Source organism: Microchirus variegatus, assembly GCF_963457635.1.
Source record: "Microchirus variegatus genome assembly, chromosome: 2".
NCBI classification, from domain to species: Eukaryota; Metazoa; Chordata; class Actinopteri; order Pleuronectiformes; family Soleidae; genus Microchirus; species Microchirus variegatus.
In genome coordinates this window covers 9,109,753-9,246,854 of record NC_139803.1, presented here as the reverse complement: position 1 = coordinate 9,246,854, position 137,102 = coordinate 9,109,753, and the positions used below count along the sequence as shown (strand labels likewise).

General features: G+C 40.2%; 7 protein-coding genes across 7 annotated transcripts in view; 4 read left to right on the top strand and 3 right to left on the bottom strand.

Annotated features, from left to right (window-relative positions):
- The window catches only part of ubl3a (ubiquitin-like 3a), a 24,387-nt gene extending 14,303 nt beyond the window's left edge, over positions 1-10,084 (bottom strand). Inside the window, exon 1 of the mRNA XM_083910693.1 lies at positions 9,421-10,084. Within this exon, the coding sequence (XP_083766819.1) occupies positions 9,421-9,447 (27 nt within the window). The 5' untranslated portion in view covers positions 9,448-10,084. The remainder of the gene's footprint in view (positions 1-9,420) is intronic.
- Positions 10,085-21,617: 11,533 nt separating this feature from the next.
- Positions 21,618-23,045, bottom strand: hmgb1a (high mobility group box 1a; the record flags this gene model as incomplete). The annotated part of the gene is made up of 4 exons (XM_083903430.1): positions 21,618-22,200; positions 22,320-22,494; positions 22,603-22,751; positions 22,899-23,045. The coding sequence occupies 4 exons, from the start codon at positions 23,043-23,045 to the stop codon at positions 22,054-22,056; spliced, it is 618 nt and encodes a 205-aa protein (XP_083759556.1). The 3' UTR covers positions 21,618-22,053.
- A 7,147-nt stretch (positions 23,046-30,192) lies between these two features.
- Positions 30,193-39,319, top strand: uspl1 (ubiquitin specific peptidase like 1). The gene is made up of 7 exons (XM_083904381.1): positions 30,193-30,912; positions 31,000-31,882; positions 32,885-32,995; positions 34,663-34,792; positions 35,133-35,258; positions 35,555-35,715; positions 37,092-39,319. Exons 1-7 carry the CDS (start codon positions 30,760-30,762, stop codon positions 38,879-38,881), a joined length of 3,354 nt encoding a protein of 1,117 aa, XP_083760507.1. The 5' UTR covers positions 30,193-30,759; the 3' UTR covers positions 38,882-39,319.
- Positions 39,320-40,568: 1,249 nt separating this feature from the next.
- On the top strand, positions 40,569-43,235 carry alox5ap (arachidonate 5-lipoxygenase-activating protein; the record flags this gene model as incomplete). The annotated part of the gene is made up of 5 exons (XM_083905003.1): positions 40,569-40,653; positions 40,736-40,808; positions 41,905-41,975; positions 42,894-42,975; positions 43,073-43,235. Exons 1-5 carry the CDS (start codon positions 40,581-40,583, stop codon positions 43,233-43,235), a joined length of 462 nt encoding a protein of 153 aa, XP_083761129.1. The 5' UTR covers positions 40,569-40,580.
- Positions 43,236-43,981: 746 nt separating this feature from the next.
- Positions 43,982-46,738, bottom strand: medag (mesenteric estrogen dependent adipogenesis). The gene is made up of 5 exons (XM_083909984.1): positions 46,503-46,738; positions 45,557-45,669; positions 45,205-45,320; positions 44,188-44,361; positions 43,982-44,071 (listed from the first exon to the last, which is right to left on the bottom strand). The coding sequence occupies exons 1-5, from the start codon at positions 46,709-46,711 to the stop codon at positions 44,057-44,059; spliced, it is 627 nt and encodes a 208-aa protein (XP_083766110.1). The 5' UTR covers positions 46,712-46,738; the 3' UTR covers positions 43,982-44,056.
- Positions 46,739-48,595: 1,857 nt separating this feature from the next.
- Positions 48,596-63,724, top strand: b3glctb (beta 3-glucosyltransferase b). The gene is made up of 14 exons (XM_083910258.1): positions 48,596-48,733; positions 49,521-49,565; positions 49,653-49,762; positions 54,033-54,109; positions 54,268-54,379; positions 54,811-54,947; positions 55,220-55,283; positions 56,288-56,404; positions 57,281-57,350; positions 58,114-58,227; positions 60,079-60,178; positions 60,989-61,108; positions 61,466-61,610; positions 62,662-63,724. The coding sequence occupies exons 1-14, from the start codon at positions 48,673-48,675 to the stop codon at positions 62,794-62,796; spliced, it is 1,407 nt and encodes a 468-aa protein (XP_083766384.1). The 5' UTR covers positions 48,596-48,672; the 3' UTR covers positions 62,797-63,724.
- Positions 63,725-84,656: 20,932 nt separating this feature from the next.
- Positions 84,657-120,362, top strand: rxfp2a (relaxin family peptide receptor 2a; the record flags this gene model as incomplete). Its single annotated transcript, XM_083910233.1, has 20 exons — positions 84,657-84,741; positions 91,634-91,780; positions 96,810-96,893; positions 97,353-97,458; positions 99,838-99,909; positions 100,662-100,733; positions 101,175-101,246; positions 101,734-101,805; positions 102,815-102,889; positions 103,263-103,334; positions 104,857-104,928; positions 105,776-105,850; positions 108,681-108,752; positions 108,870-108,941; positions 109,021-109,250; positions 110,593-110,738; positions 113,235-113,330; positions 114,590-114,758; positions 119,773-119,991; positions 120,097-120,362. The coding sequence occupies 20 exons, from the start codon at positions 84,657-84,659 to the stop codon at positions 120,360-120,362; spliced, it is 2,274 nt and encodes a 757-aa protein (XP_083766359.1).
- Positions 120,363-137,102: the final 16,740 nt, after the last annotated feature.

The following is a 137,102-nucleotide window of genomic DNA, read 5'->3' as shown; positions in this document are numbered from 1 at the left end:
AAACTGCAATTAAGATCAGCTGATGGAGCGCAGTCGGTTAAACTTGTGCCGTTCCTCACTGACCCACAAACACCTGAAGCCCACTGGCTTATATTGCTGATGGGGACACTGATATAGTCACTGGGTTGCTGCCGTTTTGGTTTCCAACCACATGAAACCACTTCACATTCATAAGTCAAAGTCTAAATGCCCTCTGCATAAGTCAAGGTTCTGCCGGCTGCCTTAAGATAAACCGATGCTCAGTACAAGGAGCTGATAGTAAAGAAAGCAGTCAGAAAGACCTCAATTATTCCAGTCCATGGTCCAATTATTTATTACTGCTTATTCATTCAGATAGGAACACACATGCACACATCTCTGACATCATTAGTGATATGTACAAATTTTGCCAAATACACACTTCCATTCCTTTTTGACAGCCTAAATACATCTCTAACTAGTTAATGCTTAACCCTAACCTAAACACAACTTCAATCTTAGCTCCAAACTAAACCAGTTCCTCAGAAATTAGGTTCATGCCTCATTAGGACCAGGTTTCGGTCCTGACAAAGTCAGTGTTTATGCCAGAAGAGGTAACAAATACAAGCACATACCTCATCTTGGACATCTTTTTCTCTCGAGTGACCTTAACCTCATCATATATCTCCTGTGTATCTGTGCATATCTAAAATAATAAATAACATATCTGAGAAGCTGCAAATAAGGCTGTCTGCTGTCTTAACCATCCATTTCCTTATTGTCCTTTCCAAGAATATCACAACAACCTTTCTGCGAAAAGCAGGAACCACTTCCAATTTCGTACAAGATCATCATTACAGCTTATAAATCCAATCCCTGTCATCATTCAATATTACTTTGCGGTGCTTCGGCAAAGAATCAGGATCGACTATCGAGTACAGATACACATACAGGAGTCTGTTTTTGTGAGGGTTCAAAGGTTAATGAGGAAAAATTAGGATTACTGCTCTCCGTACTGTTCAAATCACTCAAAGCCTCCGCCGTGACGCTGACCTTTGGGTTACCAGCGAAGGATTAAGTCTGAGGTTGGTCGAGAGATGGTTCTTTTTCGATACGACACACGCACACAAGTTTCTGAGGTGTTGCCTAGCAACCGTTGCTTTTGCTACAAGCTGATTGATTGTGTTGCTAAGGAGCCGCCGTCTTTCCAATTCACTGTTTGGGATTCTTTCTCAGTCCTGAGGCTGCCACACAGTTTGTGTCGTCCGTGCACCTCTACCTACAGCACCGTGTTTCACCGCAGTAATAAGCCGTTTAGGTCTTCACCTAGTGTTTTTGTGACAATTTTAGATGATAATCCTTCATTTAGAAAAATAAAAATAGCCTTCTCTGCAGTGCGTGATTATTCCCTTCATGATTTACAGTGCTGTGTTTTGACAGTTTTATGATGGCTACTTTTGAAAAAAAACTAAAGAGAGTTGACAAGTTACTTGTGAGCAAGGTGGATTTTAATTTACATTTTATGCATAAAGCATAAAAAGAAGTAATTCTGTCATTTACAGCTACAGCAGTTAAAGTCTGCATCAAAGGCCCGACAGGGGCAACTGGAGAGCAGATGATCTCGGAATATCCAGTTGTCCAGACTTGACCTTTGGAGGAACGCTCTGTGGCTCATGTTTGCGCTGTATGAGACCCGGAGAATCTAGACACTGACAGTCATATCTGTCTGACTGTCTGTCTGTCTGTCTGTCTGCTCTGGGACCGGACATGCAAATATCAGGACGGATTTAAAAATGGCAGCACGTCTCACAGCGTATCAGGGCGAGGGACAGTTGCCTCTTGTTAACTGGCCGCTGTGACGCACTGACACACACACACAGTCTATGTTGGCGAGGCACACTTTTAATATAAATGTCCCCTCAGCTGGAAATTGTTTCCAGCGCAGCTGAAAGACTCCCTTTTATTGAGCCAGTCAAACACCCACTGCTCTCCTACACACACACACTCTCTTTCTTCTCAACATTTAGACGAACATAAAAATACAATGTTCTTTTCAGCCGAGTGTTTTTGTTTAGCATAAACGTAAAGGGCGAGCGCGGCAGAAATTGTGAAAACCTTATGCAAAGTTCCCCCCCGTCATGTGACATTGTGAATGCCAAGTACGTAAAGATATTACATCGAAATAAGAGCCAGTTAGTGCAGTTAATGTCCGACGAGACCAAAAAATATGACACTGTATATCTGGGCAGAAGTACAGTACGGTTAATTTATAACTGAAATGAGTACACAAGCTACTGCATTCATGATTTATGTCACTATTTAAACAAACATGAAAAGGTTATTCACTGTTTCCTGCTTGAAAACAAGCTTTTCCTTTTATTATCTACATGCTACTCTTTCACATCTCAAGTTTCTCTTCCTCATTTCTGTTTTCATGATGTGGAGATGATTAAATTCAACAATTATATACAGACCTGGTGAACTACCACCAGATTTATATATTTATATATATATATATATATATATATAGACGTGACACTGGCTGGTCACAAGGGACCAAATGTCACCGTGCACAGCGTCGACGCACACCACTGAAACAATGGCCTTTACATGCAGCTCGGTTTGTGCTGGTATCTGAGGCAAACGTGTACTGAGTGGGTGTTAATCCACTGGCTAAGCCAACAGCAAACACGTCACTCCTGAGCAGGAAGAACAGGTTGTTCTTGAACTGGTTTCTATCTATGTAAATCCACGCGCGCATAAATACGCAACACAAAAGCACGTCGCTCAAAAAAGAGCTCTGCGAGCGTACAGAGGCTCGCTGGGATTACTCACACACTCACACCTACTCATTCATGTCAAGTCATGCTCCGACTCTGTAACACTTGGCACAAAAGCTGAAGAGCGCTCTCCGTTTACTTCTGTCCCGAGGTGTTCGGTGTCCGACACGTGCAGGAGAGACGCGGCTATTGTGGAAAAACGACGTCAGGGTAATAAACTACTTATACAGCACAAAAACCGATGCCAGATCACATTCAAGAGAGAGACGAGGACCGGAGGCAGTGGTTTAGGCTTGAAATTTCCCCTTGAACCGGGACCATGGGAGTCCCCAAAACACACATTCCTCCGCCTGAGTAAAGCCATACCTGCCAACAATGAGTGCTGAAAACAGGGGGATTTCCAGCAGAATAAGGCCTCATCCCAACATGCATGCACATGTGCACACATACATAACTTTCTGGTCACACTTTATGTATATATATACTTTATATATGTTAATAAGCACCTAGTAAATGGTGAATATGTGCTCCCAAATCTAAAGTGTAAACAACTTTTATTTAATTTTAGGAATCCTCTGGATTACTCTCAGAGCTGTTTTGTCTTCTCACTGTTCACTGATCAGAAATACAAACTTAAAAAAAACTGGAAAAGATTAGAAGATTCAAATTGGGTGGTTTCCTTTTGTGCAGCGCACCTGCATGTGAGCAACAAACCAAGATTACATGAGTTGTTTGGCGGATTAAATATCAAGACAAATAGGAATTATAGGCAATAGATTACATGTTCTGCTTGCTGTGCATCAGGACATAATATGCCAGATTATTTTTGTTTCCTGCAGCTGCAGCAGTGCCACATACTCTGCACCCACACATTTCCTTTGGTTCAAGGTGTTGGCGCATGCACAACAAAATTTAAATGACACCCATTATACTTTTACGACTCTCATAGAAATATAAAGGGTTTATTTTAAAGCTATAACTTCGGGGAAAAGGGGAAAGCAGCAGTGTAGACGGCAATATATATATACGACCAAATCTGTGCTTACCCACGCGCGACAGCGGAGAGCGCGTGGCAAACAAACAGTTACGCAAGTGATCGATGGATCAGTGGCTCTGAGTGGTGGGGTGTAGACGTGCATCAATACAATTGAATTGCTGCCCAAACACAAACACACGCGTGCACGGACAAAGGCAAAACTTGTCAATACAACGTGCAAACGTGCAACTTCCACAGCTCGATATTTGAGGTGTTTTCCACTCATACAATGATAATAAAACACAGAGTGGACATTTTCCACGTCTGTGTCCAGTAACACAACTGGTTGGGATGACACTATCTGTGTTTTCGACTGGACGTTGAGTCGCCCACAGCCAACGACTGAAGAAGATTATGACCTGGATGACTGAGTACCTTCATCGACTATATCTTCGCTCCGAGGCGTACATGTGACAACGTCAGAGCCGATTCGTCAACTCGTTGCACCCAGGCAGGACGATGATGTAATCTCGATCAGTGACTCACACTTTCAACACATGACGTCTGTAACATGGCGTGTTTTCATCCAAACGGCACCGTTGGGATCCAATTGTGTGTGCGCTCTCTCTCTCTGAACGTGTCAATCAACACGGGGTTGGCAGCTCCGGCCTGAGGCTGAAGGGCAACCTCTCCATGTCCCCCGCGACTCAGTGTCACACACGCTGAGGTAAGCTCAGAGCAGTTTTCAGCAGCGAGGATCCCCCCCCCCACCACCACCACCCATTGTTCCTTCATCTGGGAGCCACACACAGCTGACCTCCGACCCCTAACCTCTGACTCCTTTGTGAGCGTCTTTGTGGTCAGTGTGTGTCAGTGCTCCCAAAAGGAGACTCCCAACAATGCGGGAATGAACTATAAAGTGCTTTTAAAGCATCGGAATTAAGAAGTAGCAACAACACTGAGCTGGTGTTTAGTGGCATCATGACACATGTGAGCTAATCTCCAGTATCACAACAAATATCTTCAGATTGTTGGACAAAACGAGACCTTTTTGAGAAAACAACATTGATTTAATTTGTATTTTAGTCAAAACTCACTGTCATTGATTAATGGAATTGAAATACTCCACTGTATTTATTGTAACACACTCTTTATGTTTTTATTTTATGCACTTCCTGGTAATAACGAGTGATTTCTCAGATTACGGATTGTGCGGGTGCTGCTGTCTAAATGACTGATGATCGTATAACTGAGATGTTGTTGATAAAGTCATTCTTTGGTCCTTTATCAAACTACTCAAATAAACACATTTTCCATGAGACAAATTTGAGATTCCAACCTGGTCATAATTACAGATGAAGCGTTTTTCACCTGCCGCTTTAATATGCTCTACTTAACATCCTGGTCTGGCTGAGTCAGGCCTGTGATTGCCACCTCCACTGCAAATTAACACACACTCACCACAGCACAAATGATGGGGTGTGTGAACACCACCCACTGAAAGTGTAGAGGTGGGAGCACAGTGTTTGATTCTTCGTGGCATGTCAGGATCCAGTGTGTGCGTGTGTGTGTGTGTGTGTGTGCCTGGAGACTGCGACTGAAAACGCCCGACCACGCATGATCGTACTGCTTTCTGGTAAAAGGTGAGGTGTTACCACTGATGTATAGAAACTGGTCTATTAAGAGCAGTGCTCTTAATAGCAGTAGTAGTAGTTCTGCCAACTGCAGCCATATTTGCTGCATGAGGTGCAGCTGCTGTGTCTGTACAAACAAAAAGACAAGAAACACAACAACAGTGACTGATCGAACTGAGAGCAGCAGCAGCACAGAGGCAAAGTTTGCTGCTGGTAACACAAACAGAGAAGTTCTCAAACACAAGGCTCCTTTGGCAACTTCAGCTCAGTCTGCTGCAGCAGTCGATCCTGTCTCTGACTAAAACCAGACCACGAGAGAGCATTTTTCTTATTTATAGATTTGAATTTGTGTAATTGGTGTAGCGGTTAGCACTACGAGGTTTCGCGATCCGGTCGGAACAAGGGCCTTTCATGCACGAAGTGTGCATGTTCTCACCGTGTACGTGTGTGATGCAGATTTTGGGGATTAGGCAAATTGCACACTGTAAAATGACCGTAGGTGAGAGTGGATGGTTGTTTCTTTGGCTGGTGACCTGTCCAGGGTGAACCCGGTCTTTCTTCTATGTCAGCTGGGATTGGCACCAGTGCCGCCACCACCTCACAACCCCCTATGGTGAGGGATCCAATTGCTAGGCTCAGGTCTGAATGCACCCAAACTGCTCAGCTCCACACAAACACACACACACACAAAAAAACATTCATCCGTACAATCAGACTCATTAAAGCCAGGTTGAACTTAGCACTGTCCACTTGTGATTGGATGCCTCCAGATCTAAAAGGGGTCTGTCCCTCTTCAGCTCAGACAAACCAAGCTACGGTTGTTTTATTCGCTTTCCTCTCCTCCTCTGTCATCTGTTCATTGTTACAAACACACACACACAAATACCTGCACTGCACCTTGACCTAGTCCCACCACACACACACACACAGGCATGCAGTCTTTGGATCCTAGCATTTCTCTGTTGCCAAGGAGACCGTTTTGACCCTGTCAGCACTTCTGAGATCAGCCTAGGGCGATGTAATTTGCCCCCTCTCCCCTCCCCTCCCCATCCTTCTCTCTGTCGTAGAGAAAAAAAAAAGCCCATCCTCCATTCTCAAGGGGCCATGACTATTCCACCTCCTTTTCTTTCTCTCAGATTCATTCAGCCACAATGTTTGGCACCAGCAATCTCCTCTCCTCCTACTCCAACTCCCTCTCTATACAGCCTTTCTATGTGTGTGACTCTTTCCACGGAATGACAGAGGACAGGGACAAGTGGGTGGGGTGAGGGAGTGAAATCATCTGCTGCTGATTTCACCCACACAGGTCGAGTTAAACGCTGATAGCTGATATTTCCATAGGGAGCACAATACTTAGTTTGACGTATAGACAGAGTTAGGAAGGTGAATGCGATGAAGATGAACTCTCCGGCTGAAACGTCTTACTTATGTGCAAAGTTTGACCTTTAATGTTTTCCACTACTAGCATGGAGCTGAGACCCAGAAGGAATAAAGTAAAACCCATTTTAAAAAAAAGGCGATTTGCAGTTGGCAGCTGAGAAAGTATTGTTACTTTATCGCGGAAGAAATGAACTTCCTGCACCGACACTGACATAAAATGATGCGATAATAATGGGATGCTTCCCCTGCAGGGAGATGCTCAGAGCACAGATCAGGCCGAGCTATAAAGCAGCTGGCACGGATTCAGCGTGTTGCTTAAAGGAAATTCAGCAGGGTTAGCTGGAGGCGTGAACCGAACTTCGATGATCTTATACAGCTTTTAAAGGTTTGTGTGGGGGAACAATTAAAGTAAACGTCTCACTTCCTCTTATTTTGTTAATAGCACAAATGGTCTGATTTCTCTTTTTGAATAACAGACCCAATTAAGAGACGAAATGACAGAATAACACAAACAGCGGTAATTAACTGTCAAACCCACACAATGGTCAGTCTGCAGTGTTGCGGAACCTTAACCACATATTTTTTGCCTCTTGCTCTGCGACATTAATTAAAATCTCCTGATTCATTTCAAGAGACGCTCAAGTTAAAACTTCCGTCCATCCATTATCGACACCTTTTGTCAAAACCTTGAACATTTCTATTCAAATATCAAATTCCCATGATCCCATGCCGTTTCCCTGACATCATCAAACTGCCTTTTGTTATTGTTTTGATTGACAGACCTCAGCGGTTCATATGAAATCCTTACATGTGTACACAGATGATGTCATGTTCTCTCGCGGTCGGTCATGACAGATGATATAATGATGAGGTTCATCTTATGATTATGTCTCTAATCCGTGGAATTTCCTTACGGCGTGCTATATATAGATGTTTAAGCTCTGACTGGGCCATAAATACCAAAACCCAAGCATCACATGGATTATCCTAATATACCTGGAGGTATTCTTTGAGAGACTACACACACACACACACACACAAGGAGCAAATATGGCATAAAACTGACAGAGATTAAATATTATTAAGTCCAAGGCGGAGTACACCCAACTCAACATTCTATATATTATTAAAGGTCATTTCAGGATCATGTCTTGCACGAGTTGACGGGTAAAAATTAACCGACGGCGACTGCAGAGCAAAGGTCACTGTTCGGCCTTCTTTGAAACGCACCACTTGCTATGACATAATGGAGTGGTAGCAGCAAAAGCAATTAGCAGTCAGTGCACACTCAAAGAGGCACCTAGCCTTCACATAAAACTTCAGCTTCCTGCAGGCCCCGACGGCTTTCTGTGATGAAGAAGGTTTCCGCCAAAAAGTCTAACTTGGGGGTAAGTGTGAGAGAAATGGCAGCTTTACATGCATTATCTTAAACGTTTCTCCAAGTAAAAGGCTTTACTAGACGACCATAACGTGCCTCACTGACATAAACAAGGACCTGATGAAGACTGTGATGGATTATGTACATGTCATTTACAGTGTGAGCTCATGTACAGTTTCATAATAATGGGAGTTCATCGGGAGGTAAACAACACATAACAATCACATAAAATGAACTTTATGGCCATAAATTGATCTTACAGTGTCAGAAAATAGTGTTATTCTGGGCCTTAATCCACCCTGTGCACAAAAATACCTAATAGGAAACAATTTTTTTTTAAGTTTTACGCTAAAAGGGAGGTGGGAAATAAAATAATAGGTGCAATGGAATCAATCCCGCTTTTATATTTTACTTCCCTGGAAGAGAGACGGGTAACAAGAGGGACATGTGTGTGGAATTATAAGGAAACTTACTGCATGAAGCAAACAGGAAACAAAAATGAAATGTTACCACGTATCAGCAGGAACCAGAACTCTTCTGTTATCAAATTGCACCTTCCCATCTATCATTCTTCTGTGGCCACATTAGATGTGTCACCACATAGTTTATCAAGTTGAACTCCTAATATTTGCTCGCTAAACAGAGAAACATACATTTTCTTTTGCAGAATCGCAGGATTAGTAACATCCAATGGCGAAACTGCAGATCCCTGTTTGTTGATGTTCTTTTTTTCCATTTGTAAACATTAACTTCCTTCTAAAAATGTTCCCTTTTGGTTGGATTGTTCAGTTTACTGTAGAAACATGGTGGCATAACATGGCAGCCTCCATAAAGCAAGGGCCCTTGCATTATGTGCATATAATAGGCTTAGTCATAGGCTACAAACAAGAAATACGTGTTATTATAAAGCGTTTATACACGTATACAAACTTCCTTATGGGAAGAATATTCAATTCCTCCCAATAAACACTCCCTGTGAGGACACACCAGACCTGTCATGGAAAAGTGCCACTCCTGTTTTTCTGCAGGTGGAGGTGGCAATGATTTGTCAATGATGTATGTATTGTTCTGTAATCACTGTAAATGTTTTATTAATATAATGTTATGTGTTGTGTTAGGACCTTAATGTCATTAATCAAGTATAATTACAATAACTGTGGAGAGGTGAAATAACTAGAAGTAGGAACCGTGTGGAGGAAGAAGCTGTTCCGGGATGTTTATATTTATTATTCTTCATTATTCGGCCAAACCTCTGTGGATATAAATATAAATGGGTGTTAAATCGTGTTTGGAGTGATGGTAAAGACTTCTCACCATGTCCGCTGGAGTGCTGCCCGTCATCGCGAAGGTTTACCCGGTCCACGGAGGGATTTGACCGCACACATACACCACACACAGGGGGGAAAAGGACACGGATATTCCCTCTTTACCTCCTCTCCTTCACACCAGTTATCACAACGGCGATGTTGTTGTTGTTAAAAGAGGAAGAAAAACCAAAAATATCCGTGGTGTCCACAGTCAACACAGAGGTAGCGCTGATTGTTCTTCTTCCTTTCTATTGCACAATCATGTCGCTCGTGTTTTCCGTCAAAATTCACATTAATGTGGAGGCACAACGCTGTCAAATAAGCTGCAGACCCGGGGGCCTTTTTCCCCGACACACCGACAATATCTCGCTTCAGAAAAAGGTGCCTACGCCATGCGAAAAAACCCGACACTGCTGCTGCCACATCCGGACACGGATCCTTTTTCTCTCTCGGTAAAGAAAAAGAAAAAAAACACACACAAGAACAAAAAAATGTAAATGTATCCCGAGGTTTTTACGGTTAAAGTCCTCCAAATGAGCGGAAAACACGTCCAGAGGTTGCGGGAGAAAAGCGTCGCACGGTGTCGGTGCTTCTCGTGGAAAAGGGGGACTTTAAAGTGAGTGTTGTGACGGCTTCACACTGCGCTGCTGCCGCTGCTGCTGCTGCTCCGGTACGAGCCGTTCAGCTGTCAGCCTGCTCACGCTAAAGCTGCTAACTCCACCGACGGAAGCCACAACGCACATCCGGTTACGTTTTCCAAAATAAAAGCACTTTCAGTCTGCATTCATTAATATGGTTCAGTGTGTGACATTTAGCACCGTTTATTGGCAGATATATGAATATACTGGGCCACAAGTACATTGTATAAATGAACAATAATATTTCATAGCCTTTTAGAAGTTTACGATGCCTTTCGCTAAATGGCCATTTAGGCAAGTGCTTTGTTCTACAGAGGCAGCCATTGGAGCTGCAACTAACAATTATTTACATAATCAATTAATCAATTAATCGTCCATAAAATATCAGAAATATCACGTTAAAAAATGTTGATCAGTTACAGTTAATCTTGTTTTAATCATTAAAAAAAATTTAAAACCGATTAATCGATGATAAAAAATAGTTGATGATTAATTTAGTCATTGATTAAAGGCGCCATATGTAGGAATGTGGCCAAAAACAGTTACAACACTCAAATTCAAAATACCGAGGTCTTTTAGGTTTCATTTTCTCCGCCATTGTAGCTCAGATATGGCAACCCGTGGTTGCTCGGTAGCTGAGACTCTCCTTACTGCAATGATTGGTAGATGGCGGTAGGTGGCGCCACATGCCAAAACATGATTTGCGATCTGCAAAATATTTTTTTAATGCGAATAGTTTGGCTGTACTGTTGTTGTTGGTGAATATTATTCATGAGTCTCCGTGACATATTAGGAGGATTTTTTTTCAATTTATTACATAATGCACCTTTAATAATGTAATTCTAAAACTAAGCAAAAAATAAAAACTAGCAAATCTGTTCTTAAAACTAACTAACTGACGTAAATCAAGTCAGAAGTAGGCTCGTTTTTTCCCCACAGTCTTCCATTAAGCATTTCGTCTCCCCCCCTGGTGACTATTCATCAATATATTATCACTCCCACGTCGGCCTCACCCCAACAAACCGGAAGCCGTCTTCTAATCACCAATGCAAAAACAAATCAAGTTGATGGAGGAAGAGACAGAGAAGCATGTGAGAGTGGAGACAGTTGTTGTGAGAGTGTTAACATCCTGTCTGGAATGGTGGTGGAAGGCCATTCCTGATTTCCTGACAGGCTGCGAGATGGAGGGGCGGGTGGGGGGGGGGGGGGGGTTAGGTGTGAGCTGAAGAGCCCTTCATTTGTTCCACTTTGTTCCACTCTACTTCTTACACACACTTGACCTTTAACGATGCATGTAATTCTTAATAGGGGAAGTTTGTGTATAAACAGCATAACTCAAAATGTGCACTTAGTATATTGTCAGGCTAATATGGGAATAACTGGTTCCATTGTAAGCTTTGCTTTTATCCTAAAGTGGAAGGGACATGACAGTTTTATAATAATAACACTATGTTGTTGCGGGATTATTTATAGCATACGTATGTCATATAATATCTTAACCTTGAATGTGTATGTTGTGTTGAGATGTGTATGAGCAGCAGGTCTCTCCTCTCTCTGGTGGGCTGAGTGAAATCCTTTTTTTGTTGCATCAGGAGTGGCTCTTTCCTCTCCCGGATTAACGACCTAATCTCCCCCCACTATAAAGGGAAAGTCGGACACAGAGCGAGGGATAGAGAGAGAGGGGTGTGACTGTGATTTCTTCATTGTGTTTTTTAAAAAATCAAGGTCAGTCACTCAATCATTTACAGCTTGTGAACCAAGTAGGGCAGAAACCACCGATTCATCTCCTGATTATTTTCTAATGCGGCGATAATTGCTTAATATATAAAATAATCAAACAAAGGTTCAGTTTAGTTGTCAAAATTGACATCATAAAACCAAAAGAGCCACTGACTGGACACACACGTCAGCATCCTTTCTGCTCTGTGTAACATGAGCCACCAGGTCACCTGAGGAGAGGCCCTTATCACCTCGCTGTTAGCTTTGTGATCAAACACAAGCATCATGTTTTTGTGTGTAAAGACATTGCAACTCTGTAAATTCCCCAAAGACTCTCTGTTCTACTGTGGTTCTCACTCAGATCAGACCACACACGGAAATATAACACAAACAGATCATGAAAATTAAATGTGATTAACATCTTTATTCTTCTTCCTCTTCTGCGCTCAACGATCAGGATTAGAGTTTAACTGGTGCTGCATCCACTTACACAGGAGGAGGAGGATAAATTGTGGTCTATTTCTGTTTCCCATTATCACAACAAAAACAGCGTCGAAGGGGCGACTGTGCACAGCACACTTGATGATTATGACGCCCCGGCACAGCAGCGCCCGAGCATCCCACTGCTCCCCCACCGTCTCCTCACAGATTATTAACATGCACACTTTGTCTTCAGCTATTCTGAGATCCAGACTCATCACACTGCACAGGCTAATGCACAAAGGGTGATTTACGCAGGCCCAGACTCATTTTGGGCTCTCCCACAGGAGGTGTGACGGAGTACTCACCAGCCACATTATTAGGCACACAGGGCACTTTAAAGGAAAGTGGCACGAGTAGCATACGCTGTGGTCGTCTGCAGCCCATCTGCTAAAGGGGTTTATTGCTGTGCGTTCAGAGATGCTCTTATGCATGCAGGGCCTGACCTCTGACCTCAGCGATGCATTTTCTATCAGGAAACTGTTCCTCACTGATTTTCTCTTATTCTGAACATTCTCTGTAATCCTGAAAAGAGTCATACGTTAAATTCCCAGTAGATCTCTCTTCTTTTTTGGCTCATTTTAACCATTAAATGAGCCAGGAAAATGTCATGTGAGTAAGTGCTTTTGCCCATTTTTCCAGAATGACTTTCAATATCTGGCATTTACTGCATGTTAAAGTAGTGTATTAACCATTTTGAAAGAAAAAAAACACCAGATTATGGATTATATATCACTATGGTGATACTATATATATACTACTAACTCTCTCCTCTCTGGCAGACTTCCTGCAACAGCGTGAGCGAAATTACCGTAATAACCACAAGTTGATTTTCACGTGCAACTCCAAAAACCGTCGTAATTTTTCCGATAGCACAAATCGTCGGGTAATTACGCTACAGAGCTAATGGCCTTTCTTCCTCATTCTGTTGCTCAATTTGTATGTCAAAGGTCGTCTTGACCTTGTTGTCTTTGTCTCGATTTATGCGTGATGACAAAAACAACTCTCCAAACACAATCTCACCGTCATCTTTTGTCTGTGATCAGTGCCATGACGATGTCAACGCAGCACATGGACATTTTTGAAACATCTTGTTCATCGTATTTCTGATCTGATCTGCAGGACATTAAAGAATGTAACCAGTCCGACCCGTTTCGCTTGAACTTTGCCTCAGTGAATAAACGTCAACCGTCATGACCAGCGTTCTTTTCCTGTGACTGACACCTCCAGCGTAATGTGACCACAAATACCTGGCTTTATTTTCCAGGATCAGGCTCCATCTCACTGGCAATAGTCTTAAACCCTGGGGTTGGATTTGACTTACCCAGAGACGGCCCTAAGCCTGAGCTTATCCACATCAAACTGTTGTTGGGGGGGTCAGGAGGAGGTGGGCGTGCCTCTAATCTTCCCACCTGTCGAATCGTCTCTGCGGTAAATATACACATGGATTTGCCTGTTGTCAGAGGCTAAATCTGAACTTCTCTGATATCACGGTGACTACATTTTGAGCCCAAACGTGCACTCGTCATCTTTGTTTGTGTGAGGGGAAAAAAAACACTTTGTCATCGACTCACGTTCTCGCCATCTGTCGGGGAGTAAAGCACGCACTATGTACGCTTGTGTTTTGTTGTTTACATTTTCTCCTGCCGTGGGAGCGTAGATTCAGATCTGCTCTGTTTACCTGTGAGTGGGAGGTTGTTTTTTAACAGTCGTGTGCCCGTCCTTGTTTGCATGAGTGCAATATGTTCCAGAGTAAGATGCACTGTACATCATATTCCCTGTTCAGCCTGTTCCACTGACGAGAATGAACACAAACGTTGTCACTGGACAAAAATGATAAAGAATACATGAATTTTTTGGTAGGATGAGTAAGAGTTGAGCATGTAAGGCTGGTTATTCTCTCTGTCGCTACCTCATCTCCCTCTTGTCCTTTCTCTCCCCCTTTTCTGTCCCACATTTTTCCTTTCACCACAACCAGCCTAGGCAGATGGCTGCACATAGTGCTTGCTCATTGTGTGAATTGTTGGGTTTCTCTGCTATACAAACACCCGAAACACAACATTAACATGTTGGTTTTAGATTACTTACTTTACAGAGCATTCATTGAAATACTTGGAAATTTAATTAATTAAATGTGCAGGATTCAGATTATTGGAGTATATAGAAGACTATATAGATGAATTAAGGTCCACTATGGTTCCTTGCCCCCACTATGTTACAAAAAAAAGTATACACTACCATTCAAAAGTTTGGGGTCACTTAGAAATGTCCTTATTTTTGAAGGAAAATCACTTGTTTTTCAAACTATATATCTTGTGCAATGATGTTAGCACAGCTGAAAACAGTTTTGCTGGTTCTTTTATGCAAGCAAAATTATTATTTTGAATAAAAATCCAAAAGATTATATTCAGTTTGCTACTCTTTTGAGGAATAAAAGTGTGACTTTAATGGAAAACTTGTAGAGGTGACCCCCAACTTTTGAATGGTTGCATATTAGAATATACAAGAAAAACACAAATAAAGTGAAAGGAACATCGTTTTACTGATAATCCATTCTCTCCTCTTTCCACACTTCTTCTTCTTTACCCGTCCAGCTACTCCACAGTGTGAGACTGACGATGAAAGTGGTGCTGCTGGATTTTTTTGGTCCTCTTAAACATGTGGTTTTTGTTCCGGTCATGCAGTGCGTGGACTGTGTCCAGACACACGTCGAGCTAAATTAAAGCAAACCACACTTGCTGACACCAAAAAACAAATAGAGGAGCATGGAGAAGTCTCTCCGTGCTGAAGTTTCAGAGCTTGTGTCGTATAAACAAATATAAATATAGATCTGTCAGGATTTTGACGTGTGATCAGCGGATGCCATTGTTTCGCTGTCTCGCCGCCTTCTTGTTTCTCGTCTTTCATGTCTGAGTACAACCCGTACCAGTCCAGTTTCTCTGGAAACAAGATTCACATTCTCACATCATCATCAAAGTGTTTGTTGTTAGACGAGTCACTGCAGTATGTGTTTATTTTAGCAGACTCTCATAAATCGATGGCCCCGATGTAGAACGAGGACACAGATTCATTAATGGAATGGTTGAATCATGTGATTACTGTGTGTTAATCTATGAAGTCAACATCATTACTGTGCTGTGCACCCACGCTAAGGACACACAGGTGATAACATTTCATTGTCAGCCTTTTACATGATAGTAAATCTAATTATTTTAAGGTTGTAAATTGATTTTTGTTCATCGATATCTGTTTGCATTCAGACATTCTTTAATCTGAGACAAGGAAATGATAATTTACAAGGATCATTTATGTTTGAAGGTATCAAAGTGAGAACAAAACAGACATGCATGTGTCAGTTTTGGGGTAAAGTTATAGAACAACATCCGCGATGAAATGAAAACTTTTTTGGAGTTCAAAAAAAGTTAATAATTACATCTTACAATGCAAATTTAAAGTCTAGTGCTATATTTGTAAGTGCATATCTGATTTTCTTTGTTTTTCCCAATAAGCCACATGCTAATTTTTCAGTAATTGGCATAATTGTGTTGAGTTTTTAAAAGAATCTAAGCTAAAAATCTAAAAATATATATTCATATTAATTCATTCATATTTTCCTATTCTGTTGTATGCTACATTGGAGATTCGACATGTAAATAATATCTTTTTGCAGCTATTTCTTCTCGTATCACAAGGAACTAATCCTTGGGATTTGTGATCCCTCTTAAGTCCAAATTTAATTAAGTCAACAAACAAAAAAAAACAAGCCCTAAATCACTCACACACTTTGAGGCCATCGCTGCCTCTAATCAGGGTTGTGTGTGAGTGCGTTGGAACACAAACAGACACATCCTCTCTTGATTCGCAGCCAGTGGATTTCAGCTGATGGAAACCACAGCAGGAAGTGAGGCGCCAACAGCAGGAACAAACTCAGCCACACCCAGCAACTTAGTCTTATTCCAGCAGAATTAATACAAACCTGTTAGAAAGAAATCCACTTGTTTAACTCTATTTTAATGCTCCTGTTATTGGAGATAGGTTTAAACTGACACGAGGTGTTCACAGCACAATATCAGGCTGTTTTGCGGGGGTTTTTCAAGCCTGGATGAGGAATAAATGCTGCTTCTACTACTAAAAAGAAGAGAAAAACAGTCTAATTTTGTGATTTCTGCACAATTATTGCGACTTTAAATCACAACTTTGACCCAACTAACACATAAGAAGAAATTAAAGCCTTAATATGTGACCGACAAACACGCACACTCCCAGGATGTCCATATAAGGAGTTGTGTATTATTCCCACTGCAATTTACCGTGGGTGCACCTGCGGCACGTGCACTAAGGGTTATTATAGTGAATGAAAACTAATGAAATAGCAAAAACTAAAAGTGAAAACATTAATTTTGGTAACTGAAATCAAAATGAAAAACTGAAACTGAATTGTGTCTTTATAAAACTAGCTAAAAATTAATAGAAAATGTGCTTAGTTGTGTGTATTTACTTTTTTGAAAGGTTGTATTTGAGACACAATACTTATTATCACCTTTTTGCCTCTTGTAAACCTTGCAAATACTCCAGATTACAAAAAAACTAATGCAAATCCAAAACAATTATGACCTTTAACCTGGGGAAAAAGAAGCAACAGCAGCCTCATTTCATCATAAGCACCATAAAACGTAACAAATATTTTAATATGCAGTACGGGGGAAAATACTAGAGAGAAGTGTGAGACAGAAGTGAAAATAGTCTGTGTGTCAGTCTCTTTACTCCTGCAGATTATAATCTGTTCATTGTCAGCGCAGCTCCACTTTGTTCCCTTCTCTTTTTATTAGTGCCAACAGTCGTTGTTGACCAATCGGCCACGCTCTGATTGCACAATACAAAACCCAAACAACAACAGCAGCCGCAGCAGCAGCACAATGCTCGGCCCCTAAAGTCTCAGAGCAGACTTCAATTCAACGACTCTGTGTACGATGTGCACACAGATGAGGTTATGTGAGGAAACAGCCACAGTCAGCGTCTCCTCACTGTGTTTTTCACTGCATAATCACAGCTATTTTCTGCCATAATAACTACCTGACATATGTTATATATATATAAATATACTGCTGATAAATAACCCTGACTCAGCCGATACTGTTCTACCTGCCTCGTCACCATGGGAGAGAGACGGAATGGAAAGAGGAAACGCTAATGAGAGGAAGGTGGAGAAGGAATCAGGGCTGACTCAGGTACTCGGAGGGACGACACTCCCTGTGGCTTTTGCTCCAAAAACACAGCTGTGCATTCAGACGGTGGCGGAGGGAGCACTGCTGTGACTGTGCACTGTGCAGTGTGTGTGTGTGTGTGTGTGTGTGTGTGTGTGTGTGTGTGTGTGTGTGTGTGTGTGTGTGTGTGTGTGTGTGTGTGTGTGTGTGTGTGTGTGTGTGTGTGTGTGTGTGTGTTTATGAACAGAAGGGTGTGTGTGTGCCACTCATTTCTAACTGTGACTGTTGCACAAGAGAACAAGGGTTGAGACACAATCACAGGAATAGACATGTGACGACGTGACGACGTCAGGTGCAGGTCCAGGCAGATCCCATAATAACAATCATAGTTCCAGACATTTATGTGGTATGTGTCACAGTGACTCTGTGTTTTCATTTTATTCTTTTATTTGCATTCAAGGTGCAATAATCTGATTTGATGGCTTGTGGATGAGGATTTTCTCACGATATGATCATGATATGAAGTGTCGTAACTGCTTTTGAATAAGAATTAGGTAAACGAAGTAAATGAGTGGCTTACCTTACAGTAACTAAATCAAACATTTTAAATCAATTAAGAAATATTTTTGTCCAAATATTAGGCGTTACAGAGAAGGTGAATCTTTTTTTCCTTTACCTTTACCTCCTCAAAGGGACATAATAATATAATTAAATCATACATAATGTAAGTAAGATAAATAATATATAATATGATAGATTTATTCAGGTCATGATGAGAAAACTATCCATAAACACAGTCCAAAAAAAGGACATCAGACTCCTGCGAACACTGCAAGTTTGTGCAGCTTTTCTTTACATTTGCCTCATTGATTTTGTGTTATCGATCGAGTTCTTAATGAATGTTGTGCTGTTGACCTTCTACTTCTTCTGTGTGTGTGTGTGTGTGTGTGCACTTTTTCTCTATTACCAGGACAATAAAGTGCATCTGTCAATATCAATATGGTACAGTACTGTCAGTCAAAGTCTCAGGGCAACACACGTCGGTCAAATTCTCATAACTCGGGTAAGGTTTGAGAGAGAGAGAGAGAGAGAGAGAGAGAGAGAGAGAGCGAGTCAGGGTCATGTGAGGTCACACTTTTACTCTTTCGGAGAAAAACATGCTTTTGCATACGTTTCCTCTATTTTACAGATTATATAGTGAGTAAATCATTGTTTAAGCCAGCATTTTCCAGTCCTGGTCCTCTGGGACCGACTGCCCCTGCAAAAATAAATGGACTATGTACATGGACACAAACTGTCCTGTCCTTTTATAAAATCAAACCCAAGGTAACTCTTGAGGTGTTGCCTATAGGTCACTCACAGAGGTGTTCACAATGAACACTGGATAACTCTGTCTTATACAATAGCGCTATCTAGTGGTAGAAGCGGTTCCTCACAGGCTGCAGGCTTCTGTGACATGACAATTCATCAATTCACCACCTCATTCAGAGAAACTCACATTGTTTTTTTTCTACAAAATAATTTTAATAATAATTATTATATATGAAATTTTATGTTGTGTTGAGGTTTTTTGTTTTGTTGTTTTGTTGTTGTTTGTTCAAAGCAAGACAAAATGTGGACCATGATGCTCTGAACCTATAGGAACCACCTGACTCCACGTGATTGGTGGAAATGTGGGCAGGTACTGAAGAGAAGCATCTGATTGGTTAACACATATATATATACGTGTGTGTGAGTGTGTGTATATGTATATATAAAAAAGTACAAGTACACAAAACTACAGTAACGCAAGTAACACCTCTGCACTTCACTGACCACATAAGCAAATTAAGCAAGCAGGTGCTTGGGGGCCCCCTCATCACCAGGGCTGAAGGCTGAGGCCCTGTAAGGTTAAAAAAAACACTGAGTGACACTGGTTTGGTGTAAAAAATAACTATAATTAATGCAAATTATAGTAGTTTGTATCGATAAAAGTCAAACACCAGCTACTCTGATGATGATGGAAGGGCCACAAACTTGATTAGTATGGGGTTGTGATTTGATTCTCATGCAGATTTCTCAATGTACAAAATGCATTTTTGAAAGATCTTCAAAGAACTCTTTTTTTGTCAGTTTAAAATAACTGTTTTGATTCCATGCTGTTCCCCAGAGAGTGATCTCTACATTAAAGTGAATTTCCCTTGAAGACAACTAATGACAACAATAAGTTTTAAGTGTATAAATGTTAACACCTGTCATGAATCATTTCTAAATTGCATTTTCCAACACGTTAGACGATGTTCTAGCTACTACAAGACTTGTATAGTGAAGTACAGTACTTAAAAAAAAAACAACACTTAAGTTAAAGTAAAATTACACATTTTGAATAATGACTTTAAAAAGCGCAAAGTACACAATAAAACCTGCTCAATTACAGCCACCAGAGTAAAAAAGAAATCTTATTTCTTGGACATTTTATTACCATAATGACACTAAATATGATTCAGGTTCAGCCCTGATGTATGACAACATGAAATTGTAGTGCAACATGCACATGTTTTCATGTAAATAGAGTAACTAAAACTGCTTTCCTTGCGTATGTTTGTCACTATTGTTACTATTACTGGGAGGTTTAGCATTTTGAGTCAAAAAGTTGTTATATTTAATAAGCTTGTGAATTAAATTTGACTTATTTTTCTGCTTTCAGCAACACTTTGCTGTCAGGTTTTCGTACAGCAGCTGTGGTGCAGTTGCAGGAGTTTGGCCGCTAGGTGTCAGTCAGAGGCCGCCTAATTGAAAGTGCTTGCGTGTACAGTAGACAGACACCAGGTGGCTGGGATTAACAGTGGCGCTGTGTAGCTAAAGCTGCTACATTGTATCTAGCGCACTGTTCCTGGGTCTGTTCAGGCCCACACAGACTCTGGATCAACAGCTGAGTGCAGACAAGAGTCTCTGCAACTGTTGGAGTACAGTTTACCCCCACACACACACACACACACACTCAGCAGTGAGGAGCAACTGCACAGAGCTGTTGGCCTTCACACTGGATACGTGTGTGTATGTGTGTGTAAGCATTCACCATTTTCACAGTCTGCTGTAAGTGTTAGGAGACTCCAGCCCAAAGCATGTACGGGGGTGAAAACCAGAAGTGTGACAGCTGTGAGGTGACAAACTGTGTGTAGACTGAATGTTGTTTGCCTAAGGTCAATAATCCACGCAGCTTTTTCTGTTTTCAGGAACAATAGACACAACACGGCCATGCTCTCCAGCCAAGGTTGACTGTTTTTTCCTTTGTAACATTGAAACAGCAGCATAGTCACAGTGTGTGTGTGTGTGAGGAATGATGGCAGGAAATCCTTGTAATTTACACCACAGATCTGAGACATGCCTGTGCTGATCCTGCTCTTTTATGTGTGTGTATATGCTCAGGCCCAGAGATGGAAACCACTGATAGAATAACCTCCGTCCTCATGATTTACCATCACCAGCCATTTTCCTATGTCACGTATGTCTTATATAAGTCCCCCCCCCCCCCCCCATTTAGAAATATTCTTTCTTTTTTAAAACCATACCCCGAACGGGACCTAGAGAGCACACGATGAGAGACGAGGCAGCTGCATCTAAATAAAACAGGAAAGAGTCAGTGATGCATGTTGGCTGACAACAGCACGGCAACTTTCAGGGGTTGATGCGCCATGGCCGGCAGCTCTGGTTTGCATACAAACACACACACATACGCAGAGAGAGAGTAGAATTAGAAACATGGGAACACGTCAACAGTTGTGGTGCTGATGAGTCATACTTCATAGAGCAGCTTATCAAGGGCAGCCTGGATTGTTTGATGCTGCCCTGCTCTATTTTTTTTAATATTATGTTATGTCACTGGATTGACAGCAATCCAGGTTAAAAGTATACATTTCTCTATTGAAATTGGATCATCCCATCCTCTAATACGCCTCTAAGTCAGTTCATATTCAGGTTTATAGTCAGTTATGGTTATTTAGTCTGGGTCATTTCACACAGTTTAACATCGTGTGCAAAAATACAAACGTTCTACACAAACACGACACACCGAAATTAAAAAAAAAATGTTTATTGACATCAGAAGCAATTTAAATTTCAACAATAAACAAGGCGCTTTCTTTTTATTTTGCCATTACAGTGGTACATAAAGATCAGTAAAACAATAGTGATACGCCAACCTTGATCAAAAAAAAAAAACGAGAATAAAAGAAAGGGCAAAAACACTCAGCTCTAAATCATATATATATTTTTTTTTTATGTGCTGTGCACCTCTAGCTAGGGTAAATACTGTAAGCCTACCCCTTTACACTGTACCAGGCAGGATAGTGGTCTAGGAACTATCACTGGGAAAATAAGACTGGCAGAAAGATACAGACACGATACTTGTGTAGTGTTAACTATACAAAAAGGAGAAAAAAAAACTGTACAGCATAAAAACAACTGATATACACAGCCTTTTTTGTCGTTTTTTTTTTTTAAACCCCTTGGATACTAATGTATTATCTTTTAGTAAGTGAAGTGTTTACAAGGGGGTTAAATGCTTTATAAACAAGAAAATGACCACTATACATATAGAGTATGTCACTCTTAACCTTTTTAGTCATCATCGTCATCATCGTCTTCCTCCTCCTCGTCCTCTTCCTCCTCATCGTCGTCATCGTCGTCAACCTTCTCGGCCTTGGCAGGTGCTTTCGCTGGTGCTGCACCGCCGGTTTTGCCCTTGGCGCGATACGCCGCGACCTCCTGCAACAAAAAAGGAACATTATATTTGACTGATGTTCAGACGAAACCCAGACAGTTGAAATAAATGTTTTTTAAATTCCGTCTTGGTTTTCTTCAGCATATTTGCCGTCTCTCTTTACCTTCTCGTACTTCTCCTTCAGTTTAGAAGCCTTCTTCTCAAAGGGCTGCTTGTCCTCCGCAGCGGTGCTGTTCCACATCTCGCCAAGCCTCTTGGCGATATCACCAATGGTCAGACCTGGGGTCTCGCCTTTCACCTTGGGGCGAAATTCTGCGCAAAAGATGAAGAAGGCAGATCTGGAAAGACAAAACAATATGTTTTATTAAAAAATAATGTTATTTTCTGCAATAAAAGTCACTACAGCGGGCATTAACACTGTCCAAGTGTTGCCTCGCAGATCTTACGGGGGTCTCTTGGGGGCATTGGGGTCCTTGAACTTCTTCTTCCTCTTGCCTCCCTGGGCTGGGGCGTAGTTCATCATCTCCCTCTCATAGCGCACCTTATCCTGTCGGGCTAGGTCCTCAAACTTGCCCTTCTCCTTGGGTGTCATCGTCTGAAAACAAGAAAAGTAGCTCATAAATGATACTGTCTGTGAGCAGAAGAGTTCATTTTTCCCCTGGTGCTGTGATCGAGAAATAATCCAGCATCCTGAGTCTAATTTCTGAAATTAAAAGTCATTAAAAATCTATAATTTGCTTACCTTCCATCGCTCAGAACACTTCTTGGAGAACTCGGCAAAGTTGACTGAGGCCTCGGGGTGCTTCTTCTTGTGCTCCTCCCGACAGGTTTGGACAAAATAAGCGTAGGAGGACATCTTCCCCCTCGGCTTATTTGGATCTTTCCCCATCTTTACAGCAGTATCTATATATAAGAAAAAGAAAAATGTGAAAAATGTCATAAAAATTTTATTTATTATGTCTAACCAATAATTAATTAATTAAAAAATATGAAGATGCTGTATGTTGTTAATTACCCAGTCCCATTAAACACATAATGGGGCTTGCTTTATGTCTCTTGACCACTAGTATGTAAGTGACCCGCCCTCATTTGCTGTCAAACTGCACTAAAAAGGTAGGAGGACCCGTTAGAATAAACCAGACCACGAAAACAAGGCGGATGATTAAAATCCCTTTTTATTTATAGGGACAGTTAACACAACGGCCTTCACATAAAACCCAGTGGTCCGTGGTTCGGGCTCTCGTTATGTTGTCATTGCTGTGGATTGAAGACAGAGACGCACAAAAGTTGTTTTAAAGTTCAGATCCATAACCTGAACAATAGTCGTGAGTGTGACTCTCACCAGTGGACTTGACTTTTAGGTAAAAAAAAAATCATAAAAAAAATAATTTAATTTATAAATATCTCTTAAAACCTTATTTGTAACAAGTGCAGGGCTTCAGGAACACCTTTTTTCATCCGTGTCAAGGTTTTCAACTTTTACCAAAAAAAGACACAAAATCCATAAAGATGTATTTATTGGAAATAAAAGCCTTCAACGTGCGATTAAAACACTCCTCTCATGTCTGTCCTTTGTTCTGGAAATAACTCAACGCGCTGAGAAAATGTCTTTTTTTAAATCAAAATAAAACTGCTAAATTTCCGTGCACATTCGCCTGTTAAATGCTACTGTAACTCCCGAGTCAATCTGCGTCGGCTGGAGAAGTAATGGCGCACATAGGCGCTCGTTGAGGAAAAGGAGGTCAACAACGACGGCAATATTTCTTCTTCCATTTTGTGAGAATGCCTTCCTCATGAAAGAAAGTCCCCCTCAAATGTCTCCTCCCTTCCCCCAGTTCGCTTTGCAGCACGACAAATATGTCCGGAGAGCCAGCGATCTTGACAAAATATTTCCCCGATTGATTCCCATTGCACTCGCCGCCTTGTATAGTAATACATTGGGTCTGTGCTGTGTCTATGAGCGGTGCTGAGCTGCCTTGGTTTCTATGAGCTCCTAATGGCCGCTCGTCTTCATCCACTAACATGGAGAATATGGCTCCTTCTCTTTGTGTCAGCGCACAGCCATTGCACTGCGTGCAGTAGAGGGCAGAGCGACCGCGGGGACCACTCCACTTCGGAGGCCGATTAAAACGCCTTCCCGGCGGCGGAAAAATCCCGCAATGGGCTCGTTGGAAAGACGGAAGATTGAATTTTATTTTACCGTCGTTATATGCCACAGTTGCCGGTGTGCTCGGCCAGAAAAGCCGGTTGGAAAAAGTTGAAGTGAACTGCGCCTCTCTGTCATTCGCCTCGCTGCCTTGTTTCCTATGCGAATACAGTCAGCCATTACAGTAAAAGCGCAGCTCGTCAGGTGAATTTTTTCACCGTCTTGCGGGACAAAGTGTGGCGAACAAACACACGGCTGCGTGGGTCCCGTTGTGTTCTCTCTTTTTCTCGTGTTTCCGTGTATTTTCGGTCACGGTTGTTAGATTAAAATAAGCACCACTCATAGCCACAGTCTTCACATGACAAGCAGCTTCGCAATGCACTGCAATGCCACTGGCTGTGGTCTAGCTAACGGTGAGTCTACTACCATTGTCGCTGAGCGTGTGCCGTTTGTGTCCGTTACATATTTCTGGACTTTTTTTACAAGATAACCGCCGTGTGACGCGACTCCATTTTGCGAAAACAACAACGACAGCATTAATCAAAATTATTCGTATTGGACGGAATCGACGCTTTTCGTCGAATTTGCTCAAGGTTAATATTCGTTTGTTCGTTTTTTTTCGCCCTCGTATCAAGCGTCGGCTCCACTCCACTCCGCCGAGGCTGACGTTATCAACACAGAGCCGGCGATTTCTACACATTTCGCTTTTTCTTTTTTCTTTTTTACCGTTTTAAACACAATTCTCCGAGGAAAAAAAATCTCTCAAGTGGAAAAATGTTCCACAAATAAACACACGGAACAAGCGAGAAGAGTCATTCTGAATGTTATAGCCGTTGTAAAAATGTACGGACTTAAAGTGTTGGTGTATTTTGGTACTTACCGAATGGACTACAGCTGGACTCAATGCTCTGCAATGGCTGTGTATGAGGGAACACAGGCGATACGCAGTGTCTTCAGTCTTCAGCTCGCTAACATTACTCTCGGCGGGGCTCGCACGCCATTGGCCAGCGCCCGGTCTGGCGCCTCGCTGATTGGCCGGAGACTTTCCATTGTCCCAATACAGAACGCGCTCTGATTGGCTGTCTTTTGTGAAACGTCACCCAAGTTTTGCGAGGCGCGTGGATACAAAAACATTGGAGTAGCAGCGTGCTGGTGCTGATGCTACTGCTGGTGCTGCTCGTAGTGTAGTGTAGTGTAGCGTTTGCCATAGTATTGAATTCACTACGTTGAGCACAGTGTACAGTAGGCGAGTTAAGTGAATGAGACGACGCCGGGGCAGCTGTGCAGCAGAGTCCGGCGGGTGTTGTGCGACTCGTTGTGCCCCTCTTCACCCACCACATCCTCCCCTGCTGGCCCTGCAGCTTATTTGCAAATTATAAAGCGTGAAAATGCAAAATGACAACATTGCGTGTGGACGTGTGCAGGACACGAGGAGTCCACACCACACTGTCTGTTTGTTACATTTTAAAGGTTTTTTACTGTCAATTAGAAATGCTAAACTATAAGAATACATATACAGACTACTGTGATTTCATCTTTAATTGTGTTTTCACACATTGTGGTAAAAAATATCATTTACGCTATAATAGTGTGTTTTTTCTTCTTTCATTCTTTTGGACAAGTGTGCATATCAGTCAGTAACTCTCCCATGTTGTTATTGTAAACTAATTTAATATAAAGTGTGGATATACTGTACTGTATGCATATAATCTACTAGTTTACCTCACCACCTGCTTCCTGCACAACCCTTGTTCCGTATTTCCTTGTTGTTTAACTAATTGTTCAGTTTCACCATAAGAATTCAACTCATGTTCTTCACCTTGACGACTGTGATTTAATCTTTAATTGTGTTTTCTCGTCATTATTGTGAAAATAAACATCACTTAGGCTATAATAGTGTGTTTTTACGTCTTTCTTTTGGACATGTGTGCATGTCAGTCAGTCTTGGTGCTATAGTGTCGCTTTCCCATTATAATTTATTGTAAACTAATTGAAAATTGTACTGTATGCACATAACCTACTATTTGACCTCACTACCACTCTTGTTGCTTATTTCCTTATTTTTTAACGAATTGTTCCTATCTTTTTCCTTATTTTGTAATTACATCTGAGTCATTAAAACTGATTCTGGATAAGAACATGCATGCCCAATTAAAATTGTGATCAAAGTAATCAATATGCATGATTATATTTGTTTATAGTCAACTTTTTGCTGGTCCCATAGACAGATAAATAGATCTGCTTTTAAATAGAAGTACTTTTTCAGGATTAAGACCTGGTTTTAGGGTTAGAATGGAGTTTAGGTTTAGGATTATGCACTTCATTGTTATGGTTAAGGTTAGGATAAAGGGCTAGAGTGTCCTCACTAAGACATAAAAACAAGTTTGCATGCATGTGCGTGTGTGATGTTCCAGATGAATAAATTAGCAATTACCCATACTAATATCCCTCTTCTAATAATAATAATAATATCATACAGATTATATCTCAAATCTTATCACAGCAGGTTTTTGTAGTTCTTTTTGTTCACTGTAGTCCTGATTGTCTGAAATCACATTTCATACAGTCAAATAATTTAGCTCAATGGCTTTACCACGAGCTGTCAAGAGGTCAAATGATTGTGTTTGTTGGTCTGATCAAATTCTGTGCACATGTTTGGATTTCTAGGACACCTAAATTGAGTTTAATGACCCTGTGACCTTGGTGTTGCACCATCATTAGGTAAAGATAAAAGAAAATTAAGTGTTAATTTCATAAACTGTATCTCTATGAAATCTCCTGACTAGTAACTGATACACACATTGCATTGCATGAGATATTCCCCCCTACTCATTATTATTATTATCACCAAAATTCTTATTATGCATTATTAGGGAGACATTTTGTATGTTCCTTTTTAGAATCACTTAACTACGAGTTAACATTCAGACATTTTTGACATCTTGTGACCTCAGCTCTAGCGCCACCATTAGGCAAAACAAAAAAAGATATGAAAAGAGGGCAAATTGGAATTCTATATGCGTAGATCAGCTTACTAAATTTCAAGACCATGATTTCTGGCTGTGAAGGGGGCATTTCTCAAGATGAGTCACCCTGTTTGCTCACAGTGGAAGTAATGCAATTATCTGACATTAAAGGCCTGTCTTGCCTTGACCATTTAAGTGCAGTGGTAGTGACTGGGGTGCTAAAATGAAGCCAAATGTCCATGTTCATTACGATTTGCATCAAAGAGGATCATATAATCATGCGTGCTTCTGTGGTTATCATTTCTAAATATATCCAGTCAGGCAATTAGTGTATAATACATCTGCCCCTGCTTATCAGCTCATAAAGAAACAAAGAGCAATGGCTGGCACGGACATTATTTTTTAAAATTAAGAATGGGATGGGTGAACTGATTCCACATGCCAATCACAACCCAGACTCAGGCCACATGTCTGCCTGTGCTGCTGCTGCTGCTGCTTGTCTGTGTCTCATTTTGCACCAGGAGATGCCACAGCAGAAAGCCATAGTCTGCTTATGAGGCTCGCAGGCGGTCGGTTTATGCATCCTAATGAGCCCCCCCAACCCCCTGCATGGGGAAAAATATGCAAATTCATTCTGTCATCAGGAGGAAAAATAGAGGACAGGAGAACAGCAGATACAGGAGGGGCTTTAAGGAGGAGGGAGGGGGACACATGCAAGAGGAGGGGAGGAGGTAACGTGTGTGTGCATGTGTCGGAGTGGGGGACATATGTAACACCCCCCCCCCCCCCCCCCCCAAAAAAGGAAAACAGCTCCACCCCCAAAATTAAATTTAGGCTGATCAGATCAAATTTAGATAAATTACTTCAAATGCTCATCTACATGAAGGTAAATATACTAGTAAAAAAACTGAATAGTTCATTATTTGATACAAACTTAGAATTGCATTAAGAATGTGAGTGTTTTATATTAATTTCGGGCTCGATACTATTCACTAACATATTAATGATAATGATAATAATAATAATAATGTTTTAACGACCGATTGGGGCTGAGCGGAACCTTTGCCCGACGAGATGAGGGAAGACAAAGCCCGAAGAACATCCGGCGGCAATCGGAAGTCGAACGTTTCTCACACGAACTGTGGAGTTGTTGCACATGGGCCCGCTTCGCCGCCAGATACTAGCAAACATTAGCGGCTGTGTTTATGGATTTCACCAGCTGGGACCGTAATCGCACTTTTAATGTAACTTTGGTGTCGGTAAGTATCATATTTATCCATCAAATGCGGAAGAACCAGTCGACAGCCGCTCAAATTAGCGCCAGGTTTTTAGCACATGCTTCCCGCTGTTTGCCGGGATTGGTTGTATTGAATGTGGGCTTTGTTAACGATTCAAATTAATTCAAAGTAAACAACTAAAGGGTTGGGCAAATAAGTGTGTCGTATTATGTGTTTTATATAATAGCTTGTTTTCTATACTATGGCAATAATGGGAGCTTCTTCCCTTGCTATAATAATTCAACACTTTTCAAAACAGTTGTTATCGTTTTATCGCAGTGCATATTAGATAACTTAAATTCTATGTTTTTTGTCCTGAGTAAACCCAATTATGTGTGGTTTTCAATGCACAGAAACATGAGTAATGACATTGAACCCCACGTTAAGTTGTTTTAACGACTGCAGGACCCTCATCTTGGGCTTCAACTGACTCAGCATCATGTGACTTGGACCCCTCAGTAAATCAATCACCTGCCAAGTATGAAGCCAGTCAAACTAATGGTCTGACAGTTGTATGATAACAGACGGAGAGGTGTTCCTTGTGACAACACATTTACACCAAAAACCTATGCTTTGATATAATTTTAATGAGCTGGGACCACATGGCTGGAGTAATGGCTCGCACTTATGCCTGACTGCAGAAAGACCTGGGACGGCCCAGTCCGACTGAGTGCTTTTCTCTCTGGAGTTTGCATGTTCTCCTTGTGTATGTATGAGTCTTCTCCAGGTACTCCAGATTCCGCCCACAGATGAGGTTTATTGGACTCTCTTTATAAACCATAAGTGTGAATGAGAGTAATCAGTTGTTCATCTCTGCGCTGGATTGGCGACCTTTCCAGGGTTTACCCTGCCTTTCACCCTTTGTCAGCTGGGATTGGCTGCAGCGGCCCCCGTGACTCTCATGAGGAGAATGAAGTGGTGAACTGATGAGCTGCTAAACTGAATACCGGAGGAAAGGCAAAATTAAGCAGTGTGTGCAGTCTTCCTTTGACTTTGAAGCCTATCCAGAGACCTGGCAGACAGACAGACAGATGTTCCTGGAATTCACAGACTTCTTAGTTTTTTATTTTTTGCAACTTATTTTTAAATTACTGATCTGATATTGTGGATTTGTATCATTTGGCAAGTTTTCAAGTTGTTTATTCAGTTCTCCATTCAGGAAGAGGAGGCTAAATAACATCATGTTATGATAGTCATTACTGCTGAAACAACCTCTTTGAAACGGTTCAAACTAAAAGATTTAGCACTTTTGTTATCACAGCGTGTTCACTACCTGACACATTAATTTAATTTTCCCAAATAATGTAGATGTAATATTGCCATAGAGGTTGTAGCTCAAAGATTTGCACCATTTCCACTATTATAATCACATATATTAAGAGGGAGTTAACATTGTCTAAACTAAAGTACCTCATGTGTTGTATTTTGTCCTCAGCTCCTTCAGAAGTGCACCACTTTGCAGTGACATGGTAATATTTTTTGAATGGCACCTGACAGCCGTGGACCAGAAGAGCATCGGTGGTTTGCCAATGACTGGTGAAGACACAGATTTGGGGGCTTTGCCCTCACCACTGGTGGGGTATTTGGGAAAAGTCAGTAGAGCTCTTGCTTTCCTCGCACTGTTGTCACTTGCGCAAAGCTGAATTACATTTGAGTAAAATACTGTGACTGGACAGTACCAATCCAAACCAGAAAAAAACAAATGGAAATCTTTAGTAAAAGGCGAAAGTTTTCTTTAGGGCTGAAAAGTGTTTATTTAAAAGAAAAGTGTCTTTGTTGCTTTCTTTTGATTTTGTTAATTTTATACACATTTGATATTTGAAAAACTGCCAATTGAAATCTGAGGCAACAGAAAAACACACAAAAAAACAATCAACTAAACAAAATCTTGCTAATATGCCAATTAATGTTTTGAATTTGATTATTATTGGAAGAACAAAATGATGAAAGTTGCTGATGGTGGCTGAGAGATGAAAGAAGCAGCAGACAGTTCGAGTTGTTTGGAAATTGGTTTGTATAATATTTTAATATCGTTAAGACTTGATTTATGGACAACATACGGCATTTGAGAACATCATCATTTTGAGGTTTGGAAAAAAATTATAAACATTTTATGGTCCATAAAACTAATTGATCTATTGTAAAAAAATGTATTTGCACATTAATGAATTATGAAAGAAATGCTAGTTTGTTTGTAGAGGTTAGACTTGACTAATGTTGTGTTTTTTTCCACTATTTTTAAAGGTTCAGGAAAGAGCTGCTTCACTCGAGAATTGTCCCTGGTGCACTTCAAAGGGCTTAACATATCCTCTGCGCTCTTACCACATCACCCTCCAGGAATCGGTCACTCTGTGCACAAACCCTCAGGTAAGAACCAGCACGACCACCAAATCTTTATTTCTTCTTTTGTGCTTGCCGCTGTGCTAATCTTCATGTTTCCATTTTTCCACACAGTGCCTTTTCCCTCTGGTAAGCCGCTCATTGGAGGATGTTTTGGCTAGCTTGGATCCTGTGGTGCCCACAGTTGGGAGCAAAAGAAAGAATCCTCTGCCACTGGAAGAGTTGATTAACTGCTCACCCAAATGTCTGCGATCGTGTGATGAACTTGACAGTTTGGGGACACAAAGTGCTGCTGGAAACACTGTCACTAATGGTGAAAGTGTGGCACCTGAGGCAGAAGATGGTGGTGTTTATGATTCTCAGGCGGTGGAGACAACAGGCGGGGAGGCATTACAAGATGAGGACATGCAGGAGAAGGAAACGGGTGAAGCTGCACGTGCAGAAGGTATTACTCCTTCTCTGTGCTCAGCCTCAACTGGACACCAGCAGCACTCATCGGCAGCTTTGTTGACTGCTGATGGGGATCGCTGTGCTGCTCTCGGTATGATGGACACAGAGGATGACTCCAGGCAGCTGAAGATTCATCCGGAGTTACTGAAAGGACAGTACGCCTTCACAGATGACCACTCATATTCTACTGCAAGGAATAGTCCATCACCTCAGCTCACTGAGCAGACGGCAAGGACAGAAGAGAGATCACAGACGGCCGACATCACCGCATGTAACGGCCTAGCAGGCATTAAGTCAGAGACTGGGGATATTTCTCATGCCCCCAATATGCTCCCAGAGGAGCTTGTGCCTGTTCCAGATCATCTTTTCTGGTGGAACAAGGACAACCTTTGTTGGCTGGATTCACTGCTTGTTGCTTTCGTAAACTGTAAGAGCTTGAGAAAGGCTAAACCTAAAGAGAAGCCTCAGCGATCGTCTGTGTGGCAGCTGATGGACGTTTATGAGGATGTCTGGGCTGCTATTCATGACCATCAGCAAACTGGTAAAGGTAAGTTAAACATGAGCTACAGCTTACATGTGAATGTTTTTTTCTTATCTACAACTACTTTTGGTCAAAATCTGTGCTTATTCTATTTTATGTGGAAAAATATTTGTGTGTAAAAAAAAAAAAAAAAAGATTTGTTACACCAGATTTATTTAAGACATGCTTGATCATTACATACACTCTTGCAAATTAAACTTATTGACATAATAATAATAATACATTTTATTTGTAATGCACTTTATATTTAAAAGAAAACCTCAAAGTGCTGCAAGAACAATTAAGGAGTTAGCAAGAGTAGAACAGAAACGGTTGTAAAATAAGAAACAATTACAGATTAAAGGATTTTTTAAAATGGTAGGTTTTCTACCGTCTGTGGGGCCCTAATGTTTGGCGATGTATCTAAGACTAATTACACATTATTTCAGTGATGCAAAATCGTTTATTTGGCTCTGCACGAGGATGAGGCAGATGGAAGCTTCAGAGGGAGAGACAATTTATAGACCAGTCGGTCATATTTGCTGCCCGGTAATGGTGAATGAATTGTGTGTCGGTCTTGCCTTCCACGCACTGTCCTGTTGGATCTCTGTGCCACACTTCATCCAGCGTCGACACGCACAGAGTCCAGGCCTCTCAATACGGCGATTACTGTATGTGCAAATCCAATTAGACAAACAACCCTCTTACAATGTCTAACCCCTTGAACCACTCACTAACTGGGCAGGTGACAGTACCTACCTACATAAGTGGTACTTTGCCAGTCTGCCTTTGCAATTACATGTTTTTTCTGACTGTTTATGGTCAAGTATGGGAGTAATGAAGCTCACAAAAGCTGCGCTGAATTACAAATTGATTGTGATTTATAAAGGGAAACTGGCTTTATGAAGCACTTTCTGTATTTCATACATTTGCCAACTTTTCAGGTGTAACTAACTGGTGGAAGAATCATCATAACATACTCATGTGATGTTGTTGTCAATAAAGTATAAATTATTTCTTTCTGTGTAGACGGCGTGATGTGGGTGCCAAACCGTGTGCTGCAAAAAGCCCGCGAGGACCTACAGAGTCTGAGGATTTCCGTCTTCAAACAACTGCAGCCCAAGCTTCACTGCAAACTGGGTAAGCTGAAGTCAAGACTGTCGGCACATATTTGTGTTTTTCATTCACTTGTCTCTGCTCATCAGACATGTTTCTGATCTGTTTCCACTGGCGTGACACGTTGTAGTCATTCAGGATTTTCAATATGGATACACTTTCAGAATAGTGGCAGCCAAAAACTGTTACGACCGAAGTACTGGCACCAGGAGTTGATTTCTTGGCTTAGCAAATGGATTTCTAAATATTTTATAATTAAACCCTGAATGGATATTTGTCACACAAGATTTTTTTGTTTCAAGATGCTGTGTGTTTTTATGATTTGAGTGAGAAAAGCAAGAGATCAAATGTAATTTATTGAAGTTGTTTGAGAGGCCACTTCATTGTCCACTTTAGTTTCATGTGGAATGTGAAGTAACCATGATTTTTTTTCCACATGTGCTAGTTCTCTTTAATTAGAATACAACACACTGTCAAATGGATACACTGAAATCAGACATTGGCTCATTAACATTCACTTTTTTTGAAGTCAAATGTAATATGTAATCTTTCAATAATAGGACACAGGCAAAGAAATAATGTAAATAAGTGAATAAATATCAGGGGTGCGTCCTTGTGCAACACAAGAATTAATGTGCCAGGGCAAATATCGATATCTTAATTAACAAATTAAGGCGCTCTAAAGTAAACAGTTCTTGCCGGTTTCACTCGCCAGGCGTTGTCACATGATGTCTCCTTGCGGCGGCGTGACTCAAATGAATGAGGGAAACTTGGGTGGAAGTTACCTGGCCCAAGAAGAGGGAGTTTACAGTGGAATAATGGCAAAGAAAGAGATGCCATATCCACGTTCAATACATAGACAATGTCCACTTTCTTCTCCATGTTGTGAGTGAATAAATAAATAGATAAATCCTGCACTTTTACGTTTTACCTTATTGGCATCGTGGACCATGTATGCATAGTGTGTCATATCGTGAAGTACCCTGTGATTCCCACCCCTGATAAATATAAATATATTTCTCTGCACTGTATCTCTGTAGTCACCGGCTCTAAGGAAACCAGTGTGAGATAAGCAACAACTGTGCCAGGCTCCCGTGAGTAAGGGAGAGATGTCTGAGCGAATGCTTTTCAAACTCGGCTACACAAAGCTCTTCTGGCCCCTCAAGCCTTCCGTTTGTGAATATTAGATTCCATATACCCTAATGCCTCTTTCTATGCAGAATAAGAAACAAAGTCAACAAAGGATTATGAGTCAGTCTTGTTTTGGCAAGTTGCCTCTGAGAAATGCAATCAGAAAACTGTTCAGATCTTGAACAACTTGGTCCTTTAATTACATTTTTACCTTTTTTTGGGCATCTGACTAAGTTGTGCTCACAAAAAAGAGAGCTCATCTTGAAATTTCAAAGCAGCTCACGAGATAATACCGGGAAGTGACAGGTCTACGCATGCAAGCCTCGCTCTGCTTGAGCCAAAGCTTTACGTTGAATGAACGTGAAAGAAGTTTCTGCCGTGTCTTTGCACGCTAATAATACAAAGGGATCGCAACGGGTCGAGGAATACTTATTAAATAAAGCCAGAGAGCGTGCTTTTTAATGTCAGGTATTCATAACACTGATCTGGAAGTGGAACGTGTTATCTACAGCTATCTGTGATTGTTATGTTTCTAACTGGGACATGTTTGTGCTTCTCAGGCCAGAAGGAGACTCCAGTGTTTGCCATGCCGCTACTGCTCAATATGGACTCGTGGGCAGAGCCTCTCTTCCAGTCGACCTTTCAGTGGGACTTCAAGTGCAGCGAATGCAGAGCTGCTACAAATGAGAGGTGGGTGATTTAAGTCTTTTATAATAAAATATTATTATTTGCAGAAATTAATATTTTTTTACAATCTACACCTTTTAGTCTAGAAGTTAATGATGAGATTAAAAGTACAGAGAAAGTAATGGTAGTTAAAGTGGGAAGAGATTATTTTTATTTTTATTTCTTTGCACCTTTGGCTCATTCATTCTTGTTAAAAATGTTACATTTGTGTGGAATAGGGACAAAAATGACTCTTCATTCTTTCATTCTAAGCCAAACTCAAAATATTATGATTCAAGCATTGTGAAGATGAAATTAATTGCAAATTCCAGAGCACCTAAATGAGGTTCACGTATTTTTCCAGGTTTGTGAAAACTCTTCCCACCTTCACAAACATCGTCCCCGATTGGACTCCGCTCCACGCAGTTCATCTGGCCCCGTGCAACGTGTGCTGCAGGAAGAAGCAGAAGAGGACGATGATGCTGGAGAGGTTAGTCAAGTCTTCTTAGCTCTAAAATGTTTAAATATGAAGCAGTTTTTCACTGGACTTAGTGCTCTTTTTCACTTCAAATATCACCAATATAAGGGATGCCTACACATTAGTACTCAGCTGTGTGCTTAGGAGATTACAGTTGTTTTTTGAAGCACAACATTTACATGTTATTGGTTTTAAAGGTGTTCGTTTATCATTTTTAAATTGCGTGTCGAAAAATTTAAGGTAAAACACACTATATACTGTATCGTGTCCTTTTTTAACCAGACTTTTTGCTTTGTGTCTCCGTTAAGTGTTCCTCCAGTGTTCATGCTGCACTTTGTCGAGGGCCTTCCAGACAATAACGTCGGACTCTACACCTTTGACTTCAAAGGGAAACGCTACTCCATCACCACTGTCATACAGTACAACCTTAGACTCAAGCACTTTGTCACATGGATTCATCATTCTGACGGTAGGTGTTTAGACATATAGTAGTAATATTTTGATGGTGTCTTATGATAATGATCCTATCTTGTGTTACATCTATAACACAGCAAATACAATTGTAAATACAATTCCAGTCGCAATACATGTCCCAGTAAGATTGATTGACAGTCACCGATTGTGAAGAGGCTCAGAGACGCTGCGTCCGTAGACCTGCAGACGCCTCCACGCAGCATCACACACCCAGATTAGGCAGATTATGACAATTAAGTCAAATTATGACAACTCTAGCCACTTCAGCCAAAGTCACAGACGTCTAATGATTACAAAAGAAAAACCCAGATGTGGTCGATGTAGCTGTGGGAGACGAGAAGAATGAAAATTCTTTATTAGTAACTCGATCAAACTCCTGTTATTTGTTGTGTATTCTTTCCTGAGTAAATGTAAACTCTTCCTGATGTAAAACAATCATATTGTTTGCTTTACATGGTGTTATTTTTGGCTGTTGCTTTAACACAGTGTACCTGTGCAGGTATCAGAGTTCCTCCTCCTTAATTACTGCATTCACTCGCTGCTCCGGTGTTGCTTTCAGTCAGCGGCTCCGCCTCTTTCGTGCTTGGATTAGAATACACTGAGGCTGCTGTTAACCCGAGGCTGCTGTGAACCTGCTCTGTGACACAAGTTATTCAGGGCATTTAGTGAGGCCACAGAACTGAAAGCTCTTCCAACATGTTTAACTTGTGACACAGTACGTTCCTCTAGTTTGTATACGAGAGCAGAGTACTGAAGACAAGTGTCAGGCAGTTTTTTATCTTTTATTTGCTTCCCCTTGAACCTTCATTTGTGAAGTCACAAAGATATGGGTATATGTTTCCCAACAGCACATTCTGCTGGACAACTCATGTAATGTTGATTGTTACAAGGCTCCTGCACTGTTGATGCTTGTTTCACTGATATTTATACAAAACATTCTTCATTTAATCCACACTATAACAGTTTGATTTATGTATTTTCTTTCTTTCATATTTGGTTTCTGTTGTTTTGTAGTAAGTCATCCCACTGAAGAAAATTAATTTAATTTAATTATCAAAAAAGCCATTATTATTATTATGGGGGTAAATATGTATAGTAAACTGTGTTGTTGTTGTTGTTTAATGTGGCAATTTCTTATGTTTTCAAATGTCTTGTTTAATCCAGAAAACAAAGATTATTTACTTTTATAGAAGAAACCAGACAAATATTCACATTTAAGACACTTCAGACAATCAGAGGCTTGTTTTTAATTTTAAGAACTCAGTCTGATTAGTCAGTCTGAACTACACTTAGTTAGCATTGATTTTACATCAGTATAAACAAACATGCTGCTTTCTGTTAACCATGTTCCTTTCCCTTTTCCCCCCTCAGGGTCATGGCTGGAATATGACGATTTGAAACATCCAGAATGCAAAAGGCATCAGAAACTCTCGGTTCCTGCCCAAGAGATGCACATTGTTTACTGGGAAATGTCGGAGGACATAGAGTCTCGCGTCTGCTCTCCCTCCACCACCTTCTCAGACTCTCCCCCATCCAACGATGTGACAAACTCCACTTTATTGCTCACGGACAAACGCGTAGCAGCAGACCAAACGTTGGCATGCTCTCCGGATCAGTCTTTTGCCCTGTCGCACAACGACTCTGACATTACCCGCGCGCTCTCTCTTTCCGAAGACGGCGTCAACACCTTGGACGCCACCTTCCCAGCCGACGTGTCCATCGGCTCCTCGACTCTGCTCGACACCTTCGAGGGCCTCAGCCACAACGACATCATCACGCTCACGCTGGTGGAGTTGAAATCAGACTCGGCAACGACGCCTGTCGACGACAAAGAACACACTCGAGGTCCCAGAACGTGTGAGATGCTTGGCACGACACCAGATAGCTCCTCCGCTGTCGCAGGCAGTGAAACTCGTCACAGCCCTGATTCTGATCCAGTCTTATCTGACGATGGCTCAATCAGTGATCCAACATTTGAGCCTTGTGCCAAGCGGGGCAGGGGTAGGGGTAGAGGTCGGGGTAGAGGTAGAGGAAGAGGAAATGGCCGAGGCAAAGCTGTTGGTCAAAGAAAGGATAACAAGGCGCTCTCATCTAAAGCAGCGTCACATATTTCACCGCCAGTGTCGTCTGTGCCCGCAGAAATAACTGATAAGAAACTCTCAGGTACTGCTGCTCCGGTGAACACTCCACCTGTCGAAAGCTCACTCCAAATGCCCTCCGTGTTGGTTTCGACTGATCAGAAATCATCACCAACTGCACCTCAGAATGCCCACGTGTCTTTCACGCTGGCCAAACTACTGCCGAACCACGTTCCGAGGCCTGCGACAACACCCAATCCCACACGCACGCCCGCGTCGGTCGCAAAAGTAAAGCCCGCTCCGACCGTTCACTCTACCCCCAAGCCTGTGTGGACACAGCCGATTCCTGAAGTACCGAAACCACAGCTGAGGACCGAGCAGAGGGACGGTCTCCCACTCAAAGCTGCAGAAATGTACGGCGCGTTCGGTGCCAGGACCTCACACTTGCCTAGTCCACTCCAGTCGCCCGTTGCCCTTTCCTGTGTCAAATCAACGCCGATTCAACCCGTAACCCTTCGCAACCAAAAATCATTAACAAACGCGGCATTATTCACTACGCCGAAAGCAAACGGGCACCCGGAGATCTCGTCCTTCAAGAAACACTCGTCAAAGATTCCCCCAGGTCTCAGTGAAACCGAAGTCCTCAGGTACAAGCTGTTAAAGAAACTGAAAGCGAAGAAGAAGAAGCTCGCCAAGCTCAATGGAATGTTGGGTCAACAGGGGGCAGCGAGCCCCTGGCCCGACAGCACTGACCTGAGCTCTCCACACACCGTTACCTCCAGCACCTACGACGGTTCCACCTGCGACAGCATCTTATCGGATCTGCTCTCGCCGGCGACCACGGCGAGCAACCGGTCACCAGACAGCACCGACTACATGGAAATGCTCGTCAAAGGACAAGACGGAGTCAACCAATTTGACTGTGGGGTCAGCGGCGTTGCCGGCGGCGCGTTACAAACAGACACTTGTACGAATGGAAACGGCACTGAGAACTTTATGGATGAGTTTCTGATGGAGGCGATGGCTCACAGGCCCACGGAGATGGAGAGTGAAGCTCTGAGTGCACTTGAACTTTTCATTTAACAGAAACGAAATAATAATGTTTCTCTTGTCTTTAGGATGGGTTCTTTATAGCTGGTTCCATTTTGGATCCATTACATTTTGGGATCAGGATACAGGTTTTGTTAAAATGACGATGTTTTTTGTGTGAAGCAAAGGCAAATCATTTCATATCTTGTGAATGATCAGCTCGTGGTAAAAACAGTTGTGTATAAGTTGTGTCTTGACTTCAATAATGAGAGCACAACCTCAGTAAGTTCTTTATACTAATTAAAAAGATTTGGAACAAATTCAATTCATGTGAAATGCTACTAAACCTAAACCCTTGTTATGCACTGTCATGTCAGGTAGCGTTGAATGGAATAGGGAGGATTATTTATTGAGTTAAACATGTTCAGGGTGTGTTTGTAAAACAAATGTTTAAATGTGTTCTGGACGTTTGTGTTTGTGCATCTGATTGTATGAAGGCATCATGTGTTTATAGCCAGAGCTGTTTGTTTGCTCTGTTTAAATATATTTTGATAAAGTACTTGATGGTTTGTCGTCTTTTTTTTATAATTATTATTATTTTTATTCATGTCATTTAATAAATGCTCTTATTTACACAGTGAGAATTATTGTGACCGAATTCAGCATAAAGAAATCGGGATTTCACTTAAAAAATGTTATGTATTTGAATAACTGTGCACATTACGGTCGACTTATCATATCCACAAAATGTTCACAATTAAGTCCCGATTGTAAATTAAACCGGAGGCTCACCACGGACATCGTTACGCGATTTTATGTTCTGTGACAGCGTAAGTAACAAAAGAGTAGTTCCCATACCGGGAGTCGAACCCGGGCCGCCTGGGTGAAAACCAGGAATCCTAACCGCTAGACCATATGGGAGCCGATGCACCGTCAGTAGGCCCTGGCGTCTATAAATCGTCGAGAAAGCAGTATAAAATCATAATTTTTATTAATTAGCCGCAGAATGATACTGGGTTAGCTATACACGGAAGTCATATTATTCGTAATTCGTGTTAGACATAAACGTTGTCTTACTTTTATTGTGGTAGGTCATCTGTGCAAAAGTGATTATTTTTATTTTGAAAGGCTACAATACCGGAAGTAGTAGAAAAACCGAGAGCGACGTAGTGCCAATTAATGTTTCTCTAACTTTAAATTAACTTTTCGTATTTTATTTTAGCACCTGGCTGACCAGGGCACAAGGTATGTATATGTTTTATTTGGTATTATATGTGTTTTGAGTTGTTTTTAATCTCAGTTAGTAGTTTGTAGAGTTTTCATGTTATGCTAGTAGCATCACTTCACAATTACTTAATTAGCATCATGTGTGTGAGTTATTTGCACAGTTAACTCCTTCACAAAGTGATTGTAGTTGCTTAATATGCACAATTAATCAATAAACTGTTTTGTTATGCACATTTTATTGCTATATTCCTATATTAAGGTGTTGTTATTGTTTTTTTGTTTTTTTTAAACATTTTGCACATTTGCATCAGCTGCTCTGTTCACATTTGTGTTAATTAAGTGTGTGTCTGATGTAGTGAGTCTGACACAGACCGAGGGATAGTAGGATGGTCATGCCTGAGCACAATTTACATAAAGGGGAAACCACAAACACAAAGAGTGTATGTAATGAGGGATGGAGACATGATAGTGTTCTCCACCCTTCGCAGTAAATCCACATTCATGCTCTGTGAAGCAGCTGCTGATCATGGACTCCAACACAGTGGTGGAAAACATCTACCTGCTGGTCATCGTCACCCTCATTAGCGTCCTCCAGAATGGTGAGTCAAGGGAAAGATGCAATTAAAGCGTAGAAGTGATGGATATGTTTATGTCTCTCTAATTTCATGTGTCTGTTTGAAGCATTCTTTGCACAGAAGGTAGAGAGAGAATGCCAGACTCAAACACCTTGCTCTGAACGAGTGTCTTGTGCCAAGTAAGTGCCCTTTATTTAATTCTTCGTGTTTTTAATCTAACCAGAAGATACGGTATGTTTTGTTTGTATTTCCAAACATAAACGTTCCATTTTCATTTTATATTACCATAAATATTACTGTCAGGGGGAGAGAAAGGCACTCCTCATTTGCCTGCCTGATACAGAGCTCATTTGAATGGTTGCTGGACTAAAACCAACAGCCATGATTCTTCCAGGTTCTCAGTTAGAGGTCATTGTCATTATTTATAGGACCTGTCAAAGACATACAGTCAGACAGCTACTCTTTCAAACTGGGCTTACAAAGATCAGTTTCCTGCTAAAATATAATTTTAATTTATTGATCCACTGATATGCAGAGAATTAATTCACCTTTGTATGTGATTGGGTATAAAGTTCACATGCTCATCGATAATATAGTCAACAAATTCAGCATTGATAAATAAATAAATAAATACATAATCTGGAAATTGAGAAATCAAAATGTTTGCAACAGCGAAGATGTCGCTTGAGGAACAACGTTAGCACTTCCTGTTTTTAAAAGGAAATCATTTGAGCCACATCCCGTCCTGTAGGTGATTTTAAGATTTCGAAAACACCTAAATCTTAATCCGGTTCTCATTATTGTCTCAGTAAATCTTACATAACACACACTAACACATATGTTAACTTACATATTGTACATTTGAGAAGCTGGACCAGGTGGAAAAAGTTGTTCATCATCAAAATAACCGCACACATGATTTTATTTGACTCTTTTTAATTAGATTTCCACACCACAGTCCCATTTTTTTTTTTTCACTCTTATTTAACTCCATTTCTCAAACTGCCCCTTCGAGTGGAGTCAAATATGCTGTAAAACCCAGAACCTTTCAATAAACACTAGACTTTAGCTTTATTACAATATAATTGGATAATGAGGACCTACAATTACCACTAGTAAAGAACCAAAATTTCAATAAACAGATGTTTAAAAACACAAAGGTCACAGGGGTCTGGTTTCTGTCGTAGCTGTGTGTCATGGCTCATAATCTCATTACAGGTGACTTTTCTGAAATGCATTATTATTTACTGATCTTATTATTTGTGTTTCTTTTAGTCGTAACTGCATGGACGCATACCCGACTTTCCTGGCAGTGATGTGGTGTGCTGGTCTTTGTCTCAGTCAAGGTAATCATTAAGCAGACACACACACACACACACACACACACACACACACACACACACACACACACACCACAGTCAGTGAGCTAGGACTATAGTCACGTAGACCAGAGTGTATTCTTAACCATATTCCTTCACTTCACATTTGTCACATTTGCACAGACTGGAACGTGACACCATGACATGGACATTATTTCTGTGACTTATGAGCCCGTCTCACAGTTTCCTTCCCAGCGTGTAATGACGGCGTTTAGTGTTAAGTGTAAGTTTATGTAAGGAGCTGTTTGCAGGCGCCCAAACCATTTCTTCACGGACCTCCCTCTGTGCAAAACGGTAATTGCCGAAACAGGAAAGGGAGCCTTTCTCAAACTGTAACTGCTGCAGGTCCCAGATGGCAGAGGAACCACAAACCAGAGTGTATTGATGTAGAGGGTTCTGTGTATTTGAAGTCTTTACTTTCACTCATCTTTGACAGGTTTATTCAGTAGTTATTTTTAATTTTGGGTTCTCATTTTCTTGCAAGAGTTGTCACCTTAACTACAGAAACTTCTCACATGTTTCATTTTATTTAAAAGGTTCTATTCTCCGTTTTACACTATCATGTGAAACCAGTGCTTTTACTACACTCACGTGAACATAAGAGATTTTTATACTTAATTATGACTTTAAAAAGTATATATTTTCTGCAATGATGGTGTGAAATTATGTTAACCACGCTGTGAGCCTTTAAATAAAAGATCTAGTGACATCTAACTGTGAAAGTGAAGACTGCAACAAAGGCATGAGGTAACTACGGTGGCCTTCATGTACCAGAAAGGACGTCAATACTCTTTTACAACTCTTTGTGTGTCAGATTTAAACGGTTCTAGATCTTTATTTGTTTATTTAAAATGATTATACACACATTTCACCGTCTGTTTTTAGCTCCTGCTGCCTTTTCTGGGATCATCTACCTTCTCGTGAGGCAGAAGTACTTTGTCGGATACTTGGGACAAAAATCTCAAAGGTGATATGTGTGTGTGTGTGTGTGTGTGTGTTATCGTCTGATTCATAACAAAGAGGCTTGACGTCATATTAACATTTGTGTTTTTTTTTTCCTGCAGCACTCCAGGCTACCTTTTCGGAAAGCGCATCATCTTCTTCCTCTTCATGATGTGCATCGTGGGGATCTTCAACCACCTGCTGCTGCGTTTCTATGGCGGCGACTACAAAGAATACGTACAGACCATCACCGGCGCCGCATCTACTCTTCTCCTCATCCCATAGTTGAGTGTGCACATCTGCAGCCACGTCTATCCTGTCACTCACGATGCATTTAAACAGTCTTGTTATGTTTTATTTTGTAAGAACGTAGAAAACTCTTTATCAACACAGGATTACAGAGTTGACCCTTTCACAACCTTTAATACAATAAAACAGTTGCAAATCATGATTTAAAAGTGTGTTTACTGATATGCATATATGTTTGAATAAAAATCAGTAAAGGTGTAAAATCATCAGAGGTGGAAAGAGTACTCAAGTACAAGTTACTTAACAAGATTCCCTTTTTGTGTCATGCAAAAGTACACACACAAGGCAAACCTTTACCAATGAAAGTGCTGACAAATTAAAATATGTAAACACATATTGTATCAGTCAAAATGGGGTCAAAGGTCACAAACGCTTTAACTTTCTCACTCACTCAGGGACCTTAATTAACACCAATTCACCTGACTGCCAAAGTTTTCATTGTGTGAATTTAATTTATTTTAATTAAGATGTGATTTAAAACATAGCAGCAAGAACAGTACTTCCAAAAAAAACATACTAAAAGTAAAATAACAAATTATAAAAAGTACAAGTACACAAGAAAACCTACTTCCACCTCCATAAAATCCACCTTCTTGTCACCATGAGTCACTGTCAGTCGTTTCCATCCACTGAGCACAGGAACATGTTTGGACCAGTCCAGCATCTTCTCCAGAAGATGGTTGGTCCTTCACCGACGTTTCATGTTGGTATCAAAACCATTTGTCTCTCCAACCATCAGGAAACTCACTTCTCCACTTTTTCTCCTCCAGGAAGCAGATCCAGACGGCTGTTTTTCCTCACGTCAGTCTCAGCTTTGATGAGAATACATTAACACAGAGAGGACGGTTTATTAGACAAAACTAAACTAAACTATTAATTACTAACTTACATGTTGTAAGACGGGAACATGTTATGGGTTACGCGTTACCTTAAAGGTTCTCTTGCTGAAGCCGAACCAGTGTGGGAAATCAAAGAGAGCATCAGAGTCGTATTTGAGGGTGAAGGAGGCGTCTCTCCACACCGGTTCATCTTTAATTACATCGTCCGTGTTGATGTGGATGTTTTTTGCTGCCCAGTTCTCCACAGCTTCAGTCAGATCAATCTGACGTGAGTAAAAAAGTTTTTTTATCATCATAACCTGAAGCAAATATCAAGTACTGAACACAAGATGTCACGGAGAGAGTTGGAAAAAACACCTCTACACTGTAAAAAAAAAGAAAAAGTTGAGAAAACTCAAAATTTCAAGGCAACTTACTGCAATCAATGTTTGAGTTTACAGCCAAACATGAGATCTTGAGTTTTCTCAAGTTCCATAAACTAATATTATGTTTTAGACAAACTTGTAAGTTATTGTTGTGCCAACCCAAAATTCCAAATGTTATTTTTTTAATAAATTTTTTACATTATCTGAACAAGAATCGTTAGCCAAAATGTTTGAAACAACTCTAACTTACAAGTTTGTCTAACAAAATAATATTAGTTGATGGAACTTTAAAAAAAAAAACTCTTAAAACATCTTTTGTTGGGCTGTAAACTCAAAAGTAAGTTGCCTTGAAATTTTGAGTTTTCTAATTTTTTTCTTTTTACAGTGTACATCGTCTCCAATTTTGGACATTGAGCCTCAACTCAAACAAATGCTACTCTAAATATGTGTTGTACTGTTAAAATTTCAAATTTAACACGCAAAATCTGATGTTTTAAATAAAACTTTATGTTTTTCTTCATTTGAAACTGTTAACACATGCAGTTAGTTGTAAATAACTGCCAGACATTGAAAGTTATTCTGAAAAAAAGACACATTTTCTGGGCCTTTTATGGTTAAAATAAGCAAAAAAAAAAAGTCCTGATGGATATTTTGAGTCTTCGGTGTTAACAGGTTAAGTTAAATACAGGCCTGCTGCTTTTTACCCACAGCTCTGATAGATCAGAAAAACCCCGCGCTTACATCCACCCTGTAGCTTTCCCCGGCTACAGACGAGATGGTCCAGTCCAGGCCTCGCTCCATCTGCCACTTGATCAGAGGATTGCTGCCGTCAATGGCCACCACATACTGCTTCAGCACTGACAACGTGAAGGGGAAAAAAGGGGGGCAGAGGAATAAATGCTGTCATGTGGAGTGGAACACAGTCAGTGCTGCTTTTTCTGTTCCTCTGCCCCACCCAACACAAATGTCCCCTCTGTCTGTCTGTCTGGCAGCAAGTATGAGTCGCCCCGTGCTCGCCAGCTGTTAACGATTTATAAAAGCATTTATGAAACGCTGAGTGGTGCCTTCAAAGACACACTGATAAAACAGTCACCTGTGAAGTCATCGGTCGACTTTTTGCAGGCTGACGTCAACACGTAGATTCTCTTGGACAACAGGCTCCTCCTCATGCTGGTGTACTCCCACAGGTTCTGCATCTTTACTCTCCTGTTTCCACACAGAGAACAAATAAGGAATGTGTTTCATGTGAGTTTTACCTGTGTTTATACACTCCACTTTATTAGGTACACCTGCTCGACTATACGCCTTTGTGAGTGAGTTACTGAGGAGGAAACGTGACGTATGTTATTTTGAATATGGCGTGGTTATTGGAGCCAGATGGGCTGATGTGGAAAAGAGACAACGTGTCTTGTGGTCAGAGGAAAAATATCTGGCTCAAAGATCATAGAAAAGCAAATAAACATGAACTAGATCTTCAGCTTCTTATTCTTCTGCAGTAACTGCTTTTATTTTCTTAACTTTAATCTAGGGCTGCAAACCCATTGATTATTTTCCATGATCGTTTAATTTGTCGATTGTTTTCTTGATTAATCCAGTAATCATCTACATTTCCTCTAACTTGTCTTTGTTACTTGTTCCTACCAAACAAAATCAGAAGAAGAAGAAGTATTTGCTGTATATAGAGCTTTTATTTTCCATTCACATGCTGCAACATGGGGGTTAAGTGTCTTTGCTCAAGGACACATATGATAGTAGCAGGGCCAGGAATTTAACCCACAACCTTCTTGTTTATATCAGAAAATTACTTTTAAAGGTACTTTTACTTAAGTAATATTATATATAAAAGTGACTTCAACTTCTACCAAAGTCATTTTCTAGTAACATACTTTTTTTTTACTAAAGTATCACCTTTTAGGTACTTTATACAAGACCGATTATGATTATCAGGCACATAAAGTATAAAAGATGGAATATAATTAAGGAAATAAAGTAAAAATAACACACACACACACACACACACACACACATATAATACATACCGTCCCACTGACTTGTGGAACACAACGTTCCCTCTGCAGGACTGACAGTCATCGATGAGCACCAGGTTCCTCTCCGGGTCACAGTGGACTCGATAACCGGCTCCACTGAGCGGCTCCACGGAGAAACCAGGCGGAGGCTTGGTCAAAAACTGCTCCAGCTCCGTCACCTCCATCCTCCTCCTGCTGTGCGAAACTGTGTCTGGAGTCATGTTGTTGTTGTTGTTAATGTTGTTGTTGTTGTTTCCTCTGCAGTCGCAGCCTGTGAATGAAAAGCAGACGACAGCGCGAGGCTTTAATAAACCTCCATCCAACCAACCAACTGTCAAGTTTGCGACAGACGGCAGTTTGAGACACTTCCGGTCTCTTGTTTCCAAAATAAAACAACGACACAAGACACACAGAAATAGAATTACTCAAACTTTATGTAAAAGAAATACATATTTCCTTTTCTTTTTCTTTGTATTTTTTGCAATTTCTTACTATACTTTTTTAACCTGGCTTGTTCATTCACTTTATTCATTATTTTCCTTCCTTATTTCCTAGGATTTTCTTAGTAATAACCTCGGATGTTTCCTCATTTGCAAACTGTCGAGCCAGCATTTCCTCTTTTGTACGTTTAATTTTATCTGGATAAAATAACACGAAATGGAAAACAAATTACAAGAAATGTAATCAAGTGGGCTATACATTTATTTTCCTTATTTGATCTTGCATGAAGTCAAATCTCTTCATTTTCTTAGACTAAACACTGGTTCTGCTTTTATTTTGAAGGCAAAGTTGTTTACTTCTTGTTGTATTTCACATGAAATACTACTCCAAAGACTTTTTTTACTACACTGGTCAATGACTTCTCTCTTCTATAACTTCTGTAAGAAAACAGTTAATTATTGTACAAAAGTGGATTCAAAGGCATTGTAAAGCACTTGGTCAGACAGCCTGAGTGTCTGAAGTATGACCGCCTTCATAGGAAACCACTTGAAGGCAGCATTTGGCCTTGTGCTCGGAAAGAACACACTGTTTACCAGAGAGGGAAAATCACAGTCCTGTTAGTGGACTATGAGTCACCTGAGAGGCTCCGGCATGAATGTGCTGCATGTTTTCATCGTCTTATCACGTTTCAGGGCTTTTGTTCAAACTCAGTGTTTGCTCACACCTTCTTTTACTGCACAGACAGATGCATAAATCACACACAAACCTTTAGCTTACTTTAGCTGTTTACTCTCAACTGTGCATTGTGCATTTCCTGGATATTGGGGAGGTTTTTTTCTGTGTTTAACATTATTTGCACACAAAAACATGGACACACACACACACATAGCCGTGGTTTTTCTCAGCAGAAGCGTCTGCTCTGTTCCATTTCTGTGGCCTGCAGAAAGTAAAGACACTCCATGCTCAGCCTCTGTGGTCAGAGGACGGTTGACTCACTGGTGCCGAATGTTTCCACCAGTCTGCACATGCACGGCCTACACCAGCCTCTTTATTGCATCCATGTTTCCCTCACATGAAACTAGCACAAGCCTAAAAAAAGAATACTACCTACTGAGTCTACTTTGAAAGGCCTTAATTAGTGAGCATTGGCTCGTTTGTTTTGTGAGATTTCCTGCAGGATTTCTGCTGTAAGAGTGTAAAATCAGCTCTGTCAAACACTTAGCCCACTTTAATTTATAGCACAATAATAATTTTCTTTCTGTGCAAATTATATCCCTTATATTTACATTTTTATTGTAATATTATTAGTATTATTATATCATCAGAAAGAACGTTGCTGAAAAAAAGGAACTTTTACTCTGTGTACATTTTAAACAAGCTATTTTTTAATTTTATTTTTTAACTTTAACTAGATAACATTTTTAGACAAGTACTTTTACCTGTACTTAAATAAAAAGTTATCAAAATAGTGGTACTTTTACTTAAGTAGAACATTTCATCAGTACTCTTTCCACCTCTGGTTATGGACAAATGTAACTGCAACAGTGAATTGCTGTTTACGTACGCCAGCGCAGTAAACTAATGTCCACCAGAGGTCGCTGCAGCTCCAAAGTAACAGTCGCTCAAAGTGCAGCACTCTCTCTCTCACTCTTCCACTACAGAAATGTAGCTGTACATCTTTCTCCCGGTCGTCATGAAAAAACGGTAATTTTTACAGAAAAAAACATCAGATACGGGAGTCATGTCACACCGTGACGTGGTTAACGGATGCAAACTTGTCACCGTGCTCCTTCTTTGGCTCGGTAAGTGTAATAAGAGCCTGGCACCACCGCAGCTACACCGTAAGCTAACGAACCGGCTAGCACCAGGCAGACAGGTTCAAACTGGAAATGGCTTCAATTTCGCCTTCAAAATAAAAAAATATTGTCAATAGAAGAAAATACAACATCAGACAATATAATGAATAATTATATTGTCATAACATAAATTCTTATTTAAAGCGACAGTTTGGTATAAACACTGGGTTTTTCCAGGACTAAGTTTTAGCTAAGTTCGAAAACCAACGTTTCCAATCCTTTCCGTAGGATTTTACTTCATTAAAATGTAAATTAATATTTTCCCAAAACACGCAAAAAATTACATAAGTAGTCACATACAGTGGTGTGCACACATAATTGGAAGGTCAGGGACGGGAATTAAAAGGGCACCATACCACTAATATTTTATTAACCACATTCTCACATACCTGTGTTTACCTACACAGAGACATCCTTTACAGCACAGCATCACTTTTAGTTGGGAAATATGGAAATTCATGTTTTGGCACCCATAGGAAATTATTTTGCAAGGGCATCTTATACAGTAGAGCACTGCATCAACTTTCTCCACTGCAAAGGCCTTTAGAAAACAATTTCAATTTATATTTAGCTTTAACACAATAGGGTACTTTAGTTTGCATCTTGTGACTCAAGAGGGCACTGTTTCTGCCCCCTCCTGTGCACGCCACTGGTCAGATATTATAGCTTATATATAATATAGTTGTTTGAAGATATTGTAATAATGCTATTATGCCATTATCTCTGTCTCAAGGTTCCTCTGCTGAGGATGGACACACAGTGGCACACCCAGATTTAAGTACAACAAATAACACTATTTTTTATTTTAAATTGATGTGTGTGAATGTCTCTTTGCATCGCCCTGTCTCATTGCTCTTTTTCTCAGGCTTGGAGGAGGTGGTGTTTGTCATCCAGAGTCAGGGAAACTCCTACCACGCCCGTCGAGCCGTTGAGAGGAAGGAGGAGATTTTACAGCAGGCGATTGAACTTGAACAGGTAACGCCTGTGCTGCCAGTAACAACACAATTATGTCGGCGGTGTCTTTTGTGTTCACCGTGCGAAATAAAGGTCTCACATTATATTTGCAGAACACTCTCGTTTAGAATTCACAAAAACCTACTGGATAGAAGACATAGAAGACAATGGTGTTGTGCGATGATGACAGCTGTGATTTGCCGTGTGAATTACCTCTGTCTTTGTTGCTCTCGCAGGTTTTTTGTTGGTTTTAATGAAGGCCGATGCTGTAAACAACACATGTTGCGCCTTCGCAGTCGAACAAACCTGCGTGACATAATGATTTGTTTTGCGACTGAAGCGACACGAATGTGATTGAATTTGACACTTCTACGATTGGTTGGTTTTGACGCCGTGTGTTGTTTGTGGTGCCGGTGGCTGCAGTCCGAGGTGTTTGCACACCAATTTCTTACTAAGAGACGAGAAAGAAGAGGCAGTTTTGTGAGCGAGTCAACGGTTAAGAAAAATAATAATATGGCTGTCCATCAACAATCCCCTGTGTGATTCATGGCCTGTTTGGGGCGTAGCAGCTGTGAACAGCAATTAATATGCCATCATTAAACTCAATACTCAGGGGTGAAGCATATGAAAACAAAATAAAACAAAGATGAAGTACATGCATTACTGGAAGAGGCAGTTTGGCTTGACATGCACTTGGTTTTGTGCATTAATTGTTAATGCAGTGTATGCTAAGCTTCGTCTTATTCAGAACTAATAAGGCACAATCAAAAACTCTGATAATCCATTTAATCTCAGCAAGAGAGCAGTTCCTTTGTACCAGATTAAGCTATTATCTAATTTATTTCCATCTTCAGACGCCGGGAATACACACAAACACACACGTACAGGTTTGTGCAGCTATTCGTCTGAGGATTTTTATTTTTCAAGTTATAAATACATGTATCCTGAGTTATAAAAACATCTACAAAGTGTCAAGTTAATGCTAAATCGATTCAATTAATGTCAAGACTGATTTTTCTTTTCACTTCCCGATAGCAAGCATGGAAATCTGTGCAGGTTTTCAGATTAATGCAGAGTTTATGGCATTCTTTAATGGCCCTAAACTGAACACACTATTTCTGTCAAAGTTTTGGTTGAAACAGGAAGTGAATCATTTGATTTGACCACGATTACCCGCTCTTTTCTGTAGCTGTAGATCAGACCACACACCTGCACAATTTCCAGGATGTTTCCTTCAGAACTGCTTCAGCTCAGACATCTTTTGATGTGAAAGGTTCTCCCACTCACAGACTCAACAAAAGAGTGAAAATACATTCTCTCGGGCCTCTTGTCAAAAACTCAGCCCCCAAAATACTGGAAGTCTTTGTCTGTGGATTTTAGCTACACCTTCTCTGCCTTGTCTCATGATGTAAGAGCATGGGCAATAAAAGACAAGATAAAAGATAAAGAAAACTTTATTCATTGATGAATAAACCCTGGTCTTAAGGTAGTCTCTATCGGATTTTCCTTGATCTTTAGGGTCACTGTGCACCCAATGTTAACACAAATTATGAAACTAATTTATATTTCATATAACATTGTAAGTTTTGACTAGTTTTAACTACTTTTAGTAGTTACATACATAAAAAAATCAGCTCACCTGTGTGCATGTAATAACAGCTCCTCCATTTGTGTGTGTTTGTGGTGACCTGCTCTGACGTGTAGAGTGTGAGCACTTTTCTCCTGATTTGGATGTTGATGACATCAATAGAGATCTTGATTGTAGAAAGCTGCTTTGTACCGGGGAAGGTTGTGCGTCATGTGTTTTGTGAAGTCGTGCAGAAAATCCAGGTTTATTTTCCAGAAATCTTGTTGGTGTTTTCATCCATAGAGCAAATTTGGTCCTTGAATTTGAGGGAATTGGGACAGGGAAGTCCTTTAAATAGTCCAGTGATATTCAGGAGGGGACGAGTGGGTGCAAGTTCAGCTATACTCATACCTTTACTTCTCTGTCAGGTTGCTATTTCTAACAGGAAACTGTTTATGGCACTTTATAATTCACTGAATCCCCAGCAATTTTAGCTCATAGAACTTAATTTAATTTAAGTTAATTGACCGTTGTCATCATCAATGACTTCTGTTGTGTTATTTTGTGACTTCTGTGTTTAACATCCTATTTAGAATTCGCTTAAGTAACACAAAACCTACTAATTGAAGCAGCAGTTTAGCATGTTTTTCCTGGCTGCTTTTTCCGACAGGAAACATACAAGTGAAACTACTCCTTTAACATTTGAGTCACAAGGCTCTTTGTTTATATTGTTTTATTCCGAGACGTCAGCACATGCGGTGCATCTATTCAGCCTCATCATCCAAAGTCATTACAAAGCCATCTCACTGACGTAGACAGCTCTTTTCATGATAAAACCCCCTCCTTTTACATCATCTGTCTCTGAAACTGTGAAGGACAACTTAAGGGATAAAAAAAAGTCAACTAGAATGTGTTTTTAAACAGAAAATGCCCTGTGAGTAAGTTAAAATAGTGTATTAACAATTTAAAATGAAGCAAAACACTGTAGTTGTACATAAACCCCAGATTATATGTGTTAAATTTGAAATTTCAAAAGTACAAAACATATTTTTGTCTGCCGTAATAATCACACTTTGATGTGTAACTTCTCAGCTTTCAGAAACCGTTGGAATTTTTCCCGTTTGCACAAACCGTTGCTTAATTAGGATAATGCATATGTGTCATCTGCAATCAATCCGCCACTAAAAGCTGAGAGTTAAGGCCATTTCATTAAAAAAGCAACATTTTGACTTGATTCAATATACTGTTGGCTGTGCCATTGTAGCATCATCACTGCTGAAAAAAATAGGGGAAACACTGGAAACGACACAAAAGTCTGACGACTAATGGCAGTTGGCAGGCAGATCAGAGAGATTAAATGCAAAATGCCAAAGCCTGAAGCCAGGTAAAAAGAAATAAAATGAAAAAGCTGCTAAAAAGGGAAACAAAGGTTTAACGCCAGCAGGCTGCAGGTGAAAGAAATGAGGTGAAACTTATTCGGTAATCAGAAAGACGTCAATAAAGGCAATGAAACCAAAAGACAAGAAAACATACATCATGACGAATGCATCATTTACCATAACAGACATATCTCTGCATCTCTGCAATTACCTGTTTTATTGACATAATGCTCCTGTTTCATACGCCTCCGTTGTGCTGCTGCCGCTGTGCTGTAATAACTTAGAGGAAAGCCTTTTGGGGAATCATTGGTGCCAGAAGAAAACTGTGAAGCTCACAGGGCAGGAAGAATAAAACTTTCATTTGATTCCTATTTTGCACTCCTTAATCCTTACAACTGTGCTTATATCAGGTCTATAAATAGCAGCACGGCATAGATTTATAAGTTGCTCTGCATGAGTCACCGGTGAGGTGGAAAAAGCCTTTAATAAATGTGTATAAAACAAACTATATACACACAACGGGGCGTACACATACATGTTATTACTCAACATCAAGGTCTCGCCACCCACCGCCGTATTATTCAGCTTTATTCAGTCGATCTCCTGTCAGTGTCGGTGCTGCAGCTGTTGTTTACATCAAGCGTTTCCATATGAGAATCAACACCTTTTTTTTTGCTTCATTTACTACTTTTAACATCACTTGTAGTTTACCTGAAAATTAAGATTATTGATGAATGAAAAAAGAGATTTTCCGAACTTTAGAGGAGTATTTTAACATTGTTTGAGTGGTACTTTTCACTTGAGCAAAGAATTTTAGAATTAGTGTTTTTAATCAAGGAAATGCTTGCTCTTGCACATGGCCCTCTAGTGGTTAAAATTAGTGCTTTTACCCAAATGAGCTTTTTCTTCTGATCATCTTGAGTTGGAGTAAAGTAAGATCTTCTTATAAATTAAGTTAAATTAAACCAGTTTCATACTGTCGATTTTAAAGATTTTGTTTATAGACTTAAAGTTTTCGGCTTCATTGATTCAGGTAAATTGTGGGTTTTTTCTTTTTCTTTCTTTATTCTACCACGCCTCACACACACACACACACACAGACACACACACACACACACACACACACACACACACACACACACACACACACACACACACACACACACACACACACACACACACACACACACACACACACACACAGTCTTGCATGAACACACAAAGTGCAGTCTCTATTCACTGCTTCATGAGACATTTGCTGTGCTTTTGTTTTCCTCCTTGTGTTTGCAGCATGTTCATAATTCCAGGGACATTGTGTAAAATTCAATTGTTCCCTTTCATGCAGGGACTTCCAGCTGTTGTTCTCCTCCACGAGTTGTCCGAGTATGAAGGCGATTGGAGCGTCCTCGCCGCACTTCCTCGGTGGGTGTGTGACATGCATGTAGAGATAAATAACTAATGAATCAACTCCAAAAATTCCATGTGGTTTAATTTAATGGAGCTGTAATGATTGTGAGTGTGTGTGGGGGGAAATACAAAGGTACACAGCTAACAGGAGGCCCATTTTGTGTGTCGCTCAGTCTCTCTGCCATTTATGGGCAATCAGCATCCTGGTTTTTCTTCATCGAGGAGGAAACCAGAGTCACGTTGGCTGCTCTGTTGCACATCCTGCAGAGGTATCATGTCCATGAGGTGAGAAATGACCATATACAGTTGCATACAAAATCTGTTTTGGTGATTGAGCTCAATGTTGTCCTGTTCTGCTTTTGGCCAGCATGTTTTTATCCGAAGTAACTCACTGTGGTTTTTAGGTTTGAGTTCTAAAAATAACATTTATAAGTGGGTACAGCCGTATTAGGATCGTTTTTGCCTTTCGTTCGAACATACATGCAACTCTAGCTGAACATTTTCTTTGTCCTGTAGACCTTGTTTTGCTTTCCCCGTGCCCTTCTTTAATGACATTTAAAAGTTGAAATTCCAGACTTGAACTTCTTTCCATTTCAGGCGTCCATTCGCTTAATTGTCACTATAATAATATTATAATAATAGTGCAATGGTAACAAAAATAAGTGAGAAATTGTTTTTTTTTCATATCACCTTCCTCCCCTTTTCGTTTCTCAAAGGAATGGTTTTTGGGTAAGCATCTCCATGACAACGAGGCCTCAATCATCCACCATTATGCCTTTTCCGAGGACCCCAGTGCCTTCGGTTATCCTGACCCTGCAGCAGGCTGGGCTCTCACTGCGCCTCTACTCCAGAGGTGTGTTGTTTGGTTTTTTTGGTCCAAAGTAGGGAGGTAGTCTTTCTGTCATAATCATAGGTAAAATGAGTCAAATAAATACAAGTACATTCAAGTGAGACCCACAATAAGAGTTGTAGATCCTGAATAATCCTACCCAATGATAATAATTAAAAGCATTTGCTAGAAAAACTAACCCAACAAATGTAGCTCTTCCAACCAAGGAATGCTTGTACTTCATTTGTTTGTCTACTTTCTAATTCTTCTTCTGCACCTTATTCTTTCAAATCCAGACTCGCAGAGCGGATCCAACATGAGCATCTGAAGTCGGACTTTACCATCGACTTGAATCACGAGGTACTTTGAAACAATTATCCACGAGTTTCTCATTTATTTATTGATAAAGACAAACAACCATTCACACTCACACCTATGGTCAATTTAGAAACAATTTGCAAACATTTTAAATTCATAGTATGGCACATATGAAATTCTTAACCCTCTTATATCCATCGTGATATTATTAGATATTATTTTGATTTTACGGCTGTAGTATTGGCAAAAAAATGTGTCAATGAATGAGTGCTTCTGCCCCCCTTTTTTTCAAGATAACTGTCGGAGCCAATATGGGGTTTAGTATGGGGTCGGTTTGGGTGGTTTATGGGTGGACTATTTGTTACATTGTGATTTGTAAACAGTTAATGTCAACTGTTGGCCTTAAGCCTTTTGTTAAATATGTGTAGCTTTGTGGCTAATTTTGCCCTTTGGTCAAAGGGCATCATGGGCACTTTGATGTCTTTGTTGGCTGTGATATAAAGAGGTATTGAGACATATGTTCTCGGAATGTCTAGCAGGCCAGGGCTTCATGTGTCCGTTTTAGCTTACTAAGTTAGGTGTATTAAGGTTTTTTGACCGTCAGGTCACTACGTGATATTGGATTACGTCGTCTACTGTTGGAACCTATTGGTCATCATTCACAACCTGGAACGTCAAAGGAATATTTCTATGCATTGGTGATCCTAGACAGGCTTGGATACATGTCAACAGGAATATAACTTGGATGTACAGCAAGTGGAAATAAATGTGCAAACCCGTCACATGACTTTCTCTTGCCTCCGTGATTGATGAATTAAAACAGTGCCTACGAGTCAAGCCCGTTAGAACCTTACTATAGAAGACTTTCAGTGGCCTCGGAATTAAGTGTACTTTGGCCACTACAATAACTTTCCCTTTCGATTCGACATTCTGGGATGCTCTCTCTTTGAAGACCCTGAGTCAGCTACTGCACCCGTCTGACACAAACGTTGACGATGATTTGTTTGCAGAACAGTGATCTAAATGTGCCTTTGTCGCCTCCATAGATTGCTTTGTATATCTGGGAGGAAGGAAAAGGCCCAAAGCTGACAGCTGTGCCAGAGTTTTGTACTGAGTCAGGGGACGACTGTGCCACCACATTTACAACCTACCTGCCCAACTGTGTATGTACAACTCATATTTATTAACCTTTATGTGAGGCAGATTTTTTACTTTCCTTCTATAAACCAAAACGAAATGCCAAACCCCAGACGAGCACGGCTACGGTGCAGGAAAACACAATTGACAGATGTTGTTTTGTTTTGTTTAGTTTTGACTGGCAATAATAGGTCTGATTTTATATCTGAGCCGTCCACCTGCATCAAAGGTCAAACACCAAGAACATTATGCACGTGGAACCCGAGGGATGAGCTCACTCAGTGATGACTCGACAGTCAGTTATCTTTATACATGAATCTGAGTGAGAAATATGAATTAAAGATGTTGTTTTTTTCCCCCAAAACCTTTCTATATACAAGTCTTTGCAGCCTTTGCAAACCTCTGGCTGCAGGTTTTACACTGATTCAGTATCAAAGGAGCAAATGTCTCAGTGTTTTAACACTCAACAAAGCCCATCATCCGTTTTCAAGCACCACACGGGAAGAAGTCTCAAAGAATATCATACTTATGGCCACAGCAAAGCAAGTTTACACTGGATATTCCGCCAAAGGTAGCAGATCAGAACTGACGGCTCTAATTAAGTCATAACACGCACACGACATTTGGTAATCTTCACTCCTGAAATGGAAATTTGGTGCAAGAATGATGCAAGATGTCAGGATTTTGAAGTCAGGCCAGAAAATTGAAGTGATAAAACATTGCTACCCCCCCCACACACACACATAATACAGTTAGAACTGAGTGTGCCTCATTTTGCCACTCTGACTCAATTTTAAGTCCATTACGTTCTGTGTATATACTGCACCCCCTCACATTTTTTCATGCCTGATATTTTCAATGAAGAGGGACATTTTTTTTTCTCTCTCTCTTTTCTATTCTAGGGAGAACCCATTTTAAAAAAGGACGTATTTGTTGCTGTGAAAACGTGGCAGAGATTCCACTCGGAGCGAGGTACGTGGTGTAAGAGGACGCTAAATGCTAAATTATGTCCGCAGTGGTGGAAGAAGCAGTAAGATCCTTCATTTTAGGCACCAGTGGATACATCATATAGAATACCATGATCAAGTTGTTTATAATAACATGTTTATTCTCTTTTAATTGATGTTTTATCACAGAATAAATGAAAATGAAATGGAATTTATTAACGTGTCAGGTGAAAATCTCACCTGTTCAAATTCACAAACTCATTTCTGAGGTTCCTCAACACTGACGTCTGTTTTTATGGTTATTAAAAACCAGCCAGTCATCTTGGACCAACTGTTTTAAAGCAGTTGACAAAATGCAAAAGGTACAAAGAGTGAACCGTGTGTGACTAATACTGTCAGAAGCTGAGTTATTTGCTTTTTAATTTCATAGAATAATAACAAGCTTGGGTTGTACTCTCAGCACAATCAATTATTTTGCCTCTCTTGTAAAAGATAATAAATTAATCTAGGATTGGTCCCCATTCGCTCGGGCTAAAAAATTCTTGTGTGTGAGAGAGTGAGAGTGTGATTGCATTGTATTTATGTATTTTAATGCAGGTGCAGCAAGCATGTATTTTAATTCATCAGCGCCTTGATAAGAGACAATATAATTGTTCTCCCTCCAGTCAGAGCCAGGGAACATCTTCCTGTATTAAATCCCACTTGTGCTTTTAATAAGAACAAACTTGAAAGTAGTTTGGATTATTTACCACCCCCCCACACTCACACCTCATTTTTCTACTCAACAGTGCCAGTGGTGAAGGCAACTTGGGAGAAGGACGCTGAGATTTTGGAGTATTACAGCGACGTCGTTGATGCTTCCATACCCACGATCAGTCTGGGAGTGCCCAATACGGAAAGAGGTGAGCTGGTCACTACTGTAGCTGCTTGGGCCATGAAAATTGGTGAAGTAGCTTCTCGGTAATCCTGCTAAGAATTACATTTGGTCACATTTGTCTACTGGTCTCATAATCTAAGGAATCCATAATTACGTGTGTTGAATATGAGGCAAATTGACGTAGGTGTGAGTATGACAGTGGATGGTTGTTTGTCTCTATGTGTGGCCCTGTGATGGACTGAAATCCCAACCCTGTTCAGTGATCGCCGTCAAGCTAAAAATTAAAATTCCAGCAGCAGTTCGGTCACAACACAGTAATTTGTTTCTGAGGGAAACTTCTAAAGCCCTTCAGCCTCTGAACGACTGCTCCTAACCTTCTCTCAGACACACTCCAAGTGCACTGCAGATGGAAGAATCAGTGTATAAATCCAACTAAATCACAGCAATAGTCTCAAAGGTGGTGGTAAAAAAGTGGAGGACTAAAACGTTCTCATAATTGCCTCTCTTGCGAGAGAACAATAAATGCGGTTTAAAAGTACAGCTTTAGTAATCATTCAGCTTTGTCCGTATACAAAACAAAACCTTTTTCTGTTTTTGACATGTGGACATTCACTTATGTTTTTATGGCTACTGGATTTGAGTTATTTTACTGATTTACTTTTGAGGTTTCTTTCTGTGTCCCCTCTTCTGATTGTCTGCTCCGCCGTGATGTGTCTTAATATTCCTGCCTCCCTCATTTTTTGCTTCTTTGGATCAAAAATGTAGTTTTCTAACCCTAACACTGTTTGCTTATATGTCCAGTGTTCTGTCGTCTGCCTATTGGTACATTCTTGTTGGTCATTAAAGATCCTCACTTGCCTGTATCATGACAAGCTTATTGCGTATTACAACATCTTAACAACAGTGACATGAAATGTTGTCTTTTGCGTCTTTAACTGCAAAGTATGTCATTCCTGCCGCGTTGAGGTTTAAGACCTAATTTGTTTCGTTGGAACGCAGCATGGGATCATGGGAGTTGTTGTCTCATTTGATTCCCCAAGGAATTATAGCGGAGAGTATAGATTTGCATAGATTTGAAGTATTTTTAAATGATTTTGGCTCATGTAGGTACATAACTCAACAAAATATAGACAAAAAATGTTTTAAGTATTACTGAAAATCTTCAATAATTTATATACTTGAAATAGCGTGGCCTTGGAACACTTGAGTTCAACACTAACGACTGCATACCGGGAGCCCCTCACACCAGTCACCTGCTATGTTGGACATGCTCTGACCCAGACATGTTGCCTTCACAATCTTCACACATCAACTTCAAGAATGACTTGTTACCCAATTTATTCAAGTCATTGTCAGGTTGTAATGAGATAATCTGTGTTATTCCCTTCACTGCTTTTAACGGTGTGTGTCTCTCCCCCGTGTTTATCTGTGTGAGTAGAATTCCTGTCTGAATACAGCACAGATCTCGACCTGCATCACTGCCTCTCTCATGTACTTTCACACAGCAGGGAGGGACTGGTACAGTGTCAATGACACCTCCGTCTCATGTCTCCTGTTCATTTATAAATTCCTGTCGCTCTTCTCTTGTTCACACGCTGATGGACATGTCACACTGTCAGTGCTGTGCCATCACCATTTTATTTAATATTCTCAATTTTTATGTATTTAGGAGAATAAATGCATGAAAACATGTTGCCTCGTACAAATACCAGCTACAATTTAGAGGTTATTGATTCACTTTTATGCCCAATGTGCTTGCTGCAGTTTGTGTTTGTCTCATTTGATCTGATTTTATATGACAGCCCTTTTCCAGTATGTTGGATACTTCCTTACTTTGTCCAAATCGTCTTTCGTGTTTGTCTTCATTTCGCTGCAGGACACTGTGGGAAGACGTTCGCCATCTTGAGGCGGTTTCTCAGTGAAGCTGTGCCAAAGACGGATTGGCTTCTTATCGTTGATGACGACACACTCATCAGGTAAACTGGGAAAGAGAGTTAACACTTTTGATATTTAACAAAAACATTCTGAGAATACATAAAATGACCGTGGTTTGTCATCGGAGATTAAGGAAACATGAGAATTCAAATATTGGTTTTACTGATAACAAGTGTATAGCCACTTTATTTATCTTAATCCATGTACAGTATGTTTAGTTTTGGTGTTATGGTCTGTTGCCTGCCTAATGCTTCAACACATTAGATGCCAGCAGAGTACACAGCAGCTGTAGCTATGGGCCAGAAAGGCTCAGTAGCTCTCTCAAAAATGTATTGGAACAGAGGAGGAAAAAAAACGACTTATGGTCCATTGAGCTGTCGCTCAGTAGCCAATCAGCAGGCAGCTTCCTAAGGCCCCACCCATGGTCAGAATCAGGAAAAGAGCCAGACCTAACAAAATTCCCCATCATTGCAAATAAAAAGTGTATTTTCAAACTAATAAAATACAATATTTTTATTGTTGTATCAATAATTTTGAATGATTCAATCTATATTTTATTTGCAATTTGTGTATTTTGATTTTGTGGTTAATTTTTGTTTGCTTCTTAAAAAGTGTTGCTTGAAAATACTCACACAAATCTAATTTCATACTGTTGCTGCTTGGAGTAGAAACTTAGCATTTGTTTTTGCTTCGTCACGCATATTTCACCAATGTTGAAATTTCTATTTTTGCCATTTTAAGCCTGAGTGGAGAAACAGGATTAAGTTTTGCCAGCAACATGAGAACCTTTATAGAGTTTGATACTATTTTGATACTATTCTGTTTGTCTGTTTGTCTTCCTCCGTCTGTAGTTTACCACGGTTGCGAAGACTGCTGCGTTGTTATGACCCAAAAGAAGCAGTGAGCCTCGGGGAGCGATATGGCTACGGCTTGGTTCGGAGCGGATACAGCTACATCACTGGAGGAGGAGGGTGAGGCTGCCACGTGAAACAAGTGTCACGGTGATCAAAGCTTGCAAATGTGAACTGCAAATAAAACAAATTAAGAGATCTACTACTAAAAAAACGTCAAGATCAACGTGAGATGTTCAAGATCGTCATCTTGAACATCTCAAAAAATGTGATTTAAGGCTTGAATAGTGAGTAAAGTACTACCTCCCAGTCACACAGCGAACATAAATCCTCCACCAGATAAATTTACCTCTCATGAAATCCGTGTCTCATCAGTCTTATCTTCTGCTGTGTGTGTGTGTGTGTGTGTGTGTGTGTGTGTGTGTGTGTGTGTGTGTGTGTGTGTGTGTGTGTGTGTGTGTGTGTGCGTGCGTGCAGGATAGTGCTCAGTCGGGTGGCAGTTTCCAGGTTACTTTCCAGTGGTTGCAGCTGCTACAGCGATGATGCTCCTGATGACATGGTGCTGGGCAGGTGCCTCACTTCCCTTGGTGTCCCCATCACACACAGTTCACTGTTCCACCAGGTACACACACACACACACACACACACATAGGCTGAATCCTTAAGAATTTTTAAAAAATGTCAGAATTTCCGCTTTTCGCTTTTATGTCCGTCCGTACCAAACGTGATCTCCTTTGCGTTGATATGGACGTTTACACAATACTTCCTCTCGAGGGGAGTGCCAAGTACCAAGTTGCAGGCATCAACATAGTAACCGTTAAAAAGTGTTATTTTTGTTGTGCCTGACCCGAAATAGACTGAAACGTGGTGGTGCTGACGGTGGAATCTAAGACAAGCGGCAATTTCAATATTTTCTGCATGTCCAATTTCAATATTTCTGCATGTTCGCCGGATAGTCCCTCAAACTTAGCCGGGGTCCTTTTCCTGACTGATCGGACTTTTGTCTCTTTACTGCTCTCACAATTTCCGGTGGAATTGCTCCATTTTCCTCCCCTGATCCCCTGCTTGGCGCACAATGAAATGAAGGCAAAGTATGGACGAAAGGCAGGCCATGGCCAAGAGGAAACGAATTGGACTCGTAACCGGAAGATTGAGCATGATATCCAATCCCTTACTGCTCCCCGGGTGCAGACAAGTGCTGCCCACTGCTCCTGCACCCAGCTTGTGTGTGTTCACGACTGGTGTGTAATAAGGATGGGTTAAATGCAGGGGAAAAATTCAAACATTTGGAGCTTATTCTCTGCCTCTATCTTTTTTGCTTTCAATCTCAGAGAGCGATGCACCCACCAACTGCTAACGAAAAGCCAAACGGCGCTTCATGTGTTGATGAGCGTGTTTTAAGATATTATTGACCCTTATCTAATATCAGGCAAACGCTGCATGAGGCCCACTGCGTGATTTCCTTCTCCAAATGAAAGTAGTAAAAGACACAAAGACCTCTTGGATCGCGGAGGCTAAAACAACAGATAGTTGAAATGTGCTAGCCCGAGGCAACAGTCACATGTATTTCGCAGCAGTGTTAATCCTTTGAGTCAATGATATATGAGTCATGAAGCAGCAGACACACACCGTGGCAACTTGCACTGAAACAAAACCCCACTTGTTTACTCTAGGCTCGACCAGATGACTACAACGACTCGTTGATCTCCTTACACCAGGCCATATCCTTCCACAAGCACTGGAACATAGATCCTGTGTCGGTCTACAAACACTGGCTGCAGGACACAAACCTAAGAGATGAACTGTAGACACACTGGGCCTGTGCATGCACTCTATGTATGTATGTATAACATACTGTAGAAGTCACTGCGACCTTTCAAGTGGCTGTAAAGTCCAGAGAGAACTGGCATTAATTGATATATCAGTCCCATATGGTTTGGCACTTTCCTGTTTTTCACTCATGCAACTCCTGGTATGGGAATGCTGATTTCTGGAAAGTGGAAAGAAACTGGGTTGCAGATTTGAATCCCACCATAGGTCAAGAGTTGAGGTGACCCTGAGCTAGGTACCCAACCACCCTGTTGCTCCTTGGGGCTTTGTGTGTAATAAGGTTGGTTTAAATGCAGAAGTAAAATTACTTTCTGTGATTGGTGTGTGTGTGTGCAAATGTAACAAAAATCAAATGTTAATCAATATTTTTAACACAGAATCGAATCAAATAGCTGTGTATCAAGTTAAAGGGGTTGCAGAGGCTTTTTCCGATTGACTTCAGTTGTCATCGTAGTTGAATAACGTGCACATTTACAGTGTGAACACACTGTATGTAGGTGCTTGTTTGCTTATATACAGGCGTTTAAATCTTTTCACTTGTTTTTAAAATGCATAGTCAGTAGAATCATTAACAGTAAGCCTGGGATGACTAAGGAGAAGATGAAGGATTTTCTTTTAAGGAGAATTGATTGCCTGTTTGATTGCCCTGCCAAATTGTGTCGACCTCTAAAACTAAAAGCTAGGCTTAAGATGTTAAATTTGATGATTTAATTTTCAGTCAAATACAGAGTTGTTGAAAACATGTTTACAATCTTGACAAATGAGCAAAGAAAGAGACCTTATGAAGTTAAAGTTGGTAATATATAAGATATATATATATTTTATATTCAGTTAATTGGTGGACGTATGTGGACATGCATTAAAGTACTATCAACGCTTCTTGAGAACACGTGTGTGTTTTCTATGTACTCGGAAAACCATATATATCATTAAATGAAAGACAATGCTGCTTTGTGTGTAGGTGTTTCATTTGGAGGTGGTTTTGTCAAATGCGTAGCATCTGTTACCTATGTGGACATTATTTTCATTGGCGTCACTTCTTTTTTTTCTGAAGGCTCTTTTTTATCTTTTGATGCGATCCTCCGTTATGTCTTTGAATCATTTGGATCAACCCACACACACACGTATGGAACAGCAAAAGCCAAGGTTGAGGCGAAATTGAATTAATTGGGTTCTTCAACTGCAGCGACTTCATTCATCTCTGCAGCTCTCGTAATTGCTTTGTAGAAGTGGAAGGCGTAGGTGTTGATGAGGTAGTACTTGAAAGAGAAATACTTCTTATTCTGCTTTATTTAATTTAAATTAGCAACTTACATTCCTGAGCACAAACCTAACAAGTCAGTATAGACCAGCTGAAACTGGCACAGAAAGTCACAAAGGCAAAGGACCGATAACTCAACTCCTCCCCAAGGTCGACTCTAGGTATGAGCAGAGAAAGGCGCCAGACTTCCTGACCTGACGCCTCTCCTCCTCTCCTCCAAACCAAAGATGTACCTTAACTCTGAGATTCACTGGCAGAATGACAGAGGACTGGACATCTCATTGCTCATGTTTGGTATTATTGTCTCCGTTCTCCCCGGACCTGATACTGTTGGCGGTGTCAACCCTGTAAAATAATAATTACAGCCAGCCCTGCTTTGTTCCATCTCAGTCGTTTACAGCTTTTTGTATGTGACTTTAAGCTGTAAAAACAAAGAGGTGTGGAGCGTTGATTGATTACCACGTCCTTCAGTAACTCACAAGAGCCCTTTCTCTTTTTCCCTGTTTCTCCTCTTCAGCCAGTGTGTGCCTTTCATTTCTCCACACTCTGAATCCCATAAGTAGCAAAGTGCCTTCGCATTAGGTGTCATTGTGACTTTAGTTACTATAGCAACGGGAATATGGACCGTCCACGGCGATCGTTACCTCTGGGAATCTTTTTTTTATGGAGTAAGACAGACAATGTTATTGTGAGGGATAAATAACTGACACGTTCGTCACCGCCAGTTGAAATGAATCACTCGGTATCTGTTGGCATGATTTAAACGCCTCGAGTTGGGATTGTCAGAATACTTTGCTCTCCATCGCTCCTCAGATTTTCAATTTTCCATTTGTATATTTGCAGCTCCCTATCGGGACACACCTTTAGTGACTGCAGTGCAGTGTTCTTTTCATGTGCAAAATCCAATATCCGTTCTTTTCACACGTCCATTCAGAGATGTTCCTCACACACTCACTCACACACACGCCGGTATCTTTAATGAGTGCTTTTTATCCCATTGACAAACTCGGGACACTTCCTGTGACAAAAGTCTGCAGCTTCCACTTCATTTCCCTCCCCGTTTCTAAACAATCTGATCCAATAAACACACACAGGGATGTTATTATCAATTATCTCAGACAAAGGGTTTCTTCTCTAAACATTTACCTTTTCCAATAGCAAATACACAAGCAGAGCCTTCACACACTCAGTCATTTAAACACAGGCCTGCGACCTGTGATCACTCACACAACAGTTGATGATGGATGACTTGATACAGAAACAACACTGTTGTGATGACTAACCCGTGGAGGATAGAGCGGTAGAAGATGAATGAATATGCAAATAAAACATGTGACAGACTGCATCTATCTATCTATCTATCTATCTATCTATCTATCTATCTATCTATCTATCTATCTATCTATCTATCTGTCTGTCTGTCTGTCTGTCTGTCTGTCTGTCTGTCTGTCTGTCTGTCTGTCTTTCTATCTATGCAACACAGACTCGTTATTGAAAAAATCACTCGAAGCATGAATCACTGCTAAAGAAAAAAGAAGGGAGGGGGCCATGATGATGACTCAGTTTCCTGTAGGTGGTGTTGTTGTTGTGAAAGTTTTGTTTTGACATCCAGAATCATCACAACAACAACAACAGCAACAACAGAGGACTTGACCCCCTCCTTGCTGACAGCAGCTTCATCTGCTCTCACTAAAAATAAAGCGATAGCGCCGCAGGTCTTCAGCGTCGCTGGCGCCGCAGGGGCTCGTCGGGCACTGATGGATACAGGCGACGTTTTGTTTAATTTCACTTTAGCTGAGACAACTGTCGTGGCTCCTTCTCAAAGTCTTAACTCATGTTGCTTCATTTTCTTTTTTTTCTTTTTTTACCCCTCCAGAATGACCATTTCCTGAAACCTGTTTCCTTGTTGCTGCTGCTGCTGCTACTAAGATCACAGAGATAACAGCAGCAGAAGTTTTCCAACAAACAACAGGTTTCTTAGCTGTAAGTTTAGGTTTTGGCTGAACACTAAATGACATAGTACTAAAAATACTGTACTCTTAACCAGGCTGAATTATTGTCATTAAGATTAAACAAATATGTCTAATCTTGATTAATTGAATTGAATTGAACACTAATTTTTTTGTATATATTTCAGCCATTAACCTGCAACACAAATTTCATTAATCTTTTACTTGGTAATTACTTCCAACAATCTGTTGTGCTTCTGAGCTGTATATTTTGAACTCCGTCCATCCATCCATCCATCCATCTTCTACCGCTTATCCGAGGTTGGGTCGCGGGGGTAGTACCTTAAGCAGAGAATCACAGACTTCCCTTTCCCCTGCCACTTCGTCCAGCTTTTCTGGGGGTATCCCGAGGCTTTCCCAGGCCAACCGAGAGACATAGTCTCTCCAGCGAGTCCTGGGTCTTCCCCGGGGCCTCCTCCCAGTGGGACATGCCCAGATCACCTCACCAGGGAGGCATCCAGGAGGCATCCTAACCAGGTGCCCGAGCCACCTCATCTGGCTTCTCTCAATGCGGAGGAGCAGCGGTTCTACTCTGAGCCTCTCCCTCTATCTCTAAGGGAGAGCCTTTACACCCTGCGGAGGAAACCCATTTCAGCCGCTTGTATCCGCGATCTCCGACCAGTAAATTGAGAGCTTCGCCTTTTGGCTCAGCTCCTTCTTCACCAAGACAGACCAGTGCAGAGTCTGCATTAAGTCAAGACGCCGCACCAATCCGTCTGTTGATCTCTCGCAACTCAAACAGGTTCAAGTTTGAACAATTATTTCATCTGTACTTTAGAGGAATGATAATAATAATGATAATGATTATTTTTCTAATCTTTGTTGTTCACAAAAGTGGAAAGTTGCCCTTGGTTAGAAAGAAATAAAAAACATAGAGGTCAGTAATAACGAGCACAGTTCTGATTTCATGATTGCAATTTCAAAAAACTTATTGCATTTGTAGTAAAAGACAATTCTTATAAATGTTCTTGGTTGATGCTGTAGCTCTGTATCTTTTTATATTAGCTGTGCTGTGTATCGTCATGCTGCTGAGTGAATTATCCTCCAAACAGTGTCCCAAATGATTACCCAACACTACAAAACAAAGTCAAACAAGTAACAAACACTATTGTACTATTATTACTATTATTATTCTCACCCAGAGGCCATAATGAGTGTACAAACCTTGACTCGGCCCCATTCAAAGCACTGAATGTGGCTGAATAATTCATAAATGCCTTGGGAATGTGATTTTATTGTCCTTGTCGTGTATATATATATACACTTTTGTCAACAGAAACCACTTTCCCAGGCTGAGACAACTTTCCCATTCAGATAAAAAAGTGGCCACAGATGGATGTTGCTTGTTATTTCCCTCACTGTGCATCAGTGATGAACACTTTTCCCTGCAGCCTTTGTATCAGAGTGGGTTTGTAGTGCAGCTTGATGATAATACCTCTGCAGTGGAGGTCGTGTTTTCAGTGGATTCATTCTTATTCCCATGTGGAAAAGATGGGGCCACGACCCGAGGAGGAAACATGACATTTTCGAGAAAAATCCATTTGAGTGGGTGGAAGCAGGAAGTTCCCTTTTTGGACTTTGTGAGATGAGGCGTTTTAAGTAAAAGGGTGCACTTGAATGTGAATGAACGAATGAATGAATTAATGAGTGCTCGTTCCAGTTTTAGGGTGAAACCAAACACCTGCCAAACCAGTTTAATTTTTTAATCACTCTGGAATGTCATGTACAACTCAGTTGCCAGGAAAACCCAGGTACTGAACTGATGTGAGCTTACATCTGTGAACCAAAACTACTTATTTACTTATGCACATGTCTACGGAATGGTGTTTCAGCTGTGGCGTGTTGACATCTTCTCCTTAAAAACACACAGCAAACCTTTTTAAAATGTTAATATGACAAATTCTGGATTGAATATTGATATCACTGTTAATTTGACTAGTTGTCAGCTTATTTTCATAGCAAACCATGTACATTTTGAGGAAAAATCACCTTGAAGCGTCCAACAGGTGAGAATAACTCTTTAGGTTCAGAAATTTGATAGAATAGAATAGAATTATTCTAGAATTTGACTTTGGCTCATCCGCTTAAAAACATAGAATCTTAAAAGGAGACGTACAGAAAGTAATAAAAACAGGACATAGGAGAGCTTGTAAAAGACAAGACAAGAGCTGCAGCTGTGAATTAAAAGCTTAGTGGTCACTTTGTGGAGTTAAGAATACGTATTGCACTTGGAATGAATGATTTTTTTTATTGTCAAAAAAACAACACTTTTTTTTATATTAAGTGACACGGGAAGGTCAATAGTATTTACGTTTGAGATTGTAAATTTTCAGTTTTAAAAACTGACATGGTGTCCATCAAATCTGAAATCATGAGGCGTATTTGTTCATCTTTACATATCATGTTTGAGTAACATGCAAAGTTAATCACTGACAAAGTTGCCCGGTCATCCTCCAGCACTCACACAGCTCCATTACTCAAACTGGTAGAAACAGAAGCACCGTGTTGTGTCAAACCGTTCTCCTCCTAATTACATCTCAGTAGAATAACGACGCACCATTTCCCCCCAAAGCTGTCGTCACACATTTGACGATCTGTGGTAATGTCAGCTAAAGAGGATCTGGCACAGTGTGAGGAGAGTCACTGAACTGGGAGCAACTTTATCAAGTCCACACACAAAATGACTCACAGGAACAGTGCTCTCAAAGCTGAGCGACGAGACACGTTTTTGTTTTACTTCTGAACCCGCGTGTGAAAGTGTCACGTTTCCAAAAATGTGTTTTCACAGCACTGAAGGCTTTGTTATGTACCTGAGGAATAATTTACGTCTCTCAGAGTACACACAGATCCCCTGGAAGATATGAACTCACTGCTCACATCCATCTCACTCGTATGATCAGGCCCGATACAGACACAGCTTATTCATTTATCCTGCTATCAATAAACAAACTGCCCGTATTCTTGGCATCATTCAAACCGACGACACTTTAACACCATTTTGGCTCATGGAGGGTTATTTTTTTAAAGCTTAATGTCTCAGCAGACCATTATTTCTGTCATGGTTTTTAATGGGGTAGTGTGTTTTGTTCTTCCTCATACCTGGATTAGCCAAGTTTTAATACTTCCTGGTGCCAGTCTTGCCAGTAAACGGTATATAAGTAAGTAAGGCAATGGCTATAATCTGGCATATTTATGTATATATGTTGTTCCTACTCAGATAAATAGTTGCATTAACCCAGAACTAATCTATGGAAGCCCATTTCTGCCAGAAAAAAAAGAAAAAATCGGTAAAACTTAGCCTTGATAATAAAAATATCCTCAAAATAAGTCGAAATTATGAGATAATGAGAAAAAGTTGTAATTTCAATTTTTATATTTTATAATTATGACCATTTGATCTCATAATAAAAATCTTTTTATCCCATAAATGTTGACTTCTGAGATATTTTTATTATCAAGGCAAAGTTTGACCACTTTTTTCTTTTTTTTGTCTGGCTGAAATGGGCTTCCATACTAATCTGTCATCATGTGACAAAGACGAGAATTTGACTTGCTTTATGCATACAAGTTACAACTGCAGCTTTAAAGAAAAAAAAGTTGTTTATATCCAGTAACTGGCTGAAGTCTAGAGCCATAAAAAAGGATGTTTTCCTCCTCTTTCTCATGGGCCACCATTGTGCAGCACTGTCCCCAAGTGGATGTGCATGCTGAGTCAGCACTTTAACGTCATTCCTTTCATTTTAAAGCCCAGTGTTCCTGAGCTGAAGCTGAGGTCGAGGAACAATAGAACGTCCTGTTTTTCCAGAGTTACAGTTTTCTCATTCGTTCATATTCTACCTCTTTATCCTCCATATTCTGTGGGGATAATAAAGGAGCAATTTGTCATAGACGTAATGTACTGTAAATCCTTAAAGTATATCCTTAAAGTCAGATCAGCTGGTGCCGTTTCAAAGCAACCACCATGAGCGCTTCTGTTGGTTCCATTTATGAGAACTGATACAAGTTTTCCCACAACCACAAGGTCAGTGCTGCTGCCGTAAATTATTTCACCCTCTGTAATATGACTGAGTGCCTATCGACTTCCCCGTCTCTTCCTCTGTGTTGTGAACAGAATGCTGAGACCACAGAAAAACTCCAGTGACATTCAGTTGTCAAGAAAAAAAAGGAGCCTGTAGCAGTGTCTGACCTCTGTAAGCAGAGGATGAACTGATGTCGTCTTCTGTATTGTTGTTTGCCCTGTCTTTTACAGAACATATTTGTCTAACCAGTTTATATCACAGCTTCTCTGGTCCTTTTAGAATAATTCTTTTGACTCGCATCCAAAAATTTGCCGCAAAGGGGGAAAAAAAAAAAGCCCGGAAAATTGCAATTTTATGTCTGACCGTGACTTGAGCTACAGTTCTGCTTTGTCAGGCCTCTAATCTCACAGGTCTGTTTGTGTCCACAGGTCCATAATTGTTTTGTCGAGGTCCTAATGACTCATTTGATGAATAGGTGCCAGGTAATGGGGGTGAAATCAGAATTAACACAAAATGTCACCGAGCCCTTTTCACATAATTATTTCTCAGAAATAACGATGTCACGGGAAATCCGGAATTTTATTTATGGTCATAACAACAACAGTGTTTCACATTATTTAATCAAAGCTGTCACTTTGCATGTTGGGGCATGTCGCTGTACACTTAGAAATGCTGCTGGAACCTGAGCGACCCCTTTTTTTCTTCTGTTCATGCTGAGAAGAATAAATGTCTGGCACCTTTTGTCTATGTTGCACCGACTCATTATAGAGAAGTATTTCCACCGGCTCCTCAACACAACAACAGCCTGGTGTTCTGCTCTTTATGTCTAATCTGCTTAATGGCTTCTCAGAACAGCTCGCAGCACCATGAGCAGATGACTACAGTTTGAATATGAGAAGAAAAAGAAAAGTTTAGCAATGTTAACAATGTTAAACACACTATTTTTCACAGTTTCCTTGCCATAATTAATCCTTTTTTTAGTTTGATGCTCTCTTGCCCCTCAAAGACTGTGCTCTTTTCTAGCTTTTTATCATTATTTTTCTTTTCTATGCATATGAAACACATTAAATCCTCATATAAACACTTGAATTTGATTTTATTCGTTTTAAAAACAAATTGTAATTTTACGACTATGGTTTGTGCCATGTTCCTGTAAATAATATTGTTATTCCTCATTTTTTAAAGGTAATTTTAGACTCTATATTGGATAGTTAAAGTGTCTTGTGTAGACTTTGAAGTTCCCCTACAGGAAAAATAAGGTTTGGATATCTAATTCCTGCCTAAGACTTCATGCCGACTCCCCACTGCGGCCTCGCTGTGATTTGTGAGGACATGGCTCAAGGCTGCGCTCCCAGTTTATTCCATAATGAATTCAAAAAATGAGCGAATGTGAGTGTCTTCACCATTTATCATTCAGTCTTTTCCGTCTTTCTCTGCGTGTGTCAGGAAATGTTTTTCCCCAGCACAAAAACACATGTTGAGTTTTAAAGCTTTTCCTTCTGAAAGTGTAATCGATCTGAGCAACAAAAGAGAAACAAAGAACTGCAGCTTGCCCTCAGCTACTACTCGTACTGCCATGGGAACTCTAATTCAGTTAAAAATGGCACATTACGCTCCGGTGATTCTCTCAGAGGAAGTATTCGTATGCGAGCGATTATGCACACTTATTAGCCTCTCTTCTTTTTTTCTAGGTTACTGTGCAGAATCATATTAGATCTAACGAGCTGCAGCCGTGAAGGGAAACTGTCCAGTTGTTGTTGTGCGTTTACATGTGTTCAGTTCAACTCAATACATGTAGAGACAGTATTTGTATACGTTTATTGTCACGACAGTTGTTTTTGGACTTTTATGGCTGTGTTTTTGGTTCTTTGTTTCTTGTTTTCAGTTTTATTTTGAAGTTTTTCCTTTGCTTCCTGTCCTGTCTTCCATGTGTTTCACCTGTGTCTCCTTTGCCTCCCTCGTGTATTCCCTACTCCCCTATTTTGGTTCATTTCATATGTTTGTTTACTTCGTGTCACATTTCAGTCCCGACTATTTCTCTTGTTTCATGTTTTCCTGCTCTGATCCCTGACTTTCTGCTCCATGTTGGGTTTTTCCGGTTTGAGTTTTGCCTTTTTGTTTATTTTTTGCAACTACGTTTGAGTCAGGTTATTATATCATTGCTGAAACAATAGTTGACTAGGATATGTTATGTATAATATGTAGACGTGTGCAAATCTAAAGTCTAAAAACAAACCCACAGACATTTCACACGTTGCTGTTTCAATTGCACAGTCCCTTTGGAACAGGCATTGTCTTTTATAAGTGCTAAAACACTTTTTTTCCCCCCAGATAATCCGTGATTTATTATAACTCTCAAGGTGTGAAAATATGTCTCTTTTTTATGTCATGCATTGGATTTTGTGCCTAAAATGTGGCTTCATTCAAAGATAAGGTATAAGGTTATGTTTTAAAAAGCAGCAGGAACATTTTTATACATGAAACTATGCAGAGAACACACCCGTCCCACATGCAAATGTAATCTTTCTCCTGAGAGGAAACGAGTGAAAAGAATTCAAATCGCAGTTTGGATTTATTCATAAAGCAGCAAAAAAACATTGAAACATTGAGATTTTTAAGCCCATTGTGACGCACAGTATGCGACATATTGTTCTGACCATCGTTCTTCTCTTCTAACTTCTATAGATTCTATAGATAGATTTTTCCAGGTCCACTCTCATGGAACCTACGATAGAGGCTCATTATCACAGCACCGGTGCAGCATGTCCCACATTTGCTTGTGATCTCCTGCCCGCTCCTCTAGTTATTTTTTTTTTTGCCATTGTTGCCACACAATAGTCAGAATACTTTTCTTTTTTTTTTGTGTTGGGATGATTAGTGTCATGTTCCTGGATCACAGAGAACGGGATCTCATTAAAGCACACACTGGTTTCTTTAAAATGCCATTAGACAGAGAGCTTCATCAAGCACTGGGAAATAATGTAAAATAATAAATATATGATCTCTAGTTTCGGGTCTTCCTCGGCGGAACATGATGTCAGTTATGTAAATGATCTTTCTCAATAAGAGGAAAATAGATCTTTAATTTAAGATGTGGCAAACAGAGATACAATTACACATATATACACCATCTTATATAAATAAATGTCTTTCCCACAAATGAAACCAAACTTATGCATGGCCAAAAATAACTTGCGAGAGTGAGAATCAGTATTAATGTTCTCTCTCTGTTTGTACCTCACACTGTCGCAGTCTCCAAGCTGTGACTCCTCCGTGTGTGTGTGTGTGTGTGTGTGTGTGTTTCGTCTTTTGTCTTATTATATATTTATTTAGCATTTGCTGTTTGAGCAAAGCTGGTGATTCATCGCGGAGATCCCAGTCTGTGTCACTGTGTGTGTGTGAGTGTGTGTAAAGCCTGACAGGTTTGGGTGACAACACAAAGCAAAGGCAGACTATAAGCTGACGGCAGTTTAGTGAACACAAATGATCCTATTGTGGCGTGGTGAATGACTCGCATGGTGCGTAGAAAAATTAAGTTTGCAGATTCATATCAGTGTGTATGGACATGTTTATCACAGCATGCATATGTGGTTGAATTTAATCCATAAAGGACTTGATGTCTTTTATGTCAGTGGCACATTATTCTCCTTCCTCTTGTGCATAAATAACACAATTAGCCAGTGTGATAGTGGAATATTTGCAGCTACGTTGTGGCAGAATCATATAATTGATCTATTAAGGCTTTTAGGACATTCAGGACAAACTCATTTACTAATAGTTTAATTGTAACAGACGCTTGTTTGTATTTAAAATTGAGTTTTAATGAGTGTGGTGATCTAATAAAGACTGCGCCACTTAAAGGTGATGAATCGGGTGATAAAATAAGCGCTTTCTAATGGATAAAACATCCATCCATCCAACATGTGTAGCACAGAATGTGCAGTGTTGCATAAACTTGGTCCAAAATTCTAAAAACAAACACATCATCACTGTAACACTGTCAATGTCAGTTAACGTCACCACTCTGGAACCAACCAGAACAGGTGAATGTCAGGTAACATATGCCCTGTCCAACTTAATTTAGCTGCCTGTACTGAGTCTAATTGAGCCACACGTTATTTCGTGGAGGCCCCTGTTTCTTCCTCGCTCTCAGATACACAGTCACTTCTAATCTGTGTGCAGGGTTTTCAGGCCCCGGCCTGCATTTAGCTCATCACAGAGGGAGAGATTGGTCCAGAAGTCACAGCAAAAAAGAGTAATTTAATGTTCATCAGGTTTTTGGCAGAGCTCCAGCTCTGTCCTGACTGAACTGGGCTCTGCCAATGCAACCGATGAATTGTTCTGTTGGTTTAGGGGGGGATTTAAGCCTTTTTGATAATATAGGGACACAAATGTGTCCGTAAGGGTGTGATTTAGTTCAGTTAAAATGCAGTAAAGTGAATATTTTTGCTTTAAAATGACGTTGTAGGCAAAAAAAACAGTAAAGCAACTTATGATCTACTTAAGGCTATAATGTAATCTATGTAGAGAAATAATGAAAGTTGTCGACTGCACTTTGACACGACCAACAAACGCTTATAATCAGTTCACACGAACCAAAATAGAACTCTTTCTCAACCTATGAATAGACTTTGTTAATCTTTTAACAAAGGACTAAAGAATCCAAAGAATCCTCTTTTGGGTGAGGTTTATCACTCGTGTACGTGACTCTTCCTTTTTCTCTTTCCTCTCACCTTTGGCGACCGATCAAAAGGTGACTAACAACAAACCCGATTGAACAGCTATTCAAGAACCACAATTTTCACATTGTAAAAACGTTCTATTTTCGCTTCAAAGACACTGATGTTTTCTCCTCCACACACACACACACAAAAACTACTTTATTTTGTTTGTTATATTTGTTTTTATGTCTGTTGGCTCCAGGGAAAAGAGCGCTGGGCCAGGCTCCGTGAGTTGCCAATGCTGTAAAAAAAATGTTCCGATTTTATCGTCGCTCTGATGGATTTACGCAGTGTCCCTCTTTATCCATACTCTCACTGGGGCAAATCACACATTTAACACTGACCATAAAACACCTCTATCGAGAGAAAGCCTTTAAATTGAAGCACTGCCACACTCAGAGGTCAGATAAGAGAACTCTCGTCAATGAACCCACACCTGATCAGTCACAGACTCACACCTGTCTACCTGTCTGGCTCTTGTTAGTTCCATGATCGTTTACTCTGGTCTGTCTTCATCTCATTATGTGTGAAAGCTGTTATCCTTGGCTTTCTGTCAGGTTCGTCTCCTTTGTTCATTTCTGCAGTGACGATTTAGAGGCATAAAACTGGTCAACCTGATTAAAATGGGCTAAAAACACACTTGAACTTTATTTTTTTATTTATTTTTTTCCCTGGGTTTTATCGCTGCTTGTTCTCTTGACCACTTTCTGTGTCGCCGCCAGAGAAAGAGAGAGAGAGAGAGAGGAGCAACAGCTGTTGTTGTTGTTGTTGTTGTTGTGTGTGTGCCTGGTCAGTCCAGTCAGGGTCAGCCAAGTGGACGACGAGGACTCTAAGTATAAATGTATGAAGCACAACAGCGGCGAGTCCCCATTGTCACTGATGTCAGAAGCAGCAACAGCGTGGCTGAAATAGAAGTAAACTAAAACTTTATTTTATATGAATGTTGATCATTTTCTGCAGAGCCACAGGGACATCATTTGAGTTAGATGGTGTTGTATATACCGTTTATACTTCATTATGTACCCATGACACCTAAGGAAGTGTCAGGAATGGGACCCAGCGTGGTCTTCAGCTGCTTTAAGCTCCATCGTGTTGTACTCTATTTTTCAGAGATTGATATTTGAGTTACTTTTCTTAGAGAAAATAAGTTTAATTACTCACATATTCTTATTACATGACCTGGAGTTCAATATTAACAGCCGTAACTTAATACACAAACTAGGCGCCTTTCATGGTTCCCTCACGAGATACCAAGGCTATGTGAACTGAATAAAAATAGTAGAATATAAACATATATATATGATAGATAAACTGTAACTATACTGTTACCTATGCAAGAAAGTAGTGCTGCTAACAGTAGAAACTATCAAATAAGAAGGAGAAATAGGACAAATAGTGTTTTAGTTCACAGTAGCAGCAAAAGGAAATTGCTGTTTTGGAAGTTCATCTGTCTGGTCGTTTTCATCTGATCTGAAGGCATTTTTGTCCCAATAAAACTGCCACTAACTCACAGGATATTTGTTCTTTTTCTAACTGTCTTCTGTAACGACGATTGTGCAGGAAAAACCTTGAAGACCAGCAGTTTTTGAAATACTCAGACCAACCTGTCAACCGCCAGGCCACATTTAAACTATTTTTGATGCACCATTTGAACAGCTTTAAAAAGCACTTCTCAAAGATTAATATCACTTTAAAATCACTCATAAATAAAATGAAAAAATCAGGCAGGAGAATACCTGCCTGAAAAAATCAGGCAGGAGAATATCATTGAATTAATGACGAACTGGAAAGAAGCCAATCTCTGCATCTGAGGGAACTTTAATTGTCTTCCACCGCGCATGAATCTATGGGTGAATTCCAATTCCTTGCTTAACCCTCAATCTCAAAAATGCGCGCTCCCGCTAGTGCAAGTGCTGTCCCGATTCTCAGAAAAATGAAGTGGAGGGGCAAGTTGGGGCTGTATCGCCCTCAATATTGAGATTTTCCGAGACCACCCTTGGGAGCAAGGGCTACCCACAATGCATTGCGTGTTTTAACATAACAAAGATGGCGCCGAAAGCAGCGAAACGAGTATGCTACATATTAAGTATTTTCTTTGTTAATAGAGATATAAAAATGGTGAAAACCATTGTATTATCGTAGTTTAGGCCCATATTATGGATCACTTACGTCATTGTTGCATAACATTTATTTTTATTTTACAATCTTTTGTCAATAGGCGGCCGGTGTGGACGAGTGATCGTTTGCGATCGTTTACTTTTCAATAAGCCGTGGTGTGTGGTAACTGTCAGCTGAATATGTCCGTGGTTGTGGTATTTGTATGAGTATCATCTAATAACTAACTGACAACCTAATAACTTGACTGACAAACGGAGCGTAATAAATAATCGTGACGTAAATGTGTTCTTCTTCTTCTTTTTTGGAGTTGACAGACTGGACGCAGCTTTCACGTTATTCTGCCCCCCACAGTCTGAAGACGTATCTGCATTTAAGGGATGTCCCATTTCTAAGTGACAAAATAACACACAACACTTGGTTTTGAGGGCCAGTTAAGATTAAGGGTTAAGATAGGAATTTGAATTGGCCCTAAATCACAATGAACACAATAATTAGTTCTCTGTATGTTTGTGTTCTGTCCTGTGAATCTGTGTCATTTCACAGCAGCAGACACAGACTCAGGCTCCTCTGGTTGAGCAAATGAAAGCTGAGAAGTGAGAGGACACGGAGTGACCTCCAGAGTTCAGCAGCAGTGTTTTTCAACTGAGACAACAAACACCCTCAGCATCTGATGTCTCTGTCTCCTTTAAACAGTTTACCACAACTGTCACGACTGAAGAACAAGTAGACAAGTGGTCTTACAAGTCAGTTATCTTCATTTTATTGACTTATATATTGACATATTTCTGTTGAGGGAGAATCCAGGTTATTATAGTTAACGAAAATGAACGGAAACTAAACATTTTCTTTAAGTGAAATAAGATTAAAAACTAGGGTTTTAAGAAAAATGTGCTTAGTTTTGGGTTTATATGAAGTGTGTTTATTTTTAAAAAGGTAAAAAAATGCTACGACTTTATTCATGTAATATTACGACTTTATTCTCATAATATTACAACTTTATTGTTGTAATATTACAACTTTATTCTCGTAATATTGCGACTTTGTTCTCATTACAAAATTACGACTTCATTCCCGTAATATTACAACGTTATTCTTGTCACAATGGTACAACTTTATTCTCATTATATTACAGCGTTATTCTCGTAATATTTTTCTCATAATATTACTACTTTATTCTCATAATATTACAACTTTATTCTTGTAATATTACCACTTTATTCTCATAATATCACAACTTTATTCTCATAATATGACAACTTTATTCTCATAATATTACAACTTTATTCTCATAAAAGTATTACTATATTGTCATATTATAACTTTATTCTCATAATATTACAACTTTATTCTCATAAAATTATCACTATATTGTCATAATTTTATAACTTTATTCTCATAATATGACAACCTTATTCTCATAATTTTACAACTTTATTCTCATAATATTACAACTTTAATCTTGCTATATTACGACTTTGTTCTCATCAAATGGCTACTGTAATCTCATATTATGACAACGTTAATCTCGCTAGATTACAACTTGATTATTATTCCCGAAAGATATTTCTTCTTCTTCACTTTGAGTCTAATAGTCACAGAGCGTCACAGCTGAGATGATGCTGAGACGGGCGGAGGACACAGTGAGGAGGAGTAGGAGGAGGATCTGAGGAGGAGGTCGGAGAAGGTACAGAGGGTCGAGGTTGTGGATGGCCTTGAAGGCATCCAGGAGGTAACTCGGAAATTAACTGGGAGCCAGTGGAGTTGTTGCAAGATGGGGTTGAAGTTAGTTTAATTATCAGGTATTTTATCATCCAAGAGCACACGTAACTATGCTCAGGTTGCTCTTTCTCTCTACTTTGAAAGTCCCTGTGCTGCTATGAGGAAAGTTCAAAATTGAGGTTATGAGAAACCGTTGGGTTCACTTTATCCAATTTACGGCATGTTTAATGGAGCAGAGGAGCAGAATCTAATGTGGAATTTCATTCCCTTCACTCTAATCTCCACCAGTGGAAATAGCTTTTGGGAGCTTAAGTGGCAGTGAAACCTGAGGGTAGAATGACAAAATATTAATTACTTCCTGACCGACATATAAAATCAGTAGTTTGTGTGTGTGTGTGTTCCCACAGCACAAACACACAAATCTTCTTTCTCCAAGATGTTTGGAAGAAGAAGACGTAGAAGAAGTTGTAATTTTACGAGAATAAAGTTGTAAAGTTGCTGATGAAAACTAAAATATGAAGTATTTCTTTATTTGTGTAGCCCCAATCTCAAAAGATTATGACTTTATTCTCAAAAGATTCAAACAAAATGTATTCAGTTTGGTCCTAATCCTTCGTAAAAATATATTTTTTTGATTAATTCATCTATTGTCTTTTGTTAGCGCTCCATTACCATAGCGGTGATGACATAAATCAAATTCAATTGCGTGTCCATTATCAGGATAAAAGAACTTGACCTGTCCACATTCGAAGACGACTCATTTCCCATCGATGAGAAAAGAACCAGACAAAGGATGAAAGGCGGCCGCTCCGCCGAATCCCCGAGAATGAATAATGAATAAAAGATCGACATCATTTCAACCGATGATGTTTTCAGCTCATGGCAGGTAACAGATGCTGATCAATGCAAATGTGTCCCTCCAAAAAACAAATTAAAGGCTTTACCTCTTTCAGCCGCTGACAAAACTCCTCGTGAATAAAGATGAGTCGACATGTTTATCCTTTTTATCTTTAACGACATGATTACACACCTTTGAGTGCAGTGAACCACCTCCGTCCACAAGTGTGTGTGTGTGTGTGTGTGTGTGTGCGTCGCCAAGTGTTACCACTGCAGCTGGCTGGGGGTTCACTCCTGGCCTAAAGGTTACTTCTATGTTTTCACTCTTATGCTAATGTGTAAAGTGGCAGCCAGAGATTTGTGTTGTTTCTCCTTCTCCTTTTTTCTTTTGAGTGCTTCACAGACATTTCAGCTTTCATTCATGCCGTTTCCTGTCAGGCTGCAGAAGGTCGACACATATTTCAAACAGGGTATGATGAAATGTTTGATACTGAGGCCTGGGGGCAGCCAATATTTGAGATAAAGGGAAAGTAGCAGCACTATTATGGTCTTATGTTTAGATAAGAGTCACAATATTGCCATATAGAAATAAACTCAAGAGGTTAAGTTCAACTTACCTCAATATGTCAGTTTTTGCTTATTTTAACCATAAAAGGGACAGAAAAATGTCCTGTAACTAAGTGCTTTTCCAATTTTTTTCCAGAATAACTTCTCATATGTGGCAGTTATTTGCAGTTTTCTGCTTGTTTAAATACTGTTTTAACCATTTAAAATTAAGAAAAACAAAATGTTTTACTGAGATTTTGCGTGTTAAATTAGAATTTAGGACAGTATAAAAACATATTTACGATAACGTTTGTTTGAGTTTTTGTCTGAATGTGCAAAAAATGGAAACTTCTGTCCAATTCCCTAATTTTCTGGTGACAAAACGCTTGATTCTCCTTCTTCTTGCAACTGCATGACTTAAATTACCGTAATAACCACACGTTGACTTTAACGTGCAATTTTTCCAATCGCACAAACTGGCATGAAAGTACTGCCGTGTCGGGGATACGATCGGTGTTACAGATTACAGTTTAATCTCTTGATATAAGTTTATGTACCACAAGGTTAGATGAAGAAGTAACGTGGACTCCATGGAATTTCTGACAATTTTTGATCGTCAAATCTCAGTATTTAACAAGTGTGCATGTCAAAGATCAATGCTGAACTCGATAATTGGAAATTGCAGTGCTTTTTATTGTTTATTTCAATCGTTAATCTAGATGCATTTGATTCTAGAATTAAAAGAAATGATAAATCAGTTTGTGCGACGATGGATGAAGCAAAGTGAAAGGGAATGGGTGAATGTTGTTCGACTTGTCCGACTTGATTCAGGAATTATTCTGGTGAATAATTAAAGGTCAAAGTGAAGGAATAGGATGTGTTAATTACAATTTGAGGGCACTTCAGAGAGATAGATGTTCCACTACATCTTACATGTGTTTCGGCAGCAAAGAAACCACATTACAGAAAAGAAAATACAATTAAAAAAGTGTCTGTATTGTATTGAATGCTCTTGAAGAAGAAGTCTGGAAATAATAGGCCTGCTATAGATGTTTACGCTGCACTTCCTTAAATGAGATTGTAATTTAACGGCGTCCACAGAGGATGTTTTGTTCAGGATATGTCGTTATACATTTACTCCCTGCTCTGCCATGATTCTCCCTCCTCTCTGTCCAGTCTTCATGACCGTCCATCTGCTCACCACTTCTCTTCCTCTCTCATTAGCTCCATTTTCATTTAAATAGACTCTCCTCCAGCTGCAGCTTTCAGCCCTCGTGTGCTCTCGTGTTTCGAGCTCCCGCTCTGACTGTTACCGACCGCAGCTCAACAAAAAAACATACAGTTCAACACGCGCCCCGTAACTATTACGGTCAGGAGGGATTGGTGCATGGGTGTACGAAAAACAAAATGTACCCATTCCCTTCACACCCACAATAAGCTGCTTTTTAGGTGTCGGCTGAGATTTAACACATCATGAAATGGCCTTTAAAACGCTGCTTTTAAAAGGCAAACGGGTCTGTTTATATCCAGGTGGTAGGTTTGTTGTTGTTTTTGTTGTTGTGGCTAAAAAACTTTATCTCCAAATTAAAGGGTTTCTGGGCACAGAGAAGTTAAAATTAATCGTCTGGTAAACCTTCTCTTCTTTTCCCTACAAAAACGCTTTCGTAGCTGGGTTCTAAATGTGGACGTGCACTGTGTGATGCATCGGTGTGAACTTTGCTTTGTCTCCACTGTGGCGTGAGCTGGGTTTTAATCCCGCTTCGTTTCTGAGAATAAGAATCCGACTTAAGCTTTGGTTCTTTTTTGTCTTTAACCCTTAGAACACAAAGCATTTTGGCTAGATTCTAAGAATGTGCAACATAGAGGGTCTTATATGACCCAACCTAGGCAATCTGATGGAAAAAAATATTATTTTCACCAACTATATCAAGCAAAAAGTACTCAATATGTTAAAAAAAATTGAATTTGTCTCATTTTTATGAACAAAAGTAAAGAACTGCACAATTACTGCTACTTTATATCACTGCCAAAAATGCAATATATAAAACAAGATAGATTTTGCAGCATTGGTGCAAATTCTGTTTTTGCATTTTCACCAGGACTGATGCGGTTGCAAAAATCTGTGAGTTTTGGGGCATGGGAAAGGCCTCTAAAATGCGATTTATTTGGCGGAAATTGAACCCTCTTGCATTTCAAGAGGGTTCTTGCAACGTTGTGCCTCGAACCCTAATTCTCAACAACGCATAAGAACACAAAAACGCACGTTTTTTAAAGCCTGAATACGTGACATATAAACACACACAGACCCCAGGATGTCCATTAAGGAGTTGTGTATTATTCCCATGTGTGCTCAAGCACTCAGGGTTTTAATATGTTGAATTTATTGGATCTTATTGAATAAATTATGAAGTGTAATGTGTTTTTAATGTAATTTACCCTCATAATTGAAGTGCATGCGGGAAATCCATCCCACAATATTTTGGCAACAAAAACATTATCGACGAACTGTCAATTATCACACACTCTCTCATTTCATGTATTTATTGAGTGGTTTTAGTGAAACAGAGAGAGCCGCTCAGACGACCTGCTCTCAGTTCACCGTAAGTTATCCAGGAAGCTTTTTGTGACTAAAATGGGTCCTAACAATGACCCGTTTATATTTTTGACCTAAACAAATCCATATTTCCATATATCAAAGATGTTTTAACCCGTGCACATGCCTCACATATGTCGTGTGCATCATTGACTACAGAACTTCCCAACAATAAAATCACAGTACAAAGCCAACAGGGAGTCTGTGATATTTTGAATGTCTTTGCCCTTTATACGGTGATTGCTCTTACACAGTCTCCTCCCATGATCCTCAAGAGGACAAATAAAGCGCTGGAAACTGTGTGACAAAGTTAAGACCTTTGTTTTGCTGTGAATGTCAAGTTCTTGTCATGAAAGAGGAAGAAGTGCTTGATGCTCAAACTTGATGCTGGTTCATACATCTCTCCAAAAATAAAATAACAATGTGTGATTTTAAACCATAAACCATTTTAATAAATCACCTTTTTCTAAATGAGGTAAATCTGTTCATTAAACTAAACTTATTTCAAAGAGTGGATTTGGCCACTGCCAAACAACGCATCTTGAGGGAGAAGAACCTTCTGAAGATGGATGGACGACATGATTTGAGATTAAAAGCCTCAGACTCCTGTGTCCCAATTCAATAAAATGCTTTAATCTGGGTCTGTACCACTGTACCACTGAATACTCGTTGCCTTTAACATGTTATGGTGTTGTTTCTATTCATGTTAAAGAAATCGTTTTTTGGTTTTTTTTTCAAGCACGGTTGTAGATATTATTACGTTAACGTAATTTCTTTACACCTACCCGTGAGACGGACACTCACTCTCATCATAGACGTTAAGTAACCTACTTAACCCTGAGAGTCAGGTCTAATATTAGTCACACTGAAGATGTGCTATTTAAAAGCAAGCTATGAAAAACTATTACACATTATTATATATTCTACTTTCATTGAGCAATTATTGATATCAAATGCAAATACAGAAAACTTACAAAAACATTTTGTGTGAATTATTACAGTGGGATACGTCAATGACTCAGAGCAACACTTGTGACAGTGCCATCTAGTGGAATTAGCATGTTTTTTCTCCATATGCCAAATCTGATGGCCAATATGATGTAATCCAATCTGGTGGAGAGTATAAAGTATGATCAGTTCCCTCGCAAGTGCAGATTGACACCCAGATATAATAAAATGCATTGTGCTTTAATGGAATGGCAAAATAGCATTTTAAATGGCACATTTTTGGCACTTGACAATATGAGTGTAACACTTGTTTGTACACAGTGTTTGTTTGCCTGAATGTAGGGGCCGAGGACACAAAAGTCACGTCATATGCATGAACACAGACAAAATTATTAAAAAAACGAAGAATGCAAAGCGCGTAAAATGTGCGTAAAATGCGCGTAAAATGCGCGTAAAATGCGCACAACGGTTCCTAAGGCTTAACACGGAAACGAACTATTTATTTATTTGATTTCTTTTAACACATACTCTTCTTATATCGTGCTCCTTCAGACATTACAAACAAACAGGGCACTTTCTCATTTGCTGGTGTCACCTTTATGCGCTGAGCTGAACCGCGCTCCCTGCAGTCTGCGCACGGGTGGTGTGTGTGTGTGTGTGTGTGTGTGTGTGTGTGTGTGTGCGTGGGTATCTTCCTATTTCACACTTTGTCTGGAGCAAAAGGACCGAGCCTCTCTGCAGACGTGCCGCAGAAATCATGTGTGAAAAAAACCGTAAGCGTGGATGAAAAGGAAAGAACGGAGGGGAGGACGCACAGTGATTGGTGGACTGGTGTGTGAGCGATAGAGATAGAAAGAGAGAGAGAGAGCGAGAGTGGCTTGGTCTTGACTCACCGGCTCGGTGAACAAAGCCGCTGCTGCTGCCTCAGATCGAGCAGCTGCTGCTTTTGGACTTGTTTGTCGACTGTGTGGCTGTTTATTTTTTATTTGTTTTTGGTTAGGAACGGAAACTCTCATCATCTTCATCATCATTCTGGATCTGTTTGAGGCTGAAAGCACGGGAGCGACATGAGAGTGGGCAAACTTCTGATCCTCAGAATGGACCTAACTGTCATCATGCTGCTCATCCAACTGACACACAGAGAGACTCGAGGTAAATTATATAATAGAATAATATTGTACCAATATTAATATGTGTTTATCTCAACTTCATGGTCAGAGATGGTGTTTTTTGGATGAAATTGTGCATCCACTTCTGCACATCAATAGTTACCTTTATTTAAAACTGAGGCAGACTTTTTAAAATACATCTAATAGACATGTGGACAGGAAGCTATTTTGTCAACAGTCCCACGAACTTGGACTCTTGGGCAGAGGTCAATTATTTAGCAGCTGCAGAGGAATAAAATAGACCCTCCAACCATTCAACTGTGTGTGAGCACTGGCCCTCATTAGGACAGAGTTTAAATATTAAATATGTGCTGAATTTACGGTTCATTCTGTTGAGCTGATTCAACTAAAGTTATTTTCTCGTATCTGTGTCAAAAGCTGCTTATTTTTGGATGAAGGGAAGGAGCAGACGCTGCTTCACTCTGAGCAACTGCTGTTTAATTTACAGTTAATTCACTCACACACACACACACACACACACACACACACACAGACACACACACACACACACACACACACACACACACACACACACCTTGTCAATCAGGTGAAAGCACTCTTTCAGGAATTTCCTGTGAAATTAAAGCTGTGATTGGGGGCACTTGTTGTTTTTGGTTGCTGTTTGCAGCAGGAGCTTCATCATCAGTGTGACAGAAGGTCCCGTCTTGTTTATTTTTAATGAATTTTCTTCAGGGGATGGAAAACATACTGAGGAAAAATTAGCACTGACACAGTGAAGACATGAATATTTGGGCCAAAACTGCATATCTCCACTTAATATAAAGTGCCTTCAAACGTCTTCAGTCAGAAACAAAAACACGTTTGCTGCCTTAAAACTAACATTTATTGTTTGCATTATATCACTTCATTATTAAGAATACTGCTCCTTCTTTGAGCAGATTTTGCAGATTTAACAGACATTTAAATGTACTCCCCAAACCTGGCTGTACTCAAGTGCTGAAAGCAATGTTATTCAATGTAGACAGCATTTTAACACTATTGTTGTTGGTTAATATGTAAAACAGTGCATATCATCTAATAGCATTATAAGGAAAAGATGTGAAACACATGTATTGAAGCATACTTTATGTTTGAAGTGGAGTGAATTATGCATAAAAAGCATGAAAAGCAGAATAGAATCAATAAACTATCTATATTTTATATACTATGTATATTATTATTATTTCAAAAGCTACAGTTATTATTATTCAGGATGAGAAAGAACCATAACTTTAACTATGAACAAATGTTGAGTATTTTCTGGATTAATCGAGTACTTGTTTGGTCCATAAAATGTCAGAACATGTAGAAAAATGTTGGATCAAGGAATTAAAACTTCCGTTTAAATGATTTTGTTGTTATTTGGAGCCAAGACACCGGAACATATGCACATTTAAGAAGCTAAAACGATCAGAAATCGTGAAAAAAAAAACTCAAACTCATAAATCGATGATCAAAATAGTTGACGATTCATTTAATGTAGTCATTTCAGCCCTAAAAGAAAGTTAAAGGATTGAGTTTTGTCTCATTGCAAAGGTAAATAATAATGCTATGTGTTGATGGACGTTAGAATTAGAATGTTTGCACACTTAGTGAATTTGACCTCTACATTTAATCCATTATTGAGTGGAGCCAGCACTTTTCTTTGGGGATTGGGTGCCTTGCTCAAAGGGAACCCCATCCCTTAAGACGTCTTCAGGTTACAAGACCAAGAGCTCGTTAACTTTCCCCGGCTGTATTTTGACATCAGACATGGATTAATGCTGAACCGATGTGATTTAGTCCGATTTTCTCTGCTCTGTCAAGGTGACAGTGAAGAGAAATCTGGGAGGAATGTTTTTGGGAACTTTAATCCAGTTAATCAACGTCAGTGGCGGTGCAAATCTGAGCTACAAAGGCTGTGACATTCTCTGTAATGAGATGGGGACGCCACCACACAATTATTATCTCAGCCTCGTATGGAATGTATAATTCCCATCAGATTATGACTGATTACACATGTCCATGTGTCCAATCAAGGGTTGAGACAGGGACATTGAGACAAGGGACAAGATTTAAATGTTAAATAGTCTGTATAGCATGTCTTGGTAGTAAAGTAGTATTTTCTGTTTGTCCTGTCGTGTAATGACAGACATTAGCGCTGACACAAAGACCAGCGTCTGCTTCCAAATCCACAAATTACCCCTCTCTTTTTTCATCTTTGTCTAATAGAGTCATTTTAAGCTAATACTTGTTTTGCATCTAGATTAGGATTTAAATGATGGACGCCTGAAAAAGAGCGGAGAGAAACAGAGAGAGACTAACCCTTTGGAAATCCTTGCCGTGGCTTTTGACTCTGATTTCCATTTTCATTGTGGACAGGGTGTAACCGCAAAGAGCAGCCGTTTATCGTTTGATAAACATTTCTGAATTTTAATTGATTTATCCACACCTTGACACCTTGACCAGCTCAACCAGCTTTGTCCAGCACACATCCTGAACGCTGTTAGCTTCCTCACGATCCATCGTCCATGAATCACTTTTACGGCTCTTTATGTTTTTGCATTTGACTTGTACGGAATGCGCTGACGAATGGACGGATGGATTCACTCGTTTGTGGCCAGGAAATACTAATTTGTGGCCACGAATTAGGTAAAACGTGGCATTACAAGGAATCATTATGAGTAAGAGGCATTTAAACAGAATATTAAGAGCTAGGTTAGTTTACAGGTAGCAATGAAGCAAATTTATGTGCATATTAGACCTATTTTGAGGGAACAAATTAGTATTCCGTGGCCACATATTAGAGTTTTTGTCTGGGGCTCCGTACATAGCTGCTTGAAAGTTTGTGAAATCCCTTGAGTCATTTAGATTTCTCTGTTGTTTTAACATCTTATTTTATCATCACCACGCCAGGTTTATGAATGAATGAATGAATGAATCGTTTATTTCGGGCATGACAAGTAATCAACATCTGCATACATCATCATTTATATTCATACACATGACCGAAAGGGACAGCGGGAGAAGCAAAGCATTATGTTCATCAATACCACATACTTGTGTTTTGAGGGAACTGTGTGAGTGAACCACACCCGCATTGGTAAAGTAAAGTAGGTAATACACTCAGGAGAACACACCTGTGGGTGCTCAAGTTATCAATGAAGTCGACCAATCAGGAATGGATTTTGAGCAGCACTGATTTAAAAGAGAGCGGAAACCAAACCAAGACATTTGAGGACATCAGGAAGAAGGTGGTGACCATCTCCAAAAGATTCCAGCTCCATAACTCGGCCCGGAAATGGACGGCCATCAAAAGTTTAACCAAGAAGAACCAGGAAAAATAATAATCCAGGTAAGGGCCAACCCATACTCTCCATTGAAACCCTCTCTGGCTTTCTGAGGACAGATGAATCCAACATTGAATGATTTGGCCAGAAAAGCTAACACTGCATATCAAAAGAAGAATCTCCTCAGTGAAGCATGGTGTTGGAGATGTTCAGGTCTGGGCTTGTTTTTCAGCCTCTGGGACTTGACGACTCCATATTATCCAGGGAATCATGAATTCCTGGGGCCTATCAACAAATTCTTGAACAGCGATCTCTGGGCCATCATGGATTATGAAAACAAGGATTATGAAACAAGACAACGACCTGAAACATTCCAGCAAATCTACCAAAGTACGGCTAAAGAGAAAGAAGATTCACACGACATTGGGCCTGATTTAGAAGGTCTGCTTTACAACTTGGGATTTGGATGTTCTTTTCATCAGGTTATTTTAAGACAAGGACCGTGTTTGGAGGGTTCACAAACTTTAAAGCCGCGCTGTAGTTTAATCGTTCTGTGTTCTTTGCCGATGGGACAGCCCTAAAATTATATTAAATAGATATGTGGACTGGATTAACAAAGCAAGCTATGGTCAAAACTAATCCACCACATCCGTGTGTGTACTTGGACAACTGTATGTTTCCAGCAGCGTTAACATCCGCACTTATGAAGAGTTTTGTTTCAATGCCTGGCTCCAAAAAATTTTTTGGGAAACCTGAATTGGTGTAAATGTGCCAAACTCAGAACGCGTGAAAGCGTCATTGAAGCAATGGGCAAACGATGGAGGAAAAAATGAGGTGTTTAGCTCATATGTTCTTTTCTGTCACGCCAATCTGTCACAATATGATTTTAGATCATGGTGTGCTCATAGTCTACTTTGTACAGTGGTGGAGGTAACAGAGGCTGACGTGATGTCACTTTGCATTACGTCTTGGCTTCACTCTGTTTGTGTTTGTGTGTGTGTACATGCTCTTTATAGGACCGTTTTTGGCATAATCATTGACCATGAAGACCACATTAGGTCCTCATTAGGCCGAACTTCATTTCTGAGAAAATGGTTGAGATTATGTGCTGATATTTGAATTGTGTATATGTTAGGGTTGATGATGAATATCGCTTTATTTCAGCTCTGTCTAAATGAATGGAAGTCAATGCTGGGTGTGTTTTATTGTCTGTGAATCAGATATTTACGACGAGGAAGAGTCTGAACTGTTCCGTCGTCGTCTCAGTGCACACAGAAGCCTTTGCTCTCCGTCTTTGCTTCTTTGCTCAGCGAGAATGAGACAAAACGTACCTAAAAGTTTTTGCTCAGAGCTTGTGATTCCACCTCGGTCACGAAGAGAAGAGAAACCCCATTGATTTATTTTCAGCAGACAGCAGAGAGGGGGATTATCATCATCACAGCCCTGCATCATCCATAGGAACGGAAGTGCATGTGGGAGGAGGTTAAACCTGCACATGTGATTTAAAAACCACCTACACTAGAAGAACATATTAGTAGGTGCACTTTTTATCATTTACACAGGCAGTAAAAGCTCTTTTTTCTCCGTCTGTCTGCACAGTTCAGACCAAAAATATGGTCTCTTTTTACCTCAGGAGCTCCGTCCTTATCAGTGCCGTGTGCTTTGCCCTTTGTCTACTCAGCATGACGAGCACATGCTGACACTGTTCATAATACAGCACATGTAGTCCTGCTCATTTGTCCCTGTGCTGCATTTTGTTCTCTGTCAAATTCAGATGGGAATTAAAACTTTTTTTTTCTTTTCTTTTTTTTAACAATGAGGCTGCAGTTGCAGCTGTAAATTCCATTTCAGTTCAGTCAACTTGAACATCAGCATCTCTCATCGTCTCATCACTCAAACAGTCACTGTGCCTCTATTTCTGGTACAGTTTCTCTCAAAGATTCTCTTCTATTCCTACTGAAAGAGAGAATATTTCTGCATAAAAATGTCTTGTAGACTTTTGTTGAGTCGTGTAATCCGGGACTGTTTGATTTTGGTTTGGTCGCCTTTTAATGACGTTTAATGCGATTTTACTTTGTAAAGACGTCCGCTGATGTGTTAGAACTTTGGCCATATTGTGAATAAAGATGGTTGGTCGCCCTCTGCAGCGTCCACACATGGACATTAATGCTGTGTATCTTAGGGCTGGGCGATATATCTAAGATGTATCGTTATCGGAATTTACGACGATAATCCACGTCATTTTGCCGTTATCGATACATGCGATAATTCAAAAAAGAAGAATAAAAGAAAACAAAATAAAAGTTGTTTTTGGCTGTGTGTGTAGGTAGGCATGCTACCTGTATGTTCGTGTCAATTATGCAAATTAGGCGATGACATCATTTAGCAACTTCGAACTTATCGTTCATTTATCGTTATCGAGGTGAGCTGCTAAATTTTTCGTGATATTGATTTGAGGCCATATCGCCCAGCCCTAGTGTATCTTCCCTCCACATCCTTTAAAAGTTAAAATATCTTAGAAATACATGGACGCCTGCAGTGTAATGGCATTATTATTTAATAAGATCTGTTTTTTTGACTTTGTTAAGCTGTGGCTTCAACTTTTGCCTCCCTCCTTCACTCACTTTTTTGAGTGAGGGAATTGCTTTGTCCGTTTGGTGCAAATTAATAACGCAAACTCAATAGAATCTGTTTTAGCATTTCACATGACGGTGGTGGAAATTGGATTTATCTGCTCTCACTTTCTGGAGACACATTAAAGAAACATTATGATCATCATAATCACATAATCAGAGAGACATTTTTTATCATAATACATGAAGGAATTCCTTCAAATTAAAATATCAACCTGTTTTCTTGTATCCGACAGCAATTTAATGTAATAATAGTGTAATTCCATTGAGTTGCAGCCAAAAACCAGGGGCTGGTGACACAGGGGCTGTATTGTTTGCTAATAAGCAAAAAACTGACTAAAAGCAACTGTTTTTTTGTGTAGGTTTGTGTTTAATTAATGGGGGATACTCCAGGTTTGAGTGTGGTCTTTGTGTGTGAGCTTGCAGGTGGTGAAGAGCGATTCCCCCCGTCCTGTAAATGAACTGTCAGAATAAGTTTTCACGCCAAACTTTTGTTGGCAGCCGACTCGTGCTTGTCGACGTGTGAAGAGTTGCAAAACAAAAGGACGGAGAAATTAATGCCTTGTGTGTCTTTTTAGTTCCTTTTTTTGTTTCCGTTGTATCCCTTTTAAATGGACGAAATGTCACCTCATGATCAAATTGTTGAATAACTGGTTGCTCAAAGTAAAGGTGAAGTAGGATTAATCCGCTACCAGGTTTTCATGAGGAAGAAAAGGTTATTCTTCTTCTTTGACTTCTGACTATTTCAGAAAATAGAGAAGCTAAAACCTCCTCACGAATGTTCCTGTGTTATTTTTTAACCTCCACCTTTTTACCTTTTAACTTTTTAATGTGTCTTTTTTATTTTATCTTAACTTTTGTGTGATTTATTGAGCGTATGAAAGGCGACCACAGGCAATCACCAAGCAATTTTAAGCACATCATTTGACTTATTTGACTTTTTTGACTGATTCTTCCTCCATGTCTTATCCAGCACTGGTGGCCAGCAGCAGATCAGAAGTCGAGGCCAGATGTCCGTTGGGTCACTTCCCATGTGGGAACCTGAGCGAGTGTCTCCCCCAGGCTCTGCAGTGCAATGGACACAAAGACTGTCCTAATGGAGCCGATGAGCGACGCTGCGGTAAGTGTGTGTCTGTGTGTGTGTGTATTTATAGAAAAGTGGTCGTATACCCTGATCACGGATGACGTCTCTCACCCTCTCCAACACTCTTTCCAGTTACTGCCTTCAGGTAGACAGTATATGACAAATGGACATAACACTGATGCTGCTGCAAATTTGACCATTTTTCTTTTCTTTTTGTTCATTAAAACAGTCCAAGTGGAATATTTTTTGAGTACTTATGTTTCTATAGTTGGTGAAATGTAATTATTTGTATACGTTTCAACACAGTAATGGAAAAAAACAGCCTTTAGACAAATGAAAACAACAGAAACGTCGCCTGGCATTCGATATTATAATAAAAAATTAGGCAGAAAAAAGTAAATAGCAGTGATTATCTTTACTAGGCTCCCAAAGTATTTCCATATTAGAGCAGAAGAAGAGCAGAGAGAGGATCGTGTGTGTGTCTCTTGTATATTAATTACATAGTGCGCTTGTTTACAGCGAGAAACTGGGCAGACGCTCAAGAATATAAAAGCACAGACTTTCCAAGTCATTTGGCATGAAGGTGTAATTGCTGCTACTGAGGCCAGTAAAGTGTTGGCTATTGTGTGGAGTTTAACCTTTTCGTCAAAGACAAAGTCATGAAGTGAAACTCACTCACAGCTCACTATTTGTTCCTATTTTGTCTCTGTTCATTTCCTCATGTCTTGTAACCTTCCTGTTGTAGTTTCCTCTTCATTTGTACCTTGTCTTGTTATAATTCCTTCAGTTGTTTGCCTTGCCCTGACGTGTTTTCACCTGTGTTTGATAATCCCTGCCTCCCACGTGGCTTTAGTCTCGGTGCTCCTCACTCACTTTGGTTTTCTTCTTCTTCCCGCTCCTCATGTCCCTGAGGTATTTTGGGTTTTCTATTCCTCTGCCAAGGAGGTTGTGTTGCTGCAAGGACATGGTTTTGATGGAATTTTCTGAAGCTGAATCAAATTTCTTTGATTTAGGTGGTGATTCAGTGGATTCTCACTCTCCTGCTGTGTTGGATTATTTATTTATTTTTTTAGGCTTTTTTGTTGTTGTTGTCGTTGTTGTCGTTGTTGTTGTTGTTGGTGGTGACCATTTTGTGTTACTATACACAGTCAGAGTGAGTTTTTACCATTCAGTGGTAACGGAATGTACAAATTCCAGCTGATATACTGGATACATCAAACCTTTCACTTGATGTAAAGATCCATCCATCCACTTTCTACCGCTTTATCCTCCACAATGCACTTGTTTTATGTTTTATCAAGCATCCATAAAAACCATGTGGTCACCCACGCTCTGGCTCGACCAAAATTGTGATTTGTCGGCTAAATTTTTTTTTTAATTTTGTTTTATTTTTTGTGGTGAATTTCATTAGGAGGAAAGTACCACATGCTAATAGGGGTGTTTTACAGCACCCGTGCTTCACAGGTAACAGTCTGTCTTTAAAAAACACCCCCCTTGTTTTCCACTATTTTGGTTTAGTCCAGCCCAGTAGGTTGTTGTCGCTCCGTGGCTCATGAGCGACACAGATTAGCGTTGCGGAATGGTATACGTAGTTTTTAAAGAAAGGGCATCCGTCTCCAGATTTACTTGAGTTACAGGACACATTGAAAGGTTTCAGCTCAATATTACGTCGTCAAACCCAAATGTCAAGTCAACCAAAAGCGAAAGGCAAATCACTACATGTCAGCTTCAATCATTTTTGAATGAGTCATGGCTTTTTTTGTTGTTTTTTTGTCACCATGAAAGATGTCATTAAATATTTTTTTCGAGAAAATGCAGCGGAGCGGAGCGCGGCCTCCAGATCCCCGAGCAAGAGCCTTACTCTCCTGAAACCTTTGAGGATCTTTGGAGAAAAAAAACCTCTCTCTCCTCACTTTTCTGTAGTCGTCGAGTAAATTAAGAGGAAACTGGGCACGGAAACAGATAAAAACCGACTGCTTCATTAGCTGCAGGAAGTACAAACGTTGAATACATAAGTCGATACCTTGTCTCCTCAAATGTATTTTCCCCACTTAACTAAAAGAGCATTCTCAATTAGGTGTTCATTTTTGTTTGGAACCCATTTTCTGGAACAAATAATTGAATTAAGGCAACTACATATTAACGTCGACAGATCAGTGTTGTGGCACTTTTTTGAGGGGAAATAAAGATGATGATAACCTCATTAGAAGAAGATGATGTTCACATCCTCGCCGTAAAGTCTACGCCACGCTGCTGCATCAACGGTTAAAGTGCGTTCAGTGTCTTTAAACACACCGTGACACATTTTTTAAAATTGTGTTTCTGCTGCTCATAACAACTCACGGTGGAGAATTCAATCCTTTATTTCTTCCACTGCTTCATTAATGAAGATGTCATAGTCGGTCCTAAACAAATCCACACGATATAAAAGTTTTGCACTTCTCCAAAAGTTTTTTCTCACAGCGTCCAGATCACAGAAAAAAAGGGTTCACAAATTGGTTTTCAGTCTGGCTTCATGCCAGTTAGCAGAAATCCATCATTCTGTGCTGTATTACTTCTCCTCTTCACCGCCCTCCTCATCATCAGGCAGCCTGTCCTCTGCTGTGCAGCAGTGGCCATAATAAGAAAAAAAGCACACATTTTAATCTCTTGTTTCATCTATGTTCCCGTAGCTGGAGCCAGAATTACAGGAATGTATTTATCCTAACTTGTTTTATGACTCGGAGCACCTGCACTGACAAAAAGGCAGGGTCGTTATTCGTTTACTCGACGAAAAACTCTCTGACACGAGTCTGTCAGAGAGCAATTAAATTCCACATGACATTTCCAGACTGCTGTGAGATTTATTTCACTCACCTGAGGCAAAAGAGGCCGCAGCATAGTTTATCATAGTTTATCCAGATCTGCAGCCGACAGCTGAAATGTGATACACGCAGTAGAAAACAAAGGCCAGCTTCTCTTTCCTCGAGCTGATTAATTACAGATCAGATTTGACAAATTACATTAACGTGATGGCCCTCTCAGATGACGACAGGCACGGGCGCCGGTACATGTTTATGGCGTGTGCGTCATCCACGACAAAAGAAAAGAGGATAAGACGCTATGTTTATTATTCCCCCTGCACAGGAGATTCAGACAGTAAGTGGAGGACAACATTCACTCAAGTTGCAGCAATCTGATTTGAATTAACCTTTAGAACACAGAGTATTTCGGCTGCTTTTTTTCCATTATTATGTCAAAACATACAGTATATACAGAGGCGATAAGAATGTGCAATATAGAGTGTCCTATATCCTGTTTTTCAGCACAACCTCTGCAAAAAGTACTCAAATTGTTTGAAATCAGATTGAATTTGTGAAATTTGGAAATAGGTCACAGTTCAATGTTGACTAGGCTCGTTTTTATGAACAAAAAGTAAGTCTAATTTTGTGACTTCTGTACAATTATTGCTACTTTACATCACTACTAAACCCTATAAACCTATAATAACACACACCCAGGATATCCATATAAGGAGTTGTGTATTATTCCCACTGCAATTTACCATGGGTGCCAGATCTGAGTCACATTAACTGAAATAATCTGATAATCTGATCACCGTCAGTTGTGCAGTGCTGATATTTAATTCACTTGTGTTAAAATTCCTTTAAATGCTTTCATATCTTTTGTGTTAACGAGTCTGTATACACAGATTCAGCTGTAGGCGATGTGTAACGATCGGACTTTGCACGTGAACCGCAGGGAATTTCAGGTTGAAGTTTGTGGTCGGAGCTGTCATCATCGTTATCATCGCTCGAGCCACAGAGTACCTTTTGTCTTTGTGCCAAAGCTCTCTGAGCCAAAGGAATATCTAATATTTAAAGCTTGGGTGCATAGCTGTTATTCATCAATAATGCCATTCAAACCTTTTAAGGATTATATAGATTAAGAGACCTGAGTCTCTGCTTTTTCAAGGCTTGAGGAAATCTGGACGGTGAAGTGAGACGTTTATAGAGACAGTTCGGCGACGAGGTGCTACTTTCAGCTCTTCCAACTGAGCAGATGTGCTATTAAAGCTATGCTGTTCTTTCAGACTTTTTTTGATGGGGGACCAACTTTTTAAAAATGAATTATGAACTATTGCATCTGTGACGACAGGATATAATCTGCATAATATAACTAATAACACTGCTCTTCTGTAACACCGCAGCCTGCAAGGCACAATTATTTTCATAATCGTAATAGTTTGGTGAACTATATATATATATATATCCTTCCATGTAAACACAGACAATTTTACCATTTTTGCAATGTCATGATGGAATTTTGAGCTTCTATCACCCATCTCTGCTGCTGTATAGTTGCTTTTTCCCCATTTGACTTTCAGAGCCTCTGCATTAAAGTGTATTCACAACAGGACAGAAGTCATTTCAGAGGTTGAACTGAATCAATCTTTCTCACAGTAACCGTATACAATAGCTGCTCCATTGTTGTTCCCAAATGCAGTGACTGTACTATAACGTTGAGGCGACAGCGTAATCCGCCTTTGCGCTTTGCTGCAGTGCAGCATCTTTCACTTGTAATCAAAAGTTTAAATTCTCACGGTCACAGTCCAGATTCCACAGGGAAAGGGATTTGAGGTGCAAATATCATGTCAGAGCTGTGATGATGAAACAAAACTCAGTCCTCCCTGTCTGTGCTGCTGCTGCTGCTGCTGCTGCTGCTGCTGGTGATCATTTACTCAGCCGGTGCTAATTATAGCAATGAAGTTAACTGGCTGGTGCTAATTATAGCGCTAATGATATTTGACCTAATCCTGGTTCGACGAGGGCCTTTCTGTGAGGAGTCTGCATGGTTTCCTCATGTGTACGTGGGATTTCTATGGATCCAAACAGTCCAAACACATGCTATGAGGTTAATTGGACACTCCAATTTGAGAGTGAGTGGTTGTTCGTCTCTATATTCAGGCTCCAGCGGCCGTCATGTGGAGAATTAATCTTGCCCTGGTCTTGCAGTTTTCACTTTTCCCACTTGTATTTGTCTCTGTGCTGCATACATAATTACTGCTCCTTGTTTGTGTCCACAGGGGACAACGTCGGCTGGGCGGACTTGTTTGGACAAACACTACAGATTGATAATCCTCTGGACCAGGACTTCCAGAAAGAGTGCTGTAAGTGTAGTCACTAAATATTTATACAGGCTGCACTTTAGGACAATACTACACTGTATTGTCCCATTTTATATCGTACTTTAGGGCTTCTGATACTTTACTACGGCATACTTTACTGTTAGGGAGACACGAGGAGCTTCTTTCTATGAGTCAGTGTGTGGCTGTGAGTCAGAGCTCGACTTGGACTCTTCATTTTCTTCAGTTGCTAACGAGCATTGGAGCGATGGTGAAGCTCCAAAACTCTCTGCATAACCCACGTGTATCTCAGATAAAAGTTTCCTCCACCTTAGACTTCCGTTTTTCTGACTTATGTGACCAACTGGAGAAAAACTGTAATACAATACAATGGACAGAAGAAACATGTAATCTGCCCAGACAGGTTGGGGTGAAAGGAAAATGGTGTAAACGTGAGATAGAGACAGAAAATAACTGATTTATTGTGTGTGTGTGTGTGTGCAGTGTTGCAGGAGTATCCAGACAGCTGTGATTGCATCCAGACAGATGTGGAGTGCGTGGAGGTCAACCTGCAGCATGTTCCAGACCTGTCTCCAAATGTGACCTGGCTGTAAGTTAAGTGTGACTCAGTCTTTTGAAATACTGTCTTTTGTGTGAAGTTGTAATTTGCCCTCCCTCGGGGGGTGAGGGGGTGGGCTTCTTTAGTTCCTCATTAGGCTTCAGCATTAAGGTTAGATTAGACAGGTACAGGCGCTGACAGGAAACTGATAATAAAAGCCTTTCATCTTTTTCAGACGTTGGAATTATCGTCACAAAGGTCATGCTGAAATCACCTGTGATGAGTTAATGCTTTTTTTCTTCTTCTTCTTTAAATAGGAAGAGCGGACAATACTGTCTTGCTGAGCTCAGAAAACTTAATTGCAACATTCTCTTCTTCATCTTCGATTCGCTTTATCCTGGTTCCAATCCCGGCTCACATAAGGCTTCATAAGCCCTGTGTTTGTCTGTGGTCCTTTATTTTTAATGATATCTTTGGCATTTTTGTTTGGATACACAGGAAACAGGGGTAAAAGAGTAGATGTAGTAAAGGTCAGTGAATCTGGACGTCATGTGGTAAATATCTGAACCAATCAGCCACTGGGACGTCTGTTACCATGCCTTAGTCTAGTCTAAATGAATGTGTTTGTGTTAAATTGTCTTTGTAAATGGTTATGAATGGATTAAGATTGAAATGTGTGTGTTTGTGTGTGTGTGTGTGTACAACCACTGAATGAAACCAGGGACATGTCTCTATGGAAACCATAGAGGGAAATCCTCAGAGATCACAGTCCACAGAGCATGCACGCTAAGAATAGTCTTCAGTTTGGGTTTTGGTTGGTTTGATTTTTCATTTTTCAATACAATACAGTTTGATTTACTCGTCCCACACGAGCATAATATCATCATATAACTCTGTGATAATGTTACATTAACCCGACAGCCGTTACATTAGGATTAAACCAGTCTGAGTTTGCAAAGAGAAGTTCTGAAAAGAATCTGAAGAAACTTCAGTGTTTTTTCTGTTTTTGATTCATGACTAATGTGTCCTTCAATGTTGAGAAAGCGAAGCCACTTGAAGTAAATCATCTGGTTGAGTCCTTGTGGATGAGGAGTGGTGACAGTATTGTTGTTGATTTACAGCTGTTTATATCAGACCAATACATTTCATTTCATTTCCCTGCTAGATGAAAATCCCTTTGTTTTAAAGCCATTTTATTGTCCATCTCATTCAATTTTGATTACATCCAGCAGACCTCGCTGTGATCTTTAACCTCACGTGTATCAGGAGCTCCTTTTGGCACAAAATGTCCTCTTGGACTTGAGGGTGATGCGACTGTAATTCCAGTTCCACGACATCATCTTCTTTATTTATTATTTAATGATTATTGTCTCACTTGTTCCGATAGTTCAGATCTTTGCAGCAGCATCTGTTTCTATAGAGACTTGACAGTACACACAGGTAAATCTTTGTGTGTCTGGGACTTAATGTCATGTAATTATCTCTTCTTTTTTTTTTTAATTTTGGTGTTCAGTTGCTCACTGTTTTTGTCTCTTTAATGCAGCGAGTGGGCGTCTTCTGCACAAAGAGATCTGCTGTTATGTGATTCCACAAATCTGACTGGTTTAATTCAAGATGTTAAAAGTTTTTAATGTTTTTTACCGTTTCTTTTTTGTCTTTCTTTAGTTTATGTTGTGTGAGCGTTTCATTTCAGACAGTAATGTCCTGTGTGAGTCTCATTTAGACACCTATTTGTCTTAAAAAACCTTTTATTCATTGTAAATATCCTGTTGAGGAGCAGCTGCAGTTGTGGTCACATGTAGAGATAAGAGAGTCCTTTATTGGTCCCGCAGTGGAGAAATTTACAGCGTTACAGCAGCCAGTTAAGGATAATAATAACCAAGAAAAGTACAATATAAAAAGATGTTAACACTAAAACTATATGAAAAAAATAACAAAAAACACACATAAAAAGTTAAATAGAGTTAAATAGAATAGAATGTAAAGTGTACGTAATCGACAATTTCAAGAATATATACAGTATGAAGTGTGGAATAGATATTTATTGGTGCCTGAATAAAAGCACAAATATTGGAAAAATTGTTGTTCATCTAATGATTTTGAGCATATTTTTGTGTGTGTGTGCCCGTCTGTGTTTTATATTTACACTTTAAAGTTTAAGGTTTTATTTTTATGTCCTTTCCATGAACTTCCCAGACTCCAGGACAGACAGTGTGGGGACTTTTAGATTCTTTTTAATCCGACAGGTGATGCTTCACTTATAAGCTTCTTCGAATACACTTACAGCAGCAGTGAAACTTAAGAGCAGTATAAAGCTCTAACGTCTTCTCTTTCCCTCGCCGCCTGAATCTAACTGCATTCCAGGTGTCTGTTTATGCAAAATATATGTTGCATTTTCGCCTCTAATGGTGTTTTTTTTTTTTGTTACAGGTCACTGAGGAGCAACGAGATTCGAGTGCTGTCTGATTTCGATTTCTCGGAATTCTCCGCCCTACAGAGACTGTGAGTGCAACACTTAGGCTTATTTTCCATGAATTTTAAAATCTGTCTCTTATTTCCTATTAGTTTAAAGCTGGATTCCATGGACGATTGTTCATAATTTTTAAGGCTAAATTTCATTTTTTTGTTCTTAATTTTCGCCATTTCTCTGCTCACTTATGAGGCTCAAAGGTGAATCATAAACAAAAACTGTCCGTGTTGATTTGTGCTGATGAAAAGATTTTACCAAGCAGAATCTATTATGATGATAATAATAATAATAATAATAATAATAATAATAATAATAATAAAAGCTGCTAATTAGTAATGGAAAGTTTCACGTTTCTTAACTTTCAACCCAAATTAAAGGTCACTAAGTGCTCACGGGTTATCATTGAGTTTTTTTAAAAGTGTCATCATTTGCATCCAATAATCTGTTTGCTGTGGAGAATATGCTGATTGGTGTATTATCCTGTCACCGTCGTGACAAAAAGAGGAGGGAAAGGAACGGTTGTGCTCTCGGTGATAATTAGGATATTACTCTAACAACGGGGGGAATTAATCACTTTGACGTTTTGTACAAGTCGAGAATATGTGTGTGTGTGTGTGTGTGTGTGTGTGTGTGTGTGTGTGTGTGTGTGTGTGTGTGTGTGTGTGTGTGTGTGTGTGTGTGTGTGTGTGTGTGTGTGTGTGTGTGTGGCCATGTTTATATTCATGACTTTCAGGTGAAAGAACAAACTTGATATTTGAAACTTTTCCCTTCTGTTTTTCCTCAGGTTTCTTCAAAACAACAGCCTCCAGTCAGTGTCCAAACATGCCTTTAGTGGCCTGTACAATCTAAAGAGGCTGTAAGTATTCAACGACGATGTCCCATATTTATGTTTTACTGTGTTAAATTCATTCACTGAGTGAGCAGCTGCTGACATTATCCCACAGATAGAAAATTGCACAATTCCAATCTGCCAGGTGACATTGTACATTTTCCAATTTGGGGTAAAAGTGAATGGAATAAGATGAATAATGTGAGAGTGTGAGTTTTTAATTAAATCAAAAAATCACAATTTCTGTCTAAGTTCTTATTTCTCAGAAGTTGAAGCAGTAGTTGTTAAGCTTACTGTTAAGCTTTTCCACGTTTACTGCTTCAATGTATGACTGAAACTGATCATTTATCTTCAAAATAGTCACAACTTGTAGAGCATTGATTATAAAAACCAAATGTTTGATCTCTTTTGGTGTTTATTATATGACATTAACAACATATGACTGTTTTTGTGCTCTCTGTGGATCAGGTTTCTCAGTGAAAACTTGATATCTTCCCTCAGTCCTGGTGTGTTCAGTGATCTGCACCAGTTAGAGTGGCTGTGAGTGACACACACACACACACACACACACTTAGGATACAAAATCAATTTGTTTGTGCCCAAAACCATCATAAAAGTGTTTATCAGAGTCAGGCGATCTGAGTCAATTGTACTATAATAGAAAAATGAATGAAAAATCATATTTCTGTGACTTTAAGTGGATCGGTTAGCTCCCGTGAAGCTGGTAGAGAAAATTCAAAATAATGTCAACCACCTGTCAAAGAGTGGCGCTAATGGCATATTATATAACTGAGCATATTACTTTTTTATGTGGCTCCACAAAAATCCAAGTGACAGCAGAGTCTTTGGCGGCCTGTCATATAACCACTAGGAAAGTGAAAAACACTCATATTATGACACATTTAAACATACATCACACAACATATACATTTTTTCATGATTTGACAGAGCTAAACTCTCCTCTTTCCAGTCAACTCTCTATATAATTTAATGTATAATTTAATTATTGTGTTGCTTTTTTTGCCAGGATGTTGGATCATAATCCTCTCGGAGGTTTGTCGCAGGACACATTCATCGGACTCCAGTCTCTCATGTATCTGTGAGTTACAGCTTTTTATTATCAATTCATCAAAGTGTTCTGGATTCTTTAAATGATGGAGGTGTGGAATTTCTGGGTTTTTTTCCACGTATGCTCAGAGGAAATAAAGACCTTGTCAGATCACTTTTGCTCTTTGTTAATAATAATAATAATAATAATAATAATAATAATAATATGAATTGCTCAATTTCACACCTCGTTGCATGCTCAGTCATGTCTACTGTGTTAGTATCAGTGATGTAACACAACAACAAGCCATTTAAAGGTTTATGCTTGAAAGATAAGATATGATATGAAAGCACCACAATTCTATGATGCGAAAACTCTACGATACGATACAAAACTAACTGAACAAAGTTATACGAAACGATACTATAATATAAGATATGATCCGAAAACTCTACGATACGATACGAAACTATACGATAATATATGATACGAAAATGCTACGATTCTACGATATGTTACGATACAATACGGTATGATACGAAACAAAGCGATACGGAGCGATACCATAATATAAGATATGATACTAAAACGCTATGATTCTACAATACGATATGAAACAATACGATAATATCAGCTATGATACAAAAACTCTACGATACCATACGATGCGATATGAAACGATACGATAATATAAGATATGATACGAAAACGCTACGATTCTATGATAAGATACGATGGGATGTGAAACATGGCCCACGATATTAATAATATCACGATATAACAATTCTGTGATAATCAATATATTGCAAGACAATCATGATCGCGAAGTATCACGATATCTGTCTAACTGAAGAAAACAAAACGTTGTGCACGAAAGTGCATGAAACAATACCAAGTTTTACTGATCGAGTGCTCAGAACAAAATCAACAAATCATTCAAGTTTGCTGTTGTATGTCTTTGAATCCCATTTAACGAATTAAAACGTGCTGATTTTGTTTTTTAGGTGTAAAAGATGGAAAAGTTTTCACGCAATAAAAATGGTTCTTCATTCTCCATCAGATCCATGGTGGACACCTCGCTGCTGCAGCTTCCACACCCAAGCTTCTGTCAACACATGCCCGCGCTGGACTGGCTGTGAGTTTGTGTGATTCTGTCTGTGTGTGGGTGTGTGTGTGTGTGTGTGCTCGCAAGGATTTAGCAGACTGACAGACTGATATGTGTGTGCACTGTGTATCAAATCCAATGAGACCCCGGAGGTAACGGCGGTACGAGGCTGACGAGTGGCTCTGAAGTGCCCTCAGTGGATGTCACTGCAGTCGGTCAGCTCGACCAGCTAAATGTGGTCTGAGTGCAGATGAAAGCAACCGACGGATGAGTCTGAAATAGTAATGACCTAAATCCATCTGTGGCTTTTAAGTCGGTCCCTATTTCACCTCAGCTCTCTTACATTTTCTCTTGTAATGGCACTCAAACATAAATATGATCATGTTTTATTTGCTGTTTTTAGGGATCTTGAAGGAAACCAGATTCAAACTCTCAACTACTCCCTCCTAAAGTCCTGCAGCAAGCTGGAGGTTCTGTGAGTATCTGACATTAAATTTCTCAACCCCAAAAATGTGTCAGTAACCACCTTAACCAATCTGAGTGATTGGAAAAGTTTTTTTTTTTTTAAAGTCAGGTTTCAAATCATTTAAAGTTCAGCTACATTCTCCGCTTGGAGCTAGACCACCGGAGGAGCTGCTGCACACACTTACAATCACACATATATACACGGTTTCTACACTTTAGTGGGGACAAAAGTCTGTGGAGGACGCTATAGATAATAATATTGTGCTGTCCTCCGAATGCACTGCCACAAATTCATTCTGACCTTTGCGCTTTATTGGGGACCAAAGTCCATGAAGTTGCTGTTGTTAGTGCTCACGTGGCACGAATCTGTGCCACAGGTGCACCCTGGGTAAATTGCAGTGGGAATAATACACAACTCCTAGCGGTGTGTTTATAGGTCACATCTTCAGATTTTTTTTATTCCTTTTTTTTACCGTAAGTTTTATCCACTGACATTTTCTCTCGTCTGCAAAGTATGCTAAAGTGACTTATCTTAAAGATTCGTATTTTTATTAAAATGCAGACCTTGTGTGTGTGTTTAATAGACTTCTTCTTCATAGCATTCTAAGGCGCTTGTGCTCGCTCCATCTCTGGAGTCGTACAGCCTCAGTAGTGCATAAACAAACACAATCTGGTTTTGATGTTCCTGATGAAAGATAAAAAACTTATTTTGTTTTTGTTTTTTTAACTCAGCATGACTCTATAATGACGAGTTTGAGGGGCTGTCTCCCCCACATTGCTAACCACTGAGTTTTCCCAGTGTCCAGGACACCTTAATTATGAATAATGCACAAAAGTTGATTATTTTACTGTGTTACCAAGTTACATGAAAATCGTCGCCACACCAGGAAAGCTAAACTAGATTTATACCTGTACAGCATGTTCTCAGCCTCGCCAGGTTTTCACTCAGACTTAGGACAGAGTTTGTAATGGCACTGATGTCAGACTGATTAGATTTGCTTTTACAACTCCATAAATGTGCACCAGCCACCAACCACCACCTCCCACCTCCAAAAAAACAGTAACAGGATCTCCTGTAGTTTTCCACTTGTAAGGTGTTTTCATTACTGGTCGCAGCGAAAAGAGAGAAGTTTCCACACTGGGAACAAACACAGTGCTTTTAGGTTTGGACTTGCATTTCTATTTATGTGTAAAAACAATTTTGGGAGACCTTGTGGGGAAAGTAAGGACATTTTGCTCTGCCTGTTTAGTTTTAAGGTTCAGTATTAAGTTGTGATGGTAGAGATTACAGTAAACAGCTACATTTATGGGCCTCTTATACTTGAGTTGAGTTCTTGTGCACCAGCAAGAGGATGTGGTATATACAAATATATATATTCCTGACTGAGTGTCACTGGCTGAATCCTCACAGTAGCCATATTCTGTTCAGATACCATGACAAATGAGATCATGTCCAGTCTCAGCAGGGATTGAAAACATCAACGTTTGTCCAACTCTGCATGGTTTCTGACAGCAGCTGTGCCCCGTTTCAGGTTACTGATGGACAACAGGATAAGACGAGTGCCTGAAAACACCTTCCAGTCTCTGTGGAAACTCGCCGAACTGTGAGTAAAACACACCCGAGTTGTTTGTATCTTTAAACCCTGAAATGTAGTCTCTATAAATGTGGAGATAAAAGTGCATTTCATGCTTTACAACTACATCAAACTACGGGAACTGCCGTTTCTTATCTTTAGTGGTTAATATGAAACATCATGGCCACGGTAAAAGTAGAAAAGCATCTTTATATAAAATAGAAAAAGCAAACAAATCAAGAAAACCCCAGTGGGCAGATCAAGCTGAAATTCAGCAAGGTCAAACCTAAAATAAGGATCAAGTGGAACGGACTTCTGGAAAACCAAGACACAGAAAATGGGCACAAACACAATCTGACAGAGAGCAAGTGGAAACAGGTGTGAGTGAAGAAAGGAATGGGAACAGAAGAGAGAGAGAGCAAATGGAAGAGGAGGAGTTGGTCGACAGGTGGGAGTGACCGGGGTCTGAAATGACGGAAGAATTAATTAAAACAGGTATAAACAACAACAAAAAACAGACTAAAAATGATCTGGATTAGTGAATTATGTCATTTAAATGACATTTTTCAATGGATCCGATAAGAAAATGACTATAAATCATAATATATCGTAACATATATATATAATATAAGTTTGCCAGAGTTCATATGAGCCACATAAATCTGTGTTTAAGTGAAGGAAATGGACTGAGATCCAAAAGTTGTCTTACTATACTTGTATTGGTGTTTATATTCAAATCCATTTCAATCAAATGTCCCCTTCTCTTCTTCTTTTCCCATTTATTTATGCATTAGTTGTGTTTGGTAACGAATGCATAATCTGTAAACGTAACCTAATCTGCACCCTTTCTTCTTTTTCTCTCCTCCATCTTATTTAGGAACCTGTCCATGAACAGGATCAGGGAGCTGCCAAAAAACACCTTTAAAAACCTGTCCAAATCCCTTCTTAAACTGTGAGTATCTGATATCATGTGCCTTATTATCTGCGGATTAGAAAAAGGATGAAGTGGAGGATAAAGTGCTGTTGAGATTTCCCTGCTTTGAGATTGAATTCATAGACTATAACTTTTCCTCGGCGGTGACTACACCTTCCACTGGAAAGGAACATTAACGTGGTGAATTACGCAGCAACAAAAGTACATGTGAGCCTTTTGTTGATGCTGACGTGATTATGGTGATTTTAAAGCAGGACAAAAGGGATTGGTTCATTAAATCGGTGAAAAGCCACTAAGTAGTGACATTAAGTCGTGTCATCTTACACTGGAATGTTCCATTCAAGGGTCAAATTCAGGTCTTTATACCGAGTCCAGCTCTGAATACGGCAAAATAGACATTTACCGTGTGAAAAACTGAATTTAATATCAATACTGTATGTACAAATTATATCTTTTCATCTAAAAACATTGTGGATTATATTTAAAAACAGCTCATTAGTAATAATCTCACTCACACAGCCTGTTTTTATATATAAAACAAACAAAAAACAGTCTGAATACCTCGTCTCTGAATGAAATACAGGATGAAAACAGTCTCGATCTTTCCAGTAAACGTTTTCATCTCGTCTGTCACTTATTAGGATTTGCACGCTTAAAATTAACATTAATTTACGTGCTGTTGCAACAAAACTTGCTGCTGGTGAGCGGCCGGAGCGTCGCTGCCAGGCAGATTACTGCTGCTGCTGCTGCTGCTGCTGCTGCTGCTGCTGCTGCTGCTGCTGCTGCTGCTGCTGCTGCTGCTGCTGCTGCTGCCTCATGAATAATGCTGTTGTAACGTTAATGAGCTCCATCCTCATTTCATTAGCGGCGGGCGTGGGTGAGGTTTTTAGAAAACACACATTTTTATAAACACAGGGTTTTTGTTTTATAGTCACGGTGCTTGGAGTGATCTGTAAAATCTCTCTCTTTGGTACAAAGTTTGAAATAGAAATTGTGATTTCTTTGAGCAGTGTCATGTGGGCAGCATATGTTTGGGTCATTGGGCGATAATGACACAATAACATTCCACTATTGTGGATTATATCCGGGCTTGGGAGCGGCACAAGGAGGACACTGGGGCTCGTTATATCGTGTCCAATTAATGACAATAAGGATTGGGTGCCTTGCTCAGGGGTTGACGTGGCAGGGGTTAAATTAGCATTTGTGCTTACATTCCTAAGCACAAACCTAACAAATAAGTATAGACCAATAAATAAAGATCTGTGTTCATCATGTGTGAAGGGCTCAGAGAGCTGTGTTATAACATAACATCCCATAATATTAGTATTTAATGAGCTAAGTGCTCAGTAATGCACAACTCCTTATATGGATATCCTGGGGGCTGTGTGCTTATAGGTCGCATATTCAGGCTTTAAAAAATGTTTTATATTGCATATTGTTTTTTGAAACGTGGGAGTAGTGATCATTGTGCATTAATCACAAAATAGAAACATTTTCTTCTATTTTTGTTCATAAAAACAAGCCAAGCGAATTTTAAATGTGACATATGTTGTTTCTCCAATGTGACACTTTTTGCTCAGGTGTGTTTATATAGTTCAACATCTTTTTCATCAGATTGTGTTTAGGTTGTCCTGAAAAAGGATAGAAGACACTCTATATTGCACATTCTTATACTTTTTGACTTATTAATTGGGGGAAAAAAGCAGCCTAAATGCTCTGTGTTCTAAGGGTTACAGTTGGAATGATTGGTGGATGATTTCCAGAGTTAAAAATTGCACTGCTGTGTCTCCAAAAGCTTCACTGTAATCTGAAAATAAACGTACGGCTTCATCTGTTCTCCCACCACTCAAAATTCATCGTCCATGCAACAATGAGTAAATGTGAGGATGTGAGACTCGCAGCAGAGACTTTATTGTCCTCCAAACATTCACAAACTCAGTTTTGTGACGAGACCTTGTTTTTGCCAATTATTTTAATGATTCGTGAATCCACCGCGTGGGATTGTGACTCAATATTTTGTTCCCAAATGGACCAACATGTCCCAACAGCGTTTTGTTGGACGGCAGAGATTTATGTGATCATTCTTTATATGATAGGCTTTTGAATCACGAGTGATCAGACTGAGTTAAGACATTAACTGTAAGCGTCTGTTTCTTCTGCGTCAATTGACTCATTTTATTCAAGGAAAACTGCTTATTTTTCTTCCTCTTCATCTGTGGCAGAGTGAAAAACACCCACATGGAGGCAAACACAGAGACAAAAATCCTGTCTTTTGTCACACAGAACATGAGATCCATAAAAAAAGACCACCAGTGTTCTAGAAATAGACAGCATTAAGTATGTGATGGACAATTATGAACTGTATTCAGGAGAAAAAAAGGTGTGAGTAATGAGTCTATTGGCCTAAAATGGAAGCTGGAGCAATGTCACAATGTGCCGTGGCTTATCACATGGACAGGCTACAAAGGACCAGTTTTAATCTGGGAATACTCTTAAAGGTGGAGCAGAGGCAGATTAAGTTTCAAACAGCGTGCTGAACATTCAGGTTCAAGGCGAGGTGATTGTTCCAGTTCCCAGACTCGTGATCTGGCCGTGTCTGTTGTGACATTTTGGTTTTAAATGGCTGATTAAACAGCGCAGGGTGATTTGGTAAAAGGGAAAACACAATATATCCACACTTTATTTTGAGGAATAGTTGGAGGTATATGTTATTTTCTCTCTCTATCCGCAGTCAAGACGCTTTTCAATGCTATTCTTATTTTATACTTTGACTGTCATCTCTCCTCACGCATGCTTCATCCTGACAAGCCAAGCGTCACCGACTATGTCTTTGTGCTTCTTGTTGCAGAAACGTCTCCTACAATCCTCTTCTCCGCATTCACCCGAGCCACTTCAACCATCTGACACATCTTCAGTCTTTGTGAGTGCACACACACACACATATGCACACACACACACACACACACACACACACACATGCACACACACACACTGCTGCAGACTGTTTGATAATGAAAATGTGCTCTTCTTTCCATAGGGCGCTGGAAGGAATAGAAATCCCGGATATTCAGACGAAGATGTTTCTCCCTATGAAGAACCTGTCCCACATGTGTGTGCCATCACAATCCTCTCACACGTCACTTAAAAACCAGACAAAATGTCTAAATAATTTTTTTTTTGTCTGCCAGATACTTTGCAAAGTTCCAGTACTGCTCGTACGCGCCGCACGTCAGGTCCTGTAAGCCCAACACGGACGGTATCTCTTCCTTCGAGGACCTGCTGGCTAACATCGTGCTGCGAGTGTCCGTGTGGGTCATGGCCTTCATTACGTGCTTTGGCAACCTCTTAGTCATCGGCATGAGGTCACTGATCCGGGCAGAGAACAATCTGCATGCTGCCTGCATCAAGGTCCTTTGCTGTGAGTAACTGTACACGACTCTGCACCACAGTCTTGGAACATAAATAATCTGCAGATGACACGTTTACATGACCGTGATTACATGACCGTGATTACACGGCGGTTTGTGCTATCGGAAATATTCCTACGGTTTCTGAAAGCTGAGTTGCACGTCAAAGAAAAATGTGGTTATTACGGTAGTTTCACTCGTGCACCTGTTTTTAAACATTGAGACAAAGACTCAAACAAATGTTGTTTTAAATATGTTCAAATTTAACATGCAAAATCTGGTGTTTTTTCCTCAACAAATTCTTTTTTCTTCATTTTGCATGCAGTAAATAGTAAATAACTGCCAGATATTCAAAGTTATTCTGGGAAAATGGGCAAAAGCACTTAGTTAGAGGACATTTCATGGCCCTTTTATGGTTAAAATAAGCAAAATAAACACATTTGCACGACTTTTTAGTCGTGCGAATGTGCAGGGAAACGGCAACTGTAACCTACAGTGATCATCAGTATTCATTCATTATCTTCTGACAGCCACAGCTGTGGCTCTCAAATAAATCAATTATTCATTTTTATTTATTTATTGGTCAATTACAAAGTGAAAGCAGAACGTGAGCTCCTCCTGGGTTGGAAACACCCAGATATTATACCCAGAAAGCTGGGTTAGACGCCACGATTCAATGTCTTAAACAGTAGCAGGGACAATTTAAAGTGTCCAGCTTACCTAATAATCCTCATATTGCATGTTTTTGGACTGTGGGAGGAAACCGGAGAACCTGGAGAAAACATGCAGAGGTAAACATGCACAATAAATTGACAGTAGGTGTGACTGCTTGTTTGTCTCTGTGTGTTATAGCCCTGGTTAACACACCAGTGACCATAATTAATGCATGAATGAATGAATGAATGAATGAAACGTAAAGTTCCAAAAAACAATCTAGAAAAAGTACAGAGGTTACAGGCTGCAGAAATCAGAAAAAGATAATCACTCAAAAAGAATAGTGCGACAGAAGTGGAAAATGGAGGTGTGCTTTTATGAAAAGAGTTAGGGTTTGTACGACATAAGACGAAAAATCCGTAATAAATCCATTCGTTCCGTTTTGTATTCCCAGTATTCTCCTGCTTTACTTATGAATCATGTCACTCTCTGACTCTCTTTCCTCTCCCCTCGCTCTTCTCTCTCTCACCATTTCTATTCAGCACATCACTTTTCAAAATGAACAAAACCTTGAGCCCATATAATAAAAAAAAACAACAACAGAAAAAGCACTTCATATTTTATCCTAAATTCTAATTTCACATCATGTCAGATGGGACCCGGCTGATGTACTGGCTCTGTCTCCAATCATCCATCCAGGTGCAGACTGCCTCATGGGCGTCTATCTGTTCTTTGTGGGAGTGTTTGACGTGAAGTTTCGTGGCCAGTACAACCGCAACGCTCTGCTCTGGATGGAGAGCGTCGAGTGTCGCACCATCGGGTTTCTGGCCATGCTCTCATCAGAGGTAAATAAATAAATGACACGATACAGCTTTAACGTGTTCCGTGAACGCTGTTGGTCCTGATTTGATAACACGTTGCACCACAGTCACTCCGCTGTGAGCTGCTGGGTTCTGATTTTCTGCTTCACACAACACAATTTCTCCAAACAGCGGGGGCTCGGTGAAATGGAGGTGCTTACCTCACTGAGTGGTTTGGATGTGGGCAACCTCTCACCCTACACGGCTACTCATCTAACAGCTCAGTGTGGCTGCTCCTCCATGCCACTTCACCCCCACATCAATTTTCATTGAAGTCAACAGCTACTGCAGAGGGAGGGGGAATAAAAAGCAAATAAATGCTCTCTTGTTGGCACATTTAAGGATGAATTTCAAAACTCACTGGCAAACCCATTTCCTTTTTATGTGATTACTTTACTGTTTATTAAAAGTCAGGAGATGTTTCTCCAGTTCAGTGTTTTATGACCGACTAGCTATGAGCTATTAGCTACACTCTTAGAAATAAGGGTTCCAAAAGGGTCCTTCTACAAGGGATGAGGTTGTACCTGGAATCATTTGCTTCTTTTTCAACTGTTATTGGTGACACTAATGTTTCCAGTAAGAACCATTTTGATCCAGAGAACCCTTTGAAACCCCTTTCCTGAATAAAGGGTTTTAAAAGGGTTCTTGGTGGAACCCTCCAAAATGGTTATTTTTATAAAAAGGTTCTACCTGGAGCCAAAAAGGGTTCTCCTATGAGGACAAGCTGAAGAACCGTATATGGTTCTACTTAGAACTTTTATTTCTAAGAGTGTATTGTTGTATCATTATCATTCCGTGTCATTGCGATAATTTTTAACAAGCATAAGAACACTTGAAACTTCACAGGAAGGTCAGGTCTGGCCAAAACGTGGTATTAGGATGCGGCGCTGTAGCGCCCCCCTATGGTGATATGTGGATGGAGAAATCCAAGATTCAGCTGCGCCAAAAACATTTATGAAACATGGTGGGAACACATTGTTGTAGCCCAAGTAAATTGGGACCACAGCCTCGCCTAAACAGGAAGTTGGCCATCTTGGCGATTTGTACGGGCTGAAGATTATGCACCTATAGGAATCTTACAATCCCTCCCTCAGTAAACTATAGGCTGAATTACTGTGTTTTCCTCCTTCAGCAACATTAAAAAATACAAAACTTCTACCTTACACCTTTTATCCCTCCCTCATGACATGAGCCACTGTTGTAATGGATACTCTCAGCCGTGAGTAATCGACAGTCATCTCTTCTCGCGGGAGAAATGAATGTCGTCTCTTTATGTTCGTAATAGATTACGTGCGTAAAGTCAGCGGCAGGTTCATAACCTATACGATCTAAATTTATTGTGGCACTTATATCGCCATTAACTAGATGTAAATAATAGGCATTCAACAGCCTGTTTTTCCTGATTCAGTGCTTGGACCTCACACCTTCACACAGCTTTACAGTATTTGTGATTTACTTAAAGGTGAAGTAAGTAGTTTATAGTGCCATCTAGAGGAGAGGCTGAAATTTACAACAAAGACCTGCTGCTCTGCTCACCCCCTCCCTTCCCAGCGCACTACGGTATCCGCAGCCGGTCAAATGTCGTCCTCGTCGTCTTTCTCCGTGTCAGCAGATGAGGTTCGTGAGGCGAGGGAGAGGGCGAGCTACCGCGGCCGTAGCAGACGAAGCGGAGAGAGAGGAGGCGGGACTTCCGCTACAAGTAAAGAGACGCTTGATTTGTTCTCTCGCGTTTGTCCTTACAGGCTCCGGTAGAAACATGGCGTCTCGCTGCTAACAGTGGCTATGCAACCGCGGCCCGCGACCGTGTTATTTTACATGACTTTTTGAAACACTACGAAAATGAAACAAAAACTATTATACAGCGACTAGACAATGCAGGAGCACATAATATTGCACATAGTAATGAATGATGAGTCATGTTCCTCGTATGTGCGCTCATCCTTGGAATCAATAAAGCTGATTCTGATTAAATGAAGAGTATTCCAGGAACTCCAGAAGTCCACTGCTGATTTTGGATGTGTTGTTCTGTTGTCAAATTTTGGAATTTGAATATGAATGAAAGAGAAAATACAGATTTTGTTTTTTGACCAGATTTGACCCTTTACTCACTATAAACCATGCCACATTGATGTTAATCTACATTTTAATTCCCAATCCAAAGTTAAGAGAAGACAAAAAGCGAGATTAATTTGCTCCAAGGTTAGTGAAACTTAGAGATTCAAGTCTCGTATCGCTCTAACAAACCCTAAGAAGGATGAGTTTTTCATCCTTGCATTAGTCTGTGTTTGTACACATTGGGGGATTTAACTGTGACAGCGCACTAAAGCAGATTATTTTTGTTCTTGTGATGGATTATCTGAAGCGAGATACAGGCCATTTATAAATATAAGCAAAGCCCTGGAGAGGGATAAATAAATCCATAAATGTATAATGAAAAATGAAGAAGTTTTTTTCTGATTATTTTTTCATGATTTCTCTCAGGTGTCCGTTCTCCTGCTGACCTATCTGACCCTGGAAAGGTTCTTGGTTATTGTCTTTCCCTTCAGCAATCTACGGCCCGGAAAACTTCAGACGGGGGTGAGTGACACGACACATAAGGGGAAACAAAGACACGTCTTATTGTTTTTATTTTGACTGACTAAATATTTAACTGTTTTCATTTCAGATATATATATATAAAGAAAGCACTTTATTGCACACCGAAGGTGACTTGAGTCGTTTTTCATTCTTAAAATCCTATTCTGTGGTGCCACTGTTATGATAAATGTTCTGCTCTATTTGGTCTCCGTGTGAAGTGGGTACGACTTTTAGCGGAATATGTGCTCCGAAAATGACAAATTATTCCCAATCAGATCCTGAGATACTTGAGTTTCCTATAATTAGGCTCTGCTCTGGCAGAACTGATCCTAATTAGAGCACAGCTGTTTAACGCTCGCTGTATCTCAGAGTTTAGTCCAAAAATATATATATTGGTATAGATATATGAGTCATAAAACTACATAAATAAGGAAAAACCACAAGTTCTTAATAGGGCTGTCAATAGATTAACATTTTTAATCAGATTAATCACAGGGTAGTTGTGGATAAGTCACGATTAATTACCATTCGTAAATATGGCAGAAAATTTCAAATTTTCTCTTTATATTGTTGTAGGAACGGAGAGATAAATAAAGTATGTGAAAATATAAATGTAAAGAACAATTAAATACTGTAAATAACTTTTAAAAAATCCATACAAACTTAGTAAAAAATAAACATTACATTGTAAAGAACCCACATTATAAGACAATATTAATATATAGAAAAAATAAAATACTGTAAATAACTTAAAAAAAATGTATACATTGCATCCTCCAGCGTTAACGCGTTAATTTTGACAGCCCTGGTTCTTAATGGTTTCACTCACCGTCTGAAAATATAAGATGAAAGATGAATAAGCATACATTTATATGACAGCTGTGACATTTACTTTTGCCCATTGTCATCTTTATGTTGTCTGTTTTGTATTATTTTTGAATAGAACTATGATCCGATATAGTGTTTTTTTACATTAAAGTTAAGTTTTGTACAGTGACGTGTTCTCCAGCCAAATCAAAAGTATTATTTGCATTAAAAACTCTGTCCTCCAGCTTCTGTGAGGAATCTCTGCCGTCCACAGTTGGCCTGAAATGACTTGTCCATCAACAGTCTACAATTAATTAACCTGAACTGAATCTTTGACTGCAGTTAAATAACCATGAGTGGAACCATGAGTCATCGTTTAACTTTTATTTTAATGTGGGCTTTGAATTAAAACCTGTCATAAATGCTATCGTGTGTGTGTTTTCCCCTGTCAGGTGGTGCTGGCCTCTATCTGGCTCCTGGGCTTCATTATTGCCGCTGTGCCTCTCATGAATGAGGACGTGTTTGGAAACTATTATGGACGTAATGGAGTCTGCTTCCCCCTGCACTCTGACAGGCAAGAAAACCCTACTGCCAAAGGATATTCCACAGGGATTTTTCTGGGTAAATTTAAGCAAAAGCTCATTTTACAGTGAAATTGATCAATTAACTCAAAAAGCAGCTTTTTGTTTTGTCTTTGTTTTTTTAGCACTTGACTGGAAAGTACAGTGTTTGATTATTAATGTGGAAAAAGAAAAGAACAAGATGTTATAAATGTAAAATGACCCCAGACAGAATTATAAAGAAAAAATGTCAAAGATAATCAGGCCCCTGCAGAGAATAAACCCAACAAGTCAGTATAAATGGTAAAACCACTGTGCCGTGCCGTGCCATGTTGTGCACATGCACAAAGTCAAGCTGTTGCATATCATGGAGAAAATTGAATTAAAATGACTAATTCATGTGTGGAAGTGATCGCAGCGTCGCTTTGTCTTCCCGCGACGTTCCCGGAGCAAACTAATCCCACTTTAATTGGTATTGCACACAGTGTCCTGAACCACCGACCACAGTAGCCTCAGCACCTTAGACGAGGCCATTAAACAGCAAACAGCACTTCTCCATGGACAATACGTGATTAGTCAGTGGGCTGCTTATTAGTCTTAGTCCGGCCACAGTGACAAATCCATTACAGAGATGGTCGCTCTCAAAGGGCGATGTTAATATGAGAATCCTCTGAATGAATTCAAAGAGGTGCCACTGTTTGTTGTTCATGCTTAATTCAGTTTAAAAATCTGTCTTTGTGCATGAAATATTATCTAATTGAGGAGCTTCCTGTCTGCCTGTGTCGTACGTACATTAGAATACACACTGAAAACATTTTGTCCACTCAGGGTTGGTTTTGGCTTTTCAGTTCCAGTTTTTTCCCCAGGTCAGTCAAGGACAACAGCAGTGGTTCATGTTAGAAAAAAAAGATCTGTAAAAAAAAAAAAGAGACCCAAAAAACCAACAGTCTGTGATTCTGCATCCAAATGGCACAACTGGAACTAGGTTTTATGGACTGGAGGATATGGTCAAATCACTCTTTATCATAAGGGTCAGGAATCAGTATTGATCATTTAATGAGGCGGAGACGCATTTTATCTCCTTGTTCACAGATGAAACTGATCAAAATGATAGAATTTCAGTCTTTAGGAATCACTCCCACACCTCTGTTCACCTAAAAAAAATTCTGTTTTCAGGTTATTTTCTTGCAGACAGATTCAAAATTGAAAATGTTCAATGTGAATGTGAATTTCTACTGCACTGATATTTGACAACTGCAGCCTGAGCTTAAAAAACAGTGTTATCTCACAGTTTCTCCCCACTGTTGCTTCTGTTACATTTGCTTAAGCCTAAATATATAACATGACGGGAGGCGCCATGCAAGATGGCGCCTCCCGTGTGGTCGCCTGTTGCAGCAGCTCACGCTATTTTCTAGCCTTTTTCTCTTCAAACTATGTTTTTTCCTACTTTTTCCAACTTCTTTTAAGTGTGTCTTTTTGTTTAAGCACTGTCACCATGGGCACCAAGTACACCATGCTTGTTGTGGCCCTGTTGGTGAGTTTTTTACACTTTTCAACCGTGTCGGGGGATCCCGTGTGGAGTCACGGCTCCATTGTTTACAGTAGGGATCAGCTGTTAGCGCTGCGCTGCACAGCTGTGCTGCCGGAGGAGCGACCCGATATTCCCCGTGGGCTCAGGAGGAGAAAACGGGGGTGTCGCGCTGGAGTCCAACGTCGTGCTGGAAGGAGACGTTACAGACCTGTTCTCCCGTCCATTATTATGGGAAATGTAAGATCTCTCCCTAATAAAATGGACGAGTTAGCGGCGCTGACCCGGCACGAGAGGGATTACCGGCACTGCAGCATCATGCTGTTCACCGAGACGTGGCTCACCGCTGCTGCCCCGGACACGGACACCGCGCTGGACGGATTCCAGCTGATTCGCGCGGACAGGACGAAAGAGAGTGGAAAGAGGAAAGGAGGAGGACTGGCAGTGTTTGTGAATGATAGATGGTGTAACTCTGGGCACATCACTATTAAAGAGCAACACTGCTGCAAGGACTTGGAACTGTTAGCCGTTAGCATGAGACCGAACTATCTGCCGCGGGAATTCTCGCATGTTATCGCGATAGCTGCGTACGTTCCCCCCTCTGCTAACGCTAATGCAGCCTGTGACGTCCTGCACTCAGTGGTGAGCAGGCTGCAGACACAGCATCCACAGGCTCTCCTCCTGATCTCTGGGGATTTTAATCATGCCTCTCCTTCCACCTCTCTGCCCACACTCACTCAGTATGTCACCTGCCACACCAGAGACAATAAAATACTGGACCTTTTCTATGCCAACACCAAGGAGGCATATAAATCAACCCCTCTCCCCCCCCTCGGAAGATCTGATCACAACCTGGTTCATCTCCTTCCTGTGTACAAACCTCTGGTACACAGGCAGCCAGCTGTGACCCGCACAGTGAAAGTATGGTCTGAGGAGACCGATGAGGCTCTGATGGACTGTTTTGAGTCTACTGTGTGGGACGAACTTTGTGAGGGACATGGGGAGGACATCGACAGTCTCACAAACACAATTACGGACTACATAAACTTCTGTGTTGAGAGCACTGTACCCACCAGGACAGTACGATGTTTCTCTAACAACAAACCCTGGATTAACCCTGACATAAAGGCTCTCCTTAAGGAGAAAAAGAGAGTTTTTAGGTCAGGAAACAAGGAGGAGCTGAAGACTGTTCAGAGGGAGCTGAGGAGAAAGATCAGGGAGGGGAAGGACAGCTACAGGAAGAAGATGGAGGAGCAGCTGCAGCAGAGAGATGTCAGTGGAGTCTGGAGAGGCCTGAAAACCATCTCCGGCCACAACAAGCTGGACTCCCAGACTGTAGGGGACCAGAGGTGGGCTAACGACTTGAACTTATTCTTCAATAGGTTTGATCAGGCCCCCACTTCTCCCCCGACAGCCCTGCTGGAACCTCTTTCATCTGGATCACCAGTAAACTGCCCGACCTCCACCCCCCTCCCTTCATCTCCAAGCTCGTTCAACATCACACAACCCCCCTGCTCCAATCTGTCCTTCACACCTAACCAGGTGAGAAAAGAGCTCAAAAAGATCAAGGCGAAGAAGGCTGCAGGTCCTGATGGCATCAGCTCCAGGCTCCTCAAATCCTGTGCAGTTCAGCTGTGTGGGATAATGGGGACCATCTTCAACATGAGCCTGAAACTGGGGAGAGTACCACACTTATGGAAGACGTCCTGTGTGGTACCAGTGCCAAAAACACCGCACCCCAAAGACTTTAACAGTTACAGGCCGGTGGCACTAACATCCCACCTGATGAAGATCCTGGAGCGTCTGGTGCTGTCTCATCTGCGCCCTGTGGTGAGACCAGCGATGGACCCACTGCAGTTCGCCTACCAGCCCAGCATCGGGGTGGATGACGCTGTCATCTACCTGCAGGACAGAGCTCTTTCTCACCTGGAGAAGTCGGGGAGCACTGTGAGGATCATGTTTTTTGATTTCTCCAGTGCTTTCAACACCATCCAGCCAGCATTTCTGAAGGACAAGCTGGAGCATGCAGGAGTTGATCCTCACCTCACATCCTGGATTGTGGATTATTTGACTGATCGACCCCAGTATGTGAGGACTCGGGATTGTGTGTCGGACATGGCTGTCTGCAGTACAGGGGCCCCACAGGGAACAGTTCTGGCTCCGTTCCTCTTCACCCTGTACACTGCAGACTTCTCCTACAGCTCCCCCTCCTGTCACCTGCAGAAGTTCTCTGACGACTCTGCCATTGTCGGCCTCATCACAGACGATGACGACAGAGAGTACAGAGAACTTGTTCAGGATTTTGTGGACTGGTCCCTGCGGAACCGCCTCCAGCTCAACGCGGGGAAAACTAAGGAGCTGGTGGTGGATTTCCGCAGAAGACGACACTCTCCTCCATCGCCGGTGTGCATCCAGGAAAAGGACATAGAGATGGTGACATCTTACAAATACCTGGGTGTTCACCTTAACAATAAACTGGACTGGTCTGATCATGCTGCTGCGCTCTACAGGAAGGGTCAGAGCAGACTCTACCTGTTGAGGAAACTAAGGTCTTTTGGAGTTCAGGGAGAACTCCTGAAGACCTTCTACGACTCAGTAGTGGCATCAGCCATTTTTTACGCAGTGGTCTGCTGGGGCAGTGGCATCACAGCCGCAGACAGGAAGAGGCTGGACAGGCTGATTAAGAAAGCCAGCTCTGTCCTTGGATGTCCCCTGGAACCAGTGGAGGTGGTGGGAGAGAGGAGAATGGCTACCAAGCTATCATCTCTGATGGACAACCTCTCCCACCCCCTGCAGAACACCATCGCAGCACTGGGCAGCTCCTTCAGTCACAGACTAAAACATCCAAAATGTCTGAAGGAGCGTTATCGCAGGTCGTTCCTCCCTGCAGCTGTTAGACTGTACAACAAGTACTGCTCTAAGTAGACCCCACACACACACACACACACACACACACTCCACTCTCCATGTGCAATATACTGTTAACTCTCATTGGTGTAATATACTGTATATATTTTTTCATAATGTAAATTTTTTTTGAAGTGCAATATATTGTCATTTTTCATACTGTCAAATTTTTTATACTGTAGTTTTCTCATCAGTGCAATATCCTTATCCTTATTTATTATCCTTATTTAATAGCTCAGCCTTGTTTCCTTACACTATAAATACCATGTGCATACTGTGTATATTCTGCAGACCGGTTGTAATGTACATTCTACTTTTAAACCTATTTTTATAGTCAGTGTTAATATCTTTATATATTGTACTTTATATATTCTATTTCTTTTTGGTAATGCATGTTTATTATTTATTATCCTTATCCTTACTGTCTTGCTGCTGTAACACTGTAAATTTCCCCACTGCGGGACGAATAAAGGACTTCTTATCTTATCTTATCTTATCTTATAACTAATCTAAGTCACCAAATAAGCTATAAATCATGATGTTGCAAGTACTTTTGATGCTTTTAAAAACCTTTTTGGAAGTAATTTTACTTGGTTTTTTTTATCTTTTCCATCTTCATATACATGTGCTGGTGCACCAGGTCTGAACCTGGTGGCGTTCCTGGTGATCGTCTTCTCCTACTCCAGCATGTTCTACTCCATCTACAAGACGGGCATTAACGCAACAGACCTGAGGAGCCGGCTGCACAAAGACGTGGCCGTGGCCAACAGGTTCTTCTTCATCGTGTTCTCTGACGCCCTCTGCTGGATTCCCATATTCCTGGTCAAAATCCTGTCACTGTTGAAGGTGGAGATACCTGGTGAGGGCTTGAATGGTTAAGTTTTAGACATTTCAACACGATGATAGTGATCATCAGATCATCTGTGTTCCACTGCAACTTTTTTCTTCTTCTCCTCTCTTTTAGGGACCATCTCCAGCTGGGTGGTCATCTTCATCCTGCCCATCAACAGCGCGCTGAACCCCATCCTTTACACCCTGACCACCAGCTTCTTCAGAGAGCAGGTGGAACTCTTACTCTGCCGCTGGCAGAGGAGACACATCTTAAAAAAGGACCGCAAAAGCCTCACGTCCTCCACGATCTTCATGGAGACGGCGCGGCCTCCCTGCTACCAGGAGCCCGCCTACTTCCAGCAGGTGTCGCTGAACGGTGCCGATCCTCGCTACGCCTGAGGGGAAGGTGGCGGGAACTTTCCTGGCTTTTTCTGGAAACTTTTGACGCCACGCCGTCTTTTGGCTCCTGCGTGACACTTGCACTAGTTCTGGTTTTCGAAGCGGGACGAGGTTAACGATCCTTCTGTAAAAAAATGAGACTTGACTTTTGTTCAAAGCAGCTTTATTTGTCCCCCTCCTCCATTCCTCTCAGAGAGTGTTTTTGCATGAAGACAGGAGGAGCCAGGGATCAAATCACTATTCATGCACTAAACCACTCCCATGTTGCCATGCTTCAACTATTCCAGGTGAGGCCACTGTGGGTTAACAAAGAAAAGATGGAAGTGGAGTAAATACCAGCAGACTGTACACTATACATCACAATGGATTCCTCGTATAAACGTTATTTTGAGATGGAACTGGGAGTTTTTCTTTTCTACAGAGTGACTGAAGAATGAAGCTCATGAGAACTGATCTAAGGGTTATTAGTATGAGTGTTAAAAGAAGTCACAGAATGAGTCATGGGCTGCAAAAAGAAATGATGCCGTTACAAGTAAAAATGTTACCAGCACTGTATGCAAAAATATGTACATATTTGAAATTTTTTATTTAACCTGATTTGCATATCATCTTTTTGACATTGTCCACAATACGATCCAAATTCACATTAGTAGCACAATTAAAGTTATTAAGCCATCGTGAACAATCAGTTGACATCTGCTTCTTCCATTTTACTCGTCTGATTAGCTTTTCTTCTTGGTTTTTCTCCTGAATTGCATTTCATTGTACAGAAATATAGAACCAGAAGCTACACATTAATCAGGGTATTTGCATTTTAGTATAATTTTCTCTAAAACAATGCATACATGACTGTGTAAAGGTCTGAGGCCACCATTAGAGTTGTTGTTTTAGCAGTGCTGTAATATCCATGACCATACAGTATATGCAGTTTTAAATATCAATGCATCTACAGGTTTAATTGTCAAGTAAAACCCTCTCTGAGAGAACTAAGTCGGACAAATGCCTTGTATAAGTTTGCTGATAAACAGACAGAATAAGACAACACAGCCGTTTGGTTCCCTGAGACTTTTGCACAGCACTGTACAAACATGATTCAATCTGTTTAATGGAACATGAAATCATCATTTTATGTTATGCCCACTAATAATGATGTCTTATTTGAAATGATTTACTTCAAACAGTATACGTCTTATTGAAACGATAACACTTGACACTTGAAAAGCAGCAGGTTCTCGAAGGAAAGCAAAGATTTCACCTCACTGAAATGACTGTTTTGTACATTTGTTTTGATATAATCTGAATCGTCATGCCATTTTGGTTGTTATTTACACTCCCATCTCATAATGTACATTATGTGTTCTCTCTGCTGCAGCATTTTGATACTGTTAAGTCATTTAATTGCTCCATGAGGAAGTGTTGGTCAGTTCTCTTTTGTTGTTGTTGTTGTTACTGTGTATGTTATATGTCACCTGGACTGTTCTACATTGTATTTATACTTTTTTATACAAGCATATATATGTACAGTAGATGATATGGACAACTGGATAATGTTGGAAACGCGTCATGGGAATTCATATCAATGAGGAGAAAAATCATTGCACAAATGTCTGCCAAGTATAAAGCAAGCAGTGGAACCTCCTCTCAAGAAATAAGACTGCTCAATTTTGCTGTTCTACTATCGTCTCGTCTGTATCATTGTGTTTGTTGGAGTCAAGTTTAAGTGAATCATGTGTTTATGAGATTCCACCACACCTCTTTAAATGAAACAATAATAAAAAGAAATGACAAGTACATAGAAGTATTTTTGCTTCCTCTTTCCTTAAAAAAGGAACACAAATTAAGGTCACGTAGCAGTTGTCATATAGTAATTTAATAAAACGACGACTATTGGCTGTAATCAAAAATACTTGTGCAAACAGGTCTTTACAGGCTTTGGAAAACAGCTAAATTTAGAATTTACTTCCATCTCGTCATTTGTTTGTGCAGCTGCCTGCAGTAAACATATCCATTATCACTCTACACAATTGTCTTTTCATTTTTTCCCCCCTCTTTTCCTTCATCATTTGATTCGTCTGCACCTGCGGCGCTCAGCATCCTTCCATGGCAGGTGTCCCTGCCCTTGGACCACGGTGCGCCCCTAGCGACACGTTGACGGACACCGCGTCAGGCCAATCAGAAGCGCCCGTCGCCTCAGTTTCCAGAACCTCGACGTGTGATTGGTTGCTATGGGCGTGGCCCTGTCATCCCGGGCAGTGGTGGTTGCTGTCAGCCGGGGAGGCACGATTCCTGGAGGAGACTGGAGGAGAGACGAGACGGATTGATGAAAACAAGCTTCCATAAAAGCCACGCGAATAAAGAAGCCGTCGGAGGGGAATGATTCTGTAGACGCCGAGGTCGACGCAGAGCAGGTACACTTCCGTTTAAGTGTCGCACCCGTGCTGTGTCCGGTGTTGTTTTCCTGCCTTTGTGTGCACGACAAAGAAAATGACTTGATACAACATCGATTAACTGGCACCGGGGCTTCTACTAGCTTAGCATCCGCGCTAGCCACACAAGACGCGGGTGTTCTCTGTATAAAATAGCGTTCGACATCTGGTACATTTTGAAGAAGACGTGAGTCAATAAAACACACTTCCTTGTTCCCTCGGTATCACCCGCACACAGCGAACAACGCCGCTGTTTTGCTTTGTGCGGAACATTAGCTTAGCATCTGTGTGTATTATTGTGTTAACGGAGGAGACCCTGATTGTAAATAGACACACCGGCTAAGAAGCAGCAGCAGCAGCCTGTATTTATGAAACACCGCTACTGTGGCTGTTAATATAACACCAGTAATGAAAATAAATGTATATTGTTATATTATATCACTCATATCAAAAGCAAATATTATTGTATTTAGAAAATAAAATACACCAAGTGATTATTTGCAATATCGGGGTCATGATGCTACTATGTGGTTGTGATGCTATGGTTGTTAGCTTCTTTTTCTCTTTTAAACCCACATTCTTTATTATGAACACCTGTTCAACCGCTTGTTAATGCACATATTGAATCAGGAGGCAGTAACCTAAAACATGACGGCATCTATACATGGTCAGGATTGCATGCTAAAGTTAAAACCTAGCATCAATATGGGGACAAAATGTGATTTTTCCAAAAAGTGACTTGAATTTGAGAGAATCTGGTCATCGACTGGGATTTTCAGGATAAACTATCTCTATGGTTCACAGAGAATGGCCCAAAAAAGGGGAAATAAATAAGTAAGCAGCAGAAAAGAATGCCTTGTCGATGCCAGAGGACCAGATGAGAGTGGTGAGATTTCATTTGAAATGATAGAAAGGCAATAGTAACTCAAATAACCCCCCGCTACATCCTTTGGTTTGCAGAAGACCGTCTCTGAATGCATAACGGGTAGAACCTCGAAGCAGCAGAGGACCACACATTGAAGGTGATGCAAACAACTCACAGTGTGTTAAAACCTGGATTGGTTATGGTCCACTGGCGTGCATCGTCTCACAGTATCCTGCAGCTGAGAGGCTTGTGAGTCAGTGTGAACATTTTGTGATAGAAAAGCAGAGTTTGATCATGTATTATTTATATTCAGCCAGACAGACAGCAGGCGGCAGCATGTAGCACCAGCTGAGCGCTATCCTTCCTTGTCATCTAGCAAAATGGAACATGTTTATTTTGCTTGTGTTCTCATTTTGCTGACCTTTTCTCTAAGGTTAATTAGTAGGATAATCATACTGCTCCCGTTTTATTGTAGGACTACCCACCCCCCTATGCCTCTCCCTCCCCTCCTCCCTCATGACTCAGTCTCCCTCCTTATCCATCTCTCCAGCTGTTTGGCACAGCCAGTCTGCAACCCAGTTAACACCATTGTTGTGTGTCTAGACCTGCACGACCAGTGAGTTGCATACACAGACAGCATGTCACGTCATCTGTTGTAGCCCAATATTTCTAGTCCAATTTCACTCAAAAATACATCAGTGTCTAATTCGTAAGGATAAATTATCCAAATATTTTGCAGAGTTTCATTTTGCTAAAGCCTTTAAAAATCTTAACTTAGTTGTAGTAATCTTTTCTAATCTCATGCAGTCACGTGCAGGTTTGTGGCGGGTCATACTGTAGTAGAGTATGCACACTACACAATATCAGCTATGTTTAGCACCATGATGTCAGATAGTAAACAAGCTAAATGCATTTTTTTAAAAATTGCAAAGGACATTAAGTAGACAATGCTGGATGTCTGTTTCTCTAAATAAATCAGCTAAGGCAGGACAATTGGAGAGGCCTACCAGCAGAGCAGTCTTGTCTCCAGTTGTACAATTACTGTATTAACACCTTGCTTACACGCAGATTAACCTAGACGGCAGCACCAATTATGATGTAAATCTTACACGTGTGATGAAATACATGTTCCACTTCAGTCATGGTGCAAGAAAACATGGAACAAGTTGCCTAAACATGCTATTAAGGGTCATAATGGCCACTAAATTACACTTCTCTTGTATTGTATTTGGGAGTTAGCTGACAGAAGACCAAGAAGTGACCAGAAACTGGTTTCAAATATATACCACAGTATTAAAAAGTCATGTTATCAAATGTACTATCATTTTCTGTTATAGTGTGCCTCATGTGGTGCATTTTAATAGTGATTGTGTAATGAATAGATGTGATGTTTTAATCACACTCAGAAATGTGTGGTACAGTGTGTATCATGAAGCGTGTAACTGTTAAATATCACACCCCAAAACCACTGTCAGAGGAGTTCACACTAGTTAAGGAATTAACCCCAGTTCTCTGAAACATGACTAATACTGGTAGTCGGATGCTGGAAAGGCAACAGATGTTTCACACTGGAGCTTAAATGTTATCATACTGTCAGATAGTGTTGTGTGGTATTACCAAAAATGTATATCATGACATTTTTATATGGGTAAAGAAGGACCGACTGTACCTCCCATACTCTCGACGGCTGTTTCCAAGTCAGCTGGTGAACCATCCATCTTTCCTTGTGCTGTCAATGTTTCCATAGACACCACCCGGCACTTCACTCCCACCAGTTTACATAACCTGGAGTTTCTGCCAGGCAAACACAAGTCCACACACATATACTGAGAGGCATCAGTACACACACACACACAAAGACACACACATTCCTTAACAATCACACTCCCTGTCTTTTCCCTGACTTTGCCTCAGGAGCTGCTGAGAAATTAGTGCTTATTTTGTGGGCAATAATCTCAGTATCAGTCCTCTTGAGTTTTGACGGAGCTTGTGTTTGTTTTAGGACTTAATATTATTGGTGAGGGAATGTTATTTTTACTGCTGTCAGATTTGTTGGAGCTCTTTAGTGATGCATTATTCTGCAAGTCTGAAACCCCCCTGAAGTGGTCTTACATAATACATGTATGGAGAGGTTTGATGGGCATTCTCTTATGTGTGTGGGTATGTTTGCATGTACATGGCTAATCAGATTTATCAGATACTTTGTCATGTTTTTTGGAATCATTATCTGCAAGAAAGAGAGATAACGAAGTGCTAAAATCAGTTTGAACAATCAAATGAAGATACATTTCTCCACAGAGAAAAAAGTGTAACAGTATAATGTCTTTAGAACTGAACTACTGAGTATTGTGGCAAATTGCATAAGCAGAAACATTGTGTCTCTAATAGGCTCAAGGGGGCACCATTGTAAGGCGAGTGCGTAGGCTGAAAAAGAAAACAGAGATGAAGAACAGGCATTTGACTGTTTATTGTGTTGTTGTGAAACGAGTGCTACAATACAGCTCATTAAAGTAAGTCGATACACTGCAGACATGAGCCCAGGCCTTTGATTTACTGCCCGCAAAAACACTCCTTCATAGTTGACAGATTTAAGTCAGGTTAAAAACAAACAGAAGTTAAGTTACAATCAGACTGAGCCACTGCCCAGGTACAGAAGTCGCTCCATGGTGAACACGCATCGTTTTTGAAGACCATTTAAGCATCGAGTCATCGTCGTCCGGCTTTCTTTTAGAGGAGGCATGTGTGTGAACCTGTATAAACACGTAGTGAAAATAAACAGACTGTATATCTGTTACTGTGCCTGTTAAAACCAGTTCTAGGAATGCATGCATATTATATGATATTAACCAGCGTTTTCTATATAGATAGGTGTACTTAACACGAGTACGAGTACATTTTATTTGATTATTTACTTCATAGATAGATGTTGTTGTAATACAACTTGGAATAGTAGTTAGTTTGTGGACTTTATTCAAAGGAAATACCAATTGACTTTTTTTTGACCGAAGCATTTTTGTATTAGAAATTCACATAAAGTTTAGAAAATCTTGATCATGATGACTTTGACTTTTGGTAATTATTTGGTTGAAACAACATTTAGTTAGTCATGTTTTGCTCTATTCTCGTATACAGTGTGTGAAATTTTGTGATATCTATTAGTGAAGTTGATTAGGTTAAAAAAGTCCAGTCTTCACCCAGTTTTTGTTTTGAATTGTTCATTCTGGGCTTATGGCAAACACTGTAGAAATGAAGTATAATTGTTTTATTTTTAATTTCTATTTCTAGTGAAAATACTTATACTACCTATATTTTATATGCTGGACCTTTAATAAGACTTTTGAATGCAGGCGGTGTTGCTGCCTTTACCTAAACAAAAGATATCAGTCCACTAAACTAATTCTAGATCAATCATTTCTCTATTGAAAATCTCAGTGATACTCGTTTTCTTTTTACTGTTTAAAGCTTTAAATGTGAAACTCGCATGTAAGTCCCTCTAAAGACTGCCCTAGAGTCGAGCTACCACTGGGAGCAAACATGTTTGCGATGTAAAGCTGAGTTGTCAGTCACAAAGAGACTGATTACTGTGGCTTTTCCTCCGCTCTCATTAATTTAAAGCCTCTATAGTCGTTGAACCCCTGAACTGGAGTCTTGCTTCAGTGCATAATCCAAAAGTAAACTTGTTTATGCTCTTGAGTTCTCCTGTTAGACCGGGTTGCTGGGTTTGCTGAGTTGCTTGTTTGCGGTTTGCATAAAATGTTTGAGTGACAGGGGAAAATAAAAGAGTTTCCCTTTGTTGCAGAGGTCTCGGAGGGTGCAATTTAAATGATGAGTGGAAGGATGATAATCAGAGGAGATGATTTGTTGGATGGCGTGAGGTTGCAGTCAGTTTTTAAATGATGGCTATTCATAGCAGTGATGGGTGTGTGGTACCCACTGGTTGTGTCTTGTGCTGTATTATCTGTGGCATTTCACATTTAAAAGCATAAATATATTGATATTTAATTCTCATGTCAGGAATGAAATAAAAAATTAGGAAATGAAGCAAATGAGAATGTTAGCGATAAGACAACATGGCACAAATGAGCTGAAAACATTCCTCTCAGCTTCCTTTTGACCTCCACTACTGTATATCTGTGTGGAAGAGGAAATAGTTTCATTTTCAGACAGATGGCACCACTTAGTCATCTCCATATCCCCATTAGCTGGGAATGTTTGTGTTTGTACTGACATGAGATAAGGTCAGAAACAAGGAAACATGATAATGATAAGAGCAGTAGTGTCTGATGTGATCAGAAGAAGTTGTTTCATACTGTAGAAAAATGGTCGACTCTCCCGTTTTGTAAAGCAGGCCTCACACTCGTGACCTGCTGTCTGTTTTGGGTGTGTTTGGTTTGTCCCAAAGCATGTCTGAACAGTGAAGGTAACTCATAAATCATGTGTGTGTGGCTTTTTGTGCAATGTCTGCTCAGAATTAATAACAAAAAGTAATGATATATATTCAGAAATGGGTTGGTTTATGGACGTGATTTATACAATTAATTTATCAAAGGTGAATTCATTTCCTGTGCATATATAACACCTATGTGCTGAAAAGAATGATTTATATTGGAGAGTTAATGCATGGGGATTCTGTTTGAGTGTGAGATGGACAGCATTTGAGCGTAATCACAGTCGATAAATCAGGCCACGCAATCAAGAGACTGACAAACCTGTGTAGCTTGTGAGAGGTTAATTATTATTCATTATGTGCTGTAATGTAATTATATAGAATGTGTTTTGGATCACTGGATCCTCGAAAAAGTCTTACATTTGGGTTCCTTAAACCTTAGAGGAGGCAAAAATGCATAAACAAATGCATGTGTTTTTTTGGCCAACACATTCCTGAATATAACTGGTTAAGTGTTGACTTTTCTTCGATTGGCTGGCCAGAGTTGTCACGTTAATGAAAGGACAAAAACAATATCCTGTTTTTGTTTGTGCATGTGATGTGTGTAAGCGCGAGTGTCTTCATAGTTGGCTGTTGTAGTCCGCCTCCGGGTTTTGCACAGCCCTCTAACTGACTCTGTGGCACCACACCTCCTTCCCTCGTCATTTTTCCTTTGCCTTTTCTGCTCACGTTGGCAAAATATTTGTGTAGCAGCACCAAAATAAAAATGTCTTTGTAATTACAATGAATTAAAGCATAATCTTTGTATATAATTGTTGTATAGAGTTGTTATAGTTGTTTTTCATGTTAAAGAACTAAAATTACAAGATGAGTTTATTTACAAACTCACTGTAAAGACTTGGCTTTCTAACCTCCTGACGTTGTATCATAAATGGAGAAACTGATGCTCATTATATTCATCTTATCACTGTGAACTCGTGTGGCAGTCTTTCACACAGGACATCGCACATAAACCGGCGGAGGCCTGAGCTGAAGCACTCGATGGAGTTGATGTCATGGCGATGGTGGCATAAACAGCAGGAAGTTAGTTTGGAGTCGGTGTCTCGTGAGAGATTCTCTACCTACAGTACCGACAGAGTCAGGGAGAAGCATGAACAAACTAATGAGCCAAATTTCTTCCAGTATGAATAATAAAAAAAACAAAAAACTTTTACTTTAGAGGAAGGTCATGTAGAGGATATTAGAAGTTTGTAAAATTTAACAATCAGTCATTTTTTGTTTACTTCTGGAGGGAGAGAGATTTATTTTTGTGGATTAGGGTCAAAGGTGACCCAAATTGAATAACTAGAAGTATGAAGTTATTTATTTAATTCGTGTATGGGCAGTTGTCTTGATGCAGCTTTTGAAAGTAACTCCTAAGTAAGACATCTATGTTTTGAAATGCATATTTGTCGACCTTTGGGCTGCTTATCTTAGAAATGCATCTGCAATTCAACAGCTAACTTTCACCAACGCATGGTGCGTCTGTCTGTGCTCAGGATTCTTCCTGTTTGTGTTTGGCTTTGTTTTTCCCCCGTGCGCGAACGGGTGTGTCTCAGTAATTCAACACCATTAACACATTGAGGTTAACTGGCTAAACAGCCTCGACCAGTGAGCACAGGGACTCTTACTCACACCCACATGCCATATGTTGGCTGTCTGCATCAAGCCGATGCATGCCATTCTGCCGTGCATTACTATGTGACTATGTGAGATGACACAAGAAGACGCAAACAGGTCTTGTAAGAGAGGAAACAATTTTCTCTGTTTGTAGTGACACAAGGTGAGTAGTTAGAAAAAACCCCGTAGAGAGAAAGAGAGAGAAAAAAATAGAAAGGGGCAGGAGTACTGGAGATAAGAGAACCACCCAAACTTCCCAAACCACCCTATCAAGCTGCGCTCTTGGAATTGGATCCCTCCCTTGTTCACCACCTGAGTACAGAGAAACACAGTTGTGCCTCAGAGACTCAGAGGAGTGAGAGAGCGACGGAGAGAACTAAACAAAAACAGGTTAGCGCATAAACAACGCATGTAAGGAGAAGACAGCCGGACTTTTACATTAAATAAAGCTGCCTCTGTCAAAACATGACACAGCAAGGTTTTTTTGTAACTTCAGAAAAACACTGAAAAGGCGATTTTGAGAAAAGTGAACCTAAACTCTCAGGAGAGTCAGTGTATCTGGAACAACAAAGCAATGAGCTCACTGTCTGTGGATTGAATGAACTCAACGTAAAAAGAATCAACACAACTCGTTGGCAGAAGACATTGGAAACCAAAATGTGGACCAAAGAAGAAGAATGAGAAGAAGAAAAGGAAAACCAGGAATGTAGGATTTCCTGGATTCTGACTTTGTAAATCTGTGTTTATTATTTTTCGTGCCAAGCCTGTTGTTGAACAATCATGTAACGTCTCTTCGCTAGTTGTAAAGACAGCCAGGTGTTGACATTAGACTACCAGGATTTGGTCAAGATCGTGGAGATAATGTCTCTGGAAGATGTTGGAAGCACTGCTAGTCTCGGGGCTGAAAGCGGAGCCTCAGACCCCTTTGATCGGCAGTCTCTGAGCCAGGGTCAGGACCAGGATCTGGAGAACCCAAGCCAAGGCCAGGATGGAATATTTCTGGAGCGTATTGCCTCTCTGTCGATGGACATGTTTGACCCCAGTGATTTCACTGGGAGGTTCAGCAAGATCCAGTCTAGGTCCAGAAAGCGGACAAGGATAATTGGAGGTAGGTGCTATCGAGCTTGGTTTTTATCCAACCTTGTAAAACTAAGATCTCTCTCTCTCTAGACTCCCTCATTCTCTCCATGTAGCCCTGAGGAGGGACTTGACAGGTCTCTTTGTTGTGGCTTTAGTAGACCCTGTGAAAAGTGATACCCTCTCTTTCATAGCAAAAACAGCATGAGATTACGCCACTAATCTGTACTCTACAGATTGGGGGGGAAAAGACGTGCTGATGTGGTTCTGGCCTAAGATGTAAGCTCAGTTGTGTTTGTTGCCCCAACTCACCCATTCTTTCTCAGATTACTGTAAATTCTGGGAATTTCATGACTTCCAACTGTGGCGCAATGCTAATAACTCAAGTCAGAGTGTATGGAGCAGTGGGGCCAATATCTGTTAAATCAATGGTGAAATTGGTGATTTTTTTTCTAGTATCCTAAATGGCATGAGCTGATTTGTGTTTTAAAGCTCTTCAATTACAGTATTGCTATAGTCTGATGTTATTTCTCTGTGTCTGAACTTTAGTTTAGTTGTTTTTTGTTAGACTAATCCTCTGTCCTTGGCTAGTCTGTTAAAAATTACAATTCCATCAGTATCAGTCGATCTGTCAACAGACAAACAGATTCAAGGTTTGCGTTCTATTCCTGGAGAATTGCAGCAAAATCAAAAGGAAGTTGCACTTTTGTTTACTTACGTTTATTACCTGATGCTGAAGTAAAGTTACAAAGAAAGTTGTAAGCAAAGACTAAGAAATCCAAGGTTAATTTCACAGTAAGCGCATATTGGTGTGAGTAGAGCAGAAAGTTTATTTTGTGTCTGAATATACAGTACATTTTTCAGTGGGATTTGGCAGGACTTCAAAAGAGGAGAGAGAGAAAAGTGGGCGTACAGTGATCGTTGAAAGGGGAAATCTGGAATGAGGTAGTGGCTGTGTATGAAATTACCACCTGCACAAACATGTCTATCAGGACAAAAACATTAAAAGTAACTTAAATAAATACATGTGCACATACAGTAGATTATAAAGGTCTAATTGTCATCACAAGACCAGAGAGGCGATGGAATGAACTATTATGGGGCTTTGGAGCTGATAGTGTACATTACAGAGGCTTTGATGTTAGTCAGAGAGAGGTACACCTGGCATTAAAACTACTCACACACACACACATTCTTCACAGTGGTTATCTGTTGGATCAACCCAGCTGTGTCAAGAAGATACCACTGTGTGAACCCCAAACACTTGGCTGCTTGTGTTTGTGTGTGTGTGTGTGTGTGAGTGTGAGTAAAGGTTAACAGAAGCGCTTTGATGATATAATTAAATCACTGTGATGATAGAAGGGAAATTGTTATTTAATCATTTGGATCTTGATGGACAATATTCAGCAGGTCACTTTCAAGGCAGAATATTAAACCTGGCTCAGTCCCAGCCTCTCTAGTTCTCCAGTGTGAAGATGAACTTCTTTTATTTTGTGTACCAAATATATTTATTAAATCATTAGAAGCATAATTATGTTCTTATGTTGGATAAACTGATCCCTTATGAACACTAAATGCTTTAAAACATGTTGAATGAATGAATGAATGAATGAATGAATGAATGAATGAATGAATCGTTTATTTCGGGCATGACAAGTAATCAACATCTGCATGTTAAGATCTGTTTGAGTCAAGTAAATATGTTCATTCATTGTAAATACATTTAAGTATTACATATGCTTCTGCTGTGGCCACACGGTTAGTGTCGTGGTTTGCTCTCTTGCCTTGACCCTCATGTGAAGGATAAAGCTGTAGAAGATGAATGAATGAATGTGCATGTATCTCTACTTCAGTCTTTGCAGATCCCTAACATTAAAGATCATAAGTAGAGATGACAGCCATAAAAAATTGGTGTTTGGGCCATCTTTAAAGTAAAGAAGGCCCTCATATAAAAGCCTGTGTGAAGGGAATATCCTTGTATGGGGTGGGACTATTTAAGTTTTCTCAAAGCATTGATTTATGTCAGGATTACCGAGTCACAAGTTCATCTTTGAAAGATGCAATTGACACTATGAGACTTGGCAGTGTCAGAAAGTGGATCAAGTAAATTTACTTTATTATAAGGCTTAAAATGATGCATATTAGAGAACTACAAGCTGAAGAAGGCTCTTCTAACTCGGTACATACGTTAGCTTACGTTTGCTTTTGTTTTGGTCTGACGTGCATGCTCAACTGCGACCACTAGTGGCGCTCAAGTGTTGCATACTGGTCGTTTAATGTTGTGTGCATTTGTGCTTGAATGAAATGTGTGCATGTGTGTGTATGTGTGCGTGTATGCTGCTGCTGCTGTGAGTGAGGAGTCACATTCCAACAGCTGGTATGCTCAGGCCCCTGCTCAGAATGTGTGGAATCCTAGGACTTCCACAGGGTGTGTGTGGGCATGTGTGTGTGCGTGTGTGTGTGTCTTTTTGCCCTTGGTTTTTTTATGTAAGCTGAATAGATGAGCATTAGTCTGTTGGTAGGCCAATTTGAATGTATTTTCATTCCTCATACATGTGATATATCAAAAATGGAATCAAGCAATTGCTTCATTAGCATCCATATGCAAATTATGAGTACAATTAACACCTTATATAAGATGAATTCATTCAACATCCATCATCTCTGGTCACTTGTGCACACGCAGACACACTGACAACAGACACATCTTTACATTCATGGATGTAAAAAGTCTACACAATATTTTAAGGGGGAAAATAACCAAAATGTTAAAAAATGTAGTTGCATAAGTGAGCACGCCCTTGAACTAACACCTTTTCATTTTATTACAGCACTCAGTGTTTTTGGGTGGCAGTCTGTCAGCCTGGCACATCTTAACTTGGCAATATTTTCCCCGCTCCAACTCTCTCTGGATTGTCTGTGCACACATCCCTCTTCAGATCACCCCACTGTCATTTTGTTGTCACAAACAGAGATGATGTGTGCGGCTCTATTTGCATGCCGTGCAGGGAAGTGAGATCTGATAACAAGTGGTCACAGGAGACCGAGATGCATATTAATAACAGCTTTGTACTGTTCTGTACTGAACACTTTTTAAATCACATTTGGTTTACTTCAGTATAAATCAGTAGCAGGTTAACACAAATGCGGAAATATTTGCTCATCATATTTGCCGCTGGACTGTAAATGGTGTTAGACAGGAATAGAGCTGCGCTGCTTTTCTGCTATATTTCTCCTTCTCCTTTGAGGTTAAAATGTAATTGTCTGTTAATCTGAACCAGGCCATCCTGTGCTTGGTCGCTCTCGTGTGAGATGCAGCTTTGCATTATACGTTATCTTATGAACTTTCTGTCATTTTCAATTTCTCTCCTCCTGCATCACTTTATTTCCCTCTCCCTCTCTTGTCCACATGTCCTGTGGCAGTTCATCTAGGGAATTACACAATTACCCTAATTATCCTCGTGTACGTCCACTTTTACTCATCCAACCATTACCATGATGGCCATCATATGTCACTTGCACTATTAGCGTGTAAGGTTAATATCACATCACAATCTGAGATCTTTAGTTTTAGTCACGGAAGTTTCATTTAAAAAAAAGTGAAATTACAAAGTCTATAAATGTGGCAATATAGCATTTATCACCATCTTTATAGGCCTTATTTCTGAATGCTGATGATACTAGGGGTCAGACAACTACCTAACTCTTTCTTTCTGCAGAAAATTAGGTCTAACGATTGCATAACTAAATACAGCAATCATGCAATAGTTACAGCATGTTCGCTAACCTTTTACCCCTTTACTGAAATTAATTTGGCACTTGCCACTTGGCTCCATTAAAAATGTATTGCGTGAAAACTGGGTGTCGTGCATTATGACACCTGAAATAAACCCACAGTGTGAGTTTATATGCCCAGCAATTCAGCAGAGCAGCGTGCCACTGCCAAAACAGTGACCTACAAATGACACACAAAAAAATGTCTGTGCTGTCACGTCGTCATCTATTTCTGCTGTTAATTTTAGGGCCTAGACCATGTTATCTCTAAATATAATTATGTGTAATTATCAACACGTACAGTTCTCAGACAGGATCGCACATATTTGAATGTTATACTTTCATACTATTTCAGTTAATCACTGGCATGATGAATGCTGTAAATGCAAATAATACTAATAATAATAAACATGGACACATCTGAGGCGACGATGCCATTGAGCAGTTGTTATTTCTGGTGATTAATTGATTGGTCGGTGTACCTTGCTTGTCACTGCTTCTCTTGGCTCTCATTGGCTCGTGTGTGCTCACTCAGCACATACTGAGATACACAAGTGGACAATGTCATTCTTAATTATTCCTGTATATTCCTGTGTTCCGTGCGTCCTCATGGTCCTTCATTCAGCAGTTTTGTCCCCCCCTCCCTCTATTTTCCATTATCCCCTTGTGCAGTACTATCTACTGTATCTCCCTCTCTCTCTCCCTCCTCTGCCTTTCCTCTAAGAGGATTGGCTGCCTGCGCTGACCAACATCTGTGTATCACTGTCCTGAGAGAGCAAAACAGAGAGGGGATGGGGTTGTTAGCAATGAAGATAGCAACACAGAGCGCAGACAACGCTGAGTGCCACTCTGTTTTTCTTCTTCTCTGACACGCACACACACACACACACAAGCAAAACACACACTCACTCAGCAGCAGACAGCTGCAACATCCGCATCACTGGCTGCCTACCAGCATCCTCTCCTCCTTCTCTCCCAGTCTTTCTCTCCTGGAGGGGACTCCTCTTTCTCTTGCTCGCTCTGTCTGCAACGCCTCATCCTGCCATCCTGTTCCCCCTCTGCTGTCTGTCACCGTGGCGACATAGCCTCTGCAGCCATGGCGACTAGCCAGCAGGATTCAGGCTTCTTTGACATCAGCCTCAAGTCTCTGCTTAAGTCCTTAGGAGGGAGTGAGTACATCAGTGTTTGTTGTTGGTGTTTATTGGCATGACAAAAACAAAATACTATGACGTGGTCAGATCCTGCAATGTATTACAGTGATTATTATGTATGTTTGTGTTAGGAGACTGAATACAGTACATCATGAGCCACACTATCAATACTTTGGTCGTGTTATGTAATGGAATAATGGAAGACAAGGGATGGAGAGAGAATGAAAGAGAGAAGTGATCCAGGGTGAAACTGGCTCCTCAGCAGTTTACTGTTTTAATTATGTAGCACAAAGTTTGTGTTTTACTTCATTATTGTGCCCAGCACTAAAAGAGATTGGCTCCAAACTTTTTTGAAGCACGGCCAAAATGTTCAACTGTTAACTAAAATAGAAAAGTGATTTGCATCAAATCACCTAATTCTTATTCCCAGCAGTGTTGACTATCACCAACTCTACTTTCCCTTCACCTTGAAGTCGTGGGCCTGTTAACCTGAGCGATTACAGCACAAAGCACAAGTGTCTTATTACAGCATCTGCTGTAGTCGAGGTTTACCGTGTTTCCTTTTTGATATAAAGCGTTTTTTATGGTTAATTTGTGATTTAAAATTAATTCAATTGTGTGTATAAACTGCAGACACTTTCCTTTGAGTAGAAACATCTGTATGATGCATGTACCTTTCATCGGCTCTGTGTGTGTGTGTGGTTAGCAGAGCAGCTGCATCAAGCTCATATATTAGGTGTTTGGTGAAGGACTGTCAGCAGGGGTTATGTTGGTGTGCGAAAGAATTGCAGGGGATTTGTTTATGGTCCCCCCCCCCCTCAACCATTTATGATGATGTAATTAAAAATTAAGTATACGTTCTATAGATTTCAGATTGTTTTTAGTCCATAAGACATAATTCAGTGACGTACAGGCTTGTCTGCTCCAAGGTCATAGTGGTGATAGTGATGAAAGCTGTGAAGGAGGCCCGGTGAGTCATTTCCAATCTTGTGTCTCAGGCACGAGTTACTTATCTTGAGAAATCACTAGATAAATAGCTGACCCCATCGAAACGTAGTGGTTCCATCTCATTATCGTGTCGCTGAAATAGACGCACACACATACATGCACCACCATGTGTGTCTTTCAGTAGTTGTGAGGACATTCTTGGATGCGGCATGCGTCCTCTAGGTCCTTGTCTGTGTTCTGGCTTAATTCAAACCCTAAAACCAGGTTTCTCTCCTTTTTAAATGGACTTATATGCACACAGATGAAGTCAGCTGTAAAAGACTTATGTCATATAGTTACTCTTATTTCACATGTTTTAGTCTTCCTTATTACATGTTGTTGATGATGGTACAGGTTCAACTTTGTTGATTATGACAGATTCAGTTTGCCAGTGGTTTTTTTGCAGTGCATACA

Excerpts from the sequence above, each read along its gene's own strand:
- uspl1 (XM_083904381.1), top strand. The coding sequence starts at position 30,760 with ATGTTGTGTTTTTTTCCACTATTTTTAAAGGTTCAGGAAAGAGCTGCT. Across the intron at positions 30,913-30,999 it reads CTCTGTGCACAAACCCTCAG|TGCCTTTTCCCTCTGGTAAG; the intron begins GTAAGAACCAGC and ends TTTTCCACACAG. Across the intron at positions 35,259-35,554 it reads AGGACGATGATGCTGGAGAG|TGTTCCTCCAGTGTTCATGC; the intron begins GTTAGTCAAGTC and ends GTCTCCGTTAAG.
- medag (XM_083909984.1), bottom strand. The coding sequence starts at position 46,711 with ATGACTCCAGACACAGTTTCGCACAGCAGGAGGAGGATGGAGGTGACG. Across the intron at positions 45,670-46,502 it reads TTCCACAAGTCAGTGGGACG|GAGAGTAAAGATGCAGAACC; the intron begins GTATGTATTATA and ends GTGTGGAAACAG. Across the intron at positions 44,362-45,204 it reads GGGAAAGCTACAGGGTGGAT|ATTGATCTGACTGAAGCTGT; the intron begins GTAAGCGCGGGG and ends TACTCACGTCAG.
- b3glctb (XM_083910258.1), top strand. The coding sequence starts at position 48,673 with ATGTCACACCGTGACGTGGTTAACGGATGCAAACTTGTCACCGTGCTC. Across the intron at positions 48,734-49,520 it reads CGTGCTCCTTCTTTGGCTCG|GTTCCTCTGCTGAGGATGGA; the intron begins GTAAGTGTAATA and ends CTCTGTCTCAAG. Across the intron at positions 58,228-60,078 it reads AGTGCCCAATACGGAAAGAG|GACACTGTGGGAAGACGTTC; the intron begins GTGAGCTGGTCA and ends ATTTCGCTGCAG.